Below are 144,179 nucleotides of genomic sequence, written 5' to 3' on the forward strand. Positions count from 1 at the left end.
TTGGTAGATGGGCTGAGTGACAGCAAATGGGCTGGAAAGAAGCAGACACAGGATACATGTGGCAGGGCTTGCTGGTGCCACCTGGGAAAACAGATGTACCACAGTTTCCTTGCATTTGGATGTGGCCTTTTGCACCAAGTTTTGACAAACGGAATAGAAGCAGAAGTGATACACACCACTTCGAGGCTTGGCCGGGGACCTCACACACCCACTTCTCTTCCACATGAGATCAGACCACTCTTTCCCCATTTGCCATCAGAATGAGAAGACAGAGAAGACATTCCCAGAAGACAGAGGCATGAAAAGTAGGAACCTGACTCCTTAGTAATTGTGTAGAACAGAATCCCCTCCACCTACGGGCTGGTTTACATACTGGCCAGAACAAGTCTGAGAGGAACAAGACAAAAATTTCACTTTATTAAGTTACTGAGATTTCCAGGCTTATCTATGATAGCATCTGGTGTGTTTTTATCTCAACAAATACAAAATCAACTCAGGGTTCTATTTTGCTGTGCAATAGGATTCTCACCTGTGTTTTATGTCTGTCTTGTATCTTTCCTTCAGGCTTAAGCTACAATTTGGATTCTGGATTAAAGGCTTGGGGCAAGAAAACTGAAGCTTGAAAAGACCCCCACAGAGAGGGAATTATATTGGAAAGGAAAATCTAGCTGTGTATGATAGCCTCCTATGAGAAACAGCTTTCAAGCTTGGGAGTATAAAATTATTTAGGGCCATCAGAGAAGTAAGTGGGATATCATAGATACCTCAGGAAGGGAAGCATGTCCTCCAAAAATAACAGATCAAATTTGTATATTTGAACAGTAATGCTAAAGGAAGTGGCAAGTAAAATGTAATAGTCCATTCTCACAATGCTATTAGCCAGGCATGGTGGCCAGTGCCTGTAATCCCAGGTACTCAGGAGGCTTGAGGCAGGAGAATTGCTTGAACCCAGCAGGTGGAGGTTGCACTGAGCCAAGATCACGCCACTGCACTCCAGCCTGGGCAACAGAGCCAGGCTCGTCTTGTGGAAAAAAAATGAAGAAGAGGAGGAAATACGTAGGACAGGATAATTTATAAGGGAAAGAGGTTTAATTGACTCACAGTTCAGCATTGCTTGGGAGGCCTCAGGAAACTTTCAATCATGGCAGAAGGCAAAGCCATCAAATCTCATGAGACTCACTATCATAACAGCATGGGAGAAATTGTCCCCGTGATCCAATTACCTCCACCTGGTCCCACCCTTGTCACATAGGAATTATGGGGATTAAATTCAAGATGAGATGTTGAGTGGGAACACAGACAAACCATGTCATAAGACCAGGATGGAGAAATTAATTTTTAGAAAATCAGACCTCCCCAGGAATACATGGATCCCACGACAGAGTCAGCCCTACAGCACAGCCTGTGTGTATTGGTTCAAGTTAAGATATTTCTTAATATCTTAAGGGAGGACCCTTACCACCCCAAATGGGTGTAAGTTAGCCATCTGATCTTTGAGTGATACGTGCAACATTATTCTTCTCTGTTTGAGGTGTCCTTATTTCCTGTTTATTTTTATTGGGAATTCTTCCACAAAACTTTTGTTTGTTTGTTTTATTTTTTTTATTATTATACTTTAGGTTTTAGGGTACATGTGCACAATGTGCAGGTTTGTTACATATGTATCCCTGTGACATGTTGTTTTGCTGCACCCATTAACTCATCATTTAGCATTGGGTGAAAACTTTAACAATATTATCTTTCATAATCTGGGGTCTCTTCTTTATTTTTCTCTTTTAGTGGGATATTTTTAAATGCCTCTTGGCTTGAGTTCTTTCTCTGTATTTGCTGACCCTCTGCTGAGTGCAAAGATACACACAGTCTATCCTGAGTCTCACCTTGTTATTGATCCCAAAACACAAACAGGCAGACGTGTCATTCTCTTATCTTCTATTCTGGTGTCAGGCCCTCCAAGATAGTGTCAGGCCCTTTACTCTCAACAATTTTCCTGTTTTCTGCAAGGTCCTCCTTTTTTTTTTTTTTTAATTATTAAGACATGGGTCATTTGAAAATGATCAGAAATTGAAATTAGCTCACAGAAATTTTTATGATATATTCAGATCCCAAGTAAACTGAGAGATATGAAATATTTAAAGTGCTTCATTCAAATCATAAAGCTCTATTCATAGATACATCAAAATGATAAATGCCTGACCCTATAACAAATTGCTCAGCAAAAATTATTATAGTAAGTCAACACAATCAAGTCCAGCAAGGTATCTTCTCAAAATTTGCTATCAGGTTTTCTATTTTCAACCTTCCTCACTCTAAAAGCATTTGTGCGTTTTTATCTGTATTAAAGTTTCCAACAAAACTTGGAAAGCTCATCATTCAATATTGTAGAAAAATATAGAGATTTTAACATACAAGACCCAGCTGCTGTTGTTTTTAGACCCAATCTTCTGTGGATTTTTAAAAAGGAAGAACTATAAAGATTATATTTCTATTGTTTAGAGGTGATTAGGACATGGGGGCTTTCCCCATATGAATGGATTTATGCCATTATCATAGGAGTAAGTTCATTATCACAGCAGTTGGCTTTTTATAAAAGGATAAGTTCGGTTTTCCCTCTCTCACTCTCTTCCTTATTGCCTCTCTTGCTCTTCCACCACGTGATGCCTTCCACCATTGCTATGGGCAAGGCAGCAAGAAGGCCCTTGCCAGACGTCAGCACCTTGATTGCGAACTTCCAGCCTCCGGAACTGTGAGAAATAAGTTTCTGTTTACTTATAAATTACCCAGTCTCAAGTATTCTTTTATAGAAGCACAAAACAGACTAAGACAGCAGTTGAAATTGGCTTTTGAAAGTTAATTTAAATCAGTAAATCCTGCTAAAAATATTCCAGTGGCTTTATTTTACTACAGAATAAAAATGAAACCAAAACCCCTTTTTGTGATGATCTACAGGGGTCCATAAAGTATAACACTGTCAACCTCTGAGCTTCTCTTCCTCCAAACCCTATCATTCACAAAATAATACCTAGGACTGGGTAATTTATAAAGGAAAGATGTCCTTTATAAATGACCTTGTTGCACCTAGAATATGTCAATCTCCTATTTGTCTCAGGACATTTGTACCTGCTGTCTCTTCTGCTTTGGATAGTCAATCTTTTAATTTTTTTTATTTTTCAGACAGAGTTTCACTCTTGTTGCCCAGGCTGGAGTGCAATGGTGCAATCTCGGCTCACCACAGCCTCCACCTCCTGGGTTCAAGAGACTCTCCTGTCTCAACCTCCCAAGTAGCTGGGATTACAAGTGCCTGCCATCACGCCGGCTGTTTTTTTTGTATTTTTAGTAGAGATGGGGTTTCACCATGTTGACGAGGCTGGCCTTGAACTCCTGACCTTAGATGATCCCCCACCTTGGCCTCCCAAAGTGTTGGGATTACAGGCATGAGCCACACACCCATCTTTGTTAGGACATTCTTATGACTGTTTCCTCATATAGCCCTTACTTAAAAAATCACCTTCCAAACAGTTAGAAAAAATGAAAAAGACCTAGTATTTGACAGCACAACAGCGTGACTATAGTCAACAATAACTTAATTATACATGTTAAAATTACTAAAAGACTGTAACTAGATTATTTGAATTACAAAGATAAATGCTTGAGGGGATGGATACATTCTTCATGATGTGATTATTATGCATTACATGCCTGTATCAAAACATCCCAGGTACCCCATTAATATACATACCTACTATGTACCCACAAAATTAAAAAATTAAAAAATATATATGTAAAGTCACTTTCCCAAAAGTTCTGACTCCATCACCATGTCTAAAGCATTCATCCCTATTACCAATTATCAATCATAATTCTATAACTGATGTTTGTAAATACCTAAGTTTGTTTTACTATGATCCTTTCTTTGCCCCTAGACTAGAAGCTAAAAATAAGTCAAGAGCTATGGGGATATGTTATGGAGGTGAAGTGAGAACCTGCAGGAGAATAGAACCAAAATGGAGATGAGAGAGCTGACATAGAGAGGGAGAAACCAGGTCTAAGTGACATCCTTTGCTCCTGACATAAACAGCAGCAGAAGCCACCGTATTTTTGCTTTGCTCAGTTACATGACATATTCTCTCTTAAGTCAGTTTAAATTGGCTTTTCTTGCACTTCAGTTAACAGGTAATATAGACTCCATAATACCAAGGAAAAATTAGTAGTAGCATAATTTAAAACAAAACAAAAAAAGCACAGGATGCTCCTTAGGGAAATTTTTTTAAGGGTCTTAAAGGAAGCATATCAGCACAAAGAAGACAAAGCAAATAAGACTTAAACATATGTAGGTTAAACGAAAATTTTTATACAGTATTTTGGCACAAATTACAAATGGCAATGTGCAGTGCTCTTCTCTGAAGGTACTTTAAAGAGTATGTCCAGTGTCTAAACTGAGTGCACTGGCATCCAATCTGTTGGTAGAAGGAAAACCTGAGTGACCTCTGTGATACATGCAAAATATGGAATCATCTGTTCTAGTTGTCTATTAAAGTTGTCTATTAAAAGACGGGCATTTTAAGGGATTAATGCAATGGAAGTAACAAGGGACATCAGACTAAGTAAGAACCCGTACTTGGAGTATGATAGTTAAAAAAAAAAAAAAGGTGACAGGGCAGTATTCTTTTTATTTGGGATGGTGGTGACTAGTCTAATGTGCCTGCAGGCTGTACGTTCAGAGTTGTTTTCTGCCATAAATAATCTCAAAATTTCTAACACCTGATATCTGGAACCAACTGTCATTTAAACCATGCCCATTTCAATAACCAATTTAATAATTATTACAACAACAATAGCGACTCAACATTTTGGAGCAGTCTCTAAATGTCAGGTGCTGTTCTGTGTAGTATCTCATTTAATCCATCAACAATACAATTGCTATTAATTTCTGCATTTTATAAATGAAGTAACTTAAGCAGAGAGAACATTTATTCTTCTGATGAATGGAATGTCAGAACCTCAAGAAAAGTAACTGAAGTCAGACGCATAAACTAAAAAGTACAAAGCAAGTTGAAGAATTTAAGAGCCAAAAAGTTTGGTCTTTACCTAAATTTAGGTCTGACGATTTTTGGACCTCAGCTCTTGGGAATATTTTCCTGGAGTTTAATACTTATTATGTTTAATACTTAATAATACTATGCACAAACCAGATAAAATCAGAAACACTGTCATTTTTCATGCACTGGAAATTGGCAATTTGCATTCAGCATAGAGCAAAAACTCTCAGTGTCAGAGAAGAGTCTGTTGAAGCTGGGGCACTTAAGGAGATCAAATGGCAAAGAATTCAGTAAGGCCAAATTGTGTATGACAGAGGAAATGACAATATGCCAGTTAGGAAATAAAAATAGATGTCCAAAGAACTTAACGCATGCAAGCATTTTTTTTTTTCCTGTGAATGAAGTCCATTTGAAGAGCTTCCAGAAAAATGAAAGCTATTTGTTAAGCTGAGACTGTAGATGAGAAAAAAGTTCAAAATACTTTCAACCTGGCATGATTTGGCTTTAAAGAATAGCAGTTTCATTATGAAGGAGAGATAATGTAACTACAAGCATAAATTGTACCATGAGCCAACAGACTTATAAGTTAAGAAAAAAACATTTAATTGCAAACATGCTTGCTAGCTTCCTCTATGATGAGGAGAAAGCCCCTGCCTTTTTTCAAACTTTTCACACTCCCTCATGTGCCTGACATACTTTCTAACAACTAAATAATTCTTCACTGACAAATCTGTACTTGAGAATAAAATCATGGGTGAGCACACTGGAGGAGCAGATTTCGAGGACGAGTGACAAAGAAGAGAGATCCCAGGGGTATACTCAGTCAGAGTTATCTTCCGATTGCAATGATAACTCAGGGAGATAACTCAGTCTATGTCTCTTGGGACTTAGCGTATGTCATATATATGCTGTAGTTCCAGTTTATAAAAAGAGGTAGTGGGAAACACAGTTTGACTGAAAATATTTGATTTTTAAGGAACATTTTCAAAATTAAACAGAAAATAACAGTCTCTCTGAGGTGGCTGGTGGCCACCGCACCTGCTCTGGAGAAAAGGTATGAGACTTCCTGAGGTTTCTCCTCACTTCTGCTTCTGAGATTCAAAGTTTTTGAGTTTCCAGAATATCTCTCCACTGAGACATGAACTCGTAATCTTAAGGTCCCAGGAAGCCAATAAGGTTTCTTTTCCTCATAGTGACAGATAAGGTTGTAGGGGTCTGCAGAATCCAGGGGTTTATACACAGGCCTCAGCTGAAAGGACAGACAGCAATGGCAGCCTGGAGCTGGGACAGATGGAATCCTGAGTACTGTGGTTCTCAGCTTGAGGTTTCAGTAACACAAGACTGATCTTTTTAGTGGTGGCTTTTAATTCCTCTTTTCTTGTAGTTTCCATTTATTCTGATGAACAGTAATAGCTATCTATGAAATATCATATAACAAGTACAGTAAATCCATTTGAAATCCTGCGACATGATTCCAATCTGTCTGCCTCCTTTCCTGCTGGCTTCTGCTAACACACCTGGCGAAACTCAGAAGTTACAGCTGGAGTCCTTCTTTGAGTCTTTTTAAAGCTTCAATTGGAGGCTGAAACTCAAAGCAATATGACCCCTGCATAACATAAAACCTAAAAGTTTCCCAAGGCTCTTCTGTGAATTAAATGGCCAAGTTTCAGATACACATGGCATTTGAATGAGGTTCAGGGCAGCTGGTCAGAAAAAGGAATTGAACAAAAGAAGGCCAAACTTAAGCTTAGTGAAAGAGCAGGGAATCCAACAACAAAAGCAGGCAGACAATGGCACGGTGGCCACGCAGACCTTCCCAGGCCTCTAAGGGAGCCAGGGCTCCTGAGGTTCTGGCAACAGTAAAACTAAATAGGGAGTGTCAAAGCACCATTTTGGTCTCCCAGACATGACATATTATAGCTGCCACCTTTTCTTTTTCGTTGTTTTGTTTTTCATTTGTTTGTTTTTGAGATGGAGTCTCGCTCTTGTCGCTCAGGCCGGAGTGCAGTGGTGTGATCTTGGCTCACTAGTAACCTCTGCCTCCCAGGTTTAAGCAATTCTCCTGCCTCAGCCTCCTGAGTAGCTGGGATTACAGGTGCCCGCCACCACGCCCAGCAAATTTTTGTACTTTTTTAATAGAGACGGGGTTTCGCTATGTTGGCAAGGCTGGTCTCGAACTCCTGACCTCAAGTGATCTGCCTGCCTCGCCCTCCCACAGTGCTGGGATTACAGGCATGAGCCACTGTGCCTGGCCTATAGCTGCCACCTTTTCTAGAGACACCTTGAAACTGTCTGATCCAATTTGAATCCAATGTCCTTCTAGTGGTGCTTTTTCTGCTCATATAACTCTATCTTTTGAATGTGCCCTGGAATTAGGACAGAAAGACTACCCAGCCTCCTGTTCCTCTCAATTTGCAAAATAGCAGCCTAGACTGACTTCTATAACTCTAGAACCTGTAAGGCTCCATAACACTTAAGCCACCATTTTCCAAGAGGGTTTATTATGTATCTAGGACTGAGTAAGTTACTGCCACTAAAAATGTCAAAGTACATCACACAATCCCTGTAATTCACAATCTTTTTTGTATGTAAGATTTGCAAACCTGAAATGATGCTATGATAACACAATATTGTCCTGAAAGCCAACATAGTGTTGATTATGTTCTGTGATAAATAGAATTAGTCTCATATCCCCTCCCAGAATATAAGGTTCCAGAGTGCAAGGCCATGTCTTCTGTGTCCCCTACAGCACTTAGCATGATGCTGAGCACAGCAGGTACACAATGAATAATGGATGGTTTATAGGATTAATCAATTGGGAACCTGAAATGCCTGCTTTTTTTTAGTAGGTTAGGCGCCCTGGTAGCACTAAAGTTGGAGACAGGTGGAGAATGCCACAAGCTCGTACTAAATCTTCATTCTGGGTTACAGAGCAAAGTTTATCTTATTTTTGCCCTTCTATTTTGAAGTCTATGAATGATTTCCCCTCATTACTAGGTGTTGTCTGCTATTCAAGTTTTAGCAGAGAGTTACTCAACAAGGTTCCTGGCCCACCCCAACCAGCATCTGGCCCCTGTCACACATATTCTCCTGTTGGATTCATCTAGAGGTAGGACAGACACTAAAGCACCTTCTAGCACGATATTGTATTAGATGGCATCACACATGCATATGCATACGTACATGCTCACACATAGACACACACACAACCCAAAGAAAGCACAAGACAATTGCAGAAAACAGAACTAGCTCAGGAAGAGTTTGTCATTTTTCTTCAGGAGGCAAGAATGGAGGGAGGGCATAGTTTCTCTTTCAAAACTAATAGAAGAAAGTTGGGAGGCCGAGGTGGGCAGATCACGAGGTAAGGAGATCGAGACCATCCTGGCTAACACAGTGAGACCCTGTCTCTACTAAAAATACAAAAAAATTAGCCGGGCGTGGTGCTGGGCACCTGTAGTCCCAGCTACTCTGGAGGCTGAGGCAGGAGAATGGCGTGAACCCGGGAGGCAGAGCTTGCAGTGAGCCAAGATTGTGCCACTGCACTCCAGCCTGGGCACAGAGGGAGACTATGTCTTAAAAAAAAAAAAAAAAAAGACTATTAGAAGAAAGTTAATTGGCCAAACTATATAGCACACATGTTTATTGTAAAGTGAAATGCATACTAAACTTTGTCCAACCTATGCCAACTCTAGTTGTATTTGACAGGCTGTTTTAACTAGTCCTATCAAAAGAATATAATTGGACTCATTCATCCATCTTACCAATGTTTAATAACCACCTCTGTATACCAGACACTAATTGTCGAAGCTGAGGATTCAGTGTAAAACAAGGGAAAAGACCCCTGTCCTCAATGCAATTATAACTAGTGATAACAATGCACTTATAACTAGTGATAACTATTATTTATCACTAGTTATATATATCATTAGTTATGTAATTAGTGATATAACTAGTATATATCATTAAAACTAGCGATAACTATAACTACATAGTATTGTAACTAGGGATTTCAGAGTAAAAATACTTTCTCTGAAGAAAATTAAGCAGGGTTGGATGATATTGGAGGGAGATATTAAAGACTGGCTGCCCAGAGAAAGCCTAGACGAGGAGGTAAAATTTACATGATAGGTGACTTGTAAAAAGGGGAGAGCATTTCTGACAAAGAGAAGAGCAAACATAAAGCCCGTCACTTTTCCTAATTTACTTTTGAGCATTATGAACTTGATGCCTGACCCAGACGGTCTTCCACAGCCGTAAGAGCTGTGTATGAGTGTGGCCTCCATTCTGACAGGTTGTCCTTTCAGGTGGTCCAAATGCACAAGATGACAGTCCAGCAGACTGTCCTTCCACTTCAAATGAAAGGAGATAAACATCAGAAAAGGAAGAATCACAGATGACCAGTGCATAGCTTCCACCTTTCCTGAAGTAATACCCACCCTGGTCTTACGTAATGAAAATTACCTTCAAATGTCTGGCAGAAGCTGGTTAGAAGTTTTTTTGGTCATATAGCACAGCCTATCATGAGACTCACAGCGGGGCCTGGATCATGGCCCACTCAAAGAGTTAGACTCTCATGGCAGTTATATGCTCAAGTTTAAATTAACTTCTCTTCCAGATTCCTCTTTCTACAAGATCATAACCTCCCAAGTCCATGTGACAGAAAGAAGAAGGCAGGAAGCAGCTTGCTCCAGAGGCTTTAGCTCCCTGTCCTGACAAGGTTCTGGTCCTTTCTTATGCTTGTGAGCTCTTATCATTTGACAAACTTCAGCATCACAGTTAAAAACAGAGTTGAGGAGTCAGGCTGCCTGGAGCTAAATCCTGGCTACAGCACTTGCTGGCTATGTGACTTGGCACAGGTTACATCTCTCCAAGCATCAGTTTCCTAACCTGTAAAACAATGCTTATATTACTTTACAGAATGGGTATGGGGATTAAAAAGATCATCTCCTTAAAGCCATAATGCATAGTATCTAGTGCACAGTGTGCACATCAAAGCTGGTAGACATAGGAGTACGAAGAGGAGTAGGGCGGGGAGTCAGTATCATAATACTCCTCATACACTCAACCCTCAGCTTTTATCCCGCAAGCTTCAAGAACACTTGGCTTAACTGGACATTTTAGTCCTTATAACCCACCTCAAAAGAGAAAAGAGGTAAAAAGAGCAAGGGGTAAAAGAGAAAAAATGGTATTTTTCCCTTGTGCACATTCATCCATGTTTTCAGAAGGCTCTAACAGGGCTCAAGGATTGAAAGTACTACTTGTTTCAAATATGTATTAGAACAATTGCAAAAATTAGAGAAAAGAAGAGCTGTTTTGCAGATGTCTGGCCATTCATAGTCATCCAATTTTTGGATTGCTCCCAATCAGTGAAGGGAAGAGGGAGTACAACTTGAAAGTCCTGGACTCCCTTTGAGGTCACTGCTGACTCCATTTTAATAGTAAACCTCCAGGTGACTAGTAATTTTTCAGCAGTAGCCTGAAAGCAAAAGAGGCACTAATCTAGCTCTCTCCCTGAATGCTTGTAAACATTTATTATTTTATGCCCTTCTGTTCTCCTTTCCTATTAGGATACATTTTTCCAAAGCCAGAAACCAGGCCTGTTCTTTTTTTATGCTTACAGCAAAGCTGATTTTTGTGATACTAGTTATTCATCTTATGTCCCTCACCTGTGCCTCTGTAGACCAGGGGGCCAATGAGCGTTTCAAGGCTATGAAGTATTCTTTTACTAATCTTTGTTTTCCAATAACCTGGCATAGTTCCTGGAACATTGGTTTTCACTGAAATTTGTTTAAGGGAGAGATTAAAACGGAAGAAGATATATAAACATGTTAACAGCTACAATAAAAATATAATACAGAATAACAATAGGAGAAAATCAAGCCCCATATGTTAGCACATGCTGATAATGTAGTTAAAAGATTATTAAAAAGAGTATTCCAACTAGAGTTGCAAAGGCTAATAAAAGTTTATTTTTTAAACATATTTGTAAAAAGTATGAAGGTGGCCAGGCCTGGGCTGGAATAATAGCTCCAGAGTCACTGGAGACTCAGGCTTTTTCTGTCGTTACTAGGATATGACCCCTATTATAGTGCAAAAGGCTGCTGGAGTTCCAGCCATCACAACCACATTCTAAGCATCAGTGTAAGTAGTGAGGAAAGAGACTTCCCAGGATTTCTATACATCACATTTACTTACTTTTAATTAGCAAGAAATTAATCTCATGGTCTCAACTAAATGTAAAGGCAGATGTTGCCCAGTGGGAGGCAAGATGTTTGGCAACATGATCATAAGGACAATAACTCTAAATATACAAATGTTTAGGAGCTTGCTGAAGATTTCATATGTGCATGTGTTGCTTTTTTTTTTTTTTTTTTTGGTAGTGGGTGGGAGAGTTGACTCTTAGGAATCTATAGCTTAAGGTAGCTGGAGTAGCAGCAGCTCATCTTCAGCTTGCTCTGATTAAAAGTTGATGTGCCTATGGAGACGATGGGATAGAAAGCTCTAAAGGTAAACAGACAGTCTTAAAACAGTCATTGTTGATGCTGTCCAGTCTGGTTTACTATAGGAAAGAAGCAGAAAGAGATCCAAGGAAGAAACTCAGGCCCAAGGAAACAATCAGCTGTTAGTTGTGTGGTGTCCCTTTGTTCTATATCTCTTAGAACCTGAGTAGAAAGTGAAAACAGTGAAGGACCCTCACCTTAGACAACATGTCAAAAGTGGTGGGGAGCCTGATGCTGTCTATCTCTTCTGCCTGTATTTGGGGTCTATCATGGGTGGTCTGTGCCCCTTGCACTGGGATCAGTCCTTCCCTAGACCTTCTATAGCCATGAATACTGACACTGCTATTTTTGCAATAATAAGTTTCAGCAAGACCTTGCTGTTGAACAACTTGAGATGCCACCATCACTGTAAATATACCTCAAACACATTCACACAAAGACACACACACACTCTACCACCACACTCACATACCCTCCTTATTTCAGAATAGGCAGGTTTCTGGAGACTAACTGATCAGATATTTTGAGGGGAGATTCAGTAGCCTACTAACAAGACTCGTTTTCCCTCTGTGATTATTCTTTCCTATAGCTGGGATGAAGGCATAACCAAGATCCTTCTGTATTCCTGGCAAAGAGAGGAAGAAGTCCAAGGCAACTGGGAGATAGCACCAGACTGAGGCAATCTGGGAAATCTCTGTCTTCTGGAAAATAGCCCTGAGGCCAAGAGTAGCAATTCTATTGTGAAGAAAACCATTCCCTGAAGAACCCCTACTGGCCTCCACTTCTCTTGGCCAACAATGAAAAACAGATGAAAATGGCTGAGAGTGTTTTTAAGTTTAGTTTTGTTTTTCTGTGTGTGTGGTGGAAGAAAAGTGAGTCATTAAGAATGACTATAAATCTTATCTCTAACGTCTTCTTTTCCACTCTAAAAATTGGGAATTATTCAAGGCATAAAGGGGTGTGGAACAAAGGACTTAAAGGCATTCTGTAAAATTTATCAACTCTCAATTATTCTCAGCAACTTAAAAAAAAAAAAAGAAAGGAAAAACAGCCTGCTTTCACCTTGCCCTTCAGCAGATTTCTCTGTGCCCTGCCTCCCAGCTGGCACATTAGCTCAGGATGCAGCTAACCTTGGACTTTGGTTTGCTGCCCACCTCAGGACTCATAACACATCACAATGAGTTTGGAATCATTTGGTGCTTTGGATGACCCCATCCCTTCCTTAATCCCCAACTTTTTTTTATTGTTGGTACAAAAATCAAGAATTCTCTGAACATTTTCTGGTCTGTCTATAAACTGCTGAAAGGATTATAATAATATTTGGGATTTGCATGCCATGGTAGAATTTTCATAATTTTTTCAGAACTCAGTCTGAATTTAAATCCATTGAATCAAAGGGCTGGAGAGTTTTTAAGACATGGGATGCAGGGACCACAGGCCATCTACGTTTGTGAACTGAGCTTACCTAAAGGAAAAGTAAGCTTTAATTATCTTCATGACAGGAGATAATTTTACAACTTAGAGTAAAAGGAAAAGGCACTCACCCAAGTTAGACCCCCACTTTCCCACAAGGAGAGGGTTTAGAGACTCTATATTCCTTAATGATTGATTACATTTCAAAGGATGGATCCCAGGTTCTTAAGAAAAACAGTCCTGGGTTGTCAAAATGAAAAGAGGCTTTTTATATTATTTACATCTCAAAGTGGCAGAAAAAGAATTTATATTTATAGTTTTATAAAGTAGATAATCTAAGAAAAGGGAGGGGAGGGACCTTAGTGGTTAGGCCATGTAGACTAAGAGTCAAGGGTCAAGGTAAGAAGATGGCCAGGGCCTTAAGACAGGAAATTTGGTCTAAAAGGTACTTAAGCTGAAAGAAACATTAAGGCCATCTTGATCAATCCTTACTGTAACACAATGGAGCCACCTATTAATATGCTCATTTTACAGACTAGGAAACTGGGACACGGAGAGGTTGAGACTTGTCCTAATTTATCAAACCTGAGAAATACCAAGCCATCCCCAAGTTCACATCTCTCTTAGTTTGACCAACTGCCAAAATATGCAAATGCATTTTGTTCTTGTTGTTTTCTTACTTTTACTGTTTGTTAGGAACCAGTTCCACGGCATTACATCTAAGTGTTGACTCAATGACAGCAGTTTTGAAGGCTCAGTCTGAAGGTAGTTTTATGGAAACAGAGAGGAGAAAAGGATGGAAAAGAAGAGGTAAGGGTGAGAGTAGTCAGTAATCATCCCCACAACTCATCTCACCCATAGACACAACCTCCAACCACATGTTCACAACAGGGTTGGCAGTAAACTAGGCAAAATGAGATGAAGCCCTGGATGGAATTAGTGGCAAGGGGAATAAAATGGATAGGGCAACTTTAAGAACACATCAAAAGAATGGCAGGAGCTGGAAATAGAGAGGCTAAAAGGCACATAGGACAGGGACCTTCCCAACCTAACTTTAGTCCTGGAAAGACAGAAATTGAAATAGTTAGGAGAGGGAGCCTAATTTAAGGGAAAATAAATAAGAAAGGATTATACATGTTGGCTTTAATGTGCTCTGACAAGTTTATAACTTAACATTAGGTCCTTACTGTAGACATTAAATTGGTGCTGTTGATTTTCAATTTTGAAGTCCTCTTCTTTACAGTGATATTATAGATACAAAAATAAATGACCTCAGTAAAAGATGAACATCTAGAGAGAAAGGGAAGTGACAAGAAAAAGAATCATGAAGAACTACCATAGCTGAGGACCAAGAAAAGAGAGATGAAAAAGCAAAAGCAAGGATGGGGGAGAAGGAACAGAAGAAGAACCATGAAGAGCAGTAGCAGAGTCCAGGAAGTCTTGTGTAATAGAAACCAGGGCAACATAAAGATTAAAGAAGAAACTTTCTCCAGAGTCTAATGGTACAGTTAAAGAGAACTGTGTAAGGCAGAGGGAGACACTAGTGACTCTCAAGACAGAAGCTCCAGTAGTTTTGAGGATAAAAATCACACTGCACAGGGGTAAAGGAAGTAGCAGACATATCAGAAGCAGAGGTATTGGGCTACAGTTAAGCAGTGCAAAGAAGAAAGTTTGCATGCTAGTTGGAAAAAACAAAAATCTTTTTGTTTTCCAATAAGAGTGAAAATATCATAAAATGTGTTAAAAAACTGAAGCATTAGCCCAATATTCCCCATAAATTTATAGATCCAATAAATGTATAGAAACTCCTATACCAATTGCTAATGCATACACAAAATGTATACAGATCCATAAAAACAATCCCTGTTTCTCTACCACACCCTGATCAACCCATCTCTAATATGTAGCATTCATAATATGAGCATTCTAACCCAAAGAGGTCTAGCCTTGTAATTAGTGTAGAAGGCAATTCCTCTCAGTCTGTTCTTCAATCCAAGACCCTTTAAGTTGTTACCATTTGAGGAGATTCTACTGTTGGCCTAAAGACAGCTACAGATTGCTTATTTACCTTGGCATCATCAGTCACAGTTTTCAGGGCTTCAAGGAAGGATGTTCGAAAGGTCTTGGAGACATGGCAGTAGTTGCCATACCTGAAACTAAGGCATGTCTGCAGAACATTAAATAAGAAAGTTATCACCTTGTCTAATGTGTTTCTCTGTGATGGGTACTTGTTTCTAGATGGTGATCATTTGCCAGCCTTTGACAATTCCCATATATTTGTTCTAAGGCTGCTGTGCCCAGATTTTGTCAAACAAAGGGTAGTACTGTCTTATTAATTTTTGTGTATATACATCCTTTTCCAGCTATGGCTAGCAGATGCACTTGAAAGAAGGTAACATATCTTTCTATCCCTGACTTTCAACACCGCTTAAAGCTATCTTCCTCTTTAAAGCAGGTCCACACCAGATCAATAGTTTAGTAGATTTATTTTAGTTCCTCCCTTTGATCGTTTCCCGTTCTTAACCTTTGTGTCATTTCTTCTCTGTGTTTTTCCTGAGAGCTAGGCCTCCCCTCACCTCCATATCTCTCACCTGGAAAACGAACTCTTTGTTGTTCCATTTTTGTGTTTTCAATTCATCTTTCTCAGTGACCATCCTAAATCTGTTCTCCCTGGAAACACTCTCAATGATATCTCTGTCCTCCAGGGCTCAGAACAAGCTAAGGGGCAAGGAACAATTAAAAGTAGAAATCAAGTGTTTTCAATTACCTCTGTGCTTTTGGCTATAATAGAAATTGTCATGTGTGTGCATGTGCACTGGGAGAATTTTTAAGCCAAATAAGAAACAAAACAACAATTAAACTCAAATACTATAAATTAATATCATAAATAAATGAAAATAAGTAAACACAAAAAGTATATTTGGTTCATACTTGGATAAAACTTTATCTAAACCATGCAGACACTTTGGAAACATTATATACAGGAAAGAAGAAAATTCATGTCAAGGAGCTGATTAAGGAACCAGTGATATCAAAAGCGACTGTGCTCCTCAGTGTTCTGAGGATATTTGAAAAGTTAAAAGCTTTTCAGATTCCTGTCTAATGTCATTGGTTAGAACTGATAAGCTATGTTATTGACATCTCTCAGACTTGCCAAACATTGTTTAGGATGTTAATTAACTCCAAAAGTGGTTGGTGTCCCATCAGAGATGTGAGACCCCAATTTGTCCTGGGAGGCTGAGGGGCTGTCAGGGAGGGGATGGCATGAAACACTGCTGCCTCTGACCTCATGGGGTTGAAGCAGAGCTGATATCCCTTGTCTGGCAAAAGGGAGGAATACAGTTTTTATAGTTCTTTGTCCTCTTACACATATACAAACTCAAAAGTTCCATTTCTGTGCATGTGCCTTTTACCTCTCCTTTTGAAAAGCTACATAATGAAGAGAGATTTATCCATTTTAAAATGCTGTCTGTGCACAAGGTGAAACCTGCTCTCATCCTTCTGACTTGTAACATTGCTCTTTCTCTGAGCCTCGTAAAGCCTGCATGAGTCAGACCACTTATGGCTTGCCCTTATACTATCAGGACATAGGGCAGGGAGGGGCAGCTGGTGTGTGCAACCTGTCAGCTATTGTACAGCCTAATGAGGCACAAGAATAAAGGTTCCCCATGTGGAATGGTCTCCTTCACATCAGAGGCACTGAGGAGACACTTTGCAGATTCCAGTGGGTCTTGGGAGACTGTCACTGAAGCCAGCCAAGCTCCTCTGGCTGCAGTGGCAACCTGTCAGTCAGTTGGCCTGTGACATGAAATGACCATGCTACAGGCCTGGCATCCCCTTAGACCAGTGTTTAAGGTTTGTGCTTATTACGAAGGCCAGACTCATCTCAGCTAAAGTAACCTCCTCCAAGGCCTGCTTGAGTCCACTAGGGAGTGATCCCCATAAGCTCATAACTCCTGAGAAAGACACAAAAATAACAAGTCAGCATGACAGATGGGGGATGGAAAGGCAAGGAGCTGGGAGCAAGGCAGAGATGCCACTAAGGGTCTCTCTTTCTCTCTCTCTCGGCCTTCAAAGAAAGCTTTAGAACTGGGACTGAAGATTCAGAGAGCAGTGCTGTGGGCGACTGCGGGTTGAATGCATGCAAACCAGCTAGTACAAAAGCAAAGACAAGAGCTGGACTCCAGAGCAGCACCTCGTGGCTGTTATTGAAAAGATTCACAGACAAATGGCAGCTGCACCTCCAAGTATAATGGAAAGGGTGGATAGGACGATGACATCTTATTTTTATTAGGACACATGAACACCAGGCTGTCTAAGAGGAATGGGAGTAGCAAGAATTAATCATCTCATATTCCGAACATGGTGGCTTGTGGTGTTGGGGGCAGATGTGTGTGTTTTCCTGGGTGTTGCAAACAATTGCTGCATGTTCTTCAGGGTAGCATTAATATGTCAAATGGTTTGGAAAGAAAAAAGTATCAGTGGGCAGAGAGTCTGGAAAAAAATATTTAAATGATGAAGGGGCTGATGTCTGCTTTGAGTCATGCTAGGACCTATAAATATGCAGAGCAGAGTCAAGAGTGGCTGCTCAAGTCTAGCCTTCTAAATGGCATCCCTCTCAAGCAGGGAAGCAGAGTGAGAAATTGAGCCTACCCTAGCAGTCCTGTGTGGTACCCTCTTTCTACATGACTGTGCCCAATCATGTGTGGACTCTCATAGAGCTAATTACCCTAAGATGGAGATTCTCAAATTGAATGTGCAAAGGATCATGTGGGAACTTAGACAAATGCAGATTCCTGTATCTTGCCCACCTCCACCAGAGACTTGATTCATACATCAAGTGTGATGGGGCCCCAGAAATGTGAATTTTTAAAGCACTCCAAAACCTTGAAAAATATTATTTTAGGCAATGTAGAGACTAACACTGGTTGAAACTAAATCATAAATATTTTCTTCACAACAGACTAATGTCTTCTTCCCTTGAGGATGCTATACTTACTGCCAGCTCCTATAGACCATCCGTAGCTAAAAAATGGTCCCAGAAGTTTTCTGCAGACAGACATTATATCTTAGGTTGAATTTAAGTCAACATGTTACCTATGTTAGGAGTGTTTGCCAATTTAAACATCTTGCTTATTTTAGAATGAGGGGTTGTGTTGTTGGGTGAAGGGATTTCTTACAGCAGCAGATGGGAAATACAGCTGAGAAAGGAACATTCCTTCCTGCTGCCCGCAGAAATTATAAAATATCTGGCAGAGCCTATAGATAATTATGGACCATTTTACTGGGATCATTCCACTATGAATGATATTATATCCTCCAAAGTCAGACTTCTAGCACTATCAACTCAGGCAGATGCCCAAGAGGGCAAAAAGATTTGCTAAGATTAGAGTTTAACTAGAGTTTCATAAAAAATCTTCTCACTATTTCTAGAAATGGGAAATCTCTACCATGAGTCACCAGGAAGATTTCTTCTCCTCTGTAATCAAACAGCCCATTTCACCCTACTATTTGCTAAGCCAATAAATCATAATAAGTATTAAAGCATAAAGATAAAGCTGATTAGAGGAAACAAACATCAAACTAAGGGATTCATTAAAGAAGATCAGATTCCTCTATACAGAACTGCTTGTACATTTGCCTCTTTATCAGACTGGGGACTGTTCTGGCCCATGGAGAAACTGGCCTTTATAAATCCTCCTGCAGTGATCTGCCATCCACCCAGCTCGTGGCCACATGTAAAGCATGCTTTTATCCTAAATAAAAGCATGCTTTTATCCCTGTAACCACCAAGGAAAAGCAATAAAAACTAATTAACACCCTTTCCATTTTGTTCTTATTTGTTAGAAATCTAATTAGATTCAAGCAGAAGGGAAACCTTGCTATTGTGGTCAATCTTACTGTGCTTTAGAGAGGCTTGGCCATTGGATTAAGTAAGGAAGGCAGCAAGATGACAGGGTCTTTAATTTACAAACTTACCCAAGTGTAAAAAAGAAAATATTTGTTGGGAAAGTCAACAGTGGTTACCAGAGCCAAATCAAAATATCTGCAATATTTCTGAGAAGGTGAGAATTATGCTTCTCTGAATATTTACAAGAAAGGAAATGGGAATAATAATCCTCTTCATGTAACAGTTAATAAATATTGAGCACATAATAAGTTCCAGGCACTTTGTGCTGGCTCAAATGATCTCTTAAATTTTCATAACAATTCAATGAGTAAGTTATTTTTAATATTCTCATCTTACAGATTAAAAACACTTGGGGGATTTTTCTGTAGAGAGGGTTGTTTCACTGATTTGTAAGAAAGTATAGGTAATAGAGGTCACTAGGACCCAGATCTCTCTTATAAAATAACTAAGGCAAAAAAAGATTTGAGAATCCAAAAGCTTAGAGAACAACCAATGCAAAGGCAAACAAGAACCCAAACAATAGGAAGTGTTTTGATGACAGAGCTCATCTTCTTAAGGTTTGTGCTATGTTGTCTCTTTGTTTATTTGTTTCATTGGATAAATTAACAGTGAGGGAAATTATAGTCTTTATGTTAACAGCATATATGGTTCATTTTTTAAAAAGTCTCCTCTACTATTTTGGGCAACTACTATCAAATTGATAACTGTTATCTACTTCTTTGAAGTGAAAATTCTTTTAAAGTTAGGACTATACTTGTAAGCACATGTGGAAGTTGATAAACTATAATTCAATTTGTTGTTGATGAAAAATGTGAATCATGGGCTCAGTGAGTAAAAAGCCAGCTTTATTTTCTTCTTGTAGAACCTGACTCAATGCTGGAATTCCATCTGCAACATCCCCAGTGGGAAAGCCTAGTAGGGCAGGCAACAGGAGCTCGTCTTCATGTTCATGCTTCAAGGTCAAGAAGCATTCATCCCTGGTAGATGAGTTAGTGCTCTTTAGCATGATTTAATCAGAGTATAGTTTAGGTTGAAACAATCATGTAATTTTCTTTCTCTATTAATGTAGACAGATTGATTTTTCAAGTTGTAAACAAACCATACATATCTGGGATAAGCTGCATGTGACTGTAAAGTATTGTGTTTTTTAAATATACTACTAGATTGAATTTGCTAATTTCTGTTAAAGATTCTTGCATCCATGTTCATGACAGAAACAGGTCTGTAATTTTTCTCTCTTAAGAGTTGAAATCAAGTAAGCTGACCCCATAAAAAGTATTAGAAATTGATCCTTCATTATATTTTCTTGGGAAGAGTTTGTCCAAGTTGAGTGTTTTTTTTTTTTTTTTTTTTTTTTTGGAGTGAATAGAATAACCCACTAGTAAAGTAATATGAGTCTAAAGTTTTCTTTGAAAAGCAATTTTTAATACCAGATTTATTTCCTTAGCAGATAAAAGGTTATTTGGATTTTTAATTTCTACTTTTGTCAGTTTGGGTTATGTGGTATTTTTTCATAGAAATTGTCCGTTTAATTTGAATTATAAAGTTTATTTGCTGAAAGTCAGTAACATCTTCTTTATCTGTAAAATAAAGTCTGTACTGACACTTTTCTCTCTCCCTCACTCTTTCTCTGTGTAAAATATTTGTTTTACTAAATCATCTTTCTGTATCATTTAATTGCGCCCTTACCTTTATAATTTCTTGTTTTCTTTTTTATACAATTTTTTATTTGCTCTTTATTTTCCAGCTTCTTGAAATGAAAGCTTCAAATATTTATTTTTACCTTTTTTATTTTGTTTAAATGCATTTAAGACAATAATTTTCCTGTAAGCACTGAGATTCATTTTAAAAGTTTTGATATGCTAATATCTTTTGTCATTCCATTAAAAATATTTTCTAAGTTATTTTCTAATTTCCCTTTTGACTGCATCTTTTACCCATGGGTTACTTAAAAGTTTTTTGTTTAATTTCAGTGAGCTGGAGATTTTCATGAATATGTGCATGTTAGTGATTTTTAACTAAATTCCAATGTATGAATAAAACAATAATTTTAACCTTTTGAAAAATTTGAGGCTTTTTTTGGCACAACATATAATCGATTTTATCATGTGCACATGACAGTAATTTAAATTTTATAAAGTGTTCTGTATATATCAGTAAGGTCATGTTAATTAATTTTGTTGTTCAGATCATCTATACTATTACTTAGTTTTTGTCAGCTTTTAAAATCAGCTTTAATTGTAGGAATTTTCACATGTGATTTTAGCTGTGTTTTTTGGTTATTTGTGTGTTTCATCTAATTTAAAGCTAAGATATTAGCTGTATATAAATGAAAAATAAGGATATCTTTCTACTGGATTAACCTTATTATACAATATCTCTTCTTCTTACTATTATTGTCACTTTGTCTCTTAATATTTTCTTTTGTTCAGTGTTTGTAAAGTAACATATGTTTCTGACCTCTTACTTTAAAACTTACTAGGTCTTTATAAGTAATGTGTGTCTCTGGTAGGCAGCATAAAAGGGTTTTTAATTATTATTCAGTCTCAATATCTTAGATTTTCACTGGAGAATTTATTCCATTTATATTTAATTTCTAACGCTAGCTTGGTTTATATTTTCCATCTTACTCATTTCCCATTTTTTCCTATTTGTTCCTTTTCTTCTTCTGTTAATTTATTTTGGTTAAATCATGTGTTTATTCTCTATATTCTCTTTCTATTATGCATTAAACATATTCTTATAATATTCTGTTAGCAGCATCCATAAATATTACAAACACACCCTTGAATTACATAGTCCAACACAGGTTATTACATACCCCATTTTATAGTACCTTAGGACTTTATATTCCTGTCTTTTATTGTTTTAGTTAGTCATTTTAGTTCTACATATAAATTAAACTCCACAGAATAAAATTGTTGTTTTGTAGAAGCAATGTTGATATATATTATCAAGGTTCATATCTATATCTCTCTATGTATTTGTGATATATTTATTCTTCATTCTTTCCGGTCTTTGTTTCTATTTGTGATCCTCTTCCCCTGGCTGATGAATTCTACTTAGGTTTCCTTTTACTGCAGACTTACTGGAAAAAAGTTCTCTTAGCCTTTGTGTGAAAACATTCCAGTTATATTGTAAGATATTCTTGCAGGGTATGTAATTCTAATTTTGCAGTTATTTTTATTCAACACTTTAAAGATATTATTCTACTACTATTTGGCTTTTATTGTGTTTGTAAGGAAGTTGGCTAAGAATTTCATTTCATTTTATTTGAAGGCAAGGTGACTGTTTCTCTGCTTTTAAGATTATTTTCCTTTTCTTTAATTATTTTTACCAAATTTATTAAGATGTGCCCATATTTGTGTCATTTTGGATGTTTTCTATTGACCTGTGTGAACTAATTCTGTGTTCTATTACATCCAGGCTGCTACTGGTAAGCCCAAATATTTCATTTTCAGTTTTAAAAATTGCATATTTCTTAGTTCTTTATTCAATTTTTATAGACATCCTTTCATCTGTTTGGTCCTTTCCTATGATTCTTTAACATATTATTTATAGTTATTCTAAATACTTCACCTGATAATTCTCTTACCTAGATTTGCGATTTAACATCCACTTTCTACCTTCTTCCATCTTCCCTCTTCACAGGTCTACTAATTTTTTATTGCATGCCAGATACAATGAATAAAAGAACCATACATGGTCCCAATCATTTTATCTCCAATGTTCTCACCACATTTAAGTGAATATCATAAAGAAATTATCATCTCAATTGAGTTAGAAATTAATTTGAGACAAAACTAGATTGCAATATTTGTAATATTTAGCCCATTTCTGATTTCACTGCTTCAAAGGAATTAGCCTCCTTGGTTGTTCATTAAAACCCTGCTAAGACTCTGTCTGCTGAGCCCCAGACAAGTACACTTTTTTCCATCTCTGCTATTTTTAAGTTTCAGTAAATGACTCAAGCCTGCTAAAAAATGTCTTGAGTTGCTGACAGGTGATGCCCTTGATGCAAGCTCCCTTATTGGCAGATCTTTCTTCTCAAACACCAACAGACTCTGAATATTTTATTCTGCATTTAGAAGTTTCTGGTTTAGCCCGTCTGGAGCTCCAGCAAATGTTCTTTGAGGAAAACAGCCATTTGAGTCTCCTCAAGTTTCCAATTTGCCACACTAGTCCTAGTTGACTGCTTAAAGCTTTGGTGGTTCCTCCTGCCACCAGCAGAGTCCTGCTGCTTCAGCTCAACTAGCCCTTGGGTCACACCAAAAACTGGCAGATGGCCCAGGTTGAAAAATGGCTGAAGGTAGTCAACTCACTTCTCCTCTCTAAGGAATTAGGGTTTATCTCAACTCTGTTACTTGCACTGCTCTCACATGCAGCGAAAAATGTGATTTTTCTAATTTACCTGCTTCTAACTATTGTAGTAGGAGCATTACATGCCGGCACCTACTGTGCCCTATTGTGAAGCAGAAGTCTACGGCACCCTACATAGAAACAAAAGAATCCAAGTGAGAAAACTTTTTGTTGCAAGTCGCAAGCAACCCAGTGCCAACTGGATTAAGGAAAAGATAATATATTGTTTCACCTAATTGAAAAGTCCTTGTATAAGTGAGCCTTCAACATCAGGAAACCTAGGAATATTTTTTAAGATATCCTCATTGCCCCTAATTCAACTGCGGACACATTTCTGTCTTAGTCATCAACCAAACTAAATGGTCTGACAGGGGAGATGCATGATTTCTCAGAGCAAAACCTGCATCATGTCAGAAGCGGTAAAATGAGGAGATTGTGGATAGGAACAGCAAATGCTCACTGTGCCTGACCATTCCAGCCATCATTCATCTCATTACGGTCTCAATAGCTATAGTTTCTGCCCAGCCATTTAAGCACTGAAATGCATTATCTTGTCTTGTGCATTGCTCATTGTTTCGCTTATGTTAAGCTGAAACTTTGTTCTTGATACCCAAATCATAAAAATTCACACTGAACTTCTAATAGGTACTTAATACAGTGCATTCTTGCTGTCTGGTACATCCTCAGGAAGGTTATCCAACTGCATGTCACACTGCAGGTCACAGATGAAGAAGGATTGGTTTCTCAGTTTTCAATTCTAATCATGTGCTAATATGTGCTGTCAGAAGAAAGCACTTTAAGCCATAGGTTACTACCGTATATTGTAAGCAGTATTTCTCTGAATCAAACAAAATGAGAAAATGGGTAAGGGTGCCTCACTAATCCCTGAGCCATCTCACTGATGCGCAGTATTGGGTTCAGCATGCCTTCATTTGCTGTGACTTTGCACATCCCATGTTCCACCTTCTAGGCAGGCAATTATGGGAAGACTTCAGTGCTGCCCTCCAAGAGACTAGACTACAGGCTGAATGGAACTCTGTCAGACACGCAGCCTCACTTCCTCCCAGCTACTTGATGTGTCTCTCTCAACAAAAGAATGATTTTGAATTCTTTCTTTCACCAGCTTGCTGCCAGAAATCTCATAAAAGAGGCTACACTTTGAGCCTGAGCTTGAAACTAGGAACTGACTTACACAGTCAGCTGGAGGGTTGGAATTGAACAGACCATGCTATTTCCAGTAGGTGTGCAGATCCCACAGAAGGTATGTCCTGTGGATTAAAATCATCGGAACATAAGAAGACATAAGGAATTAACAAATTAAAGCAAATGCATAGTGTGATGATAAAGAGCATAGTGACTGGAGTCAGAATCCTTTCTCTGCTGCTGAGTGGCCTTGTGCCTGAGATTCCTAATTTGTATCATAGAGCTATTGTGATTACTTAAGATTATGCATGCAAAGTGCTTAGCATGTGAAATGCAAGCATCCCAGGCATAACCAACAATAAATAGTTATTGTGGATATTTTTATTGGCTTTGTGCAGGAAATTTTAGGGATAGCATCACCAACTATTTATCACCATGGTAATGAGCTAATGTGACTACATCATGGTACATAAGTGTAGAAAAGACTTAAAAATTCATCTATTGTATACATGACATCACATATTTTTTCTGCACATTAAAATGCCCAAGCACATTGTTTTGAATGTCTGCATATCCAAGGGCAGAGGCCATGATTAAAAGTTAAGGCTATAAATTCTGACAGGGAAAAAAATTAGGTGTATATTCCTATGAGTACTGTATTGCTCAGGGTTCATACAAATGGCCAAATCACCTTAAAATGCAATATGCAAACTCATATTTTTCATTTTTCCCCAAAAATAATTACAAAGAAACTATGTGGAATGGCTTATATTTTTCTATTTAGCCTGCATTTGTTTTAGTCCACGACTCATCCTAGCTTGAAAGCAATTAGTATGCGTGATGTATTTGTTTCTCTGTCCCCATGTTTTGACTTCTCTTCTCTTTCCCTATTTTGAACCTTTCTCCTGGAAACATTCTTCTCACGTTGTTATCCTGCCTATTTATTCATTTGTTATTGATTTGAAAGGTATCTAATATGTGCCAATCCCTGTGCTACAGACACAAGAAAACAGACCCTGATGACACTCCAGTGGAGGAGAAGGTAAGGAAACAATATATTTTATTAACACAGTCAGAGAATGTGCACATATTGGGAGAAAGTAATTGGATCTGTGTCTTAAAGGATGGATGAGGGTCAGGCAGACTTGTAAAGGAAGAAGGATTTTGGCATGATCAAAGGTACAGAGAGAAGAAACAGTTCGGCATGGCAGGAAACTAACAATCATTTGATGTTGCTCAAATATGAAGTTCAGAGAAGTACAAGTATGCATCTCTTAACAATGAGAATATGTTCTCAGAAACGTGCCATAAAGCGATTTCATCATTGTGCGAACATCATAGAGTATACTTGCACAAACCTAGATGGGACAGCCTACTACACACCTAGGCTATATGGTATAGCATACTGCTCCTAGGCTACAAACCTATATAGTGTGTTACTGTACTGAATATTATAAGCAATTGTAACACAATGGTAAGGATTTGTGTATCTAAACATATGGAAACGTAGAAAAGGTAATGTTTTGCGCTACAATGTATGACAGCATGATGTCACTAGATGATAAGGACTTTTCAGCTGTATTATAATCTTTTGAGACCACTGTTGTATATGCAGTCTGTCATTAACCAAAACATCATCACATGACACATTACTATAATTGGCAAAGACATCCTGGATAAGCAGAAGAAAAAATAGTGAAGGAATTTTTTATTTTTCCATTTTAAGGTCATTGGACTTTTTTTCTGTACATAGTTGGAAGCCACCAAAGGACTTTGAAGAAAGAAATGGCATGGTCAGGTTTCACATATTAGATATATTACAGCCTGGAGTAGAACATTTAAGGCTATGGCTAGACATACTGACGAATTTGACCAAAAATCCATGCTAGAAACCCAAGAGCCTGAATGTAGGCAGTGGTATTTGACAAAAAGGAGGCTAGACAAAGATATGCCTAGAGAAGGTGAAACTTGACATTTTTCCAAAATAATCCTTTAAAAGTCCTTAGGAAAACATTTTTTAATGAGATAAAGACAAAGCACAAAACACATAGAAGCCAATGAGTCTATAAAGATAAAGCACAAAACATAGAAACCAATGAGTCTATATAATATGGATTCCATATCCTAAGGTAAGTTATCCCAGCCTCACATTTACAAGACACCCAAGTGCCAGAAATTTTTCTGACCTCTATCATGTCACTCTTTTATCCTAGAACAGATAAGGGATGGCCTTGCAGCTACCCTGGAGGCTTCTTCAGCAGCCTCCATTTCTCTCTCTAGAAGGATTTTGGAGTCACAGGCCTTAGTCTGTGAGACCATTGTTCTGCATCTTCCCTGGCGCCTACACCTGATAGTTGGAGTCCTAGGCTATAAGCCCTCAAACGAGAAAGTTGCTTCTTTATCTGCTTTCCACCATCTTTTCCTGGACTTTAGGCCATTCTTCTTCACTTTATGTATTTACTTCCAGCATCCACCCTAACACTTCTATTCAAGGTAAAGTTCATTGGATTTCTAACCACAGAGTTTCTCCTTTGAACCCTGACCAATGTCTTTTTAATCTGCACTGTTTAAAAGAAGCATAGCAGTGGAGGGAGCCAAGATGGCCAAATAGGAACAGCTCCAGTCTACAGCTCCCAGCGTGAGCAACGTACAAGACGGTGATTTCTGCATTTCCATCTGAGGTACCGGGTTCATCTCACCAGGGAGTGCCAGACATTGGGTGCAGGACAGCGGTTGCAGCGCCCCGTGGGTGAGCCAAAGCAGGGTGAGGCGTTACCTCACTCGGGAAGCACACGGGGTCAGGGAGTTCCCTTTCCTAGTCAAAGAAAGGGGTGACAGACGGCACCTGGAAAATCAGGTCACTGTCACCCTAATACTGTGCTTTTCCGACGGGCTTAAAAAACGGCACACCACGAGATTATATCCTGCACCTGGCTCAGAGGGTCCTACGCCCACTGAGTCCCACTGATTGCTAGCACAGCAGTCTGAGATCAAACTGCCAGGCTGCAGCAAGGCTGGGGGAGGGGCGCCTGCCATGGCCCAGGCTTGCTTGGGTAAACAAAGCAGCCAGGAAGATCAAACTGGGTGGAGCCCACCACAGCTCAAAGAGGCCTGCCTGCCTTTGTAGGATCCACCTCTGGGGGCAGGGCACAGACAAATAAAAAGACAGCAGTAACCTCTGCAGACTTAAATGTCCCTGTCTGACAGCTTTGAAGAGAGTAGTGGTTCTCCCAGCACACAGCTAGAGATCTGAGAAGAGGCAGACTGCCCCCTCAAGTGGGTCCCTCACCCCTGACCCCCGATCAGCCTAACTGGGAGGCACCCCCAAGCAGGGGCAGACTGACACCTCACACGGCCAGGTACTCCTCTGAGACAAAACTTCCAAAGGAACAATCAGGCAGCAGCATTCGCGGTTCACAAAAATCCACTGTTCTGCACCCTCCGCTGCTGATACCCAGGCAAACAGGGTCTGGAGTGGACCTCTAGCAAACTCCAACAGACCTACAGCTGAGGGTCCTCTCTGTTAGAAGGAAAACTAACAAACAGAAAGGACATCCACACCAAAAACCCATCTGTACATCACCATCATCAAAGACCAAAAGTAGATAAAACCACAAAGATGGGGAAAAAGCAGACCAGAAAAACTGGAAATTCTAAAAAGCAGAGCACCTCTCCTCCTCCAAAGGAACGCAGTTCCTCACCAGCAACGGAACAAAGCTGGATGGAGAATGACTTTGACAAGTTGAGAGAAGGCTTCAGACAATCAAACTACTCTGAGCTACAGGACGAAATTCAAACCAAAGGCAAAGAAGTTAAAAACTTTGAAAAATAATTAAATGAATGTATAACTAGAATAACCAATATAGAGAAGTACTTAAAGGAGCTGATGGAGCTGAAAGCCAAGGCTCGAGAACTACGTGAAGAATGCAGAAGCCTCAGGAGCCAATGTGATCAACTGGAAGAAAGGGTATCAGTGATGGAAGGTGAAATGAATGAAATGAAGTGAGAAGGGAAGTTTAGAGAAAAAAGAATAAAAAGAAACGAACAAAGCTTCCAAGAAATATGGCACTATGTGAAAAGACCAAATCTACCTCTGATTGGTGTACCTGAAAGTGATGGGGAGAATGGAACCAAGTTGGAAAACACTCTGCAGGATATTATCCAGAAGAACTTCCCCAATCTAGCAAGGCAGGCCAACATTCAGATTCAGGAAATACAGAGAACACCACAAAGATATTCCTTGAGAAGAGCAACTCCAAGACACATAATTGTCAGATTCACCAAAGTGAAATGAAGGAAAAAATGTTAAGAGCAGCCAGAGAGAAAGGTCAGGTTACCCACAAAGGGAAGCCCGTCAGACTAACAGCTCATATCTCAGCAGAAACTCTACAAGCCAGAAGAGAGTGGGGGCCGATGTTCAACATTCTTAAAGAAAAGAATTTTCAACCCAGAATTTCATATCCAGCCAAATTAAGCTTCATAAGTGAAGGAGAAAGAAAATATTTTACAGACAAGCAAATGCTGAGAGATGTTGTCACCACCAGGCCTGCCCTAAAAGAGCTCCTGAAGGAAGAACTAAACATGGAAAGGAACAACTGGTACCAGCCACTGCAAAATCATGCCAAATTGTAAACATCATTGAGGCTAAGAAGGAACTGCATAAACTAACAAGCAAAATAACCAGCTAAAATCATAATGACAGGATCAAATTCACACATAACAATATTAACTTTAAATGTAAATGGGCTAAATGCTCCAATTAAAAGACACAGACAGGCAAATTGGATAAAGAGTCAAGACCCATCAGTGTGCTGTATTCAGGAAACCCATCACACATGCAGAGACACACATAGGCTCAAAATAAAAGGACAGAGGAAGATCTACCAAGCAAATGGAAAGCAAAAAAAGGCAGAGGTTGCAATCCTAGTCTCTGATAAAACAGACTTTAAACCAACAAAGACCAAAAGAGACAAAGAAGGCCATTACATAATGGTAAAGGGATCAATTCAACAAGAAGAGCTAACTATCCTAATATATAGGCACCTAATACAGGAGCACCCAGATTCATAAAGCAAGTCCTGAGTGACATACAAAGAGACTTAGACTCCCACACAATAATAACGGGAGACTTTACCACCCCACTGTCAACATTAGACAGATCAACGAGACAGAAAGTTAACAAGGATACCCAGGAAATGAACTCAGCTCTGCACCAAGTGGACCTAATAGATATCTACAGAACTCTCCACCCCAAATCAACAGAATATACATTTTTTTCAGCACCACACCACACCTATTCCAAAATTGACCACATAGTTGGAAGTAAAGCTCTCGTCAGCAAATGTAAAAGCAGAAATTATAACAAACTGTCTCCCAGACCACAGTGCAATCAAACTAGAACTCAGGATTAAGACACTCACTCAAAACTGCTCAACTACATGGCAACTGAACAACCTGCTCCTGAATGACTACTGGGTACATAAAGAAATGAAGGCAGAAATAAAGATGTTTTTCGAAACCAACGAGAACAAAGACACAACATACCAGAATCTCTGGGACACATTCAAAGCAGTGTGTAGAGGGAAATTTATAGCACTAAATGCCCACAAGAGAAAGCAGGAAAGATCCAAAATTGACACCCTAACATCACAATTAAAAGAACTAGAGAAGCAAGAGCAAACACATTCAAAAGCTAGCAGAAGGCTAGAAATAACTAAGATCAGAGCAGAACTGAAGGAAATAGACATACAAAAAACCCTTCAAAAAATTAATGAATCCAGGAGCTGGTTTTTTGAAAAGACCAACAAAGTTGATAGACAGCTAGCAAGACTAATAAAGAAGAAAAGAGAGAAGAATCAAATAGACGCAATAAAAAATGACAAAGGGGATATCACCACCAATCCCACAGAAATACAAACTACCATCAGAGAATACTATAAACACCTCTATGCAAATAAACTAGAAAATCTAGAAGAAATGGATAAATTCCTCCACAAATACACCCTCCCAAGACTAAACCAGGAAGAAGTTGAATCTCTGAATAGACCAATAACAGGTTCTGAAATTGTGGCAATAATCAATAGCTTACCAACCAAAAAAAGGACAGGACCAGATGGATTCACAGCTGAATTCTACCAGAGGTACAAGGAGGAACTGGTACCATTCCTTCTGAAACTATTCCAATCGATAGAAAAAGAGGGAATCCTCCCTAACACATTTTATGAGGCCAGCATCATCCTGATACCAAAGCTGGGCAGAGACACAACCAAAAAAGAGAATTTCAGACCAATATTCTTGATGAACATTGATGCAAAAATCCTCAACAAAATACTGGCAAACCGAATCCAGCAGCACATCAAAAAGCTTATCCACCATGATCAAGTGGGCTTCATTCCTGGGATGCAAGGCTGGTTCAACATACGCAAATCAATAAATGTAATCCAGCATATAAACAGAACCAAAGACAAAAACCACATGATTATCTCAATAGATGCAGAAAAGGCCTTTGACAAAATTCAACAACCTTCATGCTACAAACTCTCAATAAATTAGGTACTGATGGGACGTATCTCAAAATCATAAGAGCTATCTATGACAAACCCACAGCCAATATCATACTGAATGGGCAAAAACTGGAAGCATTCCCTTTGAAAACTGGCATAAGACACGGATGCCCTCTCTCACCACTCCTATTCAACATAGTGCTGGAAGTTCTGGCCAGGGTAATTAGGCAGGAGAAGGAAATAAAGGGTATTCAGTTAGGAAAAGAGGAAGTCAAATTGTCCCTGTTTGCAGATGACATGATTGTATATCTAGAAAACCCCATTGTCTCAGCCCAAAATCTCCTTAAGCTGACAAGCAACTTCAGCAAAGTCTCAGGATACAAAATCAGTGTACAAAAATCACAAGCATTCTTATACACCAATAACAGACAAACAGAGAACCAAATCATGAGTGAACTCCCATTCACAATTGCTTCAAAGAGAATAAAATACCTAGGAATCTAACTTACAAGGGATGGGAAGGACCTCTTCAAGGAGAACTACAAACCACTGCTCAATGAAATAAAAGAGGATACAAACAAATGGAAGAACATTCCATGCTCATGGATTGGAAGAATCAATATCGTGAAAATGGCCATACTGCCCAAGGTAATTTACAGATTCAATGCCATCCCCATCAAGCTACCAATGACTTTCTTCACAGAATTGGAAAAAACTACTTTAAAGTTCATATGGAACCAAAAAAGAGCCCGCATTGCCAAGTCAACCCTAAGCCAAAAGAACAAAGCTGGAGGCATCACGCTACCTGACTTCAAACTATACTACAAGGCTACAGTAACCAAAACAGCATTGTACTGGTATGAAAACAGAGATATAGATCAATGGAACAGAACAGAGCCCTCAGAAATAATGCCACATATCTACAACTATCTGATCTTTGACAAACCTGACAAAAACAAGAAATGGGGAAAGGATTCCCTATTTAATAAATGGTGCTGGGAATACTGGCTAGCCATATGTAGAAAGCTGAAACTGGATCCCTTCCTTACACCTTATGTAAAAATTAATTCAAGATGGATTAAAGACTTACATGTTAGACCTAAAACCATAAAAACCCTAGAAGAAAACCTAGGCATTACCATTCAGGACATAGGCATGGGCAAGGACTTCATGTCTAAAACACCAAAAGCAATGGCAACAAAAGCCAAAATTGACAAATGGGATCTCATTAAACTAAAGAGCTTCTGCACAGCAAAAGAAAAAGAACAGGCAACCTACAAAATGGGAGAAAATTTTTGCAATCTACTCATCTGACAAAGGACTAATATCCAGAATCTACAATGAACTCAAACGAATTTACAAGAAAAAAACAACCCCATCAAAAAGTGGGTGAAGGACATGAACAGACACTTCTCAAAAGAAGACATTTATGCAGCCAAAAAACACATGAAAAAATGCTCATCATCACTGGCCATCAGAGAAATGCAAATCAAAACCACAGTGAGATACCATCTCACACCAGTTAGAATGGCCATTATTAAAAAGTCAGGAAACAACAGGTGCTGGAGAGGATGTGGAGAAATAGGAACACTTTTATGCTGTTGATGGGACTGTAAACTAGTTCAACCATTGTGGAAGTCAGTGTGGCGATTCCTCAGGGATCTAGAACTAGAAATACCATTTGACCCAGCCATCCCATTACTGGGTATATACCCAAAGGATTATAAATCATGCTGCTATAAAGACACATGCACACGTATGTTTATTGCGGCACTATTCACAATAGCAAAGACTTGGAACCAACCCAAATATCCAACAACGATAGACTGCATTAAGAAAATGTGGCACATATACACCATGGAATACTATGCAGCCATAAAAAGGATAAGTTCATGTCCTTTGTAGGGACATGGATGAAACTGGAAATCATCATTCTCAGTAAACTATCGCAAGGACAAAAAACCAAACACCGCACGTTCTCACTCATAGGTGGGAATTGAACAATGAGAACACATGGACACAGGAAGGGGAACATCACACTCCGAGGACTGTTGTGGGGTGGGGGGAGGTGGGAGGGACAGCATTAGGAGATATACCTAATGCTAAATGACGAGTTAATGGGTGCAGCACACCAACATGGCACATGTATACATATGTAACAAACCTGCACATTGTACACATGTACCCTAAAACTTAAAGTATAATAAAATAAAATAAAATAAAATAAAATAAAATAAAATAAAATAAAATAAAATAAGCATAGTAAATGGTGAGAAGATGAGTTACACTCTTTAGTTGCAATTGGCTTTTTCACCTATGGCTTTAAACTAGGGATCAGCAAACTATGGCCCACAGGTCACATCTGTCCCACTACCTATTTTAATAAATAAAGTTTTATTGGAACATAGCCACCCCCATTCATTCAGGTATTGTCTCTAGCTACTTTGAGCTATAGAAGCACAGTTGAGCAGGTAGTTGGGACAGAGACCATGTGGGCCAGAACCCTAAAATATTTACCACAGAGCCTTTATAGAGAAAGTCTTTTGACCCCTTTTCTAACCCATTGTGAAGACTAATTTTTCTCTAATAGTCATATTTATTCTGTAGTAAAGGTCTATATGCTTTTACTTTGGAAGTTTATCTATTTCCCTACCACAGCTGATATGTCACAACCTTAGTGCCTGTTTCTTATGTGAGAATGATCTTCAGCATCATCAACTCCCCTTCTCTCTCTATAGTCCACTCTGGTAACCATCCGGAATTCTATCAATAAATTCTACATACATTTCTATGGAAAACTGTTTTACATATATAGCATTAAATTTTTAAATTTTCCTGGCATCAAGACATGGAGGAACACTGAGTGGTTAGGCCTAATGAAATGGTGCAATTCATTTTTTCTCTTTGTTCTCTTTCATACAAGGTATATCAACAGAGCCAAAAATTGTCCCTAGAGAGGAAGCAAAACTGAAACATTTCAGTAATCTATATACCAGAAAATCAATTCATAATAACTAAAATTTAACTGGGCCACCTTTCAAAGCAACCAAGTGCTTTCAGAGCACTTGATTTTCCTGTAATGTAGTAAGATAATTTACATCAGCTTTTACTTATTTTCTTAAGAGAGTTTCATTTAGTAATTCAGAACAAGGAATCTGGAGCTATACTTCCGGGGTGCAAATCCTAGCTTTGTCCCTTACTGACTTATGTAACTTCTTTGTACCTCAGTCTTCTCACCTATAAAATAGAGGTTATACTACCATCTACTTTATGAGGCTTATAAAAATTATATGAGTTAATATGTGCTGAATAATTAGAACAGTATTGCAAGATAAGTACTATATGCTTTTATTGTTATTTATTTATTTATTGCTTTTTGTGTTTCTCTACTCTCAAAGTGATATGAATACTTTTGTTAGAGGAAAGTATGTATACATTCTGGCAGAATTTCTCCATTTCTTCTCCTTGATAGGCAGGCATCTGCCTCATTGCTTTCTACTCATTTCACCTATTACCCTAGACTTACTAGTCCCCCTCTCAGAATGCCTTCACTCTGTTTTGCTGTTGTTTAACGGAGAAATGAAAATTTTATTATTTACGATGTATAACATGATATTTTGATTCATTGTGGAAAGGCTAAATCAAGATAATTAACATATGTCTTACCTAATGCACTTATTGTTATTTTATGGTCAAATACATAAAATTTGCTTTCTTAGCAATATTTAAAGTACAATATTTTGTTATTAGGTCTAGTTGTCATGATATACAATAGATCTCTAGAAATTATTCTTCTAACTAAAAATTTGTATTCTTTGACCAACATTTCCCCAATCTCCCCATCTCTCAGCTTATGGCAATACCATTCTACCGTCTGCTTCTAAGAGTTTGACTTTTTAAGATTCCACATATAAGTGAGATAATACACTATTTGTCCTTCTGTGCTGGGCTTATTTCATGTAACATGATGCTCTTCAGGTTCATCCAGGTTGTCACAAATGATAGAATTTCCTTAATTTGTAAGCCTGAATAGTATTCCATTGTGTATACATACCACACTTTCTTAATCCATTTATCCTCTGAGGGACACTTAGGTTATTTCCATATCTCAGCTATTGTGCATAATGCTTCAATGAACATAGAAGTTCAGCTATCTTTTCATCATTCTGATTTTATATCCTACATAGAAGTAGGATTGCTGGATCATAAGGTAAGCTTATTGTTAGTCTGAGGACCCCTTATACCATTTTCTGAAATGACGATACCAATTTACATTCCTTCCAACAGTGTGTGTGGGTTCACTTTTCTCCACGTTCTCACTGACGATTGTTACCTCTTATCTTTTTGATAATAGTCATTCTAACAGGTGTAAGTGACATCACTGTGGTTTTAATTTGCATTTCCCTATTAGTATTTTAAGCATTTTTAAGTATAGCCATTGACCATTTGCATGTCTACTTTTGAGAAATGTCTACTCAGATCCTTTGCCCATTTTTAACTGAGTTGTTTTCTTGCTACTGAATTTTTTAGTTCCTTATGTATTTTAAATAGTAATTCTTTATCAATTGTATGATTTAAAAATATCTCCTTCCATTCTTTAGGTTGTCTCCTCACTCTGTTGATTGTTTCCTTTGCTGTGCAACTTTTTAGTTGATGTAACCCCATTCGTCTGGTTTTGCTTCATTTGCTTGTTCTTTTGGGGTCATAACCCCCAAAAAATCATTGCCCAGACCAGGGTCATAAGGCTGTTCTATGTTTTCTTCTGTTCTATGATTTCCTGTTTTGCATTTAAGTCTCTAATTCATTTTGAGTTAATATGGGGTAAAATAAGGACCTAATTTCATTCTTCTGCATGAGGATATCCAGTTATCCAAACACAAGCTATTAAAGAGACTGTCCTGTCCCCATTATGTGTTCTTAGGATCTTTGTCAAAAATCAATCAGCTGTAAGTTCATGAGTTTATAACTGGGTTCTCTGTTTCATTAGTCTATGTGTTTTTAGGCTGATACCATGCTGTTTTGATTACTTTAGCTTTGTAGAAGATTTTGAACTCAGGCCTCTGAGTGATGCCTCTGGCTTTGTTCTTTTTGCTGAAGGTGATTTTGACTTCTTGGGTAACACCTTCAGTATTACTGATCACAACCAAAGTTTCTAAGCTTAGCAACTGGTCTCAGCAAGAGTGGAATCAGGAGAGTGAAAGTGGAGAAGCCACGACTTTAAAACTGTGGTTATTTGCTTGCTTTTCTCATGCTTACTCCCCCTACCCTATGAGGGAAGGAAGAGTATCTTTTTCAGTACTTTTCTGTGCCCCTGGGAAACACTGTCTCATAGGTAGAAGTTGCTCATAAATTTTTATGGAAGGATTAATTAAACATCACAGGGAATTAGAGCTTTGTGAGGGAGGAAAGGGTAAGAAATGAGTGCTGATCCTTCACCAGCAGCTGTTCCTCTAACCTCATGGTCCATGATTTCTACGGAAAATGACCAGACGAGAGTAACATGAAGGCAACAGCAAAAGTTGAAGGTAGAAGTGAAGCAAAAATTGGAGACGTTTTTCTAGGAAAAATGTCCTACGGCTAACCCTGGGTATATTAGCAGTTTACCCTCTCCAGATGTTATATATAATAGTAACAGCTAATTAGATCACACCACACAGATATTATCTTTAAATTTAGATAAATAATTACCATTTATTTTGAATGTGTTTGATAATGTTTCTACTCTTCTGATGTTTGATAATGACTTATGCTGCCAATAATTTATTTGTATTTATTAATTCAACATAAGCCTGTTAAGTACATATTAGATATCATACATTCTGCTATGGATGAGTGATATTAACAAAACGAATAGCACATTGTTTCTGTTAGTCTTCTGAAGGAACACCATTTGAAAGATAGCAAAATTCTGAATGATATAACATGATTACTGCCATTCAGAGCAAGGAATAAAGGCTATTGGAGAACTGAGACAGGAATAATGAACTTCTCTTGCAAAGATGTCTATATTGACTTTAGAAATAGTAGATATTACAATCAAGCTTTGAAGGTGAAATATGCCAAACAATAAAGAGACAAAGTATACATCAGGTAGATGAGGACAAGATGAGTCAAATAGCATTTTGGAAATGGTGAAAAATCTGAGTGCCTAGAATATAGAATGTATGGGGGCAGTAGCAGGGGATGAGACAGGACCAGACTAGTAATGATTTAGTTTACACAGCATTGGGAAGCCATCAAAGAGATTTCAAGGAAAAGGATGTTATACTGAATCCCAGAAAATTCAACTGTCATATTCAATTCTCTGTTCTGGGACTTAGGAAAATTCCTTGAGTTCTACATGTTTCTATGTGTGTTCCTAGTTTCTTCATCTGTAGGGGATCATGTTAGTACTTATCTCTTATGGTTGTTGTGAGGACTAAATGAATTAATATACATTCTTAAAACAATGTCAGACTCATACTAAGTGATTTTCTTAAACGCTTCTTATTGTCTTCAAGAGTGAAAATCTCATTTGCGACCCACTGTTAATGCATATTTGGTAGATTGCCATGTATCTATCCTAGGTCACCCAACACTGTGCACCAACAGAATACACATTCTGTCTTGAGTACTGTTCCTGTCAAGATCCAGTGCCAAAGTAAAAGCTATGATAGACACCACCTCTTCAGCTCTGTGGACTGCACATACATCAGGGTGCTGAGAGGCCAGTGTGGGAGATGACAAATTATGGGTAGAACCAGTTATTAATCACTCATGTCAAACAAAAGAGAAGGCCATCTAGAAGTTTCTGTAAGGTGAACCTTATTTCATTACCTAACCAACATTATTTTACGTTGTGCTTTCCTTCATTCAAGATTTTCTTCTGCAATACTTTTTGAAAGGCATCTTGCTCATTGAATGTGCTGTAATTTTGAAAATGCTTCCTTTTCTCATGTTTTAAAAAATAATTCAGCTATCTCTGAGCATCCTGACTGCTGAAGTTCTAGGGATTGTCAGCAGAGCAAATTGATTTCCTTTATTACATAAAATCTGACTTTTATTTTCTTTCTATTATATTTGTATGTGGTATGGTTTTCCATTTTTATAAGCACCAACATGGTAAAAAGAAACCATTAGTGTCCAATATGCTAAATGCCATTTCTACAAATTGACTGCCCAGAGGCTAACTTGAAAATAGCTGTCTTTGTTCACTTGCTGCAACTTCTTCATTTGAAAAATGATCTCATCATACTACTCAGCTAGGCCACAGTCCTGAGAGCAGTCATCTAAAATGATTAATTCTTAAAAACATTCTATTTCAGCCAAGAACATTTGCATTAGCGCACATCAGTATTCCATGGTGCCTCCTTCCTACTTTTCTTTCATGTAATCTGCTTCTACTCAGGTAGACCACAGTATCAAAGTGCTGCTTACTTGTCTTCCAAGGGCCACCAGTATAACCTTATTCTGGATTTCACTGAACTAAAGTGATTTGTTCTTAAATTAAAATGGAAAGCGAAATAATTTTCTTGCCTAGATTCCAACTTGACAGTGTTCATATGGACCAGATTTTGATCAATTTTTTTATGAAAGAAAAGCTTCAAAATCAATAATAGATGCAAGATAGAGTATAAGAAATGGCATGTTTCAAGGAATGCAACCAATAAGACTAATCATGTATGTATAAACGACACATGTTGATATAAAGTACATTTCTAAATACAACATTCAACAATTTTACTTATGTTCCATAGATGAAATGAATTTGCCACAGGACTAATATAGCTTGGATATGTGTCCCCATCCCAATCTCACGTTGAACTGTATTCCCCAATGTTGGGGAGGCCTGGTGGGAAGTGATTGGATCATGAGGGTGGATTTTTCACGAATGGTTTTGTACTATCCTTTTGGTGCTGTTCTCTTGATATTGGCTGAGTTCTCATGAAATCTGGTTGTTTAAAAGTGTGTGGCACTTCCCCCACTCCTCCTGCTCCTGCTCCTACTTTCGCCACGTGATATGCCTGCTCCCCCTTGGCATTCTACCATGATTGTAAGTTTCCTGAGGCCGCCCCAGAAGCTGAGTGGATGCCAGCATCATGCTTTCAATACAGCCAGCAGAACCATGAGCCAATTTAACCTATTTTCTTTATAAATAACCCAGTCTTGGATATTACTTTATAGCAATGTGAGAATGGCCTAATTCAAGGACTATTTCTCTAATTCATTCAACCATTGATATGGTTTGGCTGTGTCCCCACCCAAAATCTCATCTTCAATTGTAATCCCCATAACCTCCATATGTCAAGGGTGGGACCAGGAGGAGGTAATTGGATCATGGGGGCAGTTTCCCCCATGCTGCTCTCGTGATAGTGGGTCTCATGAGATTTGATGGTTTTATAAACATCTGGCAATTCCCCTGCTTGCACTCACTCCATTCTGCCATGCTGTGAAGAAGGTGCCTGCTTCTCCTTTGTATTCCACCATGATTGCAAGTTTCCTGAGGCCTCCCCAGCAATGAGGAACTGTGAGTCAATTAAACCTCTTTCCTTTATATTAATAAATTACCCAGTCAGGTATTCCTTCATAGCAGTGTGAGAACAGACTAATACATTTATTTATTTATTTATTCACTAAAACACTATCTGAGGAAAGCCACCCCACAAAAATTTATTTGCTTTCCCTTCTGCATTCCCATAGCTCTTTGCTAATTACTTACAATACTATTTGTTTTGAATACATAACCTCTAAGTATCTTTAATCTTAAGAAAACAATATGCTGAGAACTTTTTATGATGCTAACAAGGTTTATGTGCAATGATTTTTACTGCAGCATTACTTATAGCAAAAAATGTAAAAACAACCCAACATTCTGCAGTAGAAAAATGGCTAAGCAAATAATGCACATTTGTATAATCAAGTGCTGTAAACTTATCTCAATGCTCATGTGAAATTTTTAATGATGGCAAATATTTGTTTTATAATGTTTGCAGAAGAAAATTACAAAACATTACTCCTATATCTAATGTACTTCCAACTATATTTAAATATTTATGAATAAAATGTATTGTTAATAGTGATAATTTCTGAATTAGAAAATTAAGAATATTTTCTATCTTTATATATGCCTGCACTTTGTAAGTGTTGTATAATAATGTATACAATTTTTATAACCACAAAACAAGACTACAAATTTTGTTTGTTTGGCTTTCAGTACATCCATTTTGCATCTCATACTGTGTTGCCTCTGGAAACAAGTCTAAAGAAAACTAAAATAATAGACCGGGTCTCACAGAGCTTACAATTTAATGGAAGATACTAAAGAGACAAACAGGATTTTAAAATAGCAGTACAAAAGAGGATTAAAATTGAAACTGAGAAATTCTTTACTATAAGCTGCTACCACTGAAAAAGTTAAAAATTGTGGCTGTAGTGGGAACTCAGGAGCAGGAAATATCTCATGGAGGCAGACCTAGAAGGATTGGAATAGGTAAAACAAAGGGAAAGATAGGAAATGGAACAAAGCATGGTGTCAGTTCATGTTCTGCTTTTTGTTTGATGAAACTTTATTAGAGGAGGGTTTATATTACATTGTCAGTGTTCAGTTAGAAAAACTGAAGCCATTTTATGTATTTAAAACAGGAGAGGATATAATACAGGGAATTAAAAGCTTATAAACTATAGAAAGGCCTGGACAGAGTCAGAAACTGAAATCTAGTGGTTAAAAACTTGCCGAAAATTAATAACAGTTTCAAAGTTCCTTCATATACCTCTGTTAGGTTAATGGCAAATAAAAATAAATCATTACAAAACTTATCTCTGTGAAGCCCATAGTCCGCTGTCAGAGTAAAAATAAGATGGCTTTCATCTCCCTACTTCTTTCCATATCTTGCCTAATTATATCTGCTGGGCAAAAGTCCAACCTGTTCAGAACAATAAAGAAAAAGTTGTCTGGAAAATATAGTTCCCAGGCTTGTAGCGTCGGCCCACAGGATAAAGCAGAAAAAGGCATAAGAATAAATGCTGAGTGCCAAACTCTCTCTCCAGATATCTACCACAGACAGTTGCAACAAAACCTCGAAAGCCAGGATGAAGTGTTTAGTTTTAGAAAAAAATAGGGTTTATTATGCATCTGAAAAGAATACTATGTTGAAAATGAGTTGGTTCAGAAAACCTCTCTTCACCAGCACAGAGTAAAATGAAAACTGCCAACGACCTCAAAAAACTAAAGGGAACTTGGAAGTGGAGTCAACATTACGTGGGGTCAGAGGTAAGGGCAGTGTGCTCAAATTTCACTGTGGGCCTTAAGCTGATTTATATCAACCACATAGCCACTTTAGCCCTCTTAACAGGTCAATTTCTCAATAAATGCACTAGAAGAAGCATGAAACCCAACTAGTTTTTAAACTGTTGCTCTGGTTGCAAGACATAGACTTAACTTACAGCTGCTATAGTCAAAACTCTGGTAGAATGAGAAACGTCACATTCATGCACACTAGACCTTCATGGTGATGTTTCCATCCAAACACTGTTTTCATATAATTGCATATCTGATTTTCAAAATTTCTCCTTAAGTGGTTTAGGAAATTATATTTTAAATCTCTAATGGATTATGAATGGAATGATTTTAATATATACTCACACTTATTGAAAGATAATTTCTATTTACAAACAAAGACATTTCAAACAAGAAAAAAATGAAGTACTTTAGGACTGCTCTTTCCCTATGTGTGTGGGTGAGGCAAGGGAACGCTTTAGAAAAGAGAAAGAAAGTGATTTTTAAAAAGTTCACCAATATATTTTACTGTCTCTCCCACTATCCTGCCTTTACAACCTACTTATCTGTAAATTCTTTGGATGCAGGAAATGTGCTCTATGTTTTCCAGCACTGCTGACCTCAGACACTTGCCTACAGATCATGCCAATAAATTTTGTTTGATGAATAAATCTATTTTAATAGTCTCAATATCAATGATGCTAGATTAGAAGTCAACATCAAGACTTAAATTGATGAAACCTTTGCAGCTTGGAATCCTATTGTATTAGAGGGTATTCAATAGAAACATTAAAGAAGCAGAAAGTGGAGAAGGAAGATGAAGGATGAGAAAAAATAAGAACAGAATAAAGAAAGAAAGAAAGATGAAAAGAAAGGAAGTGTGACATAAAGATTTTACCAAAAGTCTTGAGCAGTATCTTCCTTGAAAGAGTTATAACAAGAACTGAGGTGAAACATGGAATAGGACAAAATCGAGTTATAAATGTCGTTTTCACAAAACTTGCCTAAAACATCTAACATGCTTAGAAAGCAAAGTGGAAACTATGGAAAAGACTGTAGGTATATTCCTAAAGTATGTTTTTGAAGACATTTTGAACTATGACAGGTCTCTTGAGTGAAGGTAAATAGAAATTCTATGTAGAAACTCATAGAAAATAGTGTTCTCCGAAATGTATAATTTCCTAAATTGATTAATTCTTTCTAAGTGTTCAAATTATTATCATTAATATATTGTTGGCTTACGATTTTATCTATTCAGCTCAGCTACCAAGAACTATGATTAAAGCAAGTACTTCTGCTACATTTGGAGAAATGCTTTCAAGTTATTTTTCCTTGTATCAGCTATCAACATAAATTTTGTCCCATGTAGAGAAATTCAGCACAATGTATGCAGATCAATAAAACAGAAAAGGCTGTTTTCATCAAGAATGTAGGATGCTGCATATTTACGCACAATGTCCAACTGTAAATCAGGAAGCCACAAAACTAAAAGCACTAAAAACTCCAGGTCTTTCTATGGACCACTGTGGTTGGTATTTTTATGTGAAAAAAGTTTGGGTCTCAAACTTCTGTGTGGCTGCAATGCTTTTGCCCTAATAAAGATCTGAGACCAGAAAGAATTGCTATCAATTCACAACTTTTTTTTCAAAAATTACATTTCTCTTATAAATATCCCTGGACCATTTATTAAATAGGGAATCATTTCCTCATTACTTGTTTTTGTCAGGTTTGCCAAAGGTCAGATGGTTGTAGATACGTGGCATTATTTCTGAGGGCTCTGTTCTGTTTCATTGGTCTATATCTCTGTTTTGGTACCAGTACCATGCTGTTTTGGTTACTGTAGCCTTGTAGTATAGTTTGAAGTCAGGTAGCATGATGCCTCCAGCTTTGTTCTTTTGGCTTAGGATTGACTTGGCAATGTGGGCTCCTTTTTGGTTCCATGTGAACTTTAAAGTAGTTTTTTCCAATTCTGTGAAGAAAGTCATTGGTAGCTTGAGGGGGATGGCATTGAATCTATAAATTGCCTTGGGTAGTATGGCCATTTTCACAATATTGATTCTTCTTACCTATGAGCATGGAATATTCCTCCATTTGTTTGTATCCTCTTTTATTTCACTGAGCAGTGGTTTGTAGTTCTCCTTGAAGAGATCCTTCACATCCCTTGTAAGTTGGATTCCTAGGTATTTTATTCTCTTTGAAGCAATTGTGAATGGGAGTTCACTCATGATTTGGCTCTCCATTTGTCTGTTACCGGTGTAAAAGAATGCTTGTGATTTTTGCACATTGACTTCGTATCCTGAGACTTTGCCTAAGTTGCCTATCAGCTTAAGGAAAACTGGCTAGCCATACGTAGAAAGCTGAAACTGGATCCCTTCCTTACACCTTATGTAAAAATTAATTCAATATGGATTAAAGACTTAAATGTTAGACCTAAAACCATAAAAACCCTAGAAGAAAACCTAGGCAATACCATTCAGGACATAGGCATGGGCAAGGACTTCATGTCTAAAACACCAAAAGCCATGGCAACAAAAGCCAAAATTGATGAATGGGATCTAAATAAACTAAAGAGCTTCTGCACAGCAAAAGAAACTACCATCAGAGTGAACAGGCAACCTACACAATGGGAGAAAATTTTTGCAATCTACTCATCTGACAAAGGGCTAATATCCAGAATCTACAATGAACTCAAACAAATTTACAAGAAAAAAACAAACAACCTCATCAAAAAGTGGGCAAAGGATATGAACAGACACTTCCCAAAAGAAGACATTTTTGCAGCCAAAAGACACATGAAGAAATGCTCATCATCACTGGCCATCAGAGCAATGCAAATCAAAACCACAATGAGATACCATCTCACACCAGTTAGAATGGCCATTATTAAAAAGTCAGGAAACAACAGGTGCTGGAGAGGATGTGGAGAAATAGGAACACTTTTACACTGTTGGTGGGACTGTCAACTAGTTCAACCATTGTGGAAGTCAGTGTGGCGATTCCTCAGGGATCTAGAACTAGAAATACCATTTGACCCAGCCATCCCATTACTGGGTATATACCCAAAGGATTATAAATCATGCTGCTATAAAGACACATGCACACGTATGTTTATTGTGGCACTATTCACAATAGCAAAGACTTGGAACCAACCCAAATGTCCAACAACAATAGACTGGATTAAGAAAATGTGGCACATATACACCATGGAATACTATGCAGCAATAAAAAAGGATGAGTTCATGTCCTTTGTAGGGACATGGATGAAGCTGGAAACCATCATTGTCAGCAAACTATCGCAAGGACAAAAAACCAAACACTGCATGTTCTCACTCATAGGTGGGAATTGAACAATGAAAACATATGGACACAGGAAGGGGAACATCACAGACCGGGGCCTGTTATGGGGTGGGGGGATGGGGAGGGATAGCATCTGGAGATATACCTAATGTTAAATGACGAGTTAATGGGTGCAGCACACCAACATGGCACATGTATACATGTGTAACAAACCTGCACATTGTGCACATGTACCCTAAAACTTAAATAATAATAATAAAATAAAATAAAATAAAACACACAGTCTCAAAATAAAGGGATGGAGAAAACCTACCAAGCAAATGGAAATTAGAAAAAAGCAGAGGCTATAATCCTAATTTCAGACAAAATAGACTGTAAACCAATAAAGACAAAAACAATAAGGAGCTTTACATAATGGTAAAGGGCTCAATTCAATCAGAAGACCTAACTATCCTAAATATATACATACCCAACACAGGAGCACCCAGATTCATAGATCAAGTTCTTAGATATCTATGAAGAGACTTAGATAACCACACCATAATTGTGGGAGACTTCAACACCCCACTGACAGTATTAGACAGATCATCAAGGCAGAAATTAATAAAGATACTCAGGACTTGCACTCAGCCCTTAACCAAATGACATCTACAAAACTCTCTAATCAAAAACAATAGATATACATTATTCTCATCTGCATGTCACATATCTAAAATTGTCCACACAATTGGACATAAAACAATCCTCAGCAAATTTGTTTTAAAAGAGAAATTATACCAACCACACTGTCAGAAAACATCACACTAAAAACAGAAATCAAGACCAAAAAAAAAATACTCAAAACCACACAATTACATGGAAATTAAACAACCTGCTCCTGAATGACTTTGGGTAAATAATAAAATTGAGGTAGAAATCAAGAAGTTATCTGAAACTAATCAACACAAAGGACTTAGGACATAGCTAAGGCAGTGTTAAGAGGAAAATTTATAGCACTAAATGCCCACATCAAAAAGCTAGAAAGATCTCAAATTAACAACCTAACATCATAGCTAGAAGAACTAGCAAATCAGGAGCAAACAAACCTCAAAGCTTAGAAGATAAGAAATAAGCAAAATCATAGCTGAACTGAAGGAGATTAAGACACACAAAAAAAGTTCAAAAGACCAACAAATCCAGGAGCTGTTTGTTTGAAAAAAAAAAATAAGTAGATAGACTACTAGCTAGATTAATAAAAAAAAGAGAGAAGATCCAAATAATCACAATTAAAAATGACAAAAGGGATATTGCCGCTGACTCCACAGAAATGCCAATAATCATCAAAGACTATTATGAACATCTCTATGCATACAAACTAGAAAATCTAGAAGAAAGAAATAAACTCCTGGACACATACACTCTCCCAAGACTGAACCAGGAAGAAACTGAAGTCCTAAGCAGACCAAAAACAAGTTCCAAAATTGAATCTTCAATAAAACGTCCGCCAACCAAATAAAAATAAAAATAAAAATAAAAATTTTAAAAAAAGTCCAGAAACAGATAGATTTAAGGCTGAATTCTCCCAGATGTACAAAGAAGAGCTGGTAGCATTCCCATTGAAATTATTTCAAAAAATTGAGGAGGAAAATCTCCTCCTTAACTCAATCTTTGAGGCCAGTATCATCTTGATGCCCAAACCAGGCAGACACACACACACACACACACACGCACACACACACACACACACACACACAAACTTCAGGCCAATATCCTTGATGAACATTGATGCAAAAATACTCAACAAAATACTAGCAAACCAAACACAGCCGCATATCCAAAAGCTAATCCACCATGATCAACCCTGGGATTCCAAGTTTGTTCAACAAACGTAAATCAGTAAATGTGATTCATCACATAAACAGAATTAAAAACAAAAACTACATGATTGCCTCAATAGACGCAGAAAAAGCTTTTGATAAAATTCAATATCCCCTCATGTTAAAAACCCTCAATAAACTAGGTGTTGAAGGACCAAACATCAAAATAATAAGAGCCATCTATGGAAAACCGATGGCCAACATCATACTAAATAGGTAAAAGCTGTAAGCATTCTCCATGAAAACTAACACAAGACAATGATACCTTCTCTCACTATTCCTATTCAACACAGTACTGGAATTCCTGGCCAGAGCAATCAGGTAAAAGAAAGAAATAAAAGGCATCAGTCCATAAAGAGGAAGTCAAACTCTCCCAGTTTGTAGAAAATACGATTCTGTATATAGAAAACCCCACAGTCTCTGCCCAGAAATTCCTTGAGCTGTAAACTTCAGAAAGGTTTCAGGATACAAAATCAGTATACAAAAAATCAGTAACATTCCTAAACACACAACAGTCAAACCAGGAGCCAAATAAAGAATGCAATCCCATTCATAATTACCACAAAAAGAATCAAATACCTAGGAATACAGCTAACCAGGGAGGTGAAAGATCTCTACAACAAGAACTAAAAAACACTGCTCAAAGAAAACAGAGATGACAAAAAAAAAATCATGCCCATGAATAGGAAGAATCAATATCATTAAAATGGCCATACTGCCCAGAGCCACATACAGATTCAATACTATTCTTATCAACCTACCAATGACATTCTTTACAAAATTAGAAAAAACTATTTTAAAATCCATATGGAACCAAAATAAGAGCCCAAATAGCCATAGCAATCCTCAACAAAAAGAATGAAGCTGGAAGCATCACATTACCTGACTTCAACTCTACTACAGGGCTACAGTAACCAAAACGGCATGGTACTGGTACCAAAACACACAGGCAGACCAAGGGAACAGAATAGAGAGGTCAGAAATAATGCCAAACACCCACAATCATCTGATCTTCCATAAAGCTGACAAAAACAAGCAATGGGGAAAGGACACCCTGTTCAATAAATGGTACTGGGATAAGTGGCTAGTCATATGCAGAAGACTGAAACTGGACCCCTATCTTATACCACATACAAAGTCAACTCAAGATAGATTAAAGACTTAACTGTAAAACTTAAAGGTATAGAAATCCTGGAAGATAATCTAGGAAATACCATTCTGGATGTAGAAGTTGGCAAGGATTTCATTATAAACATGCCAAAAGTAATTGCAACAAAAACAAAAATTAACTAATGGAATCTAATTAAATTAAAGAGCTTCATCACAGCAAAAGAAACTATCAACAGAGTAAACAGACAACCTACAGAATGGGAGAAAATATTTGCAAACTATGTATCTGACAAAGGTCTAATTCAGAATCTGCAAGGAACTTAAATAAATTTACAAGCAAAAAAACAACCAATCCCATTAAAAAGTGGGCAAAGGACATGAACAGACACTTTTCAAAAGAAAATGCAGCCAATGAGCATACGAAAAAATGCTCGACATCACTAATAAGTAGAGAAATGCAAATCAAAACTACAATGAGACACCGTTGGCCTGGTGGGCCTATTGAGATTTTGGAGCCAACACATTCCTAATTTGGGTGTGTTACTCCTGCCCATTTACTGAATGACCTGAAAGGTTGTCAGTTTTGAGTGGGGTCCAGAACAGGAGATACCATCTCATACCAGTCAGAATGGCTATTATTAAAAAGTAAAAAAATAACAGATGCTGGTGAGGTTGTGGAGAAAAAAAAAGAATGCTCATATACTGCTGGTGGGAGTGTAAATTAGTTCAGCCATTGTGGAAAGCAGTGTGGTGATTCCTCAAAGAACTTCAAACAGAATTACCATTTGACCCAGTAATCCCATTATTGGGTATACATCCAAGGGAAAATAAATTATTCTACCATATATATGGTACCTAGCATATGTGGGTACCATATTCTACCACTTGTAGACACATGCACATGTATATTCATCAAAGCACTATTCACAATAGCAAAAACAAGAAATCAACCTCAATGCCCATCACTGGTTTAAAAAAAATGGTGGTACATATACACCATGGAATACTGTAGGAAATATTGTACTTCCCTATGTACAGCCATAAAAAAGAATGAGATAATGTCCTTTCCTGCAACATAGATGGAGCTGGAGGCCATTCTCCTAATTAAACTAACACAGGAACAGAAAACCAAATACTGCATGTTCTTACTCATAAGTGGGAGCTGAACAATGAGAACATGTGGACACTAGGAGGGGAACAACAGACACTGCGGACTCCTTGAAGGGGGAGGATAGGAGGAGGGAGAGAATCGGAAAAAATACCTATAAGGTATTATATTTATTACCTGGATGATGAAATTATCAGTACAAACCCCCAGTGACAAACATATTCTATTAATTCTGTCCCACTAGAGAACCCTAATACAGATTTTGACACCAGGTTCTAGAGGTTCTAGAGGAGCAGAATATTAAGGATGGAGTTCTTTCACTGGTTTTGGGGTTTCTGGAGTTGGCTGCTTAATATGATTAGACTGGAAATTGCTAAGAACTCTACTTCTAATAGTATGGAGAACACTGATAGTCCTTCACTGGAACTGTTTAGAGAGTAAACCAAAATAAATCCATTTGACACTTCTGATTCACTGCTTATGACAGACAAACAGTTTAGTGACACTATACAGAATACTTTTGACCATATGTGGAGAACCAAGGAACATAATGAAGCTGGTTGGTTGCTCCTAAGCTCACTGGACAAAGTGATGGAAAAAAAAATGATGAACTCAGGAATTCTAACACCCAGCTTCAGAAGCAGATACTGAGCTTCAACTCTTCTAAGATTGCCCCAAGTCAGTGTCTTGTCTCCCGTAAAGAAAAAGCTGAAACTGTGGAACAACAGACACAAGTTCTTATCATGCAAGTGGCTGCCCTGCAATGAAAGGTGGATGTACAGCCTCATCAGGTGTCTACTGTTAAAGTGAGGGCATTGACTGAAAAATAATGGGACCCTGAAACTTAAAATGGGGAATTGTGGGAGGACCCTGATGAAGCTGGGGACACTGAGCTTGTAAACTCTGATGAAACTTTCTTGCCAGAAGAAACAGCTTCCCCACCCCCAGTAGTGGCAACATTCCCTCCAGACCCATGCTGCCATCAGCCTTTCTACCTTTGTCTGAGGAGATAAACCCTGCACTGCCTGAGGTCGAACAGCGATGGCCTTCCCTGAGGCAGCTGCGGGGCAAGATAATTTCGATCCTCCTCAGGAGCCACCCCCAACATTCCTGTTTGCTTCTAGACCTACAATTAGACTTAAGTCCCAGTGGGCCCCTAGAGGTGAGGTTCAATGTGTGACCCATGAGGAGGTGAGCTACACTTAAAAAGAACTGCTTGAGTTTTCTAATTTATATAAACAGAAATCTGGAGAACAGGCATGGGAATGGATATTAAGAGTGTGGGATAATGGTAGAAGGAACATAAAGTTGGATTAGGCTGAATTTATTGATTTGGGCCCACTATGTAGGGATTCTGCATTTAATGTTGCAGGTCAGAGAGTTAAAAAAGGTTCTAATAGTTTATTTTCTTGGTTAGCTGAAATATGGATTAAAAGATGGCCCACTGTGAGTGAGCTGGAAATACCTGATCTTCCTTAGTTTAATGTAGAGGAAGGGATCCAAAGGCTTAGGGAGATTGGGATGGTAGAGTGGATTAGTCACTTTAGACTTACTCAGCTCAGCTGGGAGGATCCAGAAGCTATACCCTTGACCAATGCCTTTCAAAATAGATTTGAGAGGGCAGCACCCGCATCGCTGAAGAGCTCTGTAGTTGCTCTTCTCTGTATGTCAGATCTGACAGTGGTAACTACAGTCACTCAACTACAAAATTTAAATACAATGAGAATAATTGAGTCCTGAGGTGGCAGGACCAAGTGGCAGCACTCAACTGTCAAAGGCAAGGTGGGCCATAGCTACTGTAATGGACAGCAGAGGCAAATCGGCAATCAGAATAGTCTGACTCATGTAGAGCTCTGTCACTGGCTAATTAATCGTGGTGTTTCTAGAAGTGAAACTGATAGGAAGCCTACTGCATTCCTACTTAATTTATATAACCAGAAAACTTCCAGGTCAAATGGACAAAAGATGAATTTGAATAATAAAAACAGAGACTCACAGCCCCTCGATTTCCAGACTTCAGCCAGTTTACAGACCCAGAACCCCTTGAATAAAGAGAAGACTGGATCCCCTTGAGGAAGGACCCCACTACACTACTAACAATTTATGCTGTTAACCTTTCTCCCGTCCATGCCCAAGGAGACCTCCAACATTTTACCAGCGTAACTTTGCACTAGGGAAAAAAATGATCAGACATTTCGGGGACTACTGGACACTGGCTCTGCTGACGTTGATTCAAGGGGATCCAATGGGTCATTGTGGTCTTCCATTTAAAGTAGGGGCTCAGGGAAGTCAGGTAATTCATGGAGTTTTAGCTGAAAAACGTCTGACTTACAGTGTGTCCAGTGGGTCCCCAGACTCATCCTGTGGCCGTTTCCCCAGTGCTAGAATGTATAATTGGCATACACAAACTTAGTAGCTGGCAGAAGCCCCACATCAGCTCCCTGACCATTAGAGTGAGAGATATTATGGTGGGAAAAGTCAAATGGAAGCCATTAAAGCTGCCTCTACCTAGAAAAATCAAAAACAATATTGGATCCCTGGAGCAATTGCAGAGATTAGTGCCACCATCGAGGAATTGAAAGATGCAGGGGTGGTGATTCCCATCACATCCCCATTCAACTCTACTATTTGGCCTGTGCAGAAGACAGATGGATCATAGAGAATGACAGTGGATTATCGTAAGCTTAACCGAATGGTGACTCCAATTGCAGCTGCTATACCAGATGTGGTTTCATTGCTTAAGCAAATTAACACATCTAGTACCTGGTATAGAGCCATTGACTTGGCAAATGCATTTTTCTCCATTCCTGTCCATAAGGCCCACCAGAAGCAATTCGCCTTCAGTTGGCAAGGCCAGAAATATACCTTTACTCTCCTACCTCAGGGGTATATCAACTCTCCAGCTGTGTGTCATAATCTTATTCAGAGAGACATTGATCACTTTTCACTTCTGCAAGATATCATGCTGGTCCATTACATTGATGACATTATGCTGATTAGATCCACTGAGCAAGAAGTAGCAAACACACTGGACTTATTGGCAAGACATTTGTGTGCCAGAGGATGGGAAAAAAATTTGACTAAAATTCAGGAATCTTCTATCTCAGTAAAATTTATAGGGGTCCAGTTGTGTGGGGCCTGTCAAGATATTCCTTCTAAGGTGAAGGATAAGTTGCTGCATTTGGCCCCTCCTACAACCAAGAAAGAGGCACAACATCTAGTGGGCCTATTTGGATTTTGGAGGCAATACATTCCTTATTTGGGTTTGTTACTCCAGCCCAATTATCAAGTGACCCAAAAGGCTGCCAGTTTGGAGTAGGGTCCAGAACAGAAGAAGGCTCTGTAACAGAGAGCCGCTGTGCCAGCTTCTCTGCCTCTTGGGCCATATGACCCAGCAGATCGAATGGTGTGCTTAGGGTGTCAGTGGAAGATAGGGATGCTGTTTGGAGCCTCTGGCAAGCCCCCATAGGTGAATCAGGGTGGAGGCCTCTAGGATTTTGGAGCAAGCCCTGCCAACTTCTGCAAATAGCTACTCTCCTTTTGAGATATAGCTCTTGGCCCATTACTGGGCTTTGGTGGCAACTGATGAATATTTTGACTATGGGTCATCAAGTAACCATGTGACCTGAACTGCCTATCATGAACTGGGTGCTTTCTGATCCATCTAGCCACAAAGTGGGTCGTGCCCAGCAGCATTTCATAATCAAATGGAAGTGGTATATATGTGATAGGGTTCAAGAAGGTCCTGAAGGCACAATGAAGTTACAGGAGGAAGTGGCTCAAATGCCCCTGATCTTCGCTTCTGCCACCCTGCCTTCTCTCCCCCAGCCTGCACCGATGGCTTCATGGGGAGTTCCCTATGATCACCTGACAGAGGAAGAGAAGACTAGGGCCTGGTTCATAGATGGTTCTGCAGGATATGCAATCACCACCTGAAATTGGACAGCTACAGGAGTACAGCCCCTTTAGAGGACATCCCTGGAGGACAGCAGTGAAGGGAAATCTTCCCCGTGGGCAGAACTTTGAGCACTGCATTTGGTTGTGCACTTTGCATGGCAGGAGAAATGGCCAGATGTGTGATTTTGTACTGATTCATCAGCTGTAGCCAATTGTTTGGCTGAACGGTCAGGAAAGAAGCATAATGGGAAAATCAGTGACAAATAAATTTGGGGAAGAGATATGTGGAGGAACCTCTCTGAGTGATCAAAAACTGTGAAGATACTTGTTTCCCATGTGAGTGCTCAACAGTGGGTGACCTCAGCAGAGGAGGATTTTAATAATCAAGTGGATAGGATGACCTATCCATTCTGTGGACACCACTCAGCCTCTTTCCCCAGCTACCCGTCATTGCCCAATGTGTCCACGAACAAAGCAGCCATGATGATTATGCATGGGCTCAGCAACTTGGACTTCCACCACCAAGGCTGACCTGGATATGGCCACTGCTGAGTGCCCAATTTGCCAGCAGCAGACACCAACACTGAGCCTTCGATATGGCACCATTCTTTGGGGTGATAAGCCAGCTACGTGGTGGTAGGTTGATTATATTGGACCTCTTCCATCCTGGATAGGGAAGAGGTTTGTCCTCACTGGAATAGATACTTACTCCAGATTTGGGTTTACCTATCCTGCACACAATGCTTCTGCCAACACTACCGTCTGTGGGCTCACGGAATGCCTTATCCACCATCAGGGTATGCCACACAGCATTGTCTCTGACCATGACACTCACTTGACGGCTAAAGAAGTGCAGCAGTGGGCTCATTCTCACAGAATTCACTTGTGGTACCGTGTTCCCTATCATCCTGAAGCTGCTGGATTGACAGAATGGTGGAATGGCCTTTTGAAGTTACAATTACAACAACTAGGTGGCAACACTTTGCAGGGCTAGGGCAAAGTTCTCCAAAAGGCTGTGTATTCTGTGAATCAGAATCTGATTTATGGTACTGTTTCTCTTATAGCCAGGACTCACAGGTCCAGGTATCAAGTGGCGGAAGTGGAGGTGGCACCACTGACCATCACCCCTAGTGATCCACTAGCAAAATTTTTGCTTACTGTTCCCATGATATTATGTTCTGCTGGCACTCAAGTTCTAAGGTCCATTTCTGATAAAACCCAAACTAAGAAAATATTTATGGAAATATTTGTATTTCCCAAGAGATTTATGTATAGGAAAGAAAAGTGTTGAAAGAGACCAAGGAAATTGGAAAAATGGCCCGAATCCTTTCTGAATCTATTCCCATGTCCCTTCTATCAAGAGAAGGTCTATTTGTCAAGTCCTGATACTGAGCTGACTCTGTAACTTGCTTTGACCAAAAGAATGAGGTAGAACAAATTCTACCTCATTCTGAAACTAGCCTAGACTTCAAAAGACTTTGTTTGCTTGCACTCTCGTATTTTGAAACCAGCGGACCTTTTCACAAGCTTGAGTTAGCCTGCTGAATGAAGAAAAACATACAACCTAGCTGCACCATTACTCCAGTTAAAACCCAGAACCTTCTAGTTGATGCACAACTAATTGTTGATGCATGAAGGACTCCAGTGGAGACCAGAAAAACCACTCATCTGAGCCAACTCCTAATTTCTGGTCCAAATAATATGTTAATTAAATAATTGTTGATTTAGGCCACTACGTTTTGTGATGGTTTGTTACACAGCAAATGTGACTTTATGTGTAAGTATATTTTCAATCCTAAAAGGGATAATAATTTAATGGGAAACAAAGATACATTTACAAAATAATAAATTAAGATACATTTACAAGATAATGTTATCTGCAGTGATAGAGATAACACAAGAATCTAGGATGGGATATTTGGAGAGGAAAATAAAGGATATATACTATAAGAACTGAGGCCTGATTTGAATTTTAAATTATGACTCACAGTGAGTCCAACAAAAATATGAAGTGGTGTTATTTCACCCAGAGAAAAGGAGAGAATTATAAACAGTTCCTCCTTTTGGAAGAATAAAGTGTGAGTCAGAAAGTAGGATATGAGGACAAGAGGAAAGGGCTAGATCATGGGTTTTTTTAAGCAACATCAAAGAGCTTAGGAAACATTGAAAGGTTTTAAGAATGGAAGTCACATAGTCAGTTTTCTACTACAGATAGATAATGTTGCCATCATGAAAAATGGTTTGGAGACCATACTCCTGGATACCAGTGACAGAATTTTGCCACAGTCCAGATGAGAGACACCAAAGACATAAACTAGGACAAAGATAACATAACCAATAGAGAAGAAATAAATTGTCAAATATTTAGGTAATAAAAACAGCAAGACTTGGGGAAGTAATGGCTCTTGATGGTGAAAAAGAGAGTTTGGGATACTTCTTGCATTTTGAGTTTGGTTGGCTGGATGGCCAATGATACAACCAGATAAGAAATACATGTCGATATTGTCAATATTGCAGGCTAGGTAGATACAAGAATACCTCCCTCCATGTCCCATCAATTCTTCATACACTTACCCTTTAAACAAAGAAATTCTAGTTAGCTCTATTTTAATTAAAAAAAAAAAAAATCTCCAGGGCCAGATAGTCAGTCATGAACTTTGAAGTAAGTCTGAGGGGAGAAAGTAAGAGAAATGTAGAGGAGGAAAGGATCTGGATAAAATATTCCTATATTAAATGCTGGGGTTTTAATATCTACATAGGGTCAGGGTTTGTAGGGGGTCTGTCTGGGTATTGTAGGAAACGAGGTCTAGTCTTGTGTAAAGCTAGAAACAGGGATAATCACCACCATGTCCCTGAACTTGGACCTAACCAGGACCTGGATCTTCTGCCAGTTATACTAGAAACTTCTAAATTATTCTTTGTAAATTTTGTTACTTCTGAATTTATCAAAAAAGATGGTGGAAGAGCCCATCTACATTTTAGAGATAAAACTGGTAAGTTTAATTTGAAATATACTGAGTTTGTGGAGTGGTCCAGACATCTAAATATCCCAAATTTCCAGCAAGTTTACCTTACCTAGGGAAAACTGAAGAAAATAAAAGTAGCCTAAAGATAATGCTTTGGGAGTCATCAAGGAAAGGGCTGGAGTTAGAGAACATAATGACAAAAGAATATGTAGAAAAAGAGCATTGGGCAAAGGTCAGAAGCCTGGGGTTCAACAACACCTACCAAATAAGGGAAAGCGTACATTGTCACAGTAGAAAATGCTCACTGGAATTGGCAATTAGACAGTAACTAATAATTTCTAATAGTAATTTCCAAAGTGGAGGAAGTTGAAAGGCAATCACAGGGATTAGGGAGTGAAAAATAAATGGAGGACTAGAACATAGTTAATATTATAGAAAAAGAAGAATAAGAATAGAGTAAGATACATTTACACAAGATGGAGAGCTGAAAAACCAAACAGTGTCAAGTGGTAGATACAGTGTCAAGGTAGGGTAGTTTGAGAATGAAAGACACTAGAGTTTCTTAATAAGTGAGAAAAATGAGCCAGTGAAGATAAATTAATGATGTATAAAAGAGAAATGCTAACAAATTGAACCACGTTTGTAAGGATGAAGAAGGAGATGAATTTAAGGAAACAGATGAAGAAATGAGCTGTGATGATGAGAGACCTCTTGTTTTTAAGAAATGGAGGAAAATCTGTCAAATGATTATAAACACAGATAAGCCTCCAATGGGGACAAAAGGTTATTCAAAAGGGAGTGTATAAGGAGCTCCTGAAGCAATCAAGGATATTTGAAATGTATCAACCCCAAAAGAATGCTTTGCATGAGAAAAGTCTATTTATTTGAGCAAATAGTGATATCATCTCAGCCATGCTATATCCAGTATATCAAGAAAATGTTAGTATTTAAAAACATTCACAAAATATGTGTAAGTCTCACGGGTAAAATTAACTTTACCAGTAAAAAGTCTGCATAGGAATGCAAAGTATTATTTTCTAAGTATATCTTTCCCAAAGGGACTGACTTTCATAGAAAATAAAGAGTTGGACCATGGTGAATCATGGACCCTGAATCTTACAAGATTGGTCTTACAAAATAATATCCTTTCTCCAGTTAGATATTATGTTAGATAATGGAAGTGCCGTTTATGTCAAGAAGCATTGTTTTTGCATGTTGGTGGGTGTATGAACATATGGAAGAAAACAAGGGAGGGAATAAAGTCCTGTCTTTCTTCATTTCTGTTTCTTACTGTGGAAATTACAGCAAAAAGATGCCAGCTACAATCTCAGCCATTGCTGCAGAAATGGTTTCTCCTTTAACTCTTAGAAGACCTAACTGCACTATTTCTCTGTATTGAACTTCCTTTTTCTTCAGCTCAGATACATAGATACATCCCATTATTTAGACTTGTCCTGTAATCCCTTCTATAGAGAAGAGAAGACTTGTTTGCCCACAGTTAAGCACCTTCATCCATTAATGCAGAAGACGTATATGTAAAACAACACACAATAAAGTACAACGCAAACAGATTATAATGATCATTTCTTTGTATTGGCAAATAGCATTTTTAGTTACTAAAAACGTAAGATCCTTCACCCCCCTTTACCTAGTGTGTGACTGTTTGACACATAGCGTCAGTAAATGGGGCAGTTTACTGACATGGTTACAATTTTAAGTCTATCAATTATACTGCTGTTTTCTTTACTCATGTGAATTGTTTATGACAGGAAAAAGTGTTAGCAGTGAATGTAAAACAAACATGTTGGTAAGTTAAATATTTGTTCTTCGGTGAAACTCTCTCTTCTATTATTATGGTGGTCTATGAAAAATCAACAATTTACTTGGGGATTTGGGGAGATTCTCTTAACTTAATAAGAATGATACATTGCTGTTCAAGTCACACACTTAGTCCCAGTCTATATACCTGGGGTTTTCTAGAGCACAATTTCATACCACTTTCTGTACCACCACACACCCCAAAGCAGGAATTAATTCATTCTGGACACAGAAACAGTTTTCTACAACTCGCTATTTTGAAGGGATCAGGTATTAAGTAGGTTTCCTGTCCAAGAGTTAACGCCTCATTGTGCCCCCTGCCATGGAATGCTGTGAGTCTGAGATATGGTACCCTAACCAAAAGGGATTATGTGAACAGACATTTTGCAGAAATAATGACTTATGAGTGCCTGCCTCATTTCCCCTTGCCTGGTGATACCCACATAAAGGCCATTTAGAAAGGATTCAGCAGTTTGCAAGATACAGGGTTTGAGTTCTGAAACATCCAAAGATGAGTACATGTTACTTTTTCTTCTCTGGAGCATTTCTAATCACAATTTTGTTACTGCAGCCTCTATGCTGAATGAGATAAACCTATGTGAAAGTTTAAAAATAGCATCTTCTGAGCTACTTCTCTGTCTTGTGAGGTTCCCACAGGAAAGCTATTGAATGATTTGCAGCTTATCACAACCAGTATCATCATAGATAGGGGGATTGTTTTTTAATCCTGGAAGAATCCAGATTGACAGCGTTTGTGGCTAGGGCCTTTGATTTAGGATTATACTCCTGGTAAGAGAGCTACTAAAGTGGCAGTGAGTCTGCTGGCCTCTGCCTTCCACGAAGCATTGGAAAGTAAATTTCTCAATTTGAGCTGAGAGAAGCAGTGTATGGATTCAACTCTGGCCGCAATCCTGTAGGCCACAGAGTTTTTCTAATAGCAATAAATTAGGTATAACCAACATCTCTGCCTCCTGAGTAGCAATGCCTCCAATGGTTTGACTGAAAATGAGCAGGAAGTTACTAGTTCTTCAGTGCTTCCTAAATTTCACCATTTATAAAACTGAAGCATTCTATTATTCTCTTTCTGAGTCTGTTATTTATGTGTCATTTCTAGAAATTAAATATGGGAGTATAAAAAAAGGGGAAAAGGACTTTGTTTCTTTCCATGTCCCGATTATCAAGTCTTGCTATCATTACTGAAACAAACAAATGCAGTATTTATATCCATTATTTTCAGTTTATTCCTTTAAGAAAACTTTAATAATTTATTCTATCACAATTCTTGAGGCTAAAAGTCCAAAATCAAGACGTCAGTGGGGCCATGCTCCCTCTGACACTCTGGGTAGAATCTTTCTTGCCTCTTTCTAGCTTCTGGTGGTGGCTAGCAGTCCTTGGCTTGTAGCTGCATCACTACAATCTCTGCCTGCATCATCACTTGGAGTTCTTCCTCGGTGTCTTCATATTATCTTCCTATGAGGACACCAGTAACATTACATTAAGGACCCACCCTACTCCAGTATGACTTCATCTTAATTAATTAGATCTACAACAACCCTTTCTCCAAAGAAGCTCACATTCTGAGGTCCTTGGGGTTAAGAATTCAATGTATTTTGGGGGAAACACAATTCAGCCCACAACAGGGAGATGAGGCAAATGTGCAATTTTGTATAAATGTGCAAATGTGAGAGAAATCAGTGTTCCTCCAGAGCCCTCCCTTCCCATTCCCTCTCTGTGTTTTCCTTAGAGGCTGCACACTTTTGCATTTCCACCAGTAGTGTGCAAGAGTTCCAATTTCTCCACATCCTCACCAATACTTGTTATCTTTGGAGATTTTTAAAAAAATAATATTTATCCTGACAGGTGTGAGGGGGTATCTCATTGTGGTTTTACTTTTAATTTCCTTGATAACTGGTAATGCTCAGCAAATTTTCATATGCCTGTTTGCCATTTGTATGTCTTCTTTGGAGAAATGTCTATTCAAGTCTAGTCCATTTTTAAAAACAGGTTATTAGCTGTTTTTTTTGCCATTGAGTTATAGGATTTCCTTATGCATTTTGAAGAGAAACTCATCATCAGATATATGGATCGTAAATATTTTCTCCCATTTCATGGTTGTCTTTTCGCTCTGTTAATTATTCCCTTTGCTGTGCAGAAACTTTATTTTTATGGTCAATTTCACATGTATATTTTTAATTTTAATTTGTTTTGTTTTGTTTTTTGAGATGGAGTCTCGCTCTGTCACCAGGCTGGAGTGCAGTGGCGCAATCTCGGCTCACTGCAACTTTTGCCGCCCAGGTTCAAGTGATTCTCCTGCCTCGGCCTTCCGAGTAGCCGGGACTACAGGTGCCCACCACCACGCCTGGCTAATTTTTTGTATTTTTAGTTTCACCATGTTGGCCAGGATGGTCTCAATCTCTTGACCTCGTGATCCACCCACCTCAGCCTCCTAAAGTGCTGGGATTACAGGCGTGAGCCACCGCGCCAGGCCTAGTTTTAATTTTTGTAATTGTAAATGGACAAATTATAGTTGTATATATAATTATATGTACAAAATACACTTGTATATATAATATAGTTATTGTATATATAATATACAGTTATAACTATATAATAATGTATAACTATATAATTATACATACATAATCTCTATGCACATATATAAATCTATATATATACACACACATATAATTTTATATATGTTACAAAGTAATGTTATACAGAAACTTTATTTTTGATATAGTTCCACTTACTTTTATTTTTGTTGCCCATACTTTTGGTGTCATGTCCAAGAAATCATTGCTAAGATAATGTCACTAAGCTTGTTTCCTATTTTTTAAGGAGTTTTACAGTTCCAGATCTTACATTTAAGTCTCTTATGCACTTTGAGTTGACTTTTATATATAGGTAAACATAAGAATCCAATTTCATTCTTTCACATGTGCTATACAGTTTTGTCAACATCATTTATCGAAGAGCCCATCCTTTTCCCATTGCGTATTTTTGGCACCATTTTCAACGACCATTTGACCGTATATGTGTGGATTTATTTCTAGATCTTGTGTTCTGTTCCACTAGTCTATAAATTTGACTTTGTGCCAGAATCATACTGTCTTAATTACCTTATCTGTGTAGTATATTTTGAAACAAAAAAAATGTAATGCTTCCAGCTTAATTCTTTTTTTTCTCCAGTCTGACTTGTCTTTTCATGTTTTGTGGTTTCATATGGATTGTAGAACTGTTTTCCATTGGGATTTTGATGGAGATTGCATTGAATCTGTAGAGGGCCTTAGGTAGTGTGGATATTTAACAATAATGAGTCTACCAATCCTGAACACATAGTCTTTTCATTTGTCTTTAATTTCTTTCAGCAATGTTTTCTAGTTTTCAGTATACAAGTCTTTAAAACCCTTAGTTCAGTTTATTCCTACGTATAGTCTTTTGGTGCTATTGTAAATGGATATTTTTTTCTAATTTCCTTTTTAGATTGTTCATTGTTAGTATGTAAAATGAAAATGACTTTATTATGTTGATTTTCTATCCTGCTACCTTACTGACTTAGTTCATTGGTTCTAACAGCTTTTTGGTGAAATCCTAAAGGTTTTCTATATATAAGATTATGTCACATGCTAACAGAGACAATTTTATTTCTTAAATACTATTTTTTAATTGCCTGACTGCATTGGGCAGGACTACTAATACTGTGTTAAATTGAAGTGGCAAAAGGGCATTTTTGCCTTGTTCCTGATCTTACAAGTAAAAGTTTCCATTTTTCACCATTTATTATGGTATTAGCTGTCAGCTTTTATACAAGCATTTATTATTTTGAGGTAATTTCCTTCTCTACCAAATTTGTTGAGTTTTTAACCATGAAACGGTGCTGAATTTTTCCAAATTTTTTATCTGCATCTACAGAGACAATCATGTGATTTTTACTCTTTATTCTGTTAATGTGGTATAATGCAGTTGAGTTTAATATGTTGAACCATACCCGAATTGCAGATAAGTCACTTTTGTCATGGAATATGATCCTTTCAATGTCCTGTTGGATTCACTTTGTTAATATTTTGTTGAGAATTTTTGCATCTGTGATTATCAGCAATATTGGCCTGTGGTTTTCTTGTGTTGTCTTTGTCTGACTTTGGCATTAGGGTAATGCTGGCCTTATAAAATCTATTTGAAAGTGTGTCCTTCTCTTTACATTTTTGGAAGAGTTTAAGAACTGACATTAATTCTTCTTTAAATGTTTGGTAGGATTCACCAGTGAAATCATCTGATCCTTGACTTTTTTTTACTGGGAGGTTTTTGATTACTGATTCACTCCTCACACTAGTCATAGGTCTGTTCAGCCTTTCTATTTCTTCATAATTTAGTCTTGGCAGGTTGTATGTTTTCAGAAATTTATCAATTTTTCCTAGATTATCCAGTTTGTTGGTGTATAATTCTTTATAGAAGCCTTTTATGGTTGTTTTTATTTCTCTAGTATCAGTGTTAATGTTTCCTTGATCATTTCTTATTTTATTTATTTACATCTCTCTTTTTTTTAATCTAGCTAAGGGTTTGTCAATTTTGCTTATCTTTTCAAAAAACTAACTCTTGCTTTTATTAACTTTTTCTATTGTTTTCTATTTTTTACTTTATCGATTTATGTCCCAATTTTTATTTTCTTGATTCTACTAACCTTGGGCTTCCTTTGTTCTTTTTCTACTTTCTTGTATGTAAAAGTAGGTTGTCTATTTAACATATTTTTTCTTTTGTAATATAGATATTTATTGCAATAAACTTCATCTTAATACTCTGTTTACCATATCATGAAAGGCTTGGTACATTGTGCTTTCATTTTTGTTTGTCTCAAAGTATTATCTAATTTATCTTTTCACCTCTTTTTTGACCCAGCAGTTGTTCAAGAGTATGTTGTTTATGGGTACATGTCTACATATTTGTGAATTTTCCATTTTTCCTTCTGCTGTTAATTTCCAGTTTCACTCAATTATGGTTAGTAAAAACAAAAACAAAAACATGGTATGATTTCAATCTTCTTATTAAACTATCACATTTACCCTGAAACTATAATATATATAACACATCAATAATAAGTAAATAAAAATCAAGACTTGCTTTATGGGAGGAGGTGGAGCAAGATGGCTGTTTAGACGCTTCCACCTCACAGGAAAACAAAATTGAAAAACTATCCACACAAAAATGCACCTTCAGAAGAACCAAAATTCAGGTGACTGATCACAGTACCTGGTTGTAACTTCGTATTACAGAAGCAGACACTGAAAAGGGTAGGAAAGACAGTCCTGAATTGGCAATGCTGCCCCTTCTGATTCCTGTAGCTATGGCTGTGTGGTTTGGAGAGAGAATCTGTGCACTCAGGGGAGGAAGAGTGCAGCGATTGTGGGAGCTTGCACTGGAACTCAATGCTGCCCTGTCACAGCAGAAAGCAACACCAGGCAGAACTCAGCTGGCATCCACAGAGGGAGCATTTAGATCAGCCCTAGTCAAAGGGAATTGCCCTTCCCAGATGTCAGAACCCAAGTTCTGGCAAGCCTTTCCGCTGCAAGCTAAAATGTTCTGGGGTTCTGTATAAATTTGACAGGCAGTCGAAGCCACAAAGACTGCAACTCCTAGGCAAACGCTGGTGTTGTGCTGGGCTTGAAGCCAGTGGACGTGGAGAGCATGTATCCTAGTGAGACACCAGCTGGGGGTGCCAAGAGAGTGCTTGTACCACCTCTCCCCCAACCCAGGCAGTGCAGCTTGCAGCTACTGGAGGCACTCCTTCTTTAAGCTTGAGGAGAGAAGAGGGAAGAATAAAGGAGACATTGTCTTGCAACTTGGATACCAGCTCAGCCACAGTAGGACAGGGCACCAGGCAGAGTCCTGAGACCCCCATTCAAGACCTAGCTCTTTTTCCTGGGCCAGAAGGAAACCCACTGTCTTGAAAGGAAGGAACCAGTCGTGGCAGGATTCGTCACCTGCAGATTAAAAGCCTTGGGCCCTGAATAGTCAACATTGGTAGCCAAGTAGTACTCACATGGGCCTTGGAAGAGACTGAGAGACAGGCTAGCTACAGGTGTGATCCAGCACATTTACATATGTGCTGGCAATGAGAAGAGACTCCTTCACCCTGAGAAAAGGAGAGGGAAGAGTAAAGGGGACTTTGTCTTGCAGCACAGGCATCAGATTGACGACAGTACAGTAGATTACCAAGCGGGTTCTTAGGGTCCCTAGTTCCAGGCCTTGGCTCTTGGATGGCATTTCTAGACCTGCACTGGGCCAGAGGGAATCCTGCTACCCTAAACAGAGAGTCTGGCCTGAGAGCATTCACCATAAGCTAACTGAAAAACCCTTGGGCCTTGAATGAAAACTGGCAGCAGCCAGGCCCCACACGCCATGGGAGTAGAGGAGATGTGGCCATGAAGAGAGACTCCTCTGCTTGTGAAAATTTGGCAGGAAGAGTAGAAAGGACTTTGTCTTGTGGCTTGGGTGACAGTTCACCTGCTGTAGATTAGAGTCCCAGGTAGATTTCTAAGATTTCTGACTCCAAGACCTGGCTGTCAGACAGAGTGCTTGGACCTGACTGCGGCCAAGAGGAATTCACTGGCCTGAAGGCAAGGACACAAGCATGGCTGGCTTTACCATCTGCTAATTGTAGAGTCCCACGTCCTTGAATAAACATATGCAATAGCCAGGCAGTGGTTACCCTGAGACTTGTGAGACACTCAAGGCTGTTGGCTTGAAGTCTGATCCAGCACACTTCCAGGGGTGGCGGCCATAGGGGTGTTGCATCACCACTTCCCCAAGTTCAGGCAGCTCAGAACAGACAGACAGACTCCAACTGTTTGGGAGAAATTAAGAGAAGAGAACTAGAGTCTGTGTCCAGTAATCCAGAGAATTCTTAGAGATTTTATCCAAGATCATCAAGCGAGTACCTCTACAAGTTTGCTAAAACCACAGCATTACTGGGCTTGGGGTACCGCCTAATACAGACACTGCTGTAGTGACAAAAAAAATTAGATCACAACACCCAAGTCCCTTCAAACACCTGGAAAGCCTTCCCAAGAAGGATGAGTACAAATAAGCTGAGACTGTAAAGGCTACAATGCCCAAACACTGACAAACATTCACAAGCATTAAGATTATCTAGGAAAACATGACCTTACAAAACAAACTAAATAAACCATCAATGACCAATACTAGAGTAACAGAAATATGTGAAGATGGAGAGAGATAATTCGAATAGCTTGTCTTGAGGAAACTCAACAAAACTCAAGATAACACAGAAAGAAATTCAGATTCTTTACAGATAAATTTAGCAAAGAGATTGAAATAGTTAACAAGAATCAAACAGAAATTCTAGAGTTGAAAAATGCAACTGACATCCTAAAGAATACATCAGTCTATTAAAAGCATAATTGATCAAGCAGAAGAAAGAATTAATAAGATTGAAGACAGGCTATTTTTGAAAATATGCAATTAAAAAAGATAAAAAGAATAAGAGCATGAAACATGCCTACAAGATCTAGAAAATAGCTTCAAAAGGACAAATCTAAGAGTTATTGGCCCTAAAGAGGTCAAGAAAGAGATAGAGGTAGAAAGCTTATTCGAAGGAATAATAACAGAGAACTTCCCAAACCAAGAGAAAGATATCAACATTCAAGTACAATAAGTTTATAGAACACAAAGCAGATTTAATCCAAACAGGCTACCTCAAGACATTTAATAACCAAACTTCCAAAAGCCAAGGACAAAGAAACGATCTCAAAATCAGAATGAGAAAAAAGAACAAATAACATAAAATGGAGCTCCAATATGGCTGGCAACAGACTTCTCAATGGAAATTTTACAGGCCAGAAGGCAATAACATAACATATTGAAAGTGCTAAGTGAAAAAAACTTTTATCCCAGAATAGTATATCCAGTGAAAACATCTTTCAAATATGAAGGAGACATAAAGACTTTCTGAGACAAACAAAAGCTAAGGGATTTCATCAAAACCAGACCTATCCAACAGGAAATACTAAAGTGAGTTCTTCAGTCTGAAAGTAAAGGACATTAATGAGCAAGGTGAAATCGCCTGAAGGTAAAAAATTCATTGATAATAGTCCACAGAAAAACACAGAATATTATAATACTGTAATAATTATGGTATGTAAACTACCCATATCTTGAGTAGATGAACTGACAAAAAATTATAACTGCAACAAATTTTCAAGACATAGAGGGTACAATAAGATATAAATGGAAACAACAAAATGTTAATGAGCAGGAGAGAATAAGTTAAAGTGTAGGCTTTTATTAGTTTTCTCTTTACTTGTTGGATAATTAATTTATTATGCAATCAGTATAAAATAATGTCATCAGTTTAAAATAGTGTGTTATAAGATAGTATTTGCAAACCTCATGGCAACCTTAAATTAAAAATCATACAACAGATGCAAGAAAAAATTTAAAGCAATAAATTAAAATATACAACCAGAGAAAATCATGTTTACTGAAAGGATGCCAGAAAGAAAGGAAAGAGGAAGAGAAGACCATAAAACAACCAGAAAACAAATAATGAAATAGCAGGAGTAAGCCCTTACTTATCAATAATAACATTGAAAGTAAATGGACTAAACTCTCCAGTCAGGACATCCGGTGGTTGAATGGATGGATAAATAAATAAATAAATAAAACCCCAGTGATCTGTTTCCTACAAGAAACACATTTCACTGTACACACATAGACTAAAACAAAGAGATGGAAAAAGATATTCCACGCAAATGGAGCCAAAAAAAAAACAGAATTAGCCTGATTCACATCAGGCAAAATAGACTTCCAGACAAAAAATATGAAAAGAGCCAAGGAAAATCACTCTATAATGATAAAGTAGTTCATTCAGCAAGAGAATACAGCCACTGTAAATATATATGCACCCAACACTGGAGCACCTACATATTTAAAGCAAATATTATTAGGGCTAAAGAGAGAGATAGGTCCAGGTGCAGTGGCTCATGCCTGTAATCCCAGCACTTTGGGAGGCCTAGGCAGGTGGATTACGAGGTCATGAGATCGAGACCAGCCTGACCAACATGGTGAAACCCTGTCTCCACTAAAAATAGAAAAATTAGCTGGGCGTGGTGGCACGTGCCTGTAATCCCAGCTACTCAGGAGGCTAAGGCAGGAGAATTGCTTGAACCTGGGAAGTGGAGGTTGCAGTGAGCCAAGATCGCGCCACTGCATGCCAGCCTGGTGACGGAGCGAGACTCCATCTCAAAAAAAAAAAAAAAAAGAGAGAGAGATAGACCCCAACACAATAATAACTGGAGGCTTCAACACCCCACTTTCAGCGTTAGACAGATCATTCAGACAGAAAATCAACAATGAAACACTGGACTTCATCTACACTATAAAACAAATTGATCTAATGGATATTTCAGAATATTTTATCTAATGGCTGCAGAATACACATTCTTCTCCTCAGCACATGGAACATTCTCAAGGATAGACCATATGTTAGGCCACACAAAAATTCAAAATTTGAAACTATATCAAGGATTTTCTCTGGCCACTGTGGAATAAAACTAGAAATCAATAACCAGAGGAATTTGGGAAACTATACAGACACATCAAAATTTAAAAATATGCCCCTAAGCCTGGGCACGGTGACTCATGCCTGTAATCCCAGCACTTTGGGAGGCTGAGGCAGGTGGATCACGAGGTCAGGAGATCGAGACCATCCTGGCTAAACAGGGTGAAACCCCATCTCTACTAAAAATACAAAAACCTTAGCAGGGCTTGGTGGCTGGCGCCTGTAGTCCCAGCTACTCGGGAGGCTGAGGCAGGAAAATGGCATGAACCCGGGAGGCGGAGCTTGCAGTGAGCCGAGATCGTGCCACTGTACTCCAGCCTGGGCGACAGAGCAAGATTTCATCTGAAAAAAAAAAAAAAAAAATTTGCCCCTAAATGACCAGTGGGTCAATGAAGAAATTAGAAGGAAATTGAATAATTTCTCAAAGCAAATGATAATGGAAACACAATATACCAAAATGTATGAGATATGGTGAAAGTAATACTAAGGGTAGTTTATAGCTATATGCACCTACATCAAAAAAGTAGAAAAACTCAAATAAACAATCCAGCAATGCACCTCAAGGAAGTAGAAAATCAAGAGTAAACCAAAACCAAAATTAGTAGAAGAAAAGAAATAATAAACATCAGGGCAGAAATAAATACAATTTAAATGAATACACTACAAAAGACAAAACTAAAAATGTGGTGTTTTGAAAAGATAAACAAAATTGACCAAATTTTAGCCAGACTTACTATGAAAAAAAGAGAGAATACCCAAATAAATAAAATCAGAGATAAAAAGGAGACATTGCAACAGATGCTACAGCATTTCAAAGAATCATTAGAAGCTACTATGAGCAACTCTATGCCGATAAATTGGAAAACCTAGAAGAAATGAATTAATTACTAGATACGTACAACCTACCGGGATTGAATCATGAAGAAATCCAAAACTTGAACAGAACAATAAGAAGTAATACGATTGAAGCCATAATAAAAAGGCTTCCAGCAAAGAAAATCCTGGGACCCAGTGGATACACTGCTGAATTTTATCAAATATTTCAAGAATAATACCAATCCTACTCAAGCTATTCTGAAAAATAGAACAGGAAGAGGAATACTACCAAACTCACTCTACAAAGCCAATATTACCCACACACCAGAAGGGGACAAACACACATCAAAAACAGAAAACTATAGGAAATATTCCTGATGAACATTGATGCAAAAATCCTCAACAAAATACTAGCAATGGAATTCAACAATACGTTAAAAGATCATTCACCATGACCAAATGGGATCACTGACATGAAAGAATGGTTCAATATATGCAAACCAATCAGTGCAATCAATACATCATATAAACAGAATAAAGGAAAAAACCATATGATTCTTTTAACTGATGCTGAAAAGCATTTGATAAAATTCAACATCCCTTTATGATAAAAACCCACAGAAACATTGAGCATAGAAGAAACATAACACAATAAAAGCCATATATACTACAGACCCATAGCTAGTATCATACTGAATGGGAAAAAAACTGTAAGTTTTTCTTCCTAGATCTTGAATATAACAAGTATGCCCACTTTCACCACTGTTATCCAACATAGTACTGAAAGTCCTAGCTAGAGCAATCAGATATGATTCAGAAATACAGTGTATTCAAATTGAAAAGAAGTAAGTCAAATTATTCTTGTTTGTGGATTATATAATCTCATATTTGGAAAAACCTAAAGAATCCACCAAAAATCTATTAGAACTGATGAACAAACTCAATAAAGTTCTAGGATACGAAATCAACATACAAAAATCGGTAGCATTTCTCCATGCCAGCAGTTAGCAATCTGAAAAATAAACCAAAAAAGTAATCCCATTTAAAATAAAGTAAATAAAACATCTAGGAATTAACTTAACCAAAGAAGTAAAAGGTCTTTACATAAAAACCATAAAATATTGATGAGAGAACTTAAAGGGAACACACACAAAAAAGGAAACATATTTTATGTTTATGGAATGGTAGGATCAATATTGTTAAAAGGTCTATATTATTCAAAGCAATCTATGGATTCAGTGCAAACCCTATGAAAATACCACTGACATTAGTCACAGAAATAGACAAAAAAAATCCTAAAGTTAATATGGAACTACGTAAGACCCAGAATAGCCAAAGCTATCCTAAGCAAAAAAGAACAAAACTGGTGGGCATTACCTGACTTTAAATTATACTACAGAGCTGTAGTAACCAAAACAGTATGTTACTGGCATAAAAACAGACACATAGACCAATGGAACAGAATAAAGACCCAGAAACAAATCCATACATCTATAGTGAACTCATTTTCAACAAAGTTGCCAAGAATATACATTAAGGAAAGGACAATCTCTCAATAAGCAGTACTTGTAAGGTGGATATCCACATGCAGAAGAATGAAACTAGACCCTCTCTCTCGCCATATAAAAAATCAAATAAAAATGGATTAAAGATTAAAGATAAGACCTCAACCTATGAAACTACTAAAAGAAAACATTGTGGAATGTCTCCAGAAGATTGAACTGGGCAATGATTTCTTGAGTAATGCCCGAAAAGCACAGACAATCCAAGCAAAAATGGACAAATGGGATCACATGAAGTTAAAAAGCTTCCGCACAGCAAAGGAAACAATCAATGAAGAGGCAACCCATAGAATGGGAGAAAATATTTGCAAATTATGCATCCGACAGAGGATTAATAACCAGAATATGTAAGTAGCTCAAACTCTAAAGAAAAATATCTAATAATCTGAGTTTAAAATGGGCAAAAGATCTGAATAGACATTTCTCAAAAGAAGACATACAAATGGCAATCAGGTGTATGAAAATGTGATCAATATCACTGATCATCAGAGGAATGCAAATCAAAACTACAATGAGATGTCATTTCACCCCAGTTAAAATTGCTTTTATCTGCTTAAGGAGATTTTGGGTTGAGACGATGAGGATTTCTAAATACACAATCATATCATCTGCAAAGAGAGACAATTTGACTTCCTCTCTTCCTATTTGAATGCCATTTATTTCTTTCTCTTGCCTGATTGCCCTGGCCAGAAATTTCAATACTACGTTGAATAGGAGTGGTAAGAGAGGGCATCCTTGTCTTGTGCTAGTTTTCAAAGAGAATGCTTCCAGCTTTTGCCCATTCCGTATGATACTGGCTGTGGGTTTGCCATAAATAGCTATTATTTTGAGATACATTCCATTAATATCTAGTTAATTGAGAGTTTTTAGCATGAAGCACTGTTCAATATTATCAAAGGCCTTTTCTGCATCTATTGAGATAATCATGTAGTTTTTGTCATTGGTTCTGTTTATGTAATGAATTATGTTGATTGATTTGTGTATGTTGAAACAGCCTTGCATCCCAGGGATGAAGATGATTTGATCGTGGTGGATCAGCTTTTTGATGTGCTGCTGGATCAATTTGCCAGTATTTTATTGAGGATTTTCACATTGATATTCATCAGGGATATTGGCCTGAAATTTTCTTTTTCTGTTGTCTTTTTTGTTGTTGTTGTGTTTCTTTTTTGTTTTTGTTGTTGTGGCTCTGCCAGCTTATGGTATCAAGATGATGAGTAAGGGAGGAGTCCCTCCTTTACTATTCCCCTATTCCATTGTTTGGAATAGTTTCAGAAGGAATGGCACCAGCTCCTCTTTGTACCTCTGGTAGAATTTGGCTGTGAATCCGTCTAGTCCTAGGCCTTTTTTGGTTGGTAGCCTTTTAATTACTGCTTCAGTTTCAGAACTTCTTATTGGTCTATTCAGGTATTCAAATTCTTCCTGGTTTAGTCCTGGTAGGGTGCATGTGTCCAGTTATTTATCCATTTGTTCTAAATTTTCTAGTTTATTTGCATAGAGGTGTTTATAGAATTCTCTGATGGTATTTCTGTGGGACCAGTGGTGAGATACCCTAATCAATGTGCAAAAATTACAAACATTCCTATACATCAATAATAGACACACAGAGAGTCAAATCATGAGTGAACTCCCATTCACGATTGCTACAAAGAGAATAAAGTACTTAGAAATACAACTTACAAGGGATGGGAAGGACCTCTTCAAGGAGAATGACAAATCACTGATCAAGGAAATAGCAAGGGCACAACAAATGAGAAAACACTCCATGCTCATGGATAGGGAAAACAATATCGTGAAAATGGGCATACTGCCCAAAGTAATTTATACATTCAATGCTATCTCCATCAAGCTACCACTGACTTTCCTCACAGAATTAGAAAAAAAATTACTTTAAATTTCATATGGAACCGAAAAAGAGCTCATATAGCCAAGACAATCCTAAGCAAAAAGAACAAAGCTGGTGGCATCACGCATGCTACCTGACTTCAAACTATACTACAAGGCTATAGTAACCAAAATAGCATGGTACTGGTACCAAAACAGATATATAGACCAGTGAAACAGAAAAGAGGCCTCAGAAATAATACCACACATCTACAATCATCTGATCTTTGAGAAACCTGACAAAAACAAGCAAGGGGGAAAGGATTCCCTGCTTAATAAATGGTGTTGGGAAAACTGGCTAGCCATATGCAGAAAACTGAAACTGGACCCTTTCCTTACACCTTATACAAAAATTAACTTAAGATGGATTAAAGACTTAAATGTAAGACCTAAAACCATAAATATCCTAGAAGAAAACCTAGGCAATACCATTCAGGACATAGGCATGGGCAAAGACTTCATGACTAAAACATCAAAAACAATTGCAACAAAAGCCAGAATTGACAGAAGAGATCTCATTAAACTAAAGAGCTTCTGCACAGCAAAAGAAACTATCATCAGAGTGAACAGGCAACCTGCAGAATGGGAAAAACTTTTTGCAATCTATCCATCTGACAAAGGACTAATATCCAGAATCTAAAAGGAACTTTAAAAAATTTACAAGAAAAAAAACAACCTCATCAAAAAGTACATGAAGGATATGAACAGACACTTCTCAAAAGAAGACATTTATGTAGCCAGCAAACATGAAAAAAAGCTCATCATCACTGGTCATTAGAGAATTGCAGATCAAAACCACAATGAGGTACTATCTTAGGCCAGTTAGAATGGCGATCATTAAAAAGTTAGGAAACCACAGATGCTGGAGAGGATGTAGAGAAATAGGAACACTTTTACACTGTCGGTGGCAGTGGAAATTAGTTCACCCATTGTGGAAGACAGTGTGGCGATTCCACAAGGATCCAGAAATACCACTTGACCCAGCAATCTCATTACTGGGTACATATCCAAGGGATTATAAATCATTCTACTATAAAGACAAATGCACATGTATGTTTATTGCAGCACTATTCACAATAGCAAAGACTTGGAACCAACCCAAATGCCCATCAATGATAGACTGCATAAAGAAAGAAAATGTGGCACATATATACCATGGAATACTACGCAGCCATAAAAAAGAATGAGTTCATGTCCCTTGCAGGGACGTGGATGAAGCTGGAAACCATCTTTCTCAGCATACTATCACAGTGTTCTTTTATTTTAACCTGAAGAACTCCCTTTAAAATTTCTTGCAAGGCAGGTCCAGCGGTGACTAAATCCCTCAGTTTTTATTTTTCTGGGAAAATCTTTGTCTCTTCTTCATTTTTAAAGGACAGTTTTCCTGGGTATGGTGTTCTTGGATAACATTGATTTTTTTTCTCAGTTCTTTGAATATATCATTCCACTCTCTTCTGGCTTGCAATGTTTCTGCTGAAAAATTAGTTGCTAGTTTAGTAGAGTTTACCTTGTATGTGGAAAGTTGCTTTTCTCTTGCTGCTTTCAAAATTCTCTCTTTGACTTTTGGCAGTTTGAATATAATGTGTCTCGGTGTAGATTCTTTCAGTTTGTCTTATTTGGCGCGACTTGGGCTTCTTGGATTTCATTGTCCATTTCCATTCCCAGATTTTGGAAGTTTTTAGCCATTATTTCTTTGAATAAGCTTTCTATTCATTTTTCTTTCTCTTCTAGTTTCTGGGACTTCCATAGTGTGTATATTGATCAGCTTCATAGAGTCCCATACATCCACTAAGTTTTCTCTTCTCTTTTTAAATTCTTTTTTGTTTTTTCACCTGACTGAGTCACTTCCAATGACATGTCTTTGGATTTACTGATCCTTTCTTTTGCTTGATCTAGTCTGGTTTTGAACCCATCTAGTAAATTTTCAGTTCGATTATTGTGTTCTTCAGCTCTATGATTTCTGTTTGGCAATTTTTACCATTTTAACTCTTTGTTGACATTCTCACTTTGTTTATGCATTGTCTCATGACTTGACTGAACATCTTTGTGACAGCTACTTTGAATTCTGTATCAGGCAAAGTGTATGTTTCATTAGGGTTTGTTTCTGAAGATTTATATTGTTCCTTTATCTGGAACATGTTCACCTGGTTATTCATTTTCCTTGATGCTGTGTTGGTATTTCTGCATTAGAATAGTCACAACCTGGACTCATTCAGAAGACCTTATCAATCAGTACAGCCAGAGATTCTGGGTCCTCTACGAATTCTTTCCCTCCCTAGGGAGAAGCAGGTTGCTGTATTTTTGTTCTGCTCACTTTGTGCTGAGCCATAGGAGGGGAGAAATTGTTTCTATCAGCTCAAAGTACTGCATTTACTCTCTCCTAGGTAGCTAGCCTGGACTGGACCCATCAGAGCTCCAAGACTGGCAAGACAGATGCCAATTTTGTGGGGAGCCTCAGAGGAGTTGGGATGTTGGACACATGAGCCAATCTGATCTTTGGCTGGAGAAGAAACTGGGAGCTAAAAGATCTCTTCCTGATTACATGGTGCTGTGGAGGAGGTAGTGATTCTGGTGAGAAGGTATTTTGGATCTCTCTATCAGCTTTGTGCATCTGGTTTCACTTTTTCCCAGAATATAAGAGCCTTTCAATTTGTTTCTGTGTTTCTCACAAGAGGAATTTGTTCATAATGCTGAATCACTGCATTTTGGAGACCGATTAGGTCTCACTGTTTATTCTTTTTACCACTCACTGGAACTAGAAAACTGCTAATTTCATAATATATTCTAAACAGGAATGACATGAAATAGAATTTCTAAGAGAGTGATGGAATGTTTCATCAGAACCATTGAGCTTCTGGTGAGGTACTTAATTATTTTATCTTTAATAACTTTTAGTAATTTAAGAACAGCCTGGCTGCTAACAGCATTCAGACTAGTTGGGATATCAACTTTTACTAGAAGAAAATAATGTCCTTGAAACTTTTTTAACTCTTGAAACAATTAATTAAGAAATATTCTCACTTCAAACAAATTCAGAAAACGGATATTCTTCTACTGATCAAACTATGACTTATCAGAGCCTGAGGATATTTCCAACAGAGCTTCTGGTCCTAGCTTATCAAGGGTATACCTTACAAGCTTCTGGTTATGATGTGCTATTTCTCCAGGTGTCTTGGATAGGGTACCTTCTCCCTTCTCCTCTTCACCTCACTAGTTTAAAAACAAAAATAAAGAAAACAGACAAGAAATGTTTTTCTCACCCACTGGGCCAATAATTGTATTTTTCATGTAAGAAAAAAAGGTTTTATTTCCCAATTGAAAGAATACCTAATCCAACATCGTTGCAAGGTAGACCCTATCTCTTTACCTGAGAACTGATTTTAATATCCAGCTGGCCACCTAGCATAAGAGTAACCATTCTGAAAGAATGGATGTGATAGTGTGGAAAAAATAAGAAATAAATAGAAAGAAGCATTTGAGAGAGATTTTGGACATCCCACAAAGTAACCCAGGATCTGACCTCTAAGGGGTCAATTCATGAAGTGCAGTACAGCAACAATGGCCTCATATTTGTTTACAACTTCTTGTACGAATGGCCTTTTGCAGTGAATGGTCTTTGCCACCCCTTCCATCAAGAAGTGCAATCTTTATCTCTAACTTTTAAATCTGATCTTGGTTTTATGTCTTACTTTACTCAATGGCACATTAGCCAACATGCCAGAAGCAAAGTCTTCAAAAGTGTGCATTGGGGCTTGCCCTCTCCTACTTGCTTCTGGGACTTCTACTGTCACCAAATAATGAGGATCTACCTTGAGACAACACAGCTTCCCCAGCTGAGTTTTCAAACATGTGAGTCCACCGTATCCTCAGCTCAGCTATCACAGCCTAGAACATGCAGCCAACCTACAGAATCATGATAAATGATAAATACATACTGTTTTAAAGGTCTGAGTTGTACTTTAACATAACAAAAGCTGTTACTATCTGGATGTTACATTTACTAAAAAACCATTAGTGAGTTCCTAACAGAGAAATTACAAAAATTAATTGGAGAAGGAGGGATTTCCAAGAAAATATTCTTTCATAATGGTAAGTCTCAAATCTAACATGTTGGCTGGAATTTAAAAGAAGTTTTTAAAGGTAATTTAGAGACTCATAGAAAATCAATCTCTCTGTAGGACTAAAAATATCTCAGCTTTGAACACTTTTTTCATTCTTATTAGACTTGAAAGCATGACCAATGATCTAGCAAGAGCAATTTGCTAATAATTAGGCTTGTGAGGGAGGCTTAGGATTGTTACCTACAAGGTGGGCAATAGGCCCTTTAATTCACAGAAGCCACTGCCCTAACAAGAAGAAAAAAGATGTAGAAGAATCAGCAACCACAATGATTCTGTTCACTAAAATCCAAGTGATACTGAACTCTGCCACAGAAAAATGACTTTCAAGCCCAAATTTGCCCTATTCTATACTTGATGCCATCTGCAAAGAAGAAAAAAACTTCAAGTCTATTTACCCATTCCCAAGACATTTTGCAATACTTTTATATTCCTTTCACAAGACAATTATTATTATTTTGCCTTTCAGGAATATGAATATTCACTCTCCGATTAGACTTGAAGCTCCATGAGGGCAGCGTCTGTGTGTAATTCACTTTTTTATCTCCCACAGCACAAGGCCCAGGGAAGGTGCTCAATTATTCTTCGTGACATAAATGAGTGGAACAAGGCAGGCTTTATGTAGTGCAGGGACTAACGTCCAGCTGACTGCCCCCACGGCCTGAACAGAGAGCTTGGCCAATAAATGGCCTCTGTCTTGTATAAAATAAGGTTTATATAATGAAAAGCCACATAATTCATAAAATCTGTCATTTTTTTCATGAGGATAGCTACACTTTCACCAGAAATCATGACACATCTCTGATATGTTTTCTTTTGAGTGATTTCCCTATATTATTTGTTATTTGAATCTCTTCTTTTGTTTGAGATGTCAGAAAGCCTGAGCAGGAGACAGACTATGATCATCTCTGGGGAAAAAAATTCATTTCCCGAAAGAGCGTCTGCCAAACAAATTACAGCTCAAGGTGAATTTTTTTTTGGAAATGCAAACTGATTAAAAATAGTATTGTTTTGTGTTCAGTTGGTTAATTTAGTAAGACTGTTTTTACTGTTTCCGTTGCTTATATCCCCAAAAAGAACAAAAAACTACCCTTTCCCTGATAAAATATTTATCATTTTATATCTTAAAAGAAAGAATCAAATCAATTCTATTTTGACAGGCACATTAAAAATGTAAGCACAAAGCACAGGGCACATTTCACAGAAGATTGGAACTGCTAACAATTTTTTTTCATCTACCAGAAGAAATCAAATGAAGCCCATTTGCCTCTGGGGTTTTAAACATCATTACAATTTATCTTAATAATGAAGTTAAAATTAACTGAAAGAAGACAAAATGGAAAGAAAAACCCTCACATTGCTAACATGGGTTATTCATGGGAAAATAGATAAAAGTAATATCCCTTGGGCATACTTAAGAAAAAAATCAAAATAATTAAAACATAGGTGACCCATGATTGAAGCAGCATCTCACTCAGTCATTTTATGTTTATTTAAGTACAAACTATTCCATAACACACATACTTTATATCCATATAGAAACATATGTTTGGAATACACACACACGATAAAAAATAAACGCAACCACCAAGAGAGCTTTAAAATTATATTTGAAAATATCACAAACAAAACGATCTGCTTACCACGTAATTCTGTTTCTGTCATCACATATAACTAACTGCAAGAGCTTAGTTCTGCTTCACATAAGATTCTCAAATTGTCTTTGTGGAATCTTCCTGGTGAGGAATGAAAAGACTGATGAAAAGGTCAAAGGGGGCACCTCCACTCCACAGGGGCCTCAAAATGCCTCCTTGAGCATTCTTGCTTAGACTTTCCTTCCCCTCTGAGAGAAAGAACAAAACAGGCAGAATGCTCCTTGATAAAGGACAGGGGATTTTTTTTAACCAATTAAATCCTTTTCAGAAAACTAAAGCTGTCACATTGGAGATATAATGATGGTAACAATAGTGAACAGTGGAGCCAAATTACACAATAGACGATGTCATGTGTGCTTGTTTATCAGGTGGGAACACCTCTTAGTCATTCACATGCCTCTATGATGAACTTTAGAATTCAATAACCTCTCTTCAAACCAGGACATTATTTTGGTTTTGATTTTTTTTAAAAAACCTGCACATTTCTAGAAGAGGTATTCTAAGCTACAAATTACAGGACTGAAAATGTTGGTTCTTTTTATTTTTATTTTTGGAGCGTGGGAGAGATAATTGATGTACTATCTTAAATTTTCTTCAGTGTTTTTGAGACACCAAATGTGACTACTATCCATTCCTAACAGAGGGATCATTTTTTCTCTTTCTCTCCCTCTCTCTCTCTCTTCGTCTACAACCATCACCCCAATCATTCAGTTTCCACCATTTCTTTCATCCATTAATTCTGATTCCCTTAAATATGTGACATTTAAAATTTATACTATATGCAGAATGATAATGAGGTATCAAAAAGCCACAACTAGCACATCGCCTATGTTCCAAGACTTTAGCTAATTGGTAACTTGGTCATGTGGTTAATTTTAAGTACGGTTTGAGGGAACACTCAAAAAGCTACATCAGCCTGCATAGATTGCTGATATATGCACAGAAGTCTTTTTCACAAAACATATAGTCACATAATAAAACTAGAGATAACATAGAGAAAATTAACATTTTGGGGGCTTGATATTTAAGGAAAGATTAAAATGATGTAATACCTTTCCATTGAAAAGAAAGAATCATAATGAATGAGCAGTACAGAATAACATATGTGATGAAAAGTTTTGGAATCATAGAGTTCCAGTACGTATACACAATAAATTGTGTGTCATCCTCAAGTTTAGAACAAATATGAAAGCATTTCATATCACATAGTTAAAATCTTATGGAACACAATAGATTTATTATATTCACATATAAGAAACAGCTAAGCATAATGATTAGGCGCATAGGCTCTGAAATCACAATGCTTGGATTCTAGTATCAGTTTTCTTCTTGCAAGCTGTGTGAACTTGCACAAATTTATAATACTTCTTGACATCAGTTTCATTTGTAAAATGGAGAGAATTCTACGAGTTAGGATTCAATAGGAGAGAGGAATTACATAATAACTTGAATGAGAAAATGTTATAATAAGGAATTGACTGTACAAGGGGGTTAAAGTACAGAGGCACTGGCTAATAAAAGTCACAAGAACTCTAAAGAATATAGGAATGGCAGGTATAGGGAAGGCCTTAGGGCTGATATTGAGCAGCCAAAGTAACAGTTGTCCTGGGCCAAGATCCAGACCTTATTAGAGAGGAAGGACACATTCACGGCTCACCAGATGGCAGACAAGTTGCTGTGGTTGGTTTGTGGAACTTGCTAAAAAGCTACCCTCTGTAACTTACCAGAAACCTACTATCTAGAGTTCCAGAGAAAGCTGTTTACTAGGAGGTGCTCACTGAAGCTGCTCCACTGTAAAACTGCACAAGAGGAGAGCCAGTGGCCCCAGGTGCTAGAGAAACTGAATATGCTTCAAGAGCCTGCCTAGAGTACACTGGAATCAGGAAAGAAAACCCTTCCTCTTGCAATGCTTTTCCAATGCCCTTTATTGACAAATATTAACATCATGTCAGCTGATAAAGAAAATATATTTAAAGGGCCCCAGTTTTACAGAGCAGAAATGAAGGCTGGAGAATTTGGAGCTGAGAGGCATGAATTGATAACACGGAGATAAATAATGACAGAATTGTTGGTAGCATTATAAGCATAACAGCTCCTGTAGAGCACTTAGCACAGATTCTGTGACACAGCAAGTGTATCTTTCATTCACTCAACAAATATTTAAGAAGTACTCACTAGGTTCCAGGTACTGTGTTAAGTACCAGGCACGCATCAATGAAGAAAATTGGCACAGTTCCTGTCTCAAATATGAGCTGTTAAACTGTACCTTTTAAAATAGTTTAGATAAATAGCAGATTCATAATGTCTGTTAAGATTGTGTGTGTGTGTGTGTGTGTGTGTGTGTGTGTGTGTCTGCCTATGTGTGTGTGTACATAGTGGTCTGATGCAATACCATATTTATTCTTTTCGTGAGTTTTTCTTGTATCTGAGTCCATAGAATTTGAAGGTATACATGGAAGAGGTGTGGAAGAGAGAGTGTATTAGTGTTATACTGAATGGATTCTCATCATAGCTTGAGAACTACTGCCATTAAGTTCTACCTATCTGGAACACTGAAAAAGAAAGAATAGCCAAGTAGAGAATGGTTGAGCAGAGCAGTAGACCTATCTTAAGATAACATCATGAAAATTCTGCACAGCTTAAAAGATGTGGATTCTTCATCATTATTCATGCTTTTCTCTTAAGGTACTGATCATATCTACTAAGGATTAGAGTTAAAAATGTAAAGAAGTAATTATAAACACCACCAGGGTTATATGTTTAAAGTCACTAAGAAAATTTAGTGCTCAGTTATAGGTCCTAACACCCAGGGATCCCTTTTGTTAGTGTCAGATGGCATAGAATAAGAAAAGTGCATCTGCAAATTGTAACTAGAAGATTAGCTATACTTTAAAATGGCATTGTAGTAGGCATCCACCAACAAATTTTTAAGGTTCTGTTATGAGGTAGATACTGTGTTAAGTGATGGAGATTAAATACTGAGCAAAAATGCAGTGTTCTCAGGTTGTGGTGGTGAGAAATGCAATTAATAAAATGACCATGCTAATGATTATAAGGAATACCATCTCAAAGGAGTAGACAAAACACAAACATGAACCAGAGTACATCAGGGAAGGAGTCCCAGAAAAAGCGATACTGTAACCAATGAGGGAGTAGCCATTAATGAGTCAGAGATGAGAAGTGGGAGTAAAAAGAGAGGAAAACACCAAAGGGGGTGAGGATGAGAGCAGCATGATAACAGGCCCTATGTAGAAGCCCTTAGGACATAGACAAGGAACCTATGAAAGACTCCAAAATGAGAGGGACAGACTTCTATGATGGCAGCAGAGAAATTGGCAGTGTAAAATCACACAAAGAGTTGTAGGCTGAGCAGATGAACTGGTCATTATCTAAACAGAAATAGGACAAAGAAAAGCCATTGGTAGATTTTAAGTGTCTAAGTGTGGAGAATAGGATTGGGTGACACAATCAGATTTTTATTTTATAAGATATAATAACTTTGGATGCAGGATGAAGAATGGAGTGGAAAAATACCAGAGTCGATGCACAGATTTCAAGGGAAAAGAGCATCACAGGAAGGAGTCACCAGCCAGGTCACATGCTGGGAGGTGAAATGAGATGAAGACTAAATAATGTCTATTGAATTTTATACGGTTGACTTAAATTAGAACTGTTCTGGTGGAATGTCAAGAAAAAAAAATGAAGATTAAAATGGATTACAGAATGAGTTGAAAGTAAGGAAATAAAGAAAGTGGGTACTGATAATTCTTTTAAGAACTCAGGTTAAATATTTCACTTGAGAATACCCATCACCCTGCTTACAGAAATCATTCCCTGGTAACTGATTCACTCTGGAAAGATAATCTTTCATCAGTGAATGGCTGGAAGATTTGAAAAATTAGACAAAGATTTTTAATTTCCATCTTCTCAAATTGACTCTAATTTATTTTCAGTATTTTTTTATTAAACTCTGAGACAACAGTCCTGAAGATCATCTCACCTCCATGAATGAAATAAATCAAGATTGTAAGCGCCTTGGAGATAGGAACAATATCTTCGCATACTTTATGCTGAATAAATCCTTGTTGAATTGCTGAAGAATACAAAAGCTGATACGAAACTACAAAATTGTGTTATAAAATCTTCAGTTTAAAAGGGCCTTCAAATCCATCCAGTAAATTGTTACTCTGTTTCAGCAATGAATGTATGATCTAAAAGAAAGTGTGCAAAGTTTTAGCAATAACTAATAATGTCATAAAGATCTCAGTACTTGGAATGTTCTCACATAACCCATAAGTGTCTTTATTAACAGGGAGTTTCTCCTCTCCTCAAATATTAACATTCCCTCCTCGTTCTTTGCTGTTGATGCCTTTGATTTATTTGGGGAAAAAAATGACCAAAGAAAACAACTCCCTTTCCCAATATCACATCTAGGAACCAAGAGGGATCTGTCTCCATTGATTCTGTTTACCTCCTATTTGAATTGTGGACCTGTCCGTCCTCCTTTCCAAGGCCAATTCTTGCAATTGTGCCTGTAGTCTCATACATAAGGAATGCATCTTTTCTCCCTCCTGCATGATTATTCTTCCCCTTCTTTATAAAAGCATTTCTAATCACATACAAACATGACATAACATCTATTTCTAAAAAATTTTCCCTTGACTCTCTCACCTACTCCCTTTTATAAGAATTCCTGAAAGAATTGCAGATGCACACTTTTTCAACTTCCTTAGCTCCAATTTTCTCTTTAACATTTTGATCTTACCCTACATCGAAATTGCTTTTCTCATAGTCACAATGAATGCACCTTGCCAAATCCAGTGCCCACTTCTATCTCAATTATTCTGATCTTCTCAAAACAATAATATTTGACAAAGTGGCCACATTTTTCTTCTTGAAAAACTTTCTTTGCTTGGCTTCAAGAATATCATGCTCATATGGCATTTTCCCTATTCACTGAATATCTCTGAAGATTCCCCTTTCTGTTTATGTTGAAGTACTCATGTCTTAATCCTAAAATGTTTATATCCTAGCAAAATAATCTCACCCAAAGCAATAACTTTAAATGTTCTGTATGTGCTGAAGACCTATGCATATTTATCACCAGAACTTCCTTCTCTGAGTTGCAGATTCATTTATATAATCACCACTTTATATTTAAATAACTGTTAGGAAGTTCAAAAGGAAAATTCTTGACTTCTCACACCTGGACCACAAATCTGCTTCACTCCATGTCTTCCTTATTTCAAGAACTGCCACTATCTACCCTCTACCATTTGCTCAAGTCAAAATTTAAGAGAAATCTTTCTCTTTTCTTATTATCCCATACAGACTCCATCAGCAACTCCTCTTGACTATCTTCAAAATATATCCTGAGCACAACAATTTCTCCCTACCTCTAGTTTCATTCCTCCTGTCCCAGAAGCCATTATTTTCTACCTATATTGTTTTAATAGTTAGTTGACTGGACTTCAAGGTTCTATTTTTCCTTCCACATTCTATTGTCCACATGAAGACCAGCATGATCTTTTTAAGAATAGCTCATGCTCCGTGGCAGAGAAGAGTTAGTTGTTTAACAATCTATCTTTTCTTATTTTCAAAACTAGAGTCAATTTTTCAATTTCTCTTGCAGTTAGATGTGGTATTATTGCTCAGTTTTAGCCAATGAAATATGAGAAAAAGTAATATTTGCCACTGCCAAGTCTAAATCCCCAAACCCTTCTATTAATATGTATGATTCCCCATGTTCTTTCCCTTTCTGCTAACTTGATGCTGCAAGCATGCAACTTGCCTCCAGATGGAAGGCTTGGTCACTGAATCACTCTCTGAAGGAGAGTTTTCCACTGGTCAGGAATAGATGTTCTCAATTTTACATAAATGAAAAATAATATTGTACTGCCATTGGTGCCATAGTATATTTTGGGTTTGTTACTGACAGTAGCTAGAATTACCCTAATTAGTACATTCTCAAATACAAAATACTCCAGTGGCTTTCCATTACATTTAGAATACATTTAAACCTCTTTCTTTCCATGACCTTTGGGGCTCTAATGGCCTCGGCCTTGCACAATTCTGTGTGTTTATTTCCTCCTCATTCATTTCTCACCATTCACACTAGCCTCTTGCTATTTCTACAATACTTCAAACGAATTCCCATGCCATGAACTTCGCGTTTGTTTGTATTAGTCCATTCTTATGCTTCTATAAAGAGGTTTAATTTGCTCAGTTCTGCAGGGCTGGGGAGGCCTCAGGAAACTTATAATCATGGCAGAAGGGAAAGCAAACACTTTCTTCTTCACATGGCACCTGGAAGGAGAAGTACCAAGAAAAGGGGAAAAAGCCCCTTATAAAACCATCACATCTCATGAGAACTCACTCACTATCATGAGAACAGCATGAAGGAACCACCCCCATGATTAAATTATCTCCCACTGGGTCCCTCCCAAGACACATGGAGATTATGGGAACTACAGTGCAAGATGAGATTTCGTTGGGGACACAGCCAAACCGTATCATTGCTATTCTCCCAGCCTGGAATGCCCTACTCCCACATATTCATGTCTGCTTAAATATCAAATTCTCAGAGAATCTTACCTTATATCTCATCAAAAGTGACATTTCTATAAGTATCATTGTACCTATCTTGACTTCACAGCTCTTAGATATACCTGTAACTATGTCAATTATTTATTTGCTTACTACCTTACTATCTACACCTCTCACTAGAATGTTAGTTCCAGAAGCAACCTGTATCTAACAGGTAGAATGCAGCCACATTTAAGAGACAGCACGTCTGTGATTACATTATATGAGACTGTGACTTCCATCTTGCTAGCAGAATCTCTCTGTTAAATTTCTTGGCTTACACACTTTGATGAAGCAAGCTGCCACATTGCAAGGAACTGTGAGCAGCTGCCAGCCAAAAGCTAGGAACTGAGAATTTCAATATGGCAACCCATAAGGAACTGACTTCTGCCATGTGACCTTGGAAATATATTCTTCCCTAGTCCAACCTTCTGATGAGACCTCAGCCCTGGAAGATATTTTAAGCTACTGAGTTTGTGGTAATTTGTTATACAGAAAGAGGTAACTAATTCAACCCTTGTAATTCAATTGATCTTTGTACAACAAAAGAAAATAAATGAAAAAATTTATTTTCCTAGTAAAACCAAATAGGATAATAGAAAACTAAAAAACATGTGCTACTTGCTTGGATGCCTGATGCCCTAAAATATAATCTGATATCTATTTACAGTGTCTTCCAGCTTAGTTTTCAGATTTGGTAAAAAATGAATAAAAGTAAATTCTTCTTATCATTTTTATAGTCATCCTGAATGTAGAGTGAGGTACCACGGAAACAAGAATACTGCAATATTTTCCCTTCTCCCAGACAGTAGTAACATCAAGGAACATAGCATTAACGCTCTCTTTCTGAGACACTGTCATTTCTTGGATGACTGGCTCTACCTCTTCCACTTTAAGAATAATATAAGGAAAAAATTGAAAGCCCAAGTTATTTTGTTCTTGTTTTTTCTTTCCTTACAAGGTTAAAAAGAAAACTTTAGAGAAAAGCATATCATGGAAAACTTAGCTTTTGTCTCACGTATATTGATGGCGCTTGGCCTAGTTGTGCACTTACAAAATACTTGGTTCCACTAAATAACATTGGGAGCTATAATAATGACACCCTTGATGCAATATGTTGTATTAGTTCTATGTTAGAATATATGTCCCCAAAATTAAAATAAATCTCTGCTCTAGCAACAGAAAATGATGTAAAAAATTTACTTAAATGGAAAAGTAGTGACAAATTTTCACTTTGAAATACATGTGTGAGATTAGCTGACAACAGGAAAGCCAGCTCTGATTCTCACTGCACTAGTGGTGTGGTTTAACACAAAGCCTCTTAAGCATTTAGCTAGATGACTAGGGCAGAAGATGGTACCCAGCCCCTAAATACCTGTATCTGTGAGAATGCATTGAAACCACTAAAATTATCACTGAAGAATTGAGATTAGTATCAACTTTGGAGAATGGGGATTTTTTTTTTCTTGCAAGAGGGATTAGGCTAGATAAATAGATAAGTTTTGGCTCAAATGGCCCAGTGACTGAGTGTTAGATAGTAAGAATAATCTCTGATAATATGGATAGGGATTATCAAAATAGCTGTATCTGCAACAAAACTTGGAGGTCTCATTTCTAGCAATCAAGTATCCACTGAAGATTCCAAATCATTTTTCATTTTACTATCATTAAGAAGAACAAAGTCTGAAACCTGTGTCTTCGAGTGAACCATCAGACAGCTACTTAGGTTTAGAAAACAAAATAATGCCTCAGCATAATGCAAAAGTAACGCCAGTGCTTAGGCCCTTAGAGGGAAAAAAAGTACTACAGCAAGAAAAAAATGTAAATCACCTAAATGGGTGACTTTTTTTTTAGTTGTGTGGCAGAATTCATGGACTTGCCAATATATTAGATGGAAAATGTTGAACTTTATGCTCAAAAAATAAAAGACCATGAACATCAGTCCCTATTCAATCCTATGAAAATGAAAGAAAGAAAAGTTAGGAATTAAGGTATATCTGAATCCATCCTATCTGCAGGGTGAAAAGCAAGGACAGAAAGAATATTTCATCAGTAACCACATCACTTCCTCTCAGAGCTAATTATGCCTTTGAATCATTCAGAAAGGAAGACACAAAGTTACCTTTAGCAAATACCTATTTTAATTGCTTAATAGTGAATACTTCTTTTGGAGCTAATTGGCTTATTTTTCTAAGAAGTACAAAATCTCTTTCCTCAGTAGAATGTTGAGATGAACAATGTTATTTCTTTAGAAGAAAGAAATTTGGAATATTGTAATTTTTGACATCAGATTATTTTTATCAAAAGATAATGTAAAATTGAACTTATTTTGCCAATTAAATTATTCTGTGGAGGTTGTGAAAAAACCAAACTCTTAACTAAGGAATTAATCCACAGCTGTAATCTGTGTCTTCACATAGAAAAAAAAAAAAAAGCCTTTTATAACCTTATTTCTGCAAACTCATACAGAGAACTGAGAAGCTAGGGCTGAGCTTGTCTTATCATCCAGTCTCAGTTGCCCTTCCAAAAAATATATGCACACATTGATATCTCTTATAAAAGAGGCTGATATCTCTTAACTACTCCATGGTATATCAAAGTAAAAATGATGGGAATTAGTTACCTGGTAGGGTGGAGTATTTTATTACTGAAAATGTTTAGAATTGATGACACATAGTAATCAGGAGTTAAAACCCCACTTTTAGTAACTGTTACTATTTTAAATTCTTCTCAGACAATACACACTCTATTATCTGCATCTGGAAAAACCACTCCACTATCACCATCTTGGTATATCACTTGGTTTAACTATATGACATTTATTATCATATTGAATTATTACAGGTGAGGAAAGTGAGTTCAAAGGTTAAGTAATTTGCCTGTAGTTACTCAACTAAACAAGTTACTTATTCAACTAGTAATTGGGTTAAAACCAATTAATATAAGATGAAGGTATACAGAGGGATTTTCTACACCCCTTATTGTCTATTGATTTCAAAATTAAACTCTAAACATTTTCATACTACAACAAGAATGAAATTAAACCAGATGTTGAGAACAATACTTGTGAATACTTGTATAATTGCTTTGTCAGGCTAGAAACTAACCGGACTACACCCAAGTGGACAGACTACCTAAAGGGGAATGGATGTTCTCACAGCCGAACATTCCAAGAGGGATGTGTGAAACAAAGACAGGGCTAAAGAGAAACTTGCTTCTCTCTCGGGGAATGGGATTAATTCTGCTTGGACTCCTGGATGTGGAAGTGCCCGGTGCATTTGTGGTTATGGTTGTTGAGCTCCCCTAGTCACATAGAAGCAGGCAGAGATGAGATGAGAAATTAGCTCTCAGAGGTCCATAGGACAGGCTTGGGCCTCAGTCTCTGAGCTTGTAAATATTACTACATTTGTGTTTCCTTAAAAGTTACCAGCTGCACTCCGCTACATGGGAATTTAATAAGTGCCAAGCTCTTGATTAGGATAAAGGTATAGGGAAAAGCAGAGCCCCATCTCCTGAGACCAAAATTATGGGAACAGAAACACGTGTAGAGAACAGCTTAGCCCAACTGAGTCATGACATTAAGGGTGGCTGCAGTAGCAGAGGCAGCATGATAGGGCTGCACTGGAATAAGGTGAGGGCTCTGTTCACAAGGAAGGTAACCTGAATACTTTTAGAAATATCTAAGACATTTGAGGGGGATGATAATTGACAGGTATAAAAGGATTCACACCTTTGTAGTTAGAATATTTCAATGGACAATGGTGAATTCCATTTCAAATTTTCTGTAGTGAAAAATCTTATCCTGCTTGTTTGTCTCAACCGGTAGGATGATTAAGTATCTCTACCCTCCTGAGTCTTCTGGTCTAGGGCAGTGACTTCCTATCTATGTAATTAAAATATCATAACACTGCACAGCAGAAGACCATGGGCTGTGAGGTCAAATAGTTCTAAACTCAAATCTCAGCCCTGACCTGGTCATAATTGGTCAATTAGTTTTTGATGAAGATGCCAAGGGGATTAAATGAAGACAATGTAGTCTATTCAACAGTGTTGGAACAACTGGACAGTCATATGAAGAAAATGAGCCTTGACTCCTACTTTTTGCCATATAGAGAAATTAACTTAAAACGGATTCTAGGCTCCTATATAAAAGCTAAAACAGTAACAGTTCTCAAAGAAAACATAGGACAAAAATCTTTTGACCTTCGGTTAAACAAAATTTCTTAGCCTGAATCATAAAAGAAAAAAATGATAAATTAAACATAATGAAAATTCTAGCCGGGCGTGGTGGCTCACGCCTGTAATCCCAGCACTTTGGGAGGCTGAGACGGGCAGATCACGAGGTCAGGAGATCGAGACCATCCTGGCTAACGTGGTGAAACCCCATCTCTACTAAACAAAAACAATACAAAAAATTAGCCAGGCTTGGTGGCAGGCGCCTGTAGTCCCAGCTACTTAGGAGGCTAAGGCAGGAGAATGGCGTGAACCCGGGAGGCAGAGTTTGCAGTGAGCCGAGATGTGCCACTGCACTCCAGCCCGGGTGAAAAGAGCGAGACTCTGTCTCAAAAAAAAAAAAAAAAGAAAAGAAAAGAAAAGAAAATTCTGCCCTTCAAATGATGCTGTTAAGAAAATGAAAATATAAGCCATAATCAGGTAAAAATATTTATGAAATACTATATGTAATTGATAGAAGTCTTGTATCTAAGCTATACAAAGAAGCCTTAAACTCAAAAGAAGAAAAAAAAATCCAAATGAATAACAGACAAAAGCTTTGAACAGAAATTTGAGGAAAGAACTGAAAATAAGATCATGGAAAGATGATTAGCACCATTAAGCATTAGGGAAATGCAAATTAAAACCACAATGAGATCCCACTGAAAAGGTTAAAAATAAAAAAGATTGACAATACCAAGTGCTCAGAAGGATTTGAAGCAGGTGAAAATCTCATAAAAGGCTGGGGAAATGCCAAATGGTAGAGCCAGTTTGAAAACAGTTTGCCAGTTCCTTAAAAATGTACAGATACACTTACCAAATGATTTAGCAATGCCACTCATAAGTATTTACCCTAAGTAAATAAAAACTTATGTCCTTCTGATCATGCAAAGACTTGTGTGTAAATCATATGAGTTTCTTTCAGCCCCCAAATGAAAATAATTCAAATATCTATCTGTTGGTAAATGGATAATCAAAATCCACAGAATAGATTACCACTCTATAATAAAAATGAACTACTGATACACTAATTAATCACAACATTATTATTCTAAGTGAAGGAAGTCTGATGCAAAAGGCATACTGATGATTCCGTTTATGTGACATTTGAAAAAAAGGTGAAACTCTGGGGATGAAAAATATTTTAGTCATTGCCAAGAACTATGGATGGAGAAAGAGATATACTACGAAGGGGCAAGAGGGTGTATACATATATATATATATATAATTTTCTATAAAATATATATTTCTATATTTTATATATATATATATATAATTCTTTGAGACGGAGTCTTGCTCTGTCACCCAGGCTGGAATGCAATGGCATGATCTCAGCTCACTGCAACCTACACCTCCAGGTTCAAGCGATTCTCCTGCCTTAGCTTCCTGAGTAGCTGGGATTACAGGTGTGAGCCACCGCACCCAGCCCAGAAGGGTATATTTTTGTGGTAACAGAAATGTTTCATATCTTGATTGCAGTAGTTATTGCACAACTGTATATGTTTGTCAAAATTATTATCAAACTGTATACTTAAAATGGGTATTTTTATTATATGTAAATTATACCTCAATAAATGCTTCTTTTATAAAAAAGCAAAATCAAAAGAAAAAGTATTCCATTTCTGCAGTTTACAATCTTGTGCAAATTATTAACTTCTCTGAGCTCTATCTCCTCATCTGTAAAACTTACCACACTTGTATTGCCAAAGTCTTTGTATTCTGTAGTGTGTTCATTTTTATTGCTGTGTAGTAACCCATTATGTATATATAATACCTTTTATATATTTTATTTCAGTTGTTTTCAGTTTTTGACTATTACAAGTGGTGTTGCTATGACATTATTGTGAATGTCTTTGACATACAAATATTTGATAACATGAATATGACTACCAAGAGGTAAATATTACTCCTGAGCTCTCATTTCGAAATGACTGGTGAACTCAGATAATATATCACACAGCTAATTAGGCCAAGGTACTGACCACTGAAATTCCCTTTGGTAGCTTGTGCTATTATTACTGTTTTCAGATTTGGATACATTCTTCATATCTTCCATTAAATTTCCATTATGTTGCTTAAGCAGAGCCCTTTTCCCCACCCCGACCCCTAGAACTGTCCCATCTGATACATGGCTTTGATGTACACATTTCTGATCTTGAGTCCCCATTAAGACATTCACCAAATCTTGGAGCTCAGCTGCTACTTGGATTCCCACTGGCCTATACCATAGCTACAGAAGTTTCCCCTTCAAAAACTGGGGACCTATACTACGCCTTTGGAAAGATGTTTGTCAATATCTATAAAAAAGGAACATAAACAGGATCCAATAATCCCACTCTTTGCTGTATACTCAACAGAAATGTGTACATATATTCATGAAAAGATATTCACAGTAATGTTCAAAGCAACACTATTTGTCATATCCAAAAGCTGGAAACAACCCAAATAGAATGAATATAAAAGGTGTTATATACACATAATGGTTTATTGCACAGCGATAAGAATGAACAAACTACACTGTGCAATAATGTGGATAAATCTCACAAATATAACAAAACATGTAGACACAAAAGAGTACGTATTATATGACTTCATTTCTATAATATGTAAATACAGGGAAAGCTACTATATGATGCTAGAAGTCATGATAGTGGTTACCCTGACGGGAAGGGGTGAATAATGACTAGAAGGGGTTAGAGGGGTCTTCCTGGAGTCTTGGTAATATTGTTTCTTGATATAGGTCTTTTGTTCAGTTTATGAAACTCACGGGACAATAAATTTATGAATTGTGTGCTTGTCTGAATGTTACCATAAAATGGTACAATACTTCAATTTTAAAAGCATATGTAAAAACCTTAAAATATTTAAAATATTTACATTAATAAATAAATTCATGGTTAAAAAGCATATGTAAAAACAATAAAATATTTAAAATATTTACATTACCAAATAAATTCATGGTTCATACAACCTCCCTCTGCCTCACTCCATTCCTTTAGCCACATACTGTGAGATCATATTCTCTTCCCAAACTGATCAATCTGATTTAAATAAGGCAACCTTATAAAGCAAGTCCTCTCCATTCACCAAAGTTCATGACTGACACAGATACCAACGGACCATGGCTGTCATGGTTGCCAACATTCAATCAAACCTAGTTTTGAAAGAGGTTAGAAGTCAAACACATGAATTAAAATGAGTCCAATATATTTCCAGTATATATAAATAATTTTTTAAAGAAAAGGATCAGAACCAGAAATACACTTCTAACGCCTACCTAGAATTTACTTTCTCTTAATTGGGAATCGTCGTATCTTAAATTTCCAGAAGTTTTTAAATAGTTCTTTGTTTCTTTCCCCATGAATTAACAAAGCCCATTTAAGGGTAATTTGGACTCCAGCATCCATATTTTGTTTTTTGCTTTGTTTTGTGTTTAATTTGTTTTGTTTTGTGTTTAATTTGTTTTGTGTTTAATTGTTTTGTTTTTTTGTGTGTGTTTAACTCTAGCATCCATGTTTCGTTTTTTGTTTTGCTTTGTATGCTTGAGATTTACAAACTGATGTTATGAGATACAAAAGGTTTTTAGAGGGAAGCAAATTAATATATATATAATTTCATATCGTTACTTTTTCGTATGACAAGAGCTTCTAAAAATCTTAACAAAAATCTTGAATACAATACAATTTTATTAACTATATTCCTCATATTATATGTTAGATCTCTAGACCTATTTATCATACATATCTGCTACTTTGGATCCCTTGACCTACATCTTCTCGTTTTCTCTCTTCAAATCCCACCACCACCCCTAGTAACCACTGTTAATTTTCTTTGTATATTTGACCTTTGTTTTTATATCCCACATATAAGTGAGATCGTGCATTATTTTTCTTTCTGGGTCTGGCTAATTTCATTTAGCATAATGTCCTCGAGTTCAGTCTGTGTTGTGACAAATGGTAGGATCTCCTTTTTTAAGGCAAAATAATATATACATGATATTTATATACCATATATAATCTCACATTTTATTTATCCACTTGTCTGTTGATGGACACTTTTTATCAGTTGTTTCCATACCTTGGCTTTTGTGAATGATAAATGCAATAAACCTGAGAATGCAAGTATTTTCATAAGGCTTGGTGATTTAATTTCCTTTGCGTATATACTCAGAAGAGGGATTGCTGGATCATATGACAGTTCTATTTTTAATTTCTTTAGTAACCTCTATAGTGTCTTCTATAATGACTGTGCTGAATTACGTTCCTACCAACAGTGTACTAGGGTTCCCTTTTCTCCACACCCTCACCAACATTTGTTATCTCTTGTCTTTTTGGTAATAGCAATAGAAGCCATGTTTTTAAGGCCTAAAAAACACAAGAAGCATATAAAATTTCTCTGTGAATTTATCAGCTTCATTCATTAGCGACATGCTGAGTTTAATAATATCAACTAATAACACAGCCCATTAATGAGGATTTTAGTTTTCCAGAATAACACACATAGCTATATTTGCATCAACCTTTTGGGCAAAACTCATAAAATGGTATAACAACGCCTTGTTGCCAGATTCAACCCATTTCCCAGCAAACCTGATAGTCAAAGACTCTGAAGACACTTTAAATTTAGATTTGTTATAAAATAGATTTGGACAGTATTTGATATATCAACACTCCAAAGAGAACTCTAAATATACTTTTGAATCTACCACTTCCCATTCTAGTCTCAGTGATGATTCCCACTTATATTATAAAGAACATTAGCACAAAAATGTAACCAGACCCCTAAGGCTAAAGATTGTCTACACTTGTTTTCAAAGAGGCTTTGACGTCTCCAGTTACATACACATTGGATTCACCGCTGCCCTCTGCCTAGAGGAAATACATTTCCAGACTTGATTCCCACAGATGACACATACAGATTTTGCTTCACCTCCAGTCTGATCTTTATTTTGAATTCCCTTGCATTAGCTTGAGGCATTTTTAGGAAAACTAACAAAGAGCACACTTCCTTTTCTTTCTTCTTTTCCTTCTCTTCTTTCCCCAAACATTTATTGAGTACTTCCTATATTTCAGACATAGGTAATACAAAGACAAGTAAGACACTGACCTACACTACTATAAAATTCCCACCAAGCTACCGATTTTAGACAACCTGAGTTTCCTTAGCATCTTGGAATCTGACTCTGAGTTAGTTTCTGATGAATAACCTGCACTTCTTTAAAAACCCAGCTTTGCTACAGACCTTTGCCTGTTACAGACTACAGCTGAAACAAAGGGCAAGGATTCCTCCACTATGTTCTTTATTACTCCCAACACCTCCTTGACCACCCCCTTCTCATTCACTCCACCCACTGACTTTCATGGCCAAGTTCGTAAGGTGATTTTACTAGGAATCCCAAATGACTGGAAATAGCCACGCATCTTCCCAGAATCCCCAGAGCAATTTTTGTGCTGAGATTTTCTGATGACCGCATTTCACAGATGAGGACTGGGGATTAGATGCAAGGCACAGAAAGCCAGCACTGACCCAGGAAGAACCTCAAACCATCTGAGCCCTACTTTGGTGATTTTCTACTTAGTTCTAGAATATTTATGGGGATTTGTCATTGTAAAGATATTGTGATGAGGGAAACAGCCTTTAATCTCTTAGTAACTATAAAATCATAAATAAATATGCTATAACTATCCCAACTGATTTTTCCCCCAATCAATTTTCAACTTGATTTCATTTCAGGGTCAACACTCAGAGTCATTTTATATGCAGACAAAGTCCTTTATTGCAGAATTTATTGCTTCTCAGTCTCTCAACAAGCTTACTAGTCCTGGATCAGAATTTCAATTGTGCTAACACTAAGGGCTACATTTTTTTCTGGTTAGGTAGCTGGCAATTAGTACTAATAATATGAGAATTGTGACATATCCTTACATTCTTCCAGTAGATTGATGCCTACCTTACAGAAAAAGCAGTGGTGCTTTTATTAAAATTTGAGGTGTTCTTCCTAAGCTCAGGGTATATCTGCTTATTTCATAAGACACAAAAACAAGGTATCTTTCTGCAGAAAGTGAGACAGTTATTTTAAAAATAAAACTATATCTGCTTCTATTGTTTGGTATTTCAGGTTAAAGTAATGTTTTAAGCCCAATTATTTGGATAATTGCCCAAAGAACTATTTACTGTAAGATGTGTGTGTGTGATCCTATGAAAACAAAAAAAAGTGCACATTATAATTTTTAATTATTCAATACATGGTACTTAAAAGTCTACCAAAAATGAATCCACTTAAAAATAAACCAAATGTGCACAGAAAATAATGAGGGAAAATGTGGTTAAGATTTTATCTTGAAAAAGGAAACTAAAAATTTTGAAATTTAGGTCATTTTATCTAACTATTAGTAAAATACAAATTATAATTGCAACTAGGCTGTAGAACACAAGCAGACAAACTGTAGCCTGTGGGCTAAATTTGCATGGCCTAGAAGCTAAGAATATTTTTTAGATTTTCAAAGGATTATTATATATATGGCAGAGATTATATATGGCCCACAAGATATCATTCCATCATTCTTTTTATTTTTGTATTATACATTTTTTATTGTTTCTATATATTTTTCCTTATAAACTTTATTTTTACGTACTTAGAGGATATTGTGCTTTATGTAATTTTCTGGAACTTCTTTCACTTAATATTATATTGCTAACACTTATCCAGATAGTTGTATATTGATGAAGTTTATTTTTTAAGCCACTGTATCATCATTTTATAGTGTAAATATGCCACTATTTATCTACTCTCCCACTGATGGGCATTTTTCCAGATTTTGCAATTGTTGAGAGATTGCTCACAACATTCCTACATGTGCTTTTATACATGTAAGAAATTTAATCTTAGTTATATACTTAAGAATGGAATTGTACCCAGGTCCATAGGTTACATAAATTTTTCCTTTAGGAGAAAACACTAGACTGTTTTTCCAAAGTGGTATCCCATTTACACTCACACCAGCAATATGAAAGAGATTCTGTGGATCAACATGTCTTCAACAGTTGAAATTGTCAGACTTGTCAATTTTTGGCAAACAAGTGATATCTATGTAGTTTAAAATTGAACTGTCTTAATCACTATTGATATTGAAAATCTCTTCCTATGTGTATGGGACATACACGTTTCATTTTCTGTGAGATGACAGTTTATGACACTGGCTTATTTTTCAGTTTATGTTTTGCTTACTGATTTCTAAAAGTTCAGTATATATTATTGATATAAATCTCTTATTGTGTGAATTGTAAATATCTCCTCCCATTTTGTAAATTGTTTCTAAGGTTACTTTTGATTAATTACTAATTATTTTAATATAGGCATTTAAAATTTTTTTCTACACTCAATAATTTTTTTCCTAAGAAATCTTTCCCTACTTAAGTATCTAAAAAATAGTTAACTTTATTTTCTATAAAGAGTTTTCAAATTTTGTTTTTGAAATCTGAGTCATTTATTTTCCAGTAAGAGTTCAATTTTGTCTTGACTTATAACTTAATTTAGGGATCCAGTTTTATCTTTTACCATATGGATAACCATTTTTCCAGCTCCATGATATGACATGCCACCCCTATCATATATCACTTGTGTCATACGTGGATCTTTTTCTGAGCTCTATATTCTATTCTGCTTGTCAATTCATTCTTGGTTGTATTAAAGCCAGACTGCCCTAATTACTACAGCTTCATAATAAGCTTTGCAGGCGAATCTCCGCTTCTTATTCCTTTTTAGAAGTGCTCTGTATATTCTTGGCTAATTTCACTTTCATATGTATCTTAGAATTATTTTACCAACTCTATTTGGATTTTGATTAAAATTAAAATAAATCTATTTCTTAATTTGGAAGACTCGACATCTTGACAATATTAAGTTCTCCAATCCATTGATTGGTGCGAAATATTTCTTCATTTATTTATGTCCTCTATTAAATCTCTTAATAACATTTAAAATTTTTCCCTGTGGAGATCTTACACATCTTTTATTTTATTCCTAGGTACTTGATACTACTCTACAATATTGTAAATTATAATTTCCCTTCAATTATCAGTGCTAAACTTTTTCTTTTTTAAATTGTGTTTTCTAATTATTGGCTAGGTAGAAATGCAACTGATTTTTGGATACATCAATCTCTAAATTTTGCTGAACTCTTTTTTCCAATTATTTTAGAAGCTTGTGGGTTTTCTTTGTTTAAAAAATCTAAATTATGAGTTTTGTTCCTTCCTTTGTATTCTTATTTATTCTTATTTTCTTCTGATGCTGTCTAGGAACTCCAAGGCAATGTTCAATAAAAGTGGTAAAATGGACATTCTTATCTCATTACCAATTTTAAAGAGAATGCTTCTAGTTTGCTCTAAATTTTTTAATATTTTTATTACATTTAGAACTTTTTCTTTTCTTCATAATAGGAATTTCATCATGATTTGGTTTTGAATGTATTGTAACAGACTTTTTCTTCATCTATTGCAATGAACTTTTGAGATTTCTACTTTAAACTTTTAATGTGATAAATAACATTTATGGATTTTCTAATATTAAACTTCTCCCACATATATGCAATCAACCCATATTGATCATGGTATATTATCTATTTTATACATTTCTGAATTAGATTTAAGAATAATATTACAGTTTTATTCTTGAGTGAAACAGGCCTTCGTAATAGGCCTATTTCCAGTAGTTTCTTTTTCAGGCATTCTTCTTTTATAACATAATAAGAGCTATAAATATAGCAAAGAACAGCTTTTGCTACCCCAAATTTTAATTTACATGGTTTTCATTATACTTCAGGTCTATGTCATTATGAATTTCCATTTTTAAAATTTTCCTTAATCTGTATTTTATTTAGTGGCACAGTACTAAGTTTGCATTTGTGGAGGCACCACCAATTCACCTTTGTGTCATTAATTTCCAGCTTAATTGCTAAAGGATCATCGAGATCATGGTTTCTATAGCACCCGTGATGGTTAATATTGAGTGTCAACTTGATTGGATTGAAGGAGGCAAAGTATTGTTCTTAGGTGTGTTTGTGAGGGTGTTACCGGAGATTAACATTAGGGTCAGTTGACTGGGAAAGGCAGACCCACCCTCAATCTGGGTAGGTACAATCTAATCAGCTGCCAGCGAGGCTAGAATAAAAGCAGGCAGAAGAACACAGAAGAACTAGACTGGCTAAACCTTCTGGCCTTCATCTTTCTCCTGTGCTAGATGCTTCCTGCCCTCGAACATCAGACTCCAAGTTCTTCAGCTTTTGGATTCTTGAACTTACACCAGTGATTTGCCAGGCGCTCTCAGGCCTTCCAACACAGGCTGAAGGCTGCCATATCAGCTTCCCTACTTTTGAGGTTGTGGAACTCAGACTGGCTTCCTGGCTCTTCAGCTTGCTGACAGCCTATTGTGTAACTTCACCTTGTAATCTTGTGAGTCAATTCTCCTAATAAACTCCCCTTTATATATACATCTATCCTATTAGTTCTGTCCCTCTAGAGAACCCTAATACAGTACCGATTCTTTGAAATTTATTGATTTTTTTTTGCCTAATACATGACTAATTATTAAAAATATTTCCTATACACATGAGAAAAACATGTAGTGTTTAAGTTTGGATTCAGAACTCTATGTAGCTATCCACTTGGGTCAAGCTATTTAACACTGACATTTTACCCTAAAATGTAAAATTTTCTGCTCTAATCTTTATTTCTTTTCTTCTACTAATTTTGAGTTTGGTTTGCTTTTACTTCCCCAATTTTTTAAGATACATCATTATGTTGTTTATTTGAAGTTTTTCTTTTTTGATATAGGCACTTACAGCTATAAATTTCTCTTAGTACTATTTTCACTATATCCCATAGGTTTGAGTATGTTGTGCTTCTATCACCATTTGTTTCAAAAAATTTTTCAATTTTCTTCTTAATTTCTTTAATAACCCCACTGGTCAGTCAGAAGCATATTGTTTAATTCCCATGTCTTTGTATCATTTCCAAAATTCCTCTTGTTATTGTTTTCTAGTTTTATTTTATAGTGGCCAAAGAAGATGCTGGATATTATTTCAGTTTTTTGAATGTTTTGAGACTTGTTGTGTGATAACATATGGCCTATCCTCGAGAATGATCTATATGCTGAGGAGGAAAATGTGTATTCTGCAGCTGTTGGATACAATGTTCTGTAAATATCTTTTAGATCCATTTGTCCAATAGTGCAGATTAATTCTGGTGTTTCTTTGTTGACTTTCTGTTGGAAGATTTGTCCAACGCGGAAAGTGGGATGTTGAAGTCTCCAATATTATTGTATTGAGGTCTTTCTCTCTCTTTAGCTCTAACCATATTTGCTTTAATATCTGGGTGCCTCAATATTGGGTGCATACATCTTTACAATTGTTGTGTCTTCTGAATTGACCACTTTATCATTATATAATTGCCTGCTTTGTCTCTTCTTAGAGTTTTTACCTGAAATCTATTTTGTCTCATATAAATAGAGCTACTCCTGCTCTTTTTTAGTTTCCATTGGCATAGAATATCTTTTTTCATCCCTTTATTTTCAGTCTATGTGTATCCTCATAGGTGAAGCATGTTTCTTACAGACAATAGATCACTGAGTCTTGTTTTTTCAATATGCAGCCACTCTGTGTCTAGGATTGGAAAGGTTAGTCCATTTACAGTCAAAGTTGTTATTGATAAGCAGGGACATACTCCTGCCATTTTGTTATTTACTTTCTGGTTGTCTTGCAGTCTTCTCTCCCTTCTTTTCTTCCTTCCTGTCTTCCTTTTAATGAAGGTGATTTTCTCTGGTGGTATGATTTAATTTCTTGCTTTTTATATTTTGTTTACCTGTTGTATGATTTTTGATGTGAAGCTAACATGAGGCTTACAAATACTATTTTATAACCCATTTTTTTAAACTAATGACCCCTTAACACTGTTTTCATTAAAAAAACACACATAGAATGATACACATAGAATGATACACACAGAAACACACACACAAAGAAAACTAATAGAAAATCAGCACTTTAACTTCATCCCTCCACTTTTTGACTTTTGGTTGTTTCTTTTCATGTCTTTTTGTACAGTCTGTCTTGAAAAGTTGTTGTAGCTATTATTTTTAAATGGCTTATCATTTAGTCTTTCTACTTAAGTCAAAATAATTTTACACACCACAACTATAATGTTACACTATTTTGTGTTTTTCTGTTTGCTTACTATTACTAGTTTTATACCTTCAGTTAATTACTTCTTATTTATTAGCATCCTTTTACTTCAGATTAAAGAACTCCCTTTAGTATTTCTTGTAAGATAGGTCTGGTATTGATGAAATCCCTCAGCTTTTGTTTGTCTGGGAAGGTCTTTATTTTTCCTCTACGCTTAAAGGATATTTTTTACCAAATATAGTATTCTAGGGTTAAAGTTTTTTGTTATTTCTTTTTCTTTCAGTACTTTAAATATCTCATGCCACTTTCTTCTGGCCTGTAAGCTTTCCACTGAGAAGTCTGCTGCCTGTCGTATTGGACCTCCATTTTATGTAATTTGTTTATTTTCTCTTGTTTCTTTTAGGATATTTCCTTTATCTTGGACCTTTGGAAGTTTGATTATTAGCTGCCTTGAGGTAGTCTTCTTTGAGTTAAATCTGCCTGGTAGTCAATACTTTTTTGTACTTGAATGTTGATATTGTTCTCCAGGTGTGGGAAGTTCTCTGATGTTATCCCTTTGAATAAACTTTCTACCCCTATCTCTTTCTATACCTCCTCTTTAAGAACAATAACTCCTTTTGAGATTATTTTCTAGATCTTGTAGGTATACTTCATTCTCTTTTATTCATTTTTCTTTGGTCTCCTCTGACTGTGCATTTTCAAATAGCCTGTCTTCAAGCTCACAAATTCTTTCTTCTGCTTGAGCAATTCTGCTATTAAGAGACTGTAATGCATTCTTCAGCATGCCAATTACAATTTTCAACTCTCACATTTCTGCTTGATGCTGTTTATTTAAAATCTCGCTATTAAACTTATGTGATAAAATCCTGAATTCTCTCCCTGTGCTATTTTTAATTTCTTTGAGTTCCCTTAAAACAACTATTTTTAATTCTCTATCTGAACGGCCATATATCTCTATTTCTCCAAGATTGGTTCCTAGTGTCTTATTTAGTTCATTTGGTGAAGCCATGTTTTCTTGGACGGTGTTGATGCTTGTGGATGTTCTTCGGTGTCTCGCCATTGAAGAGTTAGGTATTTATCATAGTCTTCATAGTCTGGGCTTATTTGTGCATGTCCTTCTTGGGAAGGCTTTCCAGATATTAGAAGGAACTTGGGCCCCATCCCCATAATGCTTGTCTGTTACAGACTCATACAGGTACTGCCTTGGTGGTCTAAGATAAGGTCTGAAAGAATTTTGGGATTACCAGACAGTCTCTTGTTCTTTTCCCTTACTTTATCCCAAGCATACCAAGTTTCTCTCTCTCTGCTGAGCTGCCTGGAACTAGGGGTGTGGTAATTCAAGCACCCCTGTGGCCCCTACCACTAGCACGGCACTGGGTCAGACCTGAAGCCAGCACATCACTGGGCCTTGCCCAAGGCTCTTCTGTTCACGGAAGCAAGTTCCCTAGGCCCCAGGAATTACCAGAGCTGCTGTCTGGGAGCTAGGAATTGGAGTCAAAATCCTTAGCAGTTCACCTGATGTTGTATTCTAATGCTGACAAGCTGGTGCTAAAACCACAATACAAAGTCTTTCTCATTCTTCCCTCCCACTTTCCACAGCCACAAGGGACTTTCACTGTTTTACCTCCATTAGTCCATGGATGATGTTCACTTAAAGCCTAAGGGCTCCTTCATCAGCTTGTGATGCATGCTGCCAAGCCTGGGACTCAGGATTCAGGGAAGTGGGCTCCCCTGTGGCCCAGGGAAGGCCCAGAAATTCTGTCTAGAAACCTAGACCTGGATTCAGGGACACTAAGAGCCTACTTGTTGCTGTCATCTGCTGTGAGCAAGCTGATACCTATACTGCAAGATAAAGTCCCCTTTACTTTTCCCTCTGCTTTTCTTAAACAGAAGGAGTCTCACCATAGCCACCACAGCTGGGAATGTGCTGGGTCTCCCCTGAATCAAGCACACCTCAGAGCCCAAGATCCATGATCCATGGCATACACCCTGAGTATTCCTGGTGGGTTATTTGGGCACAAAGGTGCCTTTTTTGTTTTTTTTTTTTTTATGGAGTTTCGCTCTTGTTGCCCAGGTGGGAGTGCAATGGCAGAATCTTGGCTTACTGCGACCTCTGCCTTCCAGGTTCAAGTGATTCTCCTGTCTGAGCCTCCCAAGTAGTTGGGATTATAGGCATGCACCACCAAGCCTGGCTAATTTCGTATTTTTAATAGAGACGGGGTTTCTCCATGTTAGTCAGGCTGGTCTCAAACTCCCGACCTCAGGTAATCCACCTGTCTCAGCCTCCCAAAGTGCTGGGATTATAGGTGTGAGCCACTGCACCTGGTCCCAAAGGCTCTTTAGTCAGCAAGTGGTGAATGAATCCTGCCAAGACTTGGTCCTTCCCTTCAAGGCAGTGAGTTTCCTTTTGGCCCAGGGTGTGTCTAGAAATGTTATCTGAGAGCTAAAGCCTGAAACAGGGATCTTACAATGCTGCCCAGTTCCCTATCCTACCATGGCTGAGCTGGTATCCAAAATCCTCTTTACTCTTCACTCTCCTCTCCTTACTCAGAAGGAAAGAATTACTTTTGTTCCTATGAGCTGCACTGCCTGGAGTGGGGGAGGCATGGCACCTTCCTTTAGCCACCCCAGCTGGTGTCTCTCTAGGTCATGTACCATCCTAGTTTACCGGCTCTAAGCCCAGCCTAGCACCAGGATGCCTAGGAATTGCAGTCCTTTTGTCCTAGATTGCCTTTCAAGTTTACCTATGACCCCAGAGCATGCCAGCCTGCAGTGGCAAGACTTGCTGAGAAACTGCAGTTCCAACAACTGCGATGGGCGATTCCCCTCTGGCTAGGGCTGGTCCAAATGCTCCCTCTATGCAAAGGTACTTGCTGAGCCCAGCACGGCTTTATTCTTCACTGTAACAGTGCAGCACCAAGTTCAATGTAAAGTCCCCCAGTCACTGTGCTCTCCCCTCCCCAAAGTACACAGATTCTCTCCCTGGCCACAGGATCTCTGCCAAGTAATGAGGGAGGGGTAATGTCAGCACTTCAAGATTGTCTCTCCTGCCCTCATCAAAGTCTCTTTCAGTGATATGAAGTTAAAACCAGGTACTGTGATTGTTCACCTCATTTTTGGTTCTTATGAGGGTGCATTTTTGAGAGCAGATAATTGTTAAAATTTGGCGTTTCAGTAGGAGAGACGAACAGTGTAAGCTTCTATTCTGCCATCTTGTTCCATCTCTCAAATTATAATATCTTTAATACTTTAAGAACTTTATCTCATTAACTTCCTGCATCCTGTGTTGCTGCTAAAAATACATCAATCTGGTTTTCTCTGTTTTTTGTGTGTGTGTGTGTGGTCTACTTTTTTTTCCAAATTTTAAGACTTGCTGTTTGTCTTTGATATTCTAAAACATTAATGTCATGGAAATTTTGCTTTGGGTAATGGTAGACTAGTTCATTCCACTCATTTCCTCCCACTGAATATAACTAGAAGATCTAGACAACAAAACAATCTGTGGGAAGTCATCGAAAATCTGAAGAATTGCTTGGATCACAACTGAGGGAGGAAAGGTTCTCAGGAATGTGAACCTGGCATTTAATGTGACTCTTCCTCTGGGAGCATTTGTTAATTCTGGAGGTGACTGTTAAGACTGCTTTTGATAGGTTCTAAGTATAAGAAGTAATAACAGCGTCTGCTGCCCATGGCCCATCAAGGGCAGTGGTGGGACTCTCTCATCTGAGATTGGAATCACAAGGAATTGCCATTTAAAAGAAACAATGACACCTAAGTAGAAGGACCTCATAGGAAAAATAAGTCAGAAGGAAATATCTAGTGTGAATCATAAAGGAACAATAGGATGGGAAAAAAAAACCAGAAGACAATGTAAGAGATAGAAAGCATACAGTGACTCTATTCTAACATGCATTTAATTGGAGTATTAGGATGAGAGAAGAAAGAGAATGGATAATTTGAAGATATAATGACTGAAATTGTTCAAAACTTAAAAAGATATGAAGCAAGAGTTTCAAGAGATCCTATGAACATAGAGCAGAATAAATTCAAAGAAATCCACACTTAGACACAAACATCATAACAAAACTACTGCAAAGGAAAAAGAATGAGAAAGTTTTTTAAAGCAAATAAAGAATAAAAACTGATGTGAAAAGAACTAACAGTAAAAATAATAAATGCTGGTGACAATGTAGAGGAAAGGGAACTCTTATACACTGTTGATGGGAATGTCAACTAGTACAGACATTATGAATCACAGTATGAAGTTCCTCAAAAAACCACAACTAGAACTACCACATGATCCAGCAATCCCCCTACTAGGCATTTGTCCAAAGAAAACGAAATCAGTATATCAAAGCGATAGCTGCACCCGCATGTTTATTGCAGCACTATTTATAATAGCCAAGATATAGAATCATCATAGATGTCTAACAACAGATGAATGGATAAAAAGAATGTGATATATATACACAATGGAATACTATTCAGTCATTTAAAATGATGAAATCCTGCAATTCAGAGCAATATGGATGGAACTGGAAGACATTACGTTAAGTGAAATAAGCCGGGAACAAAAAGTTTACCACTGCATGCTTTCACTCACATGTAGAAGCTAAAGAAAAAGTTGATTCCTATAGAGGTAAAAAGTAGAATAAAGTATACTATAGGATGGGAAGGGTAGAGGGAAGTGGAGGATAAGGAAAGATTTGTTAAAGAACACAAAATTATAGCTAGATAGGAGGAATAAGTTCTAGAGTTCTATTGCACTGTTAGATGACTATAGTTTACAATAATATATAGTTTCAAAGAACTAAACAGGGGATATTGAAGGTTCCCAACACAAAGAAGTGATAAAAGTTTGAGATGATGGATAATTCTACATTATATGTATCACAACATCACTATGTATCTCACAAATATGTACAATTATTATGTGTCAATTTAATTTTTTAATTGACAATTAACTACTCAACAGAAACACTAGAAGCCAGGAGACAGTGGAAGAAAATCTTCAACCTACTGAAAGAAGACAGCTCTCAACCTACAGCTCTAGACCTAGCAAAAACATTGTTTGAGGAAAAAGGTAAAATAAATACTTGTTCAAGCAAGCAGAACCTAAGATAATTTTTTGCAAAACATTTCACTGACACAAAAACTATAGTGTTATTCAGGCAAAATAAAGTTGATTCCAGATGGAAGGTGAGAGAACAAGAAAGGGGATAAAACAAGAAAAATCAGAAATATGTAGGTATATCTAAATGAACATTGAATTTATAAAACAATAAGAATAATGCTTTGGGTTAAAATAGAGAAAATTAAATACATGATTCAATGAACTATAAGTTAAATTTTAAATAAATTTTTAAGTGTTTCAAGACCTTTATATTATTTTAGAAGAGTGAAAGTACTATTAACTTTAAACACTAATCTCTACGGTAAACAATAAAAAAAAAAACTAGTGTATGTTTCTACTTTAATAAAAAGAAAATAATGGAATTATAAAAATGCAAACAAAATAAGGCAAGAAAGAAGAGAAATGGGAATACAAAACAAGCAGGGCAAATACGTGCACTTTAAAAAATGGTAGTTTTCAACTCAAATATACCAGCAATTATATTACATATAAATGAACTAAATGCTTCAATTATAAGAAAAATATGATCAGACTGGATAAAGAAAAACACAATCCTGTGCTAGTACAAAAAACGTCTAAAACATAAATATACAGAAAATTTAAAAAGAAAAAAGGACTCTACTAATACTAACCAAAAGAAAAATTGATATAGCTAGATCAATATTAGGTAAAACAGACTATTGTTAGAAAGTGTCATTAGGGATGCAGAGGAGTATTTCAAATAATAATTTCCATTCCCCCTAGAAGATATTTGTATGTACCTAAAATCATGCCCTCAAAATATGCAAAGCAAGACTCTACAGAGCTAATCAAACATGATCTAAATAATTGTCTAAATAAATAGATGGATTAGAACACTCAGTACATTAAAGCTTTTTTTTTCAAACTAATTTAAAGAATCAGTGCAATCATAATCAAAATCCCAACAACCATTTTGTGGAACATCACAAGTAGATTTTAAATTTTAGGTGGAAATGCAACCATCATCTGTGAATAGTGGGTTTTACTTTTATTTTTTCCAACCTCATCTTTTGTTTATATATTCCTGCCTTAATCTACTGGCTTTAATTTGCAAAATAGTATTGAATAAAATGAGCTATTCTGGGCCTCCTTGTTTTGACCCTGATCTCAGAGGAACCCATACCATTAAAGTAGCTGCTTTATTTAATAGTAGTAGCTAAATTTAAAAATAACTTTAAAAAAATTTTTTTTGAGACAGGTCTCTCTCTGTCACCTAGGCTGGAGAGCAGTGGTGCAATTACAGCTCACTGCAGCCTCAACTTCCTGGGGTCAAGTGATTCTCCTACCTCAGCATCCCAAGTAGCTGGGACTACAGGCATATGCCACCACATCAAGTGTGTGTGTGTGGGCGGTGGGGAGGTGTAGACAGGATCTCACTATGTTGCCTACACTGGTCTCAAACTTCTGGGCTCAACTGATACTTCTGCCTCAGGCTCTCAAAGTGCTGGGATTACAGGCAAGTTGCTGCATTTTTAAAATTATATTTTATCAGTTAAAAGCATTCTCTAGTTACTGTTTTCTATATTTGTTTATAATAAATACACGATATAGTTTTTACAAAAGTATTTTCTGCATTTGTTTAGATTATATATGAGTCTTCTTTATTCTGTTACTATGGTGAATTACATTGACTGACTTTCATATATTATACCAAACTTACATTCCTAAAACACAAGCAACTTAGTCATGACATGTTATCATTTTTATGTATTTCTAGATTTTATTTGATAGTATTTTGTTTAAAAGATTTGAACCTATGTTTATGAGTTAGATTGATCTGTAATCTTTCCTTTTAATGTCCCTGTCAGGTATTGATATCAACACTCCTGGCATTATAAACTGAGTTGGGAAGTATTTCTCCCCATTTTTTTTTTAGTCTTGGAAACATACAATTTGTTTCTATGTTTTTGAGAATGGGGTTGTTTCTTAATTATATAGTAGGAAAAAAAAGTATGTTGAAGTCTCTACCCATGAACATAATAATTTTGTCGAGTTTGCATTGTAGTTCTGTCAATGTTTGCTTTGTACAGCATACACATTTGGAATTATTATATCTCTCTGATGAAATGATTATTATCACTAGGAAATATCCCAGCTAGTATTGAATAATGTTTCTTGTCTGCATCTCATATTAATCTAGCAATATCAGCTTTCTTGTTAACATTTGTATTGTTATATCTCCCTACCCTTTTTACCTTCAGACTTCTGAAATCTTACATCTTGGGTCATCACTTGTAAGAAGCATATAGTTGTTGTGTTTTAGTCATGTCTCATAATCTTTGTTTTTAAGTGGTATCCTACAGTTCATTTACATTTAACATCATAACATATATTTGTGATTACATCTACATCTTATTACTTTCCATTTGTCTTGCTTATACTTTATTCGTTTTTCTCTCCGTTTTTGCCTAATTTTGGACTAATTATCTGTTAGTGTGCCATTTTCCATTACTTTTAACTCAGTAGTTCTACACTCTCTTTTTTATTAACTTTCAGTCCATTAAGAGTTTATTTTGGGTAGGCATCTGGGATCCCCTTCTTTTTGTGGGCCCCCTTTCTTTTCTCTTTCACTCCCATTCTATTTTTTTTTATTCCAATAGATTTTGGAGTACAAGTGGTTTTTTGTTAGATGATCAGTTTATTCACTATTCTCTGTGTTCCTTCTTTTGTTGCTGCATACTTTGCTCTGGAGATTTCCTTTCGAAATGACTTGTAATTTGTTATTCTTCATTCAGCTCTGTATAAAATATTTTAATACATCCATTAATCCACTACTTGTATTGTTTTCATTCTCTTTCAAAACTCTCATTTTTAAATTATTTCCTTGAACATTTAAGCAGAGTTATTTTAAAGTCTGTATTTTATTGCTCCTTGACTTGTATCAGCTATGATTCTGGGACTATTGTATGTCATTCTTCTCAGGTTTTGACCATGTCTTCTTTTTCTCTAGCATATTTGAACATTTTCTGTTGAATGCAAGACATTTTAATCTGACAAAGGGCTAATATCCAGAATCTACAAAGAACTCAAACAGACTTACAAGAAAAAAACAAACAACCCCATCAAAAAGTGGGCAAAGGATATGAAAAGACACTTCTCAAAAGAAAACATTTATGCAGCCAAAAGACACATGAAAAAATGCTCATTATCACTGCCCATCAGAGAAATGCAAATCAAAACCACAATGAGATACCAGCTCACGCCAGTTAGAATGTCCATCATTAAAAAGTCAGGAAACTGCAGATGCTGGAGAGAATGTGGAGAAATAGAAACGCTTTTACACTGTTGGTGGTAGTGTAAAGTAGTTCAACCATTGTGCAGGACAGTGTGGCAGTTCCCCGGGGATGTGGAACTAGAAGTACCATTTGGCCCAGCAATCCCATTACTGGGTATATACCCAAAGGATTATAAATCATTCTACTATAAAGACATATGCACACATATGTTTATTGCAGCACTATTCACAATAGCAAAGACTTGGAACCAACCCAAATGCCCATCAATTATAGACTGGATAAAGAAAATGTGGCACATAAACACTATGAAATACAACGCAGCCATAAAAAAGAATAAGTTCATGTCCTTTGCAGAGATATGGATGAAGCTGGAAGCCATCATTCTCAGCAAACTAACACAGGAACAAAAAACCAAACATGGCATGTTCTCATCCATAAGTTGGAGCTAAACAATGAGAACATATGGGCACAGGGAGGGGAACATTACACACTGGGGCCTGTCAGGGGCTGGGGGGCAAGGGGACAGATAGCATTGGGAGACATACCTAACGTAGATGATGAGTTGATGGGTGCAGCAAACTACCATGGCACATGTATCCCTATGTAACAAACTGGAGGTTCTGCACATGTATCCCAGAAGTTAAAGTGTATAAAAAATAAATAAATAAAATTTTAAAAGAACAGAAATCATAACAGTCTCTCAGACCACAATGCAATCAAATTAGAATTTAAGATTAAGAAACTCACTCAAAACCACTCAACTACATGAAAGTTGAATAACCTGCTCCCGAATTATTCCTAAATAATAAAGTTGAAGCAAAAATCAAGAAGCTATTTGAAACCAATGAGAACAAAGAGACAACATACCAGAATCTCTGAGACACAGGTAAAGCAGTGCTAAGAGGGAAATTTATAGCACTAAATGCCCACATTAAAAAGCTAGAAAGATCTCAAACCAACACCCTAACAACACAACACAAATAACTAGAGAAGCAAGAGAAAACAAATCCAAAAGCTGGCAGAAGACAAGGAATAATTAAGATTGGAGGGGAACTGAAAGACATAGAGACATAAAAAATCCTTCAAAAAATCGATGAATCCAAGTGTTGGTTTTTTGAAAAAATTAACAAAATAGACAGACTGCTAGCTAGACTAATAGAGAATAAGAGAAGCATGATTCAAATAGACACAATAAAAAATGATAAAGGGGATATCACCACTCACCACACAGAAATGCAAACAACCATCACAGAATACTATAAACACCTCTATGCAAATGAACTAGAAAATAAAAAATAAATGGATAAATTCATGGACACATAAACCCTCCTAAGACTAAACCAGGAAGAAGCTGAATCCTTGAATAGACCAATAACAAGTTCTGAAATTGAGGCAGTAATAAATAGCCTACCAATAAAAAAAGAAAAAAAAAAAAGCCCAGGACCAGATGGATTTACAGCTGAATTTTACCAGAGGTATAAAGAGGAGATGGTACGGTTCCTTCTGAAAGTATTCCAAACAATTGAAGAAAAGGGACTTCTCCCTTACTCATTTTGTAAGGCCAGCATCATCCTAATACCAAAACTTGGCAGAGACACAACAAAAAAAGAAAACTTCAGTTCAACATCCCTGATGAACATTAAGGTAAAACTCCTCAATAAAATTCTGGCAAACTGAATCCAGTAGCACATTGAAAAGCTTATCCATCATACTCAAGTCAGCTTCACCCCTGGGATGCAATGCTGGTTCAACAAATGCAAACCAATAAACATAATTCATCACAAAAACAGAATTAATGACAAAAACCACATGATTATCTCAATACACACAGAAAAGGCCTTCAATAAAATTTAACATCTCTTTATGTTAAAAACTCTCAATAAACTACATATTGATGGAACATATCTAAAAATAACAAGAGCCATTTATGACAAATGCATAGCCAATATCATACCAAACGGGCAAAAGCTAGAAGCATTCCCTTTTAAAACTGCCAAAAGAGAAGGATGCCCTCTCTCAACACTCCTATTCAACAGAAAAGTATTGAAAATTCTGGCCAGGAAAGCCAGGCAAAAGAAAAAAATAAAGGATATACATATAGGAAGAGAGGATGTCAAATTGTCTCTGTTTGCAGATGACATGATCCTGTATCTAGAAAGCCCCATCATCTCGGCCCAAAAGCTCCTTAAGCTGATAAGCAACTTCAGCAAAGTCTCAGGATACAAAATCAATCTACAAGAATCAAAAGCATTTCTATACACCAACAATAGACAAGCAAAGAGCCAAATCATGAATGAACTCCCATTCACGGTTGCTAAAAAGAGAATAAAATACCTAGGAATAGAGGTAACAAGGGATGTGAGGGAACTCTGAAAGGAGAACTACAAGCCACTGCTCAAAGAAATCAGAGAGGACATAACTAAATGGAGAAACATTCCATTTTCATGGATAGAAAGAATCAATATCGTGAAAATGACTGTACTGCCTGAAGTAATTTATAGATTCAATACTACTCCCATCAAACTACCATTGGCATTCTTCACTGAATTAAAGAAAAAGCTACTATAAAATTCATATGGAACTAAGAAGAGCCTGTATAGCCAAGACAATCCTAAGCAAAAAGAACAAAGCAAGAGGCATTATGCTATCTGTCTTCAAACTATACTATAAGGCTACAGTGACCAAAACAGCATGATACTGGTACCAAAACAGACACTTAGACCAATAGAACAGAACAGAGATCTCAGAAATAAGACCACAAATCTACAACCATCTGATCTTTGACAAACCTGACAAAAACAAGCAATGGGGAAAAATTCCCTATTTAATAAATGGTGCTGGGAAAACTGGTTAGCCATATGCAGAAAACTGAAACCAGACCCATTTCTCACACCTTATACAAAAATTAACTCAAGATGGAATAAAGACTTAAATGTGTAACCCCCAAGTCATAAAAACCCTAGAAGAAAATCCAGGCAATACCATTGAGGACATATGCATGAGCAAAGATTTCATGATGAAATCACAAAAAGCAACTGCAACAAAAGCAAAAATGGACAATTGGGATCTAATTAAACTAAAGAGCTTCTGCACAACAAAAGAAACTATCTTTAGACTGAACAGGCGACCTATAGAACGGGAGAAAATTTTTTCAATCTACCCATCTGACAAAGGTCTAATATCTAGAATTTACAAGGAACTTCAACAAATTTACAAGAAAAAAGATAAACAACCCCATCAAAAAGTGACAAGGCACACGAACAGACACTTCTCAAAAGAAGACATTTATGCGGCCAACAACCATATGAAAAAAGCTTAATATCACTGATCATTAGAGAACTGCAAATCAAAACCACAATGAGTTACCACCTCATGACAGTCAGAATGGCATTTATTAAAAACTCAAGAAGCAACAGATGCTGGCAAAGCTGTGGAGAAATAGGAACACTTTTACAGTTTTTACACTGTTGGTAGGAGTGTAAATTAGTTCAACCATTGTGGAAGACAGTGTGGTGATTCCTCAAGGATCTAGAACCAGAAATACCATTGGACCCAGCAATCCCATTATTGGCTACATAACTGAAGGAATGCAAATCATTCTAATATAAAGACACATGCATGTATGTTTATTGCAGCACTATTCACAATAGCAAAGACTTGAAATCAACCCAAATGCCCATCAATGATAGACTGGATAAAGAAAATGTGGTACATATACACCATGGAATACTATGCAGCCATAAAAAGGAATGAGATCATGTCCTTTGCAGGGACATGGATGAAGCTGGAAACCATCATTCTCAGCAAATTAACAATGGGACACAAGACCAAACACTCCATGTTCTCACTCATAAGTGGGAGCTGAACAATGACAACATATGGACACAGGGAGGGGAACAACACACACTAGAGCCTACTGGGGATGTGGGGGTAGAGACAGCATCAGGATAAATGCATGGGAGGCTTAATACCTAAGTGGTAAGTTGATAGGTGCAGCAAAGCACCATGGCATATGTTTACCTATGTAACAAACCTGCATGTTCTGCACATGTATCCTGGAAATTAAAATAAAGTAAAATTTTTGAAAAAGGTATTTAATTTATATTATATTAGTTTTTTATTCTGATCAAAACCATCAACTATTACCAAGTGAAAAGAAATAAGGGTTAAAAATATTGAAAGAATCATCCATTTTTAGTAAAGATATGCCTGACTTTCAACTTTTAGTAAAAATAGGACTGACATTTCAATTTTAAAAATTTTCACATTTTTTTCTAATAAAAAATAAATGGAAGATGGAGCAAGATGGTGGAATAGAGGGCTCCATCAATCATCACCCCTGCAAGGACATCAGTTTAACAACTATCCATACAAGAAAAGCACCTTCATAAGAACCAACAATCAGATTAGCATTCACAGCACCTGGTTTAACTTTATATCACTGAAAGAGGCACTGAAGAGGCAGAAAAACAGTCTTGAATTGCTGGCACCAACCCTCCTCATGCTCTGGCTGTGACAACATGGTGTGGAGACTGTTTCTGTGTGCTGCAGAGAGGGAGAGCCAGCAATTTTGAGACATTGAACTTAGTGCTGCTATGTTATAGCAGAAGGAAAAACTAGACCAAACTCAGCTGATATCTGCCCACAGAGGGAGCATTTAAACCAGCCCAAGCCAGAGGGAAGATACTGCCAATACCAGTGGTGAGAACTTGAGTTCTCACAAGCCTCACCACTGTGGTGATCTAAAATGCTCTGGGGTATTAAATAAATGTGAAACGCAGTGTAGACCACAACGAATGCAACTCCTAGGTGAATCTTAATGCTTAACTGGGCCCAGAGCCAGAGGAAGGGGGTGCATAGAAACTACTGAGATCCAGCTGAGGTGGCTAATGGAGTGGTGGCATCAGTCCTCCTCTATCCCCAGGATGCACAGCTTATGGCTCCAAAAGAGACTCCTTCCTTTCCTTTGAGGAGAGTAGAGAAAGAGTGGAGAGATCTTTGTCTTGAATCTTGGATACCAGCTGTGCTAGTCCATTCTCACACTGCTATAAAGAACTGCCCAAGACTGAATAATTTGTAAAGGAAAGAGGTTTAATTGACTCACAGTTCTGCAGGGCTGAGGAGGCCTCAGGAAACTTACAATCATGGCAGAAGGGGAAGCAAACATGTCCTTTTTCACATGGCAGCAGGAAGAAGTGCCAAGCAAAGGGGGGGTGGTGGATAGCCCCTTATAAAACCATCAGATCTTGTCAGAACTCACTCACTACCATGAGAGCAGCATGGGGGTGACTGTCCCCATGATTAAATTACCTCCCACTATATCACTCCCATGACATGTAAGGATTATGGGAACTACAATTCAAAATGAGATTTGGATGGGGACACAGAGTCAAACCATTTCACCAGCTCAGCCACAGCAGTGTAGGACACTAGTCAGAGTTGTGAGCCCCCTTTTCCTGGCCCTAGCTCCCAGAAGACATTTCTAGACACAACCTGAGACAGAAGGAAAGCAGCTTCCTTGAAAGGAAGGAAGTGGTCCTGGCAGGCTTCATCACTTGCTAACTGAAGAGGCCTTGGACCTTGAATAAGAGCTGTGATACCCAGGTACTATCTCAAGGGCCTTGTATGAGACTCAGATTTTCTGGCTTCAAGTAAGACTCAGCAGATCCCCAGCTGTGGTAGATATGAGGTGAGACTCCTGCTTGAGGAAAGTGGAGGGAAAAGTAAATGGAACTTTGTCTAGCACCTTAGGTACCAGCCACAGGGGAGGTAGAGCACCAAGTGGTGAAAATATACTTCAAACATGAAGGAGAAATGAAGACCCTCCCTAACAAACAAAAGCTGAGAGATTTCATCAACAGAAGATCTGTCCCACAAGAAATGCTAAAGGGAGTTTTTCAATCTGATAGACAATGATGTTAATGAACAAGAAGAAACCATCTGAAGGTAAATAACTCACTGGTAATAGTAAGCATACAGAGAAACAGAATATTTTAACACTGTATCTGTGGTGTGTAAACTACTCTTATCTGAAGTAGAAAAACTAAACAATGAACGCAACAAAAATGATAACTATAACAACATTTCAAGATATAGACAGTACAATGAGATAGAAATAGAAACAACAAAAAGTTAAAAAAAGAAGGGACAAAATTAAAGTATATACTTTGAATTAATTTTAATTCAATTAATTTAATTCTTTTTGCTTGTTTGTTTATGCAAACAGTGTTAAGTTGTTATCAGCTTAAAATAATGCCTTATAAGATAGTATTTGCAAGCTTCATGGTAGCCTCAAACCAAAATCGTACAACAGATACACAAAAAATAAAAAGCAAGAAACTAAATCATATCTCCAGAGAAAATTGCTTTTGCTAAAAGGAAGACAAAGAGGAAAGAAAGAAAAAAGAGAGGACCACAAAACACCCAGAAAATAAAATGGAAAGAGTAACTCCTTACTTGTCAATAATAACATTGTATATAACTGAACTATACTCTGCAATTAAAAGACAATCAAAACCCACTGATCTGTTGCCTACACATAGACTGAAAATAAAAGATTGGGAAAAGAGCAAAAGTAGCTATATGAATATTAGACAAAATTGATTTCAAGACAAAAGTTGTAAGAAAATACAAAGAATATTAAATGAGTCACTTCAGCAAGAGGATATAACAATTTTAAATACATATGCATCCACCATTGCAGAACACAGATAAATAAAGCAAACATTATAGGACTAAAGAGAAAGATAGACTCCAATACAATAATGGTAATACAATAACACCACACTTTCAGCGTTGGGCAGATCTTCCAGATGGAAAATCAACAAAGAAACACTGGACTTAATCTTCACTATAGACTAAATGGACATAATAAACATTTCAGAACATTTCATCCAGTGGCTACAGAATACACATTCTTTTCCCCAGAACATGAATTATTCTCAAAGATAAGCCCTATGTTAGGTCACAAAACAACTTTTAAAATAGTAAAAATATTGAAATAATATCAAGAATCTTATCTGGCCACAATGGAATAAAACTAGAAAATCATAATGAGAGGAATTTTGGAACATATCCAAAGGTAGAAATTAAACAGTATACTTCTGACAGACCAATAGGTCAATGAAAAAATTAAGTAGGAAATTCAAATATTTATTGCAACAAATAATAAAGGAAACACAACATACCAAAATCTATGGGATAAAGGAAAAGCAGTGGTAACAGAGAAGTTTATACCTACAAGTGCCTATGTTGAAAGAGAAGAAAAACATCACATAAAAAGCTTAACAATGAATCTTCAAGAACTAGAAAAGCAAAAGCAAAGCAAACCTAAAATTAGTAGAAGAAAATAAATAATAAATATCACAGCAGTAATTAATGAATTTCAAATAAATAACACAATAATACAAAAGATCAATGAAACAAAAAGTTGGTTCTTGAAAATTTAAATAAAATTTACAAACCTTTAGCCAGACTAAGAAAAAAGAAAGAAGATCCAGACAAATAATATCAAAAATGAAACAGGAGACATTAAAACTTATACTGCAGAAATGCAAAGGCTTGTTAGTAGCTACTATGAGAAACTATATGCCAATATATTGGAAAATCTAGAAGAAATTGGCAAATTCCCGTATACATACAACTGACCAAGATTGAATCAAGAAGAAATTAAACACCTAAACAGATTAATAATGAGTAACTTAATTGAAGCTATAATAAAAAGTCTCCCAGTAAAGAAAAGCCCAGGACCCTGGCTGCACTGTTGAATTCTATCAGACATTTAAAGAACTAATACCAATCCTACTCAAGCCATTCCAAAAAATAAAAGAGGTGAGAATACTTCCAGACTCAACTTTTGAGACCAGTACTATCCTAATACCAAAAGCAGACAAAGACACATCAAAAAAGAAAACTACAGGTTAATATATCTGATGAATATTGATCAAAATTCCTCAACAAAATACTAGCAAACTGAATTAAACAATACATTAAAGTGATCATTCATCCATGGCCAAGTGGGATTTATCCCAGGGATGCAAGGATAATTCAACATATGCAAATCAATCAATGTGATATATCAAGAGAATGAAGAACTAAAATGATATAATCATTTCAATTGATGCTGAAAAAGCATTTCATAAAATTCAACATCCGTTCATGATAAAAACCCTCAAAAAACTGGGTATAGAACAAACATACCTCAACATAATAAAGGCCATATATGACAGACCCACAGTCTCATGTGATTGGGAAAAATCTGAATGGCTTTTCTGTAAGATCTGGAACATCACTAGGATACCCACTTTCACCGCTGTTATTTAACATTGTACTGGAAATCCTAGCTAGAACAATCAGACAAAAAGAAGAAATAAAGGGTATCCAAATTGGAAAGGGAGAAGCCAAATTATGCTTGTTTGCAGGTGATATCATCTTATATTTGGTAAAACCTAAAGACTTCACCAAAAAGACCTATTAGAACGAATAAACAAATTCAGTAATCTTGCAGGATACAAAATCAACATACAAAACTCTGCAGCATTACTATATGACAGCAGTGAACCATCTGAAAAAGAAATTTAAAAGTAATCCCCCTTACAACAGCCACAAAAAAAAAAAAAAAAAAAACCTAGGAATTAACTTAACCAAAGAAGTGAAAGATCTTTACAATGAAAACTGTAAAACACTGACGAAAGAAATTGAAGAGGACACCAAAAAAGCGGAAAGATATTCCATGATCATGGATTGAAAGAATAAAATAGTGATAAAATGTTCATACTACCAAAAGCAATCTACAGAGTCAATGCAATTCCTATTAAAATACCAATGCCATTTTTCCAAGAAAAAAAAAGCTATCCTAAAATTTATATGGAATCACAAAATACCCAGAACAGCCAAAGCTATCCTTAACAAAAGAACTGGAGGAATTACAATACCTGACTTCGAATTATACTGCAGAGCAGTAATAATCAAAACAGCGTGGTACTGGCATGAAAACAGACACATCAACCAATGGAACAGAATAGAGAACCCAGAAGCAAATCCACACACCCACAGTGAACTCATTTTCAACAAAGATGCCAAGAAAATACATGGGGGGAAAGAGAGTCTCCTCAATAAATGGTGCTGGGAAACCTGGAAATTCATGTGCAGAAGAATGAAACTAGAGCCCTATCTCTCACCACATACAAAAATCAAATCAAAATGGATAGAAGACTTAAATCTAAGACCTCAAGCTATGAAAATTCTATAAGAAAACATTAGGGAAAGTCTCCAGGACATTTGGAAACTTCTTGAGTAATAACTCACAAGCACAGGCAACCAAAGCAAAAATGGGCAAGTGTGATCACACCAGGTTAAAAAGCTCCTACACCATAATGGAAACAATCAACAAAGTGAAGAGATCACCCACAGAATGGAAAAAAAAAATATTTGCAAGCTATGTATCTGAAAGGGCTTAATAACCAGAATATATAAGGAGAACAAACAACTTTATTTTTTAATCTAAAAATCGGATTTCAAAATGAGAAAAAGATTAGAATAGACATTTCTCAAAAGAAGATATCCAAATGGCAAACAGGCACATGAAAATGTGCTCAATATCACTGATCATCAAAGAAATGCAAATCAAAACTACAATGGCATATCATCTCACCCCAGTTAAAATGGCTTTTATCCAAAAGTCAAGCAATAACATATGCTGGTGAGGATGTAGAGAAAAGGGAATTCTCATACACTGTTGTTGGGAATGTAAATTAGTACAATCATTATGGAAAACACTTTGGAAGTTTCTCTAAAAACTAAAAATAGAGATAACATATGATCCAGCAATTTCATTGCTGAGTATATACCAAAAATAAAGCAAATCAAGCTATCTGAGAAGTTATCTACACTCCCATGTTTGTTGCAGCACTATTCACAATAGTCAAGATTTGGAAGCAATAGAAGTGTTCATTAACAGATGAACAGATAAAGGAAATATGGTACTTACACACAATGGAGTACTATTCAGTCATAAAAAATGACATCCAGTCATTTGCAAGAAAATGGACTGAACAGAAGGTCACTATGTTAAGTGAAATAAGCCAGGGACAGAAAGACAAGCTTTGTGTGTTCTCACTTATTCGTGGTATCTAAAAATCAAAACAACTGAATTCATGGACGTAGAGAGTAGAAAGATGGTTATCATAAGCTGGCAAAGATAGTGGGGGCTTGGGGAGGTAAGTGAGGATGGTTAATGGATTAAAAAAAGTTAGAAAAATAAATAAGACCTAGTATATTGATAGCACAACAGGGTGACTATGGTTAATAATAATTATTTAACATTACATTTTAAATTAACTGAAATAGTATAAATGGATTGTTTGTAATACAAAGGATAAACGCTTGAGGAGACAGATACCCCGTTTTTCATAATGTGATTATTACGCTTGCATACACGTATGGAAAAATCTTATGTAACTGATAAATATGCACCCAAAAAAATTAAACAAGCTTTTTAAAATCAATTACCAACTTTTGTTATGAAATTGCATCCATACCCATGTCAAGATGTAGTAGGCTAGTTAAAGGTGAGAAAATGGGTAACAATGTGAGATGATGGGTGTGTTAATTTGTTCTACTATAGTAACCTTTTTAGTATGTATGTATCTCATAATGTTGTGTACCTTCAACATATAAAATAAAATTTATTTTTTCAGGAAACCCATAGAATCTCGTGGTAAATATTTTGACCTGTTTTTTAAGTCCCACCATGTTTTATTTTTATAATGCAATTTTTATCAAAATAGAATTCTGGATACCCTAATAATAAAAACATATGTTGGTTTTGTCTATCTCTTTACAGAGATCTTTGGCATATGTAAGTTATCTTATGACATAGAGCAACTCCATGAGCTAGTGTATTATTGTTCCCATTTTATATATGAGAACAATTATAAAATGTTTATGCTCAGGGGTAGATTTCCCTCACTCCAAATAGTTAATATATAACAAATCTTATATTTAAAAACAAGCTTGCCTCTTATGACTCTTAGTTATTTGCTTTTTCTTATACACTCATGGAGATAATTTTAAAGAATCATCATTATCAGTGTATTATTCAGCAAATGTGTTAAAAAATACTCTATAATTGCAACCCCTGCCTTTTTTTGTTTTCCAGTTGCTTGATAGATCTTCCTCCATCCCTTTATTTTGAGTCTATGTGTGTCTCTGCACGTGAGATGGGTTTCCTGAATACAGCACACTGATGGGTCCTGACTCCTTATCCAGTTTGCCAGTCTGTGTCTTTTGATTGGAGCATTTAGCCCATTTACGTTTAACGTTAATATTGTTATGTGTGGATCTGATCCTGTCATTATGATGTCAGTTGGTTATTTTGCTCGTTAGTTGCTATAGTTTCTTCCTAGCCTCGATGGTCTTTACGATTTGGCATGTTTTTGCAGTGGCTGGAACCGGTTGTTCCTTTCCATGTTCAGTGCTTCCTTCAGGAGCTCTTTTAGGGCAGGCCTGGTGGTGACAAAATCACTCAGCGTTTGCTTGTCTGTAAAGAATTTTATTTCTCCTTCACTTATGAAGCTTAGTTTGGCAGGATAGGAAATTCTGGGTTGAAAATTCTTTTCTTTAAGAATGTTGAATATCGGCCCCCACTCTCTTCTGGCTTGTAGAGTTTCGCCTGAGAGATCAGCTGTTAGTCTGATGGGCTTCCCTTTGTGGGTAACCCGACTTTTCTCTCTGGCTGCCCTTAACATTTTTTCCTTCATTTCAACTTTGGTGAATCTGACAATTATGTGTCTTGGAGTTGCCCTTCTCGAGGAGTATCTTTGTGGCGTTCTCTGTATTTCCTGAATCTGAATGCTGGCCTGCCTTGCTAGATTGGGGAAGTTCTCCTGGATAATATCTTGCAGAGTGTTTTCCAACTTGGTTCCATTCTCCCCGTCATTTTCAGGTACACCAATCAGACGTAGGTTTGGTCTTTTCACATAGTCCCAAATTTCTTGGAGGCTTTGTTCATTTCTTTTTATTCTTTTTTCTCTAAACTTCCCTTCTCTCTTCATTTCATTCATTTCATCTGCCATCAGTGATACCCTTTCTTCCAGTTGATCGCATCTACTACTGAGGCTTCTGCAATCTTCGCGTAGTTCTCGAAACTTGGCTTTCAGCTCCATCAGCTCCTTTAAGCCCTTCTCTCCATTGGTTATTCTAGTTATCCACTCTTCTAATATTTTTTCAAAGTTTTTAACTTCTTTGCTATTGTTTTGAATTTCCTCTCATAGCTCAGAGTAGACTTTAAACCAACAAAGATCAAAAGAGACAAAGAAGGCCATTACATAATGGTAAAGGGATCAATTCAACAAGAAGAGCTAACTATCCTAAATATATATGCACCCAACACAGGAGCACCCAGATTCATAAAGCAAGTCCTCAGTGACCTACAAAGGGACTTAAACTCCCACACAATAATAATGGGAGATTTTCACACCCACTGTCAGCATTAGACAGATCAACGAGACAGAAAGTTAACAAGGATATCCAGGAATTGAACTCAGCTCTACATAAAGTGAACCTAATAGACATCTACAGAACTCTCCACCCCAAGTCAACAGAATATACATTTTTTTCAGCACCACACCACACCTATTCCAAAATTGACCACATAGTTGGAAGTAAAGCTCTCCTCAGCAAATGTAAAAGAACAGAAATTATAACAAACTGTCTCTCAGACCACAGTGCAATCAAACTAGAACTCAGGATTAAGAAACTCACTCAAAACCGCTCAACTACATGGAAACTGAACAACCTGCTCCTGAATGACTATTGGGTACATAATGAAATGAAGGCAGAAATAAAGATGTTCTTTGAAACCAATGAGAACAAAGACACAACATACCAGAATCTCTGGGACACATGCAAAGCAGTGTGTAGAGGGAAATTTATAGCACTAAATGCCCACAAGAGAAAGCAGGAAAGATCCAAAATTGACACCCTAACATCACAATTAAAAGAACTAGAAAAGCAAGAGCAAACACATTCAAAAGCTAGCAGAAGGCTAGAAATAACTAAAATCAGAGCAGAACTGAAGGAAATAGAGACACAAAAAACCCTTCAAAAAATTAATGAATCCAGGAGCTGGTTTTTTGAGAAGATCAACAAAATTGATGGACCGCTAGCAAGACTAATAAAGAAGAAAAGAGAGAAGAATCAAATAGATGCAATAAAAAACGAAAAAGGGGATATCACCACCGATCCCACAGAAATACAATCTACCATCAGAGAATACTACAAACACCTCTATGCAAATAAACTAGAAAATCTAGAAGAAATGGATAAATTCCTCGACAAATACACCCTCCCAAGACTAAACCTGGAAGAAGTTGAATCTCTGAATAGACCAATAACAGCTTCTGAAATTGTGGCAATAATCAATAGCTTACCAACCAAAAAGAGTCCAGGACCTGATGGATTCACAGCTGAATTCTACCAGAGGTACAAGGAGGAACTGGTACCATTCCTTCTGAAATTATTCCAATCGATAGAAAAAGAGGGAATCCTCCCTAACACATTTTATGAAGCCAGCATCGTCCTGATACCAAAACCTGGCAGAGACATAACCAAAAAAGAGAATTTCAGACCAATATCCTTGATGAACATCGATGCAAAAATCCTCAATAAAATACTGGCAAACCAAATCCAGCAGCACATCAAAAAGCTTATCCACCATGATCAACTGGGCTTCATCCCTGGGATGCAAGGCTGGTTCAACATACGCAAATCAATAAATGTAATCCAGCATATAAACAGAACCAAAGACAAAAACCACATGATTATCTCAATAGATGCAGAAAAGGCCTTTGACAAAATTCAACAACCCTTCATGCTAAAAACTCTCAATAAATTAGGTATTGATGTGACGTATCTCAAAATAATAAGAGCTATCTACGACAAACCCACAGCCAATATCATACTGAATGGGCAAAAACTGGAAGCATTCCCTCTGAAAACTGGCACAAGACAGGGATGCCCTCTCTCACCGCTCCTATTCAACATAGTGCTGGAAGTTCTGGCCAGAGCAATCAGGCAGGAGAAGGAAATAAAGGGTATTCAATTAGGAAAAGAGGAATTAAAATTGTCCCTGTTTGCAGATGACATGATTGTATATCTAGAAAACCCCATTGTCTCAGCCCAAAATCTCCTTAAGCTGATTAGCAACTTCAGCAAAATCTCAGGATACAAAATTAATGTACAAAAATCCCAAGCATTCTTGTACACCAATAACAGACAAACAGAGAGCCAAATCATGAGTGAACTCCCATTCACAATTGCTTCAAAGAGAATAAAATACCTAGGAATCCAACTTACAAGGGATGTGAAGGACCTCTTCAAGGAGAACTACAAACCACTGCTCAATGAAATCAAAGAGGATACAAACAAATGGAAGAACATTCCATGCTCATGGGTTGGAAGAATCAATATCATGAAAATGGCCATACTGCCCAAGGTCATTTATAGATTCAATGCCATCCCCATCAAGCTACCAATGACTTTCTTCACAGAATTGGAAAAAACTACTTTAAAGTTCATATGGAACCAAAAAAGAGCCCGCATCGCCAAGTCAATCCTAAGCCAAAAGAACAAAGCTGGAGGCATCACGCTACCTGACTTTAAACTATACTACAAGGCTACAGTAACCAAAACAGCATGGTACTGGTACCACAACAGAGACATAGATCAATGGAACAGAACAGAGCCCTCAGAAATGATGCCGCATAGCTACAACTATCTGATCTTTGACAAACCTGACAAAAACAAGAAATGGGGAAAGGATTCCCTATTTAATAAATGGTGCTGGGAAAACTGGCTAGCCATATGTAGAAAGCTGAAACTGGATCCCTTCCTTACACCTTATACAAAAATTAATTCAAGATGGATTAAAGACTTATATGTTAGACCTAAAACCATTAAAATCCTACAAGAAAACCTAGGCAATACCATTCAGGACATAGGTGTGGGCAAGGACTTCATGTCTAAAACACCAAAAGCAATGGCAACAAAAGCCAACATTGACAAATGGGATCTCATTAAACTAAAGAGCTTCTGCACAGCAAAAGAAACTATCATCAGAGTGAACAGGCAACCTACAGAATGGGAGAACATTTTTGCAACCTACTCATCTGACAAAGGGCTAATATCCAGAATCTACAATGAACTCAAACAAATTTACAAGAAAAAAACAAACAACCCCATCAAAAAGTGGGCAGAGGACATGAACAGACACTTCTCAAAAGAAGACATTTATGCAGCCAAAAAACACATGAAGAAATGCTCATCATCACTGGCCATCAGAGAAATGCAAATCAAAACCACAGTGAGATACCATCTCACACCAGTTAGAATGGCCATCATTAAAAAATCAGGAAACAACAGGTGCTGGAGAGGATGTGGAGAAATAGGAACACTTTTACACTGTTGGTGGGACTGTCAACTAGTTCAACCATTGTGGAAGTCAGTGTGGCGATTCCTCAGGGATCTCGAACTAGAAATACCATTTGACCCAGCCATCCCATTACTGGGTATATACCCAAAGGACTATAAATCATGCTGCTATAAAGACACATGCACACGTATGTTTATTGTGGCACTATTCACAATAGCAAAGAGTTGGAACCAACCCAAATGTCCAACAACGATAGACTGGATTAAGAAAATGTGGCACATATACACCATGGAATACTATGCAGCCATAAAAAATGATGAGTTCGTGTCCTTTGTAGGGACATGGATGAAACTGGAAAACATCATTCTCAGTAAACTATCGCAGGGACAAAAAACCAAACACCACATGTTCTCACTCATAGGTGGGAATTGAACAATGAGAACTCATGGACACAGGAAGGGGAACATCACACTCCGGGGACTGTTGTGGGGTGGGGGGAGGGGGGAGGGACAGCATTAGGAGATACATCTAATGCTAAATGACGAGTTAATGGGTGCAGGAAATCAACATGGCACATGGATACATATGTAACAAACCTGCACATTGTGCACATGTACCCTAAAACCCTGAAGTATAATTTAAAAAAAAAAATACTCTATAAGAAATTGCCCTAAAACAGAGTTTCTCAACCTTAACAGGATTGACATTCATGTCAGATAATTATTTATTGTGGGGCCTGTCCTCTTCGTGGTAAGACATTTAGCAGCATTCCAGGTTTCTACTGACTAGATGCCAGTAGAATTCCTACAATAAACAGAATATTAGCTGCCTAAATATATCCACATCCTAACTCACAGAATCTAGAAATATGTTACCTTACATGGCAAAATGGGCTTTGAAGACGTTATCCTGTTAAGGATCTTGAGATGGAGAGGTTATTCTGAATTATCCAGGTAGACCAATGTAATCACAAAGGTCCTTACAAGAAGGAAGCAAAATGGCCAAAGTCAAAGGGAGGAGATGTGATAACGGTAAGAAAAATCAGAGTAATATACTTTGATGATAGAGGAAGGGGCTGCAAGCCAAGGAAATGCAGACAGCCTCTAGAAGCTGAAAAAGTCAAGGAAACTGATTCTCCCCAGAACCTCCAGAAGGAATTCAACTCTACCAACACATTGATGTTAGCCTCTAAAATTCATTTCAGACATCTAACCTCTATAACTGTAAGAGAATAAGTTTGAGTTGCTTTAAGCCCCTATGGTTGTGATAATTTGTTCACAGAAGCAATAAGAAACGAACACACCCCTGCCCAGCTGCAATAACCAAAAATATCTCCAGACGCTGCCAAATGTTCCCTGGGGGGACAAAACCTACCCCTCATCCTTTGTTAAAAACCATTACCCTAAAACAAGAATTTTGTTTATTTTCATAGTCACAGGTCTGCAAAATGAATGTACTTCCACTGACACAGCTGGGCTTAGCTAACAAGCTCTATTTGAGGCTGATGGTTGGCTGAACTTTAGCTCCAGGTTGAGAATTCAGCTCATGTCTGCCTGACACTTGTTTTGTTTTGGGGCCTGAGCTAAAGATACAAGAGTACAAGAACATGTACTTCTCATGGAGGACCAGTGGGGTGCAAGGAGCAAGCCAAACTATACAAGCACACTTAAAACTTCTAGCATAACATCCACTCACATTCCAGAGATGAACACCAGTCATATGACTAAACCAGTCCCAGGCAAAGAAGTATCCTCTGCTCAAGGAGCCAGGATTCAATTAAAGGAACAACCACTAGAAGATGTATATGATTAATATATTACTATACAGTCATGCATCGCTTAGCCACGGGGATATGTTCTGAGATATGCGTCATTAGGTGATTTTATCATTGTGCAAACATCAGAGTGAACTTACACAAACCTATATGGTATAGCCTACCACACACCTAGGCTATAGGGTATAGCCTATTGCTCCTAGGATACAAACACGTACAGCAGTTACTGGACTAAATACTGTAGGCAACTGTAACACAATGGTATTTGTCTATCTAAATATAGAGAAGGGAAAGTAAAAATGTGAAATTACAATCTTATGGGACCATCATCATATATGTGGTCACTTGTTGACTGAAATGTTATGCAGCATGTGAATGTATATATTAATATAGATGCATCCTAATAAATAAATTAAAATGTGATATAGAGATATGAACTTATGTACTTGTGGCAGTCAGGAAAGGAAGACATATATCAAGAATATGAAGCAAGAACAATCTGCAGCTTGTGAGACTGAGTTGGAACCTACAGTGATGGACTAGAAACCACATTGGTCTTTACAGCTTCTAAGACATTAACTTTTATAATGGGGGTGCCTTTTAGGAGAATTTTGTGTCCTTTTTCATAGAGATGAACATGTACCTAGCCAAGAGGTTGGAGAAGCAAACACAAAATGCCCAACAGGAGCTGTAAGGGCAGTGTGCTAGTCTTCTGCCCCACACCAACTGGGTGAGCTAGCAGATAAGCATGAAGGCAGTGCCCCAAGGCCTAGGCTCATGTCCTCATGCAATGGAATATGGCCTCTCCACTGCTGCCTGCCAAATCTCGCACAAAGCATCTCTTGTGGTCCACACGATCTCTAAACTACACACAAAGAGGGTTCTTGGAAATGTAGTTCTATTTTAGCTAAACTGAGACAAAAATCTACTGTGACATCTATATACACTTACCAACCAAATACATCTTTCAACTTACTTTCTCTTCCAAACAAAAACGATTGCAAAATCATGTCTCCTACTAACTAACGGAACCGTATCTCATACAGCTAAAAGCAGACTTTTCCCCATAAAAGAATATAAAATTCCTTTTTGTCTTTAGGTAATATTTATTCCTCTTTTAGCTGAGTCACATATCTGCTTTGATACCCTGAAACTTAAATACTGAGAAATCCAGTTTAACAATTATGGTAGGTGGACTAGTACCTGCCACACACACATCCTTAGTGTGTTCACATCCTAATCCCTGGAACTTGTGAATGTTGTTTTATTACAAAAGAGACTTTGCAAGTGTAATTAAATAGAAGATCTTGAAATGAGGAGGCTATTCAACATTATCTGGATGTGTTCAACGTAATCACAAGAGTCCTTATAAGAGGAACAGAGGAGGACACAGAGGCAGAGAAGGAAGTGATGGGATACCGGAGCAGAGATTGGAGTGATGGGCTCTGAAGATGAAGGAAAGGGCCACAAACATAGGAATACAGGTGACCACTAAAAGCTGGAGAAAGCAAAGAAACAGATTCTCTCCTCAGAGCCTCCAGATGGAACCTGTCCTGCCAACACCTTGATTTTAGCCCACTGAGACTGATTTTGGACTTCTGATCTCCAAAACTACATGAGAATAAATTTGGGTTTAGTCACTAAATTTGTGGTGATTCGTTACAGCAGCAACAGGACACATACAACTAATATTAATATATCATATGTTGTATGGTAAGAAAATTGGAAAGGAGAGAAAAATTATGATATATATATATAACAAGTAATATTAAATAATATTATAACAATAGCAACTCACTGTGTGGTCATACTACGTATTTATAATTACCTTCCTCTACCTATTCTACATTTCTTGGCCTCAGCAAGCACCTTTGTCTGGTGAGGGGCCTGAACATTCATTTCTAAAAGGTCTAGGCTATTATAAGTCCTCCCTATATTGGCCTATTTAATTCTCTACTGACTTAAATCACTGGACATGGAAATGCTTAGAGGTGTCGTAGGTAGACCTGCCACATCCCAGATACACTCATCCTTACTCCACAGTGGAGTAGCAACAAAATTTCCTCTACCTGGTCGGGATCACATATCTGAACCAGTACAAGAACTTTATCTTTGCTTGTGGATTTACTGACATAAAGAACTCAACGTTTCCAGGTGAGATTTTCAACTTCCAGTTTATGGAATCATTGCTGTATCTGCTGCCAGAAGCTTTTCTTCATTGTTAACTAAAACTTCTAGACCAGCAAATCCTAGGGATGGAGAGATGGAAAATGAAAATTTCACTAGTGGAACATTAGGGTTAATAGAGGAGCCACTCCCATTTCCAGCCTCTGATCCCCAGACCCATGAATATGGCTATTGAAGAAACAACACAGAAGTTTAACTGATTTAGAACATATACAGCATCCTGGAGGACATTTCTCCAGACCCTCAAGGTACTGCCAACCAGTTTATGCTTAACTGACTCTTCAAAAAAAGGTTCCACAGTTCCATCAGGCCAGCTGCTTCAGGGTGATTAGGTACATGATCAGACTAGTGAGTTTCACTAATATGAGCCCATTGGCACCCTTCATTTGCTGTAAAATGAGTTCCCTTGTCAGAAGCAAAATCTGGTAGAATACCATGCATGGGGAATACTTCTTGAGATAACTCTCAATGAATGACACCCTTATATAATCTCCCCATAAGTGTGTATGACATGTGACTTGATTCTAACCAATAGAATATGGCAAAGGTAATGGGATGTCACTTTCATGATATTTTATTACAGAAATTTCCATCTTAACAGGCTGGAGGGAGAGATTCTCCTGCTGGCCTTGCAGAAGTAAGCAGCCATATTTGGAATTGCCTATGGAGATGACCACATGGCCAGGAACTGCAGGTGGCTTCTAGGATCTGAAGGTGGTCTCCAGATAACGGCCAATAAAAAGCTGTATGAGGTTGGAAGCCAATTCTTCCCTATCCAAGCCTCTAGAACACAAGCTAGCAACGCTGTGATTTAAACTTTTTGAAATAGCATATAAATAATGCACACACTTTTGACTCACAGAAATTGTGAGATAATAAGTGTGTGTTGTGTTAAGTTGATAACTAGGTGATCATTTGTTATGCATCATTGAAGATTTATACAGCATGACAGTGAATAGGACATGCCTTAAGGCTACGAATTGTGGTTTTGGTAGGGAAAGCAAATGCCTGCATCAATCTAATCACATCTCCCATTAGCATAGAAGCCCCCTGAGGGTGGTGACTATGTCTTGTACATTCTCCACAGTGCCTAGTGCAACTTATTCCTCCTAATATGTGTTCAAAAATTATTTTTTATTGTTAGACTACTTCAAGAATTAATTCACATCATTGCAGAAAACTGACATTCATCTGCAGTGTGAAAATCACAATGCCAATCACAAATATTTGTATTCCTACTAAAAGTGAACATTAAATGGGAAGAGCCTTCCTCACTCCCACCCTCATCCCTTTTCTTCTTTTTGAAACATACCTTTCCTTTTTGCATTAGAACCAAGACGACATATTTAGTTTTCTGATACTATTAATGCCTAAGGCATTCTAATAGAAACTACACTAGTCGTGGAAGGAATTTAAAAGGATAAAGTAAACAACTCTTATTTCTAAATAAGACTGTAATTAAGTCTGCCTAGAAAAGTGAGTACATATATTCTCTTAAGAATGTACTTTAGGAAAAACTGGTAGGATGGAAAGGTAGAAAAGGAAAACTCCATCTTTGGTCCCTGGTTGACTGCCTCCCACTCCAAAAGTTTCTGTCCTTGCAATGATCATTTCTGTGGTGCCTTTTGGCATTCTGGAGGAGAATGTAAATGTTTTGTCCTGATATTTCTGGTTCTTTTCCTCTGAATTTAGAAAGAATGGAATTCCTTTGTATTATTTAAAATAGTTCCCTGGACCACCACATGTGTCTTCTAATTGGTATCAACTACTATGTAGCAGCAATTTTTCATTTGGGATAAAGTCACCTCGTAGAATAGCCATTTAGGTAAAACAAAAATATTAGAGAATGTAAGGACTCTAGGGCTTTAGAAAGCCTTCTAATTCATTCCTCTGACTTCCAAAATGAACACACAATCCATCACTGGAGAGACTTCCATGTTTCAAGATTTTAGAAAAAAAAATCCAGTCTCCCTAACTTCTCACTTCACTGGACTATGTACTATAAATCACTATCAACTTTTTCTGGAGGGAGGCGATGGTGATGGTGTGGTTTAGTTTGGTTCAGTTAATTATTTTTTTGTTCCTTTATAATCAAGTTAAAATTATTACCTAATTATCCTTCAGTATTTATTTTCTAACTTACTTCCTTGATACTTGCTCAGAAACTATACTTGTCTACTCTTTAATTATTTGGTTAGTGACTTTTGATTGGTCTCTATACCGTCCTCAATCCTCTTGGGTACTACCAGAATAGTGTAGATGACTCTAGTAAATAAATATATAAGTATGGGTGAATTTACCACTGCACTTTTCTCATTTTCAGTATTTTCAGCTTCACACTTCTATTCCTTGTATACAACCATAAACATGTATACACCACAAACTTGTGGAACTCTGGTCAAGTTTCAAACTGGATTCAAATGTTATTACCATAAATGATGTAATTCTTCCCTCTTCTGTGTTCCTATTGCTCTTTATACTTATCTCTATTAGATTAGAAATGTTTTCTTCTTTAGACACATATGTATTTCTTATACATATTAAAATATAAACAGTCAAGAATAGGAACTAGAATACCCGTCTAGAGTAAATTCTCAATAAATGTGGAAAAGCAAAGGAAAAGAGGAAGAAGGGAAATTAGTTCAGATTTAGAGGAGGGCACAAAGATTATAAAATTCAACCATACTTTACAAATGATGAAAGTAAAACAATAAGAAATTAAGTGAGCCAAAGCCTTATACCTGTTGAGAGGCTGTTTTGGACATTCATGAATTTGGGGGAACCAAGCACCTTGTAACCTCATTAGTTTGCGAAGAGCTCTCTGACTTTTGACCCTTGACCATCCAGGACTTTTGTTTGAACTCTTAGAGGAAGAGAAGCTGTTCTACCAGGCAGCCTTGAGCCTGGAAGGACAGGAGCTTTTGGCAGCTATTATACCACCACGTGGAGCCTGAGAATAACAAAGCTGAGAGGTGAATAGAGGTTGAGTGCATTATGGCTTCTTATATCCCCGGATCAAGACAATCTGTAGAACAAACATGTTTACTTTGTTTGTTTTTTAAAGCTTGACCTCAGTTTTCTGATTTGGTCCTAACTAAAAATCATGCAGCGTTTGATCTAAGTATAGGTCTTGTAACTCTCAACCTGTATTCTTTTCATCTTGGTACTGCCTGTCTCTGTCTCCTCTTTGCAGATAGTGCTTTCCTTTTCCTTTATCAACTTAAAAACAAACCTCTACTTATTTTACAAAGAAGTAGGAAGCATCCACGTTTTGATGACAACCTTGGTATCTTTGCATGGCCCTGCATCTGATGAATGGAAGGATTACCTCACCGTCTCTGCGTGATTACATCCCGATTTATCTATCCACCCAAACGTACTTGCTACTTAAAAAATAAAAGTACAAAGATTCAATATTCCCAGAGCCTTCAGTCTCATTCCAAATGTGTTCCAGTTTCTAGTTATTCAGAGTTTTGAAAACCAGAACCCTAGGGAGCCCTGAGGTCTGGTACATACATATGTATGACCTTATCAATGCAGAGTCAGAAATTCTGTGCATTCAGAAAGCCCTAAGTCAGAGGTGGTTCCTAGATCACCATAGGATTGATTTCTTCAGGCTGTTCAGGTGACTTTTGTGACCTTACCATTGTAGCAGAAAGGGTCATATTTGCTCAATAACTGATCGGGTGGCTACGTGGAAACACAATTCAAGCTTCTGTCCTCCCTGGCTAGGTTGGTAACAGCTAACTGAAACCCAAGGGAAATCTCACATCTAGAAAACAGCAATACACTCTGACCTGCAGTTGATATTTCAAACATAAAATACAATTAAATCTGCTAAAGATCTCTGCTTAGCCTGGGAGAAGCTTGCAACCATGGAAGAAGAGAGATGTGCAAATCAATTTATATTGTGGCAACTTAAGATTCAAAAATATTGTATACTTTAAGGTATATGTATAAGAATATTCATTCCAACATTGTAGTGGCAAATGAATCAAAACAGGCTAAATTCGTATTGGGGGAGCTGGTTAAAAAAATTACAATATCTGCCTCAGTGAACTTCTTACAACTATTAAAATGAAGAAGCTTGGTCTCTATGTCCTAATATAAAATTACCTCTCAGACAACTTCTTCAGTGACTAGCACAAGGGGCAGGATAATGTGTGTAGAATGCAACTATTTATGTTAAATGAAGGAAGAAAGGGCCATGTGAATCTGTGCATACACACACACACACACACGCACACTTTGATATGCAAAGAATATCTCTGAAAAGATTCACAAGAACTAACATCAGAGGTTGCCTCAGGGAAGGGGAACTGGAGTACCGGGATAAAGCTAGGAGGGAGAATAACTTTCCAGTGTGTTTCCTTTTGCACCATTTGAATTTGTGTTGCATGCCTCCACATTGCCTAATAAAAATAAAAGTAAAACACAATATTCCAAAGCCAGACTTTGATTTAGAGTTTAAAAATGAAAACATGAAGATTTCATATTTCTTTTTTCCTTTAAGGCAAAAGTAGGACCCTTCCACCTTTGTTACTTGCTTTTGAACACATAGGCTGTAGTATTTTTAGACTTTCTCCCTGGAGCCGAAAGCTCACAGGATTAAAGCAACCAGGGAAATATAGAGAAGTAGGAGCCCAACTTCTACGTTCTAAATATTTTTCAGTCATGAAGAAACTAGCTTTTTCCCTAATGCTGCTGTTTATACCAGTAGGAGCATGCACTAAGGTAATTTCTTCTTCTTTCTTGCTGGATTAAAGAATGTGCTTAATTCTCTCTCTCTCTCTCTCCCCCTCTCCCAGAGAAGTTTCTGTTCTTCTTTCCCTCAAAGTGGACACACATCTGAACACAGCTCTAGTGCATTTCTGCTGGAAGAAGCAAGAAGCTATTAACGTGGCACTTGAGGCCACTGTGCCAGTCCATTACCCCAGAAATAGATTAAACCGAGTTTCCAGAAATGCATTCCTCCAGCATTACATTCTTACCTAAAAGAACGTGGGCCCTATATAGCAGGAGACAGATGTTCTTATCTCATTTCACTGACAAACTAAAGTGAAATAAATAAAGACAAATAAAAAGGCCACCTCCTGAGAATTTGCTTTGTGTGTTTTATTTCAAATCACATATTTTGGATGGGGTTATTTTCTTTCTCTTCCTCCCTCCAACCCAACTGCCACCTACTCTGAGGTTCTTTTTTTTTTTTTTTTTTTTTTTTTTTTTTTTGAGACGGAGTGTCGCTGTCTCCCACGCTGGAGTGCAGTGGCGCAATCTCGGCTCACTGCAAGCTCTGCCTCCCGAGTTCACGCCATTCTCCTGCCTCAGCCTCCTGAGTAGCTGGGACTACAGGCACCCGCCACCACACCTGGCTATTGTATTTTTAGTAGAGACGGGGTTTCACCGTGTTCGCCAGGATGGTTTCCATCTCCTGACCTCGTGATCCGCCCTCCTCAGCCTCCCAAAGGCCTGGGATTAGAAGCATGAGCCACCGCGTCCAGCCTGCTCTGAGGTTCTTAATGGCACTGCTTAGGACTATGGCTCTGAAATATCTAGCATGAGTTTACTCTCTGACACGGTGGAACCAGAGCAGAACAGTAAAGAGAAAGATTTAGCCTAAGCCTTGGTTACCTGGAAGCAGTTTGCATAAACTCCAGATACTCATTCCCACAGCTGTTCCTTAGGCACAGAACTGAACCAGTGTCCAGTTCTAAACAGGCTCTAACTGGTAACAAAAGTATGTAAGTAGAAACCCATTTGTGTTGCTTTCTCTTTCCCTGTCGTCTTCTACTACTTTGGTGTTCCAAAGGGCGAAAGATAAAGTTCAATTGTGCCCTAGTTACTACTTAAAAGAGGGGCTTAGACGGGGCTAAATATAGTTCAAGCTGAACCTCGCCTCATTCCCAAAAGACACACAGTGCTCAGAAAGTTCATTTCCAATAGTAGTGTGAGAGATTCCTTCCATTTAATAAATGAGGAAGAAAACCACGAAATAAGACCAGAAGCTATATTTGTCAAGTTTAATAAGAAGGCTACAGCAGAGCAGTCCCCTGCAGACTCTGTTCTGTCTTACACAACACCTCAGGCATCAGATGTGAGAAGGGACATCCTGTCACATGTGATGAATATCAGGATTTGAGACTGAGGAGGTGGCAAGATTTCCTTGTCTTTAGATCACTTGTTCTCAAACCTGGCTGCACATGCATTTTTTTTTACACCCGAGACTTCCCCTAGAAATTCTGATTGGGTGGTGTTGAGGTGTAGTCCAGGCATCTTCATCTCTACAGGATTCTGCTATGGAACTAGACTGAGCACTGCAGCTGCTGCTAATGAGGGTATTTGTTGGTTGGGACTAGCTTGGTGCCATCTTCCTGGTTAAAAAGACTGGTCAGACAAACCTGGATAATCTATCATCCTCTGCACCATATAGCACTTTACTCACTGCAATACACTCTCTCATCACAGCCCTTCAGGACAGGCAAGAAACTCTATTTATCTCCATTTTACACATGAGAAAACTGAAGATCCAACAGACTTGCCAAAGGTCAGATGCACATTCACTCAGAGGCAGCTCTGGAACTCCAAATAAAGCCTCTACAGTCACTACAGTTTTCGCTACAGCACTACAGATTCCTCCAGGCTTAAAGCCCAAGATGAGCGGTTTTGGTGCTAGCAACAATTTTGCTTCCTAGAACTAAAGAAAAAAGAAGCATGAAACCCAGGATACACCTAAGGAGTATAATTCCTTAATTTTAGAGATGAGGAGATTGAAGCGCAGTGACTTGCCCAAGATCACATAGCTAGCTAGTGAGAAGAAATGTAAACAACAGTGGGACCGTTATCAGCAAGGGGTCCCAATTCAGACCCCAGGAAACGGTTCTTGAATCTCGCATAAGAAAGAATTCAGGGCGAGTCCCTAGAGTAAAGTGAAAGCAAGTTTATTAAGATAGCAGAGGAATAAAAGAATGGCTACTCCATAGTCAGAGCGGCCCTAAGAGCTGCTGGTTGCCCATTTTTATGGTTATTTATTGATGATAATGTTAAATAAGGGGTGGATAATTCATGCCTCCCTTTTTTGGACCATACAATGTAACTTCCTCACATTGCCATGTCATCTGTAAACTCATGATGCTGGGGGGAGTGTAGCAGTGAGGATGACCAGAGTTCAGTCTCGTGGCCATCTGGGTTTTGGTGGGTATTAGCCGACTTCTTTATTGCAACCTGTTTTATCAGCAAGGTCTTTATGACCTGTATCTTGTGCAGACCTCCTATCTCATTCTGTGACTTGGAATGCCTTAACCATCTGGGAATGCAGCCCAGTAGGTCTCAGCCTCATTTGACCCAGCTCCTATCCAAGTTGGAGTTGTTGTGGTTCAACACCTCCTACAGGATCATAGTTAATATAGACCAAAAGCAGAGCAATATGTAGGGGAACTGTATACCTCTTTCTTGGGGTTTCAATAGAAGGCAAAGTGATTACTGCACAAAGAGCTGCTGTGTATTTGGAAGAATGCCCACTGCATTGAGAAATAGACCACGGGGAGGAGCAGCCATACAAATCACTGAGGTCACCTTGCACGGTCTTTGTGAGTGTGCCAGCCAGTCTGTGCCTATTTTTATAAGTGTGTGTGTGTTGGTTGGTTGGTTGCTGAGAGAATGCTCAAGCAAGCAGGAGCCTGTGTACATTTGGCAAAGATAGAGAACAAAAAATAAATTCCCTGGAAAGCATCAGCATAATTATATAGCCAGCCTGTTTCTTACCTGGAGGTAAATGCAGGCTGCACAATCCCTGTCAATTTTGACAATCATTCATGATACAGAAATGTGCAGGGGAGAGGTCCCCCCTCTCTCATTCTGTCTAATTTCTCTAACCCGCTAGCATAGCTAGAGATTAACCCAACTCCTATAAAACAGAAACAAACTTCAAATCCATGTCAGAGCCTGCCAGAGAGAATGATTTACAAACTGCCAAAAGAACATTGGTGTAAACAAGATAATGCACATTAATTCCCAGCAAGTCAATTAGCATTCAGTTATTCTGAACAGAGCCTGACCTTGATGCTTGAGGATCTGAACAGAATGCAACCTGTAGCTTAAAGGAAAATGTCACCTCTTCCACTCAAACTGGCAAGTCTATAGGGTTAAAAGCTTCAAGAAGCACTTCCTCATAAAGACGCACAGAGACAAAAAACCGTCTCAACATAACTCTTGTATTTCAGAACTGGTATCTTTTTTTACTTTGAACCTACAAACACTTTGATGACTCTCATCTTTGATCTAAATTTCTAAAGGATCTAAGTATTATGCCACATTCCAGAGGCATTTTTACTTCAAGATGACTGAGGATTTAAAAGATTTCAAAATGAAGAATTGCACACTTTTTGCATATTTCTTCAATTACTAATTCAAAACAGAGGCTTCATTTGTAATTGCCATGCTCATTACCATTCTATCTACTTTCTGGAAATCCTTCTCCTTGTACATGGGGAAATGTTCAATCAGAGCCTCTCATGAAGTTTTACCACACCAGAGTGGTGAGTTAGGCACCCCAAGAAGTGTGAAACCCATTAGAGTCCCCTGGAGCAGAGCTTTTCAAATTTGAATGTACACATTAAGTACATGTAAAGGAAGCCTCTGATTGAGTAGGTCTGGAGTGGAACCCAAGATCCTGTATTTCTTATGAACTCCCAGGTGATCCTGATCCTGCAGTGTTTCAAGGACAGCACTGTGTAGTCCTGCACCAGAATGCTCATCTAAGAAGCTTCTTCTATGGATCAAGTAGTTTTTTCAAAAAAAGTTCTTCTACCATCTTAAGACTGCTAATGTAACTGGAGTCTAATTTTTTCTGATTCAGGCACCCTTGACTTGCAGGTTTAAAAAAATTCCTCCAACACTAATCCTAATCGCAATGCCTCGGGGGCCTGTATTTCCAGACAGGTATTCTGGAATTTTTTGTTTCTTCATTGTTTGTTTTGCAGCGCTCATCGTTGTTCGCGCTAGGTTAATTTCATAGAGAAAAACAAAATTCCCATGACACTAACAAGTTTTGCTTTCGTTATCAATTGATTTAAAAAAAAAAAAAACACTGAGGTAGGGAAAATAATGAGACATCCAAGTGTAAGGGGGTCTCCGGGAAAACCCCAACTGGCCTGCAAACTGGGGTGGAGCTACAGAAGTTCGCACCGTTTGCAGCAGGAAGGAACCTGGCCCCTCCTCTTCCTGCATGGTACCTGGGATTCAATCTGCGAGGCGGGAAGCGCACTACCAGAACTCTGGCTTCGCAGAGGGTCCTTGTTTCTCTTTTGTTCCCTTTTTGCCCAATAAAGTCCATTTATTCTCACCCTTCAAAGTGTCTGCAAGCCTAATCTCTCATGGCTGTGTAACAAGAAGCTGGCTCTTAGCGGAACTAAGGAGAGAGTCCTACAACAATAATAAAACCCCCCTCAGAGGTTTCAGGAACAACTGGCTAGGCACCGGGCACAGGCAAATGTAGGTTCTTCATTATGCATACACAGTCAGATACTGGAGATAAATCCAATTGTTTGGGTACAAAAAACGAAAATCCTTCATGGGGTCCTTCTCTAGTGTACTCAACAGGCATTCTCCAAGCAACAGTTTACCTGAGTTTATTCTTCCCTAAAACACACACACAGACACACACAAACGCCCCACATTTCCTAAGCAATTTGCCTAGGATCATCTAGAAAGCCCTGGTATCCCATCTGTCCGTATCATCTATTCTTCATCTCTTCCCAGTGTTCCAAGCCAATAATAATATAACAATAATAACAACAGTAACAATAACCACTGTTTCAAACTCTACCCTCATTACAATGTTTTAGATAGGTACCAGTTTTTTTTTCTCATTTTATAGATGAGGACTCAGGCATAGAGAGGATAAGCAATTGGCTGAAGGTCACACACCTGATAGGCAGGGGTACAAACACAGACAGCCTGCACCGGAATCCATGATCTTAACTTCTACATGCTACTCTTCCATACCCTTTTAATTACTTTACCAAAAAAAGAGAGAAAAGCCTTTTTATCCTCTTTATCTTTTACAGCTGATGGCTCATTAAAACCAGAGCCAAAATAATTAGCAACCAAATAAATTAGTTTCCTTTCCAAGAGAGTGTTTTCAAACACTCCCCTGAGGTGAGGGAAAATATTTGCATCTGTCCCTGTTGGTGGGGTGTGTGCAGTGAAGTGCATTCCCCTAGAATGGGTTGGATGCTGGTAAGGAAGCAAATAAGAAGAAAAACAAAACTGTTTCCACAGTAAAATATGTTGGCTCTTCTTACCCCCTTACATTTGAATGAGTGCTGTTTTCTCTTTGGGAGTTCAGTTCTCACTGCCTCGGGAAACTTTCTTCATTACACCACCCCCAGTCAGTTCACATCTTCTGAGTAACTGTGGCCAGTATTATTAGAACCTCTCTGCATGCCACTTCACTCTCTGCATGCCATTTTACTATAAGTATGATATTACTCTTTGTTTCACATATGTTATGCTAGTCTCATTCACTTGATTCTAAGCATTTTGGTTTAAAAGCTTATTTTTAGAATACTGTATAATAATTTTGACCCTTTACAGACACTTGAGTAATGGAGATGCACATGACTTATTGGACAAACATTTCCACAGTCCTTTCCTAACTCAGCTTTGCATTGCTATTGTGATTACATTAGATGGTCAGTGCATCAACCTAGCTGTGAAAGCAAAGACTAGGTCTCAGGCTGTCTTCTATGCAGCCTTGGTACCTGTATCATGACAGTTACCCATGACACCTCGAAGACAAGCTAATCATCTCATACCAACGCATGATAATCACAAGTGTACTGAGCAAGAAATGTAGTCTAGATGAGAGCAAATTTAGGAACGGCCTAAATTTGAGAATGTAGTCCTGAGAAAACAAACTCGGAGTTCAGGCTCCACAGACAAAGGTTCAGCAGAGTCATTTTTGTAGATAAAGGGCAGTATTTATTTTTAAAGTTTTGATTTCGGAGCTGAGGAAATTCCACCCATTTTCTTGTCTGAGAGCCAACAGAAGAAATTGCAAGAAAAGCTATGCTAAATCTCATCTTTTCTAGGTTAGCAATTCACTTCCAGGTCCCCTGAGTTGAATGAAGCCTCAGGTATTTAAAAGACAAAGTAAATTGTATTTGCATGATGGTCTAGGCTGAAAAGATACTGAGAAAGATCTTCATAGGACCCATTTTTGGACATCTTAAAGAAAAACAAGGTCTAGGATAATGTTTAGAATATGTTTGGTCGAACTAGCCTAATTTCTCAGACAGAAGGACACATCCTGAGATAACATATCTTGACTTTACTGAGACTTTGATGCCAGCATGGTATACTCATCAATAAACTGGGAAAATGGAGCCTGAATTATGCAACCATTGGGTGGACAAACAGAAACCTGAAAACAACTCCAAATTGTTATCAGTAGGTCAGTATCAACCTGGGAGAGCCACTAACTAATGAACTTATATTGATATTGGTAACATATTACTGGATATAGTGTTTTGTCATTTACTCAAGTGTTGACGTCAGCGTATTATTTGGCTTTCCCACACACAGTCATGGGAACAAATTGTTGTTCATTCCAAGCAAGTCACTTTTCTCCACCACTCATAAGAGCTTCCCTAGAGAGCTTTCAAATTGAATACCTTACTATCAGTTGAGAATAGTAGGTTATATAAGATTTAAAAATGAAAGCAAGTTGATAGATTTGGCTGCTTTTTGCAATTTTTCCTCTTTGACTTCCAGCTTTTATGAAACACCAATAAAATCCATTACCATATTAATATTTATGTCTAAACTCTTAGTGCTTATACAAAGACCAGGCTAAGAAATAAACCATGAAGCAGGCCATACATCACCCTGGGACACAAGAATCCCCTGACACTTACGCTTCCAGAAGTCTAGGTGTGACGAGTAAAAGCAATCGCAGCATCACTACAGAAATGCTATTTGGTTACAAGGGAGCCTGGGCCACGAAAGCCAAGTGCCTTTTGGAGTCTATGGTCTGTTGAGATACAGTTAGATTGATACATTCTCCTCTCTGACCACTGCTGTCACATCTCTCTCCCACACCTTTCTTCCCTCTCTTCACTCTGACTTCTAGTCCAAGTTGCTCTCAGTGATCCCAGGTCATCTCTCTGGTTTTGGTTTTAAATTGCATCCCTCTCCAGATTGATCCCTAAAGATAATATTTTTAATACTGACCTCACTATAATCTCAGAAGTCCCTGCTTCCCCTTCGTTAGCTGCAGTGAGGATCAAACAAATTCATTTATGTGGAAACAATTTTAAAATGTTAAAGGGCTGCACGGACATTGTTTTTATTTTTACTATTATTTCTGGCACTCATGACAGTACCTCTCATATGGTAGGTACTCATTAAACATGTGTCAAATAAACAGATAATTAAAGGAAATACATCCCGTTTTACACATCAAAGTCAGACCAATCTTCCTGAAGTTCAGTAACTGGAGGGGAAAAGTGACTTCAATTAAGTGACTTGTATACAACAAGTATTATATTACGAATGTTCAAATAGATTATTTGATGTAATAATGAAAACAACCTTCCAAGACAGCTAATATTAGTATCACTACTTTACATATAAAGAGACTAAGGCAGAGTCAAAAGCCCAAGGGCAATCAGAGAGCAAGTGGCAGAGCCAGGATCGAAACCCAGGGAGTCCGACTCCATAGTTAGCACTTTCAGCCACTAGGTCACTATGTTATCCTTCACTTGGTTAAAAATAATAATAATAAATGTTAAAAAAAAAAAAAAGGAAGGATTCCTTCTGTTTATAAAACAAAACACAATCTTAAGAGTCTTCTATGTAATTCCTTCCAGCATATGATCCTAATTCATAATTTCAAAATTTTTCTTCTTACTTTTCCATATTCTAAAATGGTTAGTTTTCTCCTTGGTTGCACATTAGACTTATCTGAAGAAGTTTTAAAAGTCCTGATGCCCTGGTTGTCCCTCAGAAGAATTTCACTCAAATCTCTCACAGATGGGGGCCTGGAAGTAATATTTAAAAAATAATAAACACTTCATATAACTTCAGTACAGCTGAGTTTGAGAATATCTGCTCTAACCTTTTATAGCCAGATTGACTGCATGTAATTTTCTTCCTCCAGCCTTCGTTCATGTTATTCTCCACTATTTAAAGTATCTCATTCCCATCCTACCCATCCCTCTAGGAAAAGCTCAAATGCATCCTTTCCCATAAAACCTGTAATATGTGAACAATGGCTATCACCTCTTCATCCTTTCATTCTTTGAAATTCTGTATCTCTGTTTTGACATCCATCACTCTCTTAAATTAGCTGATGGTCAGATTTAAGTAGGTCAAATTTCCTCCATTGTACGGTAACTTTGTAAAAGGAGTATCTGTGCATATACCTTTCTACCTCTCATCTGTCCTTCTGTTTGTCCTATTAATTGACTTCATTTTCTCACTGGGAGAAACTACCATGAGCAACTCCAGAATCACTTGTGCAAAGAGAAACAGACTGTTTTCCACATGCTGCAGTTAGAAAAATCAAAGAGAAGGATGCTGATGGCTCTGCTCAGACAGTATGTTTATCTCAGGAAAAAAAATCACTGGGACTTAAGGAATTTAATGCTTTAGGCCTGGTCTGGATCAGATGTCCATGCCTGTGGCTGAGAAAGCAGGCATCACCATCAGAAGAAAGGGTGAAATACGTGCTGTGCAGACAGAAACGCGTCGAACTTTGCTGAGGGCAAATCGAAGCTTTGATGGAATTTGCCTCCATTTCTGCCATTTCCAGCTCATCATCTCTTTGTGTACTCACTTATGCTATCTCTCTTCTCTTCTCTTCTACTCCACTCTGTAAAAGATATGTATGTACTCCTTGCTTAAGCAATCTTTTTCTCTTTTACTTCTACAGTTTTTCAACGTACACCCACTACTCTGCCTAAAATTATGCTCATATTTTTCCCATTTATGTAATACTTTGCATTAATACTGCTCTTCCCTTAAACATCATTTCTTTGCCTCAACCTCAAACTTTTGAAAGTACAGCATGCTTACCACCATCTAGTCTCTTTGTTACTTAGACTAGCTAATTGCTATAATATTTGATTCAAAACTATATAATGGTTCAAGCGTAATAGAAGTTTATTTCCTGCTTCAACAATAGTACCGAGCAGGTAAATAGGTCAACGTGGCATACTTTCTACAGTCATTCAGGGACTCAGGCTATATTAGTCAAAATAAAGTAGATTATGCTCTGGTAACAAATAGCTCCAAAATCTTACTGGCTTAAAACCACAATGGCTTGTTTCTTATTTAATCTATATGTACCACGTGGAGCAGGACAGTTATGCATTACAGTCACTCAGGGACTTAGGTGAATGGAAATACCACCCTATTATGATAACACGATGCCCACAAAAAGCTGCAGAAAAAAAGAAGATCATGGAGAAATGTGCAATGACTTTTAAATGTTTTCACTCAGAAAAGATATATGTGACTTTTATGACTATTTCTTTGACCAAAAGAAAATCACATTCTCACACCTAACTTCAAGAGTCCTAGCAGAGTTTAGCTGTCACAGAGAAGAGGAAGAAGAGCACTAAGAAAAGCCCATTCCAAAGGCTAGGTACACAAGGCACGTCAAAGCCTGAGGCTAGACCAAGACAACTGAGAACACCCCCAGAACCCCACCATCAGGCAAGCAAGCACTAAGCAACAAACAAAGGCAATCCACCCCTGTGGAAGGCAAGAGCACAGAAAGAGACATCCCTGTAGTACAGGCGGGCAGGAAAATCTGAAAGCCAAAACTGGAGCAGGAACATGGAGGAAAGAGCCCCAATATACAACTCCATATTCTTTTTTTTTTTTTTTTTTTTTTTAAAGACAATCTTGCTCTGTCACCCAGGCTAGAGTGCAGTAGTATAATCTCAGCTCACTGCAACCTCCACCTCCCCAGTTCAAGACATTCTCCTGCCTCAGCCTCCCAATCAGCTGCAGTTACAGGCCTGCAACACCACGACCAGCTAATTTTTGTATTTTTAGTGAAGATGGGGTTTCACTGTATTGGCCAGGCTGGTCTTGAACTCCTGAGCTCAGGTGATCTGCCCATCTCGGCCTCCCAAAAAGTTGGGATTACAGGCGTGAGCCACTGCACTCAGCTGCAACCCCATAGTCTAAGCACAAGGGGAATTTGAAGCTGGTTATCACACAAGGTAACTATAGCAACAACTAAATTCACACTCAGTTCAACTTCTAACTACATTGCCTCAACCCCACATGCTAGTGGTCTACTAGTAGATAATGCATGCCAACTTCTAAACATAAGTACCCAGACTCTAGCTGGAACTATACAAAAGATTCCAATCAAAATGTAAGAAATGCAAAACATACTAACAGAAATGAATGTTTGAATGGGTTCATCAGTTGATTCAACACAGCCAAGGAAATAATCATAGAACTTGAAAATAGGTCACTAGAAATTATCCGAAGTAAAAGATAAGAAAGAAAAGAAAGAACAGAACATACAGAAACCAGAAAAATATCAAAATATGGCCTGACATACATGAAATATAGATTCACAGTAGGATAAGAAAGACAACTGGGCAGAAGTGATAAAAGTTCAGAGTTTCCCTAAATTAATATTAACAAAAGACACCAAATCACATGTCCAAGAAACTTAGAGAGCCTACAACAGAAAAACATCAAAAGAAACACACCTAGGAAAATCATATTAAACCAAATATAAAGAAAAAAACTTGAGGGCAGTCAAAGAAAAAAACACATTGCATACAGAGGAATAAATAAGAGAATTACATCAGAAACCATGTCAGCTAGAAGACAATGGAATGACATTCTTAATATGAAAGAAAAAAATTATACACTGAGAGAAAAAAAAATTTCAACCCCAGAAATCTATACTAAGCAAAATTATCTTTCAAAAAAAAACCTTGATATTTTGATGAGCACCTGTGATACCTACCACACAGACTAATGGAAACTCTGTCATTTTTGAGATGTGACTTCCAAAATTATTCCTGGGGTTTTCTGTCTTCCAACCCACCATAAAGTAATAAATGTGAGGTGGAGCATGCATGGGATGTTAGGATGCACGAGACCTGAGAGCAGTATATATTACTTTTGTTCACGTTTTGTCTGTTTACCTCATTGACTGCTCTCAGTGGTAACACCTAACTACATGAGAAACTGTGAACATTAGTCCAACTGTGTGCCCAAATGTAAGACAATAGTATAGATTTTGCCTGGCAGTCAGCATTATCTGCCACAAGCCCTAACTATCGCTCAGATGCCTCCAGTCACTTCTCTCCATCAGATTCAATAGTCTTTTTTCAGCTGTTACCTTGCATAATCTCTCAGAAACACTGCATATTTTCAAGCAAGTCTTATCCTTTCATCTCCTGGTTTGGTTCCTGTGAACCCCTTTGGCATGCCTCCTACCTCTCCGATGATAACTCAACTCTCTCTTTACTCTCTTTATTCTCTTTCTCTTTTGCTGTGTTTTCAGCTCCTCTCTCACCTCTAAAAGTAGGACATCTTCAAGGTCTGTTTTTAGACCTACTCTCCATTTCTACCTATTCTCCCTTGATAATTTCATTCCTTTCTTTGTACATGATTCTGACATCTCACTTCAGCCCTCAATACATAAAGCACCAAACCTACTCCTGGAGATTATTTGGATATAAACAAGATATTATTCTCATTATATACATAACCTCTCCAACCACTTCCTGTTCTCCAGACACTACAATCTTCTTTCACTTCTCTGAAGACACCACAGACTTCTTGCTGCAAGACCTTTAAACATACTGTTTCTCTGCATGGAATATTCTTCTCCATCTTCTCCTGCCCACACTAGTTAACTCCTCCCACATCTCAGCTCAAAAGCTATGTTTCCAGGGAAGCTTTGTGCTAACGGAGCAGTTCAGATGCCCTCCTCATACTCTTAGAGCATCATAAAACTTTTCTTCTGAACTTATAAGTGTTGTAATATTCTTTCATGTATTTAGTGATTTTTTATTTATATAAAATTTATTACATATCCTCAAAGCTATAATTTTCATTGATTTCTATACTTTTGTTAATAATACCATTGTTTCCTCAAGCATACAAGCTCAAAAACTTGAAGTCATATTTAACAGCCACCTGTCATCAGGCCCAAATCAAGTAACCAACTGATACAGTTTGGATGTTTGTCCCCTCCAAATCTCATGCTGAACTGTGATCAGTTTTGGAGGTGGGGCCTAGAGGGAGGGGTTTGGGTCATGAAGGTAGATCCCTGATGAATGGTTTGGTGCCTGCCTCACGGTAATGAGTAAGTGCTTGCTGTATTAGCTCACATAAGAGCTGGTTGTTTAAGGAGCCTGGTACCTCCTACCTTCCCTCTTGCTCCCCTTCTTGCCATGTGACATACCTGCTCCCCTTCACCTTCCACCATAATTGTAAGCTTCCCGAAGCCTTCATCAGAAGCTGATTTTGGTGCCATGCTTCTTGTACAGTCTGCAGAACTGTGAGCCAAAATAAACCGCTTTTCTGTATAAATTCCTCAATCCCAGGTATTTCTTTATAGCAACACAAAACAGATTAACACACTAACCAAACAAATAAAA

The sequence above is a fragment of the Hylobates moloch genome, unplaced genomic scaffold (genome assembly GCF_009828535.3).
Source record: "Hylobates moloch isolate HMO894 unplaced genomic scaffold, HMol_V3 SCAFFOLD_6, whole genome shotgun sequence".
In the NCBI taxonomy this organism is placed as follows: Eukaryota; Metazoa; Chordata; class Mammalia; order Primates; family Hylobatidae; genus Hylobates; species Hylobates moloch.